The 144,179-nt window shown below is 43.2% G+C and overlaps 1 protein-coding gene and 1 non-coding gene across 2 annotated transcripts; both read left to right on the forward strand.

Annotated features, from left to right (window-relative positions):
* Positions 1–32,515: 32,515 nt before the first annotated feature.
* Positions 32,516–32,622, forward strand: LOC122452681. Its single transcript, XR_006272829.1, has one exon. It is a non-coding gene; the product is annotated as a U6 spliceosomal RNA (small nuclear RNA).
* A 6,883-nt stretch (positions 32,623–39,505) lies between these two features.
* On the forward strand, positions 39,506–117,406 carry LOC122451782 (calmodulin-binding transcription activator 1-like). Its single transcript, XM_043484689.1, has 4 exons — positions 39,506–39,656; positions 67,986–68,055; positions 72,897–73,015; positions 117,124–117,406. Exons 1-4 carry the CDS (start codon positions 39,612–39,614, stop codon positions 117,130–117,132), a joined length of 243 nt encoding a protein of 80 aa, XP_043340624.1. The 5' UTR covers positions 39,506–39,611; the 3' UTR covers positions 117,133–117,406.
* Positions 117,407–144,179: the final 26,773 nt, after the last annotated feature.

Genomic DNA, 144,179 nt, shown 5'->3' on the forward strand with positions numbered 1-144,179 from the left:
TGATTTTTGTATATTGATTTTGTGTCCTGCAGCCTTGCTTGTAGGACTTGTTTATTAGTTCTAATAGTTTGTGTGTGTGTGTGTGTGTATTTCTTAGGATTTCCTTTATATCATCTGTGATTAGATAGTTTTACTTTTTCTTTTCCAATATAGATTTTTTTTTTTTTCCTAATTGCCCTGGGTAGAACTTTCCATACAATGTTGAATAGAAGTGCTAAGAGTGGCTATTCTTGTCCCAGTTGTAGGGGGAAAATGTTTTGTTTTTCACCATTAAGTTTGATGTTAACTGTGGACTCTCCATAGGTGTCCTTTATCAAGTTGAGGAAGTTTCCTTCTATGCCTAGTTAGTTAAGTGCTTTTAATGTGAAAGAGTGTTATGTGTATGTGTGAAAGTCTCTCAGTCATGTCCAACTCTTTGCCACCCCATGGACTATATAGTCCATGGAATTCTCCATGCCAGAATACTGGAGAGGTGTTGGATTTTGTTAAATGCTTTTTTTGTGTGTCTATGAGATGATTGTGTAGTTTTCGTCACTTATTCTATTAACACAGTGTATTACATTGATTTATTTTATATGTGAAACCAACATTGCACTCCTGGAATAAATCCCGCTTAGTCATATAATCCTTGTTTTAAAAAAACTCGTAATTTTTAAAAAATTAATATTAATTTGGCTGTGGTGGGTCTTAGTTGTGTCATATGGGATCTAGTTCCCTAAGCAGGGACTGAACCCGGCTCCCTGCATTGAAAGTGCAAAGTCTTAGCCAGTCTTAGCCTCTGGACTACCAGGAAAATTGCTGGATTTTATTTGCTGGCATTTTGTTGAGGATTTTTGCATCTTTTGTTGTTGTTCAGTTGCTTAGTCCTGTTAGACTCTTTCGACCCCATGGACTGCAGCACACCAGCCTCCTCTGTCCTCCACCACCTCCTGGAGTTTGCTCAAATTCATGTTCAGCAATTCAGTGATGCCATCCAACCATCTTGTCCTCTGTCTTCCCCTTTTCCTCCTATCCTCAGTCTTTCCCAGTGTCAGGGTCTTTTCCAATGAGTTGGCTTTTTACATCAGGTTGCCAACATTTTGGAGCTTCAGCTTCAGCGTCAGTCCTTCCAATGAATAATCAGAGTTGATTTCCTTTAGGATTGATGATTTTGATCTCCTTGCAGTCCCAAGAACTCTCAAGAGTCTTGTCCAGCACCACAATTTGAAAACATCAATTCAAAACATCCATACATGAATGCTGGAAAAACCATAGTTTTGATTATAGAGACTTTAGTCTGCAAAGTGATGTCTCTGTTTTTTAATACACTGTCTAGGTTTGTCATAACTTTTCTTCCAAGAAACAAGCATCTTTGAATTTCATGGCTGCAGTCACCAACTGCAGTGATTTGGAGCCCAAGAGAAGAAAATCTGTCACTGCTTCCAGTTTTTCTCCTTCTATTTGCCATGACATGATGGGACTAGATGCCATCATCTTAGTTTTTTGAATGTTGACTTTTAAGCCAGCTTTTTCACTCTCCTCTTTCACTCTCATTAAGAGGCTGTTTAGTTCCTCTTTGCTTTCTGCCATTAGAGTGGTATCTTCTACATATCTGAGGTTGTTGACATTTTTCCTGGCAATCTTGCTTCCAGGTTGTGATTCATACAACCCGGCCTTTCACATGATATACTCTGCATGTACGCTAAATAAGCAGGGTGACAATATACAGTCTTGACATATTCCTTTCCCAGTTTTGAACAGGTCAGTTGTTCCATGTCTGGTTTCAATTGTTGCTTCTTAAAGTGCATCCAGGTTTCTCAGGAGACAGGTAAGGTGGTCTGGTGGTCAGAGAACACTCTGTCTCATAGAATGAGTTGGGACGTGTTGTTACCTGTTTTATTTTTACGGATGAATTTGTGAGGGATTGGTATCAGTTCTTCTTTGAACATTTGGCAGGATTCATCAGTGAAGAAACTAAACCTAGGCTTTTGTGCGTGTGCTCAGGGGCAGGGAGGCAAGTTTTTAATTGCTAATTCAATCTTTTAACTTATTATGAGTCTATTGACATTTCCTATTTCTTCTTGATTCCTTTGTTGAGTTTTCTTTCTTCTTCTGATGTTTGGTATTTATATTATTATTTAAAGTTCTTCTATCAGTCTCTTTTTCTAACTTTTTTTTTTAAATTTCAAATTTTAAAATTGTTTTTGGATGCTCTGGGACTTCATTACGGTGCACGAGGTTTCTCTAGTTGGGGCAAGTAGGGGCTCTTCTTCAGTGTGGTCCTCAGACTCCTCACTGTGGTGGCTTCTCTTGTGGAGCCTCTAGGGCACGTGGGCTCAGGAGGGGCAGCTCTAGAATGCAGGCTTAGAAGCTGTGACACACGGGTTTAGTTGCTCCATGGCATGAGGGATCTTCCTGGACCAGGGATCAAACCTATGTCTCTTGCATTGGCAGCCGGATTCTTATCCACCAGGGAAGTCCACTTTTTTCTAATTTTAAATAATGGGCTTATCTCTTGTTTCTTTGTGCATCAGCTCTCCACAATTTCATTTCAACATCTATTTTGTCAGATAAGGATTTTTACTTCCTGCCTTCCCTCCCCCTTTCGTTGTTAATATATTTTAGCTACACTTTTAGAACATAAAAGTTGGTAATGTTTGTATTCTGTCCTGAGGACACAAAAAACTTTTGTGTGCTGCCTGCAGTTTGAATGAAAAGTGAAAAACCAATGAATGGAGACTTCCCTGGTGGTTCAGTGGTTAAGAATCTGTTGCCAATGCAGGGAACACAGGTTCAATCCCTGTCCAGGAAGATTCCACATGCCTCGGGGCAACTCAGCCGGTGCACCACAACTACTGAAGCCTGCACGTCCTAGAGCCCACCCTCCACAACCAGAGAAGTCACTGCAATGAGAAGCCCATGCAGCATGACTAGAGAGTAGCCCCCACTTGGGACAACTAGAGAAAAGCCTGAGCATAGCAACAAAGACCAGCGAAAAACAAAACAAACCAACGAATGCCTTTACATTCCAATAATGTGTTTAGGAGGGTTGATGCATGTCCTAAGAGTGAACTCTGTGCCATTTTTCCAAATACAAAAAAATTATTATCATATTCCGTGGGTTGCTTAAAATGATGACACATTTTATTTGCTTCATTTTCTGCCTTAATTTCTTATGTACTTTTTATTGTCTTTTCTGGAAGGCCTGATCACCATTTCCCCCCCCCCCCCCCCCCGCCTTTTTTTTTGGCATGGCTTGTCTTCATCTTAGTCTCAATTCTTTTTCAAGTTCTATTACACCATCTATTCTCACCAGAGACCATCCTCCTGGAGCTCTCTGCTTTCCTGCTCCAAACTGGACAGTTGCTTGCTTGATTCCCAGCTGCTCTTTTTATCTCCTGCTTCATTTTTTATTGAGATATAATTAATATATAACATTGTATGCAAAGTGTTGCGGTATACAAAGTATTAAGGTGTACAATCCTAAAGGAAATCAGTCCTGAATATTCATTGGAAGGACTGAGGCTGAAGCTGAAGCTCCAATACTTTGGCCACCTGATGGAAAAGACCCTGATGCTGGGAATGATTGAAGGCAGGAGGAGAAGGGGATGACAGAGGATGAGATGGTTGGATGGCATCAACGGACAAAGTTTGAGCAAGCTCTGGAAGATGGTGAAGGACAGGGAAGCCTGGCATGCTGCAGTCTATGGGGTCACAAAGAGTTGGACACAACTGAGTGAACTGAACTGAAGGTGTACAAAATATTGATTTGATACAGCTATATATATATATATATATACACACATAATTTTGTATACATATAAAAACATTTATTACAGAAAAGAAAATCTGTAATGATTAAGTGATAACTCCCCATTTCCCCAACCCCTGGAACTCACCACTCTGCTTTCTATTAATTTGATAACTCCATGTACCTCGTGTAGATGGAATCACTCAGAGTTTGTCTTTTTGTTACTGACTTATTTTACTTGGCAAGATGTCTTCAAGGTTCATCCATATTGTACCATATGTCAGAGTTTAATTCCATTTATGCTGAATTCCATTGTATATTTGGAGCTTCCCTGGTGACTCAGATGGTAAAGAATCAGCCTGCAATGTAGACCTGGGTTCATTCCCTGTGCTGGGAAGATCCCCCAGGGAAGGGAATGACTACCCACTCCAGTATATTCTTGCCTGGAGAATTCCAAGGACAGAGGAGACTGATGCGCTATAGTTTATGAGGTCAAATAAGGGTCGGACACGACTGAGTGACTAACACACTCCATTGTATGCATATACCACATTAAAAAAAATCTTTTGTTTTCACTTTGGGGCTGCATAGAACATTGGCAGGCAAGGATTTGTTTCAGTCTCTGCTTTTTTTTTTTAATTGAAGTGTAATTGACTTACAAAGTATTAGTTTCAAGTGTACAGCAAAGTGATTCAGTTATTCATGTACATATATCCACTCTGTTTTTGTTTTTTTTAATCAGTCCCTGCTTTAAATTCCTATGAGTATGTGACCAGGTCATTTCTCCCCTCCATCGCCATCCTCTTGGCATTCACTCTCTTCTTGTTCAGGTCACCTCAGCCACTCTGAACACTGGCTCTTTCCTACTCCCCAGTGTCTTTCTGAATCATTTCTTCTCTCTTTCCTTTCTGTCATCATAGAACTTTGCCTTACCTCAGTTTTCCCATCTCGAAAAGGAAAAGTCTAGATCTTTCTGTAATATAGCTTCAGCAGAATTAGAAGAAGGCAATGAGCTCACGTTGGAAATCTGCCTGAAAATGCCCAAGAGAAAGAGATGTGACACACAATCAAGGAATTGATTTCATTGTTAATTTCTTGTGACTTTTCCCTGGTTTTGACTAATTATCCATCCTGCAGGCTAGATTAATTTTCGAATTTAATATCATTGTACAGCGTTCAATCAGAAAAAGGGATAAACAAGGTTAAATTGTTATACAATTAAGTTTCCTTTCCTCCTAAAACGGAACTGTTAAGGATTTACTTCTTTAACATTAAAATCAATCCAAATATTGATGTCTATCAGCAAGTTTTTGAGGAAGATAATTTATTGCATAATCCCTGCTGAGCACTTAGTAAACATAAGATGGTCTATTTTAATGGACAGAATTAGGTGCTTCGCTGGAAATTCTTTGGCTAAATTCAACACATTTTTTTCAAAGGGAAAAGCAAACTGGATGTTCAACTCTCCTTTGTAAGAAGAAGGAAAATCATTTTATTATGAGCAGTAAATTAAGGAATCAAGTTTTTACACCTATGAGCTCTAGGGGCAGGTTGAGTGGGTTGCTCAGATCCTGACCGATATGGTATTCTACTTTGTATTATGGATTGAATGGCAGTGATTCAGATTTTTTAATTTGCATGAAAAATTCAGGCCAGAAATACACTAGGGTAAATTGAAAGATGTCAAAATCATGGAAAAATTAAGATGTTTGGCTTCACATGTAATTTTTAAGATTTTTAAGAAGTATCTTTGCCTTTATTAACACAAACCTTTGGGCAAATATTAGATCAGATGTGCAAGTAATTCCAAGAAAAATTGCCAGCTCATAAAATGTTTTACTTGTCTGTCATTCCCTTGTGTGGTAAATAAGGAAGAAAACCTTATCTTTGACCTCCTTCCTGGCCAAAACAATTAATAGTTGAAGCAAGTGGGCTTAGTAGCTATTTGTGAAGCAGAGTCAAACGAATACCATCCCAAAGATAATGCATATCACTTAGAACTTGAAATTGACACATCATAGGTTTCCCTTCCTTAATTTATAGTGCAATAAAGGCGGTCATAAATGTAGGTGCACTCCACCCTTACAGAGAGTTACCATTTTTACGATTTTGACAAGTTCACACTCTTGGTTTTACCCTTACACTGTCCTGGGCTCCAGTATTTAATATTTAACCATCTGTATTCTATAAATAATAGATGTGCCTGTCTTCACAACTGAAGATCAGCAGCAGATTTTATTGTTGACAAGAGTGATAATGTTCTCTCACCTTCCTAACTTTTTATGTTACTGTTAATTTTCCCTTTGTGGCTAAGACTGGAGGGAGGGGTGTGGGTCATTCCAGAGAGAAATGGGCTGTAATAACCCATTTGGAACCGAGCATTAGGAGAAGCTTGGGTAACTTCAGGCCATTTCAGCAGTTTGAGGTCACAGACTCATGCATGCGCTGGAGCTGAGAAGCACCTTAGTCATTATCTACTGACTTCCTGTTACCATGAGCTGACCCCAAATCTTCATCCAGCAAATATGGGGCTCATGCCTACTAAGAGCAAAGATGACCCTGTGGGAGACTTGTTGCTGGAGAGGTTTGGCTAAGGTCATATGGCTGGTGTTGGCAGAATGGACAGTCTTTTCAGTTCAGTAACTGGAGGACTTCCTTGGTGGTCCAGTGGTTAAGAATCCACCTGCCAATGCAGGGGACATGGGTTCAGTCCCTGGTCTGGGAAGATTCCACATGCTGTGAAGCAGTTAAGCCCATGTGCCACAACTGCTGAGCCCGTGTGCTCTTGAGCCTATGCTCCGCAACAAGAGAAGCCACAGCAATGAGAAGCTCCCACACCACAACTAGAGAGTAGCTGTGGCTTATCACACTAGAGAAGGCCTGCATGCAGTGACAAAGACTCAGCACTCTCAAAAATAAATTAATTAATTAAAAAAATATGGTTGGAAACCACTAAGAAATAGTCTTGGGGAAATCATTGAGAAACAGAGTCTTGGCTGTCCCCAAAGTTTAAATCATGTGATTTCCCGCTGCTGAAAACCCTACAAATAGACTTCTACTACATTTGCAATAAAATCCAAATTTCTCATCTGGGCCAACAAGTCCCCTTGAGTTCTGGCTCCTTTCTTCCTGGTTTGGTGGTCCTATTTGCTCCTTAGACTGAGCTGATTCCATTTCTAGGGTCATTGTACAGGCCATTCTCTGTCCCTAACATGCATTTCTTCAGATATTCCCATGAAAGTGAAGTGTTAGTTGCTCAGTCATGTCTGACTCTTTGTGACCCCATGGACTATAGCCTACAAGTCTTCTTTGTCCAAGGAATTCTCCAGGCAAGACTACTGTAGTGGGTAGCCATTCCCTTTTCCAGGGGATTTTCCCAACCCAAGGCTCCAACTTGAGTCTGCTGTGTTGCAGGTGGATTCTTTACCACCTGAGCCACCAGGGAAGCCAGATATTCCCATAGTTCCAGCTAAAACATCATCCCAGGTGCCCAGCAAGGAAATCCTCATCCTCTTTCTCTGCTTCGTTGACTTCAGAACCATGGTATGTCCAGATGAAACATTATTTCTGGGTGTGCCTGTGAGGGTGTTTCTGAGTGAGATTGGCAATTCAGTCGGTGGACTCAGCAAAGGAGATGGCCTTATCCTTTGCAGGTGGGTATCACCTCATCCATGGAGGTCTGAATAGAACAAAGAGGAGAGGGAGGAGGATTCACCCCATTTTGCTCTCTGCCTGCCTGCTTCATCTGGGATCTCTTATCTCATCTTTTCCAGCCCTCGGATTGGAAGGTAAACCACTGGGTCCCTGGTTCTCAGCCTTTGGTCTCCGTTTGAATTATATCGCCCACAAGTTTTCTTGGGTCTCCACCTTGTAGCTGGTGGATGGTGAGACTTCTCAGTCTCCATAACCATGGGAGCCAATTCCTGTAACGAATCACTCTCTCAGTCTCCCTATCTCCCTATATAAATCTCAATTTATATCTGCAGTAAGCCCCTTACATTCAAACAAGTTCCATTACGAGAGCACACTCAGAAGTCCAATTTGTTCATAAGCCCAACAGAGTTAACCTAGATACCCAACTAACACAATTGGCTACTTTTACACTTGCTTCTTGACTTCCTGGGCTTGAAATAAAGATCCCCTTCTGCTGTACTCTATACAGTACTATACAGTAAAGTACACAAAAGTACAACCTGTTGTGGACGATGCATGCATGCGACAGTGCATGCCAAACAAACTAACTGATATGATCAGACTTGAGAACAAACATTCTCATCTTTGAAAGTTCACAACTTGAAGGTTCATATGTAGGGGACTTACTCTATATCTGTTTGTGTGTGCTCAGTCACTCAGTTGTGTCTGACTCTTTGAGACCTCATGGACTGTATGTAGCCTGCCAAGCTTCTCTGTCCATGGAATTTTCCAGGCAAGAATATTGGAGTGGGTAGCCATTTCCTACTCCAGGGGATCTTCCTGACCTAGGGATCGAACCCACGTTTCTTGCATTAGCAGGCAGACTCTTTATCACTGGCACCACCTTGGAAGCCTATATCAATACCTACATCTCTCCTAATAGTTCTGTTTCTCTGGAGAACCCTCACCAACACCATTACCCTTAGGTCTTCCTTGGAGGGCAGCTTGGAGTTCCTTCTTTAAGCCTAATAATGACCAGCAAAATCCTTAGAGCTTCTGGACGGTTAGTGAATGAGAAAAGATAGTTTAATGAGTGGAACTGAGTGTTGGGACTTTGTATAAGGCACTTTTCACAAATCTTGTGTGTATCATTTGCTCTAGTTTGCGCCCCCCTTTGCCCCAAAGTTAATATGGATGAAACCTGCATTTCCTCCTTGCTTTCTAGTCCCGTGATGAAGGCGGTCTAGTTCTATTACTTAAACACAATGGATTAAATAAGCTTGGTAAACACAAACAGGAAATAACATAGAAAAAACAAACACAATGTGAGTTAAAAGTCTCCATCGAAGTCTCCAGGGCTTGCTTTCTTAATTCCTACAACCTCAAACAAGGGTACTGCAATTTAAAGTGGAAATGAAAGGACTTCCCTGGTGGTCCAGTAGTTAAGAATCTGCTTTGTGGGCTTCCCTGGTAGCTCAGTAGTAAAGAATTTGCCTATCAAAGCAGTGAACATGGGTTCCATCCCTGATCTGGGCAGATCCCACATGCCTTGCAGCAACTAAGCCCACGCACCACAACTATTGAACCTGTGCCCTGGAGCCTGGGAGCCACAACTACCAGGCCCACATGCCTTAGAGCCTGCACTCCGCACCAAGAGGAGACACCGCAGCTAGAGAGAAGCCTTCATAGCAACAAAGACCCAGCACAGTCAAAAATAAATAAGAAATTTTAAATAGAGAATCTGTCTTGCAATGCAGGGGATGCAGTGGTTGGGGAACTAAGACCCCTTGTGCTCTGGGAGTCTTCCCACTCTAGAGCCCGTTGTGCCACAATGAAGACCTGATGTAGTCAAATAAGTAAATATTAAAAAAAAAAAAAAAAAGGAAAAAAACGATGGAAATGACTAGCTAGATAAAGAGGGCTGCTGCCGAACTATAAGTGATTAACAACAAATAGCAATTGTTATCTTTTCTATCTTAGTGTATTTTGCATTTTCAAGAGAATACTTTTAACAGGTGTTCTGACATTCGTAATAACTCGTGCTGTGTCCCTGTAGGATTACACCTTTTCAGATGAGTTGGTCAAAGCTCACAGAAGGTACATGACTTGCCCCATGCTGGCGGGCCGGTGACTCGGCAGGGGCAGGTGGTAGAATGCAGGCCTGCCCATCAGTTCAGCTCCGATGCTCCCAAATTGCAAAGTAACAGTGGGAACCACAGTGAAGGAAGCAGAGGAGTTTCTGCTGATACCGTGAGACCGGCGGCCAGATCAATGAGTTGGGATGCAGACGCCCTCAGATTCATTTCCTCTCCATTTCCTTTGCCATCTTTTGTGATGGTTTGGAGAATTAGGCTTGGGAGCAACTTCAGCCTGTCCATCATCCTCGTAGAACGTGGATGCCCTGGTCTTGTTAACTAATCCTCTGCTGGACTTCCCTGGTGGCCCAGTGGTTAAGAATCTGCCTGCCAATGCACGGGACACGGGTACGATCCCTGATCTGGGAAGATCCCACATGCTTCAGGGCAACTAAGCCCATGTGACACTGAGCCCCCAAACCCTAGAGCCCACGCTCCACAATAAGAGACGCCACCACAGTGAGAGGCCTGCCCACTGCAATGAAGAGTAGCACACACTCGCTGCAACTGGAGAAAGCCCACACATTGCAACAAAGACCTAGGGCAGGCCAAAAATAAACAAATATCTAGAAAAATAAATAATCCTCTGCAGCATTTTGTTGTGTCTCTGGGGAGGCTGGCGCATGACCTGTAAGGAGGTACTAAGGGTCATGCACGTGCAGGGTGGGTCCTTGGGAAATGCTGCACCCCAGGGCCCTGTCTTGCCCACCCTCCATCCTGGCTCTGGCATGGAGTGCCCACAAAGCCTGCTGTTGAGGGGGATGCTGGGGGTGGGGAGAGAGTTGTGTCAGTTAAGCATTGTCTTGTTAGGATCTGGCTGGCTCATGGACATTGCCCTGCAATGTAGACAAAACTTCTTTTCTATTTATGTTCTTCCCCCACCCTGTATCCAGGAGCAGACTTGGTTTATTCCCTGATGAAGGACAGCTCTGCCAGGCATTCCCTTCCCACTCCCAGAGCCTCTCGTTCTTTTCTACTTTTTTGAAATATTTATTTTTATTTACTTATTTGGCTGTGCTGGGCCTTAGGGGTGGCAGGATCTTTAGTTGCAGCTTGTGAACTCTTAGTTGTGGCATGTGGGATCTAGTTCCCTGACCAGGGATCGAACCTGGGTCCCCTGTATTGGGAGCATGGAATCTTAGCCACTGGACCACCAGGGAAGTCCCGAACCCATCATTCTAACTTGGGACAATTTACATCCAGAGAAAGTGGCCTCTGAGGAATGGCATGGAAAATGAGGGAATTTTCTCACCGCCCTTGACACAGAGTCCCTGTGTGCATGCATGCTGCATGCTAAGTCTCTTCATTCGTGTCTGACTCTGTGACCCCATGGATGTAGCCCACCAGGCTCCTCTGTCTGTGGGATTCTCCAGGCAAGAATACTGGAGTGGATTGCCATTTCCTTCTCCAGGGGATCTTCCCCACCCAGGGATTGAACCTGTGTCTCTTGCATTTCTTGCATTGACAGGCAGGTTCTTTACTACTAGTGCTACCTGGGACTTCCCGTGTGTGCATGGGAGCAGGCAGCTTCTCTTCCTGATGCAGCGTTTGCAGCTCTGGATGGTAGGTAACAGTCTGGTGACCTGTCTCATTGGACCCATAAGAAAATCTGATGTGACAAATCAATGCTGACTCAGCATCTACTGCTCATATGAAATTCTAGGCAGAGCTATTTTCCTGCAAATCCCAAGAACGTATCAATGAATGAGAGACAGTCGGATTAGATGGATGGCCCAAGACTGTGGGGCTGTAAGAAGGGATAGATAACTCCAAGTGGTTCTGAACCCATATTTGGGAAGCTTGGCCATGTCTTGTTAAGCCTACCTCTAGACTACTGTAAAGTCTCAAGCTTTTAGAACAAAAAAGAAAAAGGACTGAGTTTTCATGCATTTCAAACTGTAAGGCAGGCTAGCTTAGAAGGGTTTCCCCTATACCCTATTTAGAAAGAGTGATACACGAAAAAGATGCCACGCCAAAAGAACAGTTGGTTTTATCTCAATCGCACAAACATTGAAAAGGGAGCCTCATGTTTGACTAGTGTTTAAAAAAACAACAACACTTGGCATTTTTTACCACTGTTTTCCTCTGTAGAGAAACTTTGTGACTGGCACAAGATGAAAAAGCTTTCCACATTGTCATTCTTACCATTAGAAATTGTGGAAATCATCTGGTTGTGTTATGCTTCGCCAAGCAACTGGACACGTGTGAGTATTGTTGGTTGGGTGCCCACGACAAAAGGCTTGGATGTGGTCCCTGGGGCTTACATGGGTACATCTTTTTTGGATGGTTTTTATTTTTTGAAACATAGTTGCTTTGCAGTGTTGTATTAATTTCTGCTGTACAAAAAAGTGATTCAGTTGTACAAATATGTACATTCTTTTTCTATTTAAGTTTTTTTTTTAATGTGGACCATTTTAATTGTCTTTATTGAATTTGTTACAATATTGCTTTGGGGCTTGCCGGGTGGCAGAGTGGTAAGGAATCCGCCTGCCAATGCAGGAGACACAAGAGATGAAGTTTCAATCCCGAGCCCCTGGAGTAGGATATGGCAACCCACTCCAGTATTCTTACCTGGAAAATTCTATGGACAGAGTTGCTTGGTGGGCAAGAGTCCATGAGGTGGCAAAGAGTTGGACAATTGATCAGCTGAGCACAAGCACAATATTGCTTCTGTTTGATGTTTTGTTTTTTTGGCAATGAGAGATGTGGGATCCTAGCTCCCCAACCAGAGCTTAAACTTGCACCCCCTGCATTATAAGGTGAAGTCTTAACTTCAGGAAAAGTCACTTCCCCCTCCATCTTCCAGCTTCCTGGACCTCCAGGGAAGTCCCTGTATATTCTTTTTTTTTTTTAAATACTCTTTTCCATTTTTTTATCATAGGATATTGAATATAGTTCTCTGTGCTGTATAGTAAGTTCCCATGTACGAACCTTCAAGTTGTGAACTTTCAAAGATGCGAACATGTTTGCCAGCCCCTCTATGTCAGCTGTTGTACTGTACTACTGTACTTTTCAAGTACTGTCCTGTCAGATTATTTTTTGTTTTTTTTTGTATTTGTTTTTTATATGTGTTATTTGTGTAAAAAGTATTAGAAACCTATTATAGTACAGATAGCATCACCAACTCAGTGAACACAAGTGTGAGCAAACTCTGGGAGACAGTGAAGGACAGAGGAGCCTGGAGTGCTGCATTCCATGGGGTCGCAAAGAGTCAGACACGACTTAGCAATTGAACAACAACAAAATTACAGTACAGTACCATATAGCTGATTTTGCTAGCTGGGGACTGAGGCTAACTTTGTTGGACTTACGAACAAATTGGATTTGTGCACATGCTCTCGGAATGGAACTCATCCACATGTAGGAGACTTACTATACGGTATGTGTGCTTCTTAAATAAATAAAGAAAGCTCCAGACAGGGCACTTAGATGGTAAAGGCATAAAGAAAAGTTGCTTCCCCCTCCACCTTTTAATTTCCTAGTGTTTCCTCCTCCCAGAGGTAAGGACTAAAGGGCGTGGCAGCTGGTCATCCAGGGCAGTGCTTCTCAAACTTCAGCTTTGGTCCAGGTGTCCAGAATCACATGGATGATTTGTTAAGACACAGAGCTTGGGGCTCTGTCTTCCAGGAGGTTCTGATCCAGTAGGTGGACTGGATCCCCAGTATCTGCCTTTCTCATAGATCTCTGGAAAATGATGTTGTAGCTAATCCAGGGACCCCACTTTGAGAACCACCGATTCAGAGCCACATCTTACAAGAAAAGGGTGTGGACACCCCTACTTGAGACACATCCGACTCCTCTGAAAGTGGACGGGTATTTACAGAACTGTACGTGTTTAACAAAGAAAATCTGAAATCCACCTTTCATTTTCTCCTGGCACCTAAGTCACACTGACATTGACTCATCAAGAAACGATGGGGCTGTGTTCTGGCTGGGTTCCATTTCACTAGGAAAAGGCACTGGCTACAAAAGTATTCACATTTTACTCCTAACTGTTCTTGATAATTAACATTTTATTCTTAAATGATTAACATTGACAAGAGGTTTATTCTTTTTTATAAAATTTAGCTTAATTTTTTATGTATTTAAATTTATTATTATTTTTGGCTGTGCTGAGTCTTCATCGCTGTGGGTGGGCTTTCTTCTAGTTGTGGCAAGCAGGGTCTACTCTCTAGTTGCAGTGCATGGGCCTCTCATTGCAGTGGCTTCTCTCGTTGTGGAGCACTGGCTCTAGGGCCTGCGGGCTTCAGTAGCTGTGGTACATGGGCTTAGTTGCCCTGCAGCTTGTGGGATCTTCCTGAACCAGGGATGGAACCCCAGTTCCCTGCATTGGCAGGTGGGTTCTTAACCTCTGGATCACCAGGGAAGTCCAAGAGGTTCGTTTATTTTTGATTTACCAATGGCAGAATACGTGGAAAGTAAACTCTTGATTAAGAACTTTGTGACTTGAAGTTCACATCTCCTGAGTGAAGCTGAAGGAAGGATGCTAGGAAGTAGTGAGCTTGCCAGGGGCAATAACTGGTCCAGAGAACAGTGCAGCCATCTGGTGATGAGCTTAATCCTCTCCACAAACACACATCCCCTTCTTGGAATCATCCTTTTAAGAAATTTTTTTTTTAAATAGAAGTACAGTTGATTTACAATGCTGTGTTAGTTTCAGGTGTATAGCAAAGTGAGTAATACATTTTTAGATTCTTTCCTATTATAAGTTATTGAATTTAGTTCCCAGTGCTCTACAGTAGGACCTTGTTGTTTATCTATTTGGTATTTTATGTATATTAGTGTGTATCTCTTAATCCCAAACTCTTAATTTATCCCTCCCCATTTCCCTTTTGGGAACTGTTGTAAGACTGTGTGAGTCTGTTTCTGGTTTGTAAATAAGTTCATTCATATCATTTTTTTAGGTCTCCTCTTGCTTGACTCTTACCTTTCTCTCGCACTCCACGTGTGGTCTGCCAACAGATCCTGACAGCTCTGCCTTCAACGTTGATCCAGAGCCTGTTCCTTCTCGCCAGTCCCGCTGCTCTCATGCCAGAGCCCCCGACCTTCACCTCCTGCCAGATGTGCCGTTGCTTCATAACTGGTGTCCCTGGTTTTCCCGCTGTCCCTCCTCCTGGCCCCCAAGTGTCTGTTCTCCGCACTGTGTCCAGATTGACGGTTCCTGGGTCAGATCCAGGTGCTCACATCCCCTCTGATGGCTTCCCTCTGCACCCAGAACGAGAGCCACAGTCCTCCCCCAGCAAGCAGAGCCGCAGCCCATCAGATCTGGCTCCTTTGAGCTCGGAGCACGTCTCTCACCGAGCCCTGTGCTCACTCGGTTCGGATGGTTTAGCTCCCCTGCTCCTCCTCCAATCCTCAAGGGAAGCACTGGCCTCAGGGCCTTTGCAGTGGCCGCTCCCCTGCCGGGTTTGCCTTTCCCTCCCGGAGACCCACAAGGATCTTTCTTACCTGCTTCCATCTTTGGCCAAATATCACCTGAGGGCTGCCCTTCCTGACAGATCTTTTGGAAACTGCAATTCCATCCTTCACTTCTGTTCCCTTCATCTCCCTTTTCAGCCATATTCTTCCCCCATAGAGCTTGCCACTATCTGATATGCGTACTTAACTTTTGAACTGTACTGTCTAGTTCCCATTACAAGAACGGTGAAATCCACAAGGGCGGTTTTGCTGTAGGTGCTGCCCTAGAGTCGGTACTAGTGAAGATTTGCTGAGTGAACTCTGACGTCAGGTGTAAGAGGAGGTGGGCTAAAGAATGAGAGAAGGGGAGGGAAGGTCTGCAAAGGCAGGAACTGGGGTGGTGCATGCTGAGCAATCAAAACATATTCAACTTGTTGGTCTCAAACAGCAAGAAGCTGCACAGAACCCAAGAAGCACATGCCGAAGATACTGTCCTCTGAGAGCACCTGTGCATGCAATTTCTTTTCCCTTCCCCTCCTCCCAGTGGGTAGCTGGCTCTGCTTCCCATTGCCTCCGACAAGCTCTGCGGCCGGCAGATTCCAGGGGGAGCTGCAAGACTCTGCTTTTGACCCTGAAAGCCTAAACCCATGAGAAAACTGAAGAATGTTCACAAGAGAGATGAAAGGGTGGCCCAAAGTGGCTTGGAAGAGAAAAGAGGGTCCTCTGGTGGGGGGGCCTGGGGTGCTTCCTCCATGCTTTAACAGGAGCTGGGACCCAGGCATGACCAGGGGAGTGGGAGGGACCAGGGGTGGCTGAGATTGTGTTCCCCACCCTTTAGCTGCCACCTGCCTTTCCCTTGCCTTCTGGGCCACCTGGGTCAGTCTTCACTTCCTTCCTTCATGCCACTTCTTTCAGCTGATCTGTTTAACTCACTGTAGTTTGACTTCTGCCCTTTTGCCTCCTCAGAAATCACGCTCATCAAAACCTCCGGTAAATTTTGAGGTCGATTTACATCCATCCTCTAACTTGATGTTTTTTTTATTGTGGTAAAATATATTCATATAACATAAAATATATATATATAACATTCATATAACATAAAATGTGCCATTAAAATTTTTATTGAAGTATATAGTTTATTTATAATACTGTGTTTGTTTTTGGTGTACAACAAAGTGATTCAGTCATATATATACATATACATATATGATTTCAGATTCTTTTCCCTAATGGTTTATTACAGGATATTGACTATAGTTCCCTGTGCTATACAGTAGGACCTTGTTGTTTATCCATTTTATATATAGTGGTTTGCATCTACCAGTCCCAAACTCCTAATCTATCCCTTTTCCCTCCCCCTAACTTTCCCCTTTGGTAGCCATAAGTTTATTTTCTATGTCTGTGAGTCTGTTTTGTAAATAAATTCATTTGTATCATATTTTATTTTTATTTTTTAAACTTCATTATTCCACTTATTTCTTTTTAAAAATTAATTTAATTACTTTTAAAAGTTTTGGTTGAGCTCGGTCTTCCTTGCTGTGTGCAGCCTTTCTTTAGTTTCAGAGAGCAGGGGCTCTTTGTTGCAGTGTGCGGGCTTCTCATTGTGGTGGCTTCTCTTGTTGGGGAGCACGGACTTTAGTCTCGAGGATTTCAGTAGTCGCAGCACACTAGCTCAGTAGTTGTGGCTCCCTGGCTCTAGAGTGTGTAGGCTTCAATAGTTGTGGTGCATGGGCTTAGTTGCTCCATGGAATGTGGAATCTTCCTGGACCAGGGATTGAACCCATCCCCTGCAATGGCAGGCAGATTCTTGTGCACTATACCACCAGGCAAGTCCTGTACCATATTTTAGATTCCACGTATAAGTGGTATCACATGGTATTTGTCTTTCTCTTTCTGACTTACTTCACTTAGCATGATAATCTCTAGGTCCATCCACGTTGCAGCAAATGGCATTATTTCATTCTTTTATATGGTTGAGTAGTATCCCATTGTATACATATACCACTTCTTCTTTATCCATTCACCTGTCAATGGACTTTTAGGTTGCTTACTTTTGGTGGGGATATATTGTGGCAGCCACTATGGAAAGCAGTATGGAGATTCCTTAAAAAACTAAAAATAGTGTTACTGTATGATCCAGCAATCTCACTCCTGGGCATATATCCAGAGAGAACTCTAATTCGAAAATACATGCACTCCAGTGTTCATGGCAACACTGTTTATAGTTCACCGTTTTAAGTGTATAGCTCAGTGATACTAAGCACAATTGCTATGCAACCATCCCCACCATCCATCCACAGAAACTCTTGTTTTCCCCAATGAAAACTCTGCACCCATTAGACACTCATTCCCCATTTTCCCCTCCCCTGCCCCCCCACCCCCGGCAAACACTGTTCTATTCTCTGTCTATGCATTTGACTACCCTAGGGACCTCATATAAGTAGAATTCTAGAATATTTGTCCTTTTGTGGCTGTCTTGTTTGTGACTTACCATAATGTCCTCAAGATTCATCCATTAAACGTTGTCAGAATGTCATTCCTTTTTACAGCTGGATAGTATTCAACTGTATGAATACCACATTTTGTTTATCCGTTCATCCACTGATGGACACTTAGGTTGCTTTTACTTTCTGTCTCTCTCGAATTAGTTCGGTAGTTCAGTCGTGTCCGACCCTTTGTGACCCCATGGACTGCAGCACGCCGGGCTTCCCTGCCCATCACCAGCTCCTAGAGCTTGCTTAAATTCATGTCCATTGAGTCGGTGATGCCATCCAACCATCTCATCCTCTGTCGTCCCCTTCTCCTCCTGCCTTCAATCTTACATGTACACTATAAACATGGATGTACAAGTATCTATTTATACATCTTCCTTCATCCCTGTACACCCTGTACATCCTTGCTTTCAAGTCTCGGGTACATGCCCAGGAGTGGAATTGCTGAATCACATGATCATGTAGGGTTTGATTTTTAGAGGACCCTCCATAATATTTTCCAGAGCAACTGTGCTATTTTGTATTCCCACCAGCAATGTACAAGGCTTCCAATTCCTCTACATTCTTGCCAATGCTTGTTGTTCAGTTTTTCTTTTCTCTGTCTTCTGATCACAGGTAATATACTGGATGTGAAGTGGTTTTAACTTGACTTTTCTGTGGCATTTTTCTCTAAGGAGACTTCCTTCTCAAAACCATCTTCCCTCTTTTCCTCCACATTTTCTGCATTTTCTACTTTTCTGGTTGCTTTTCCCCCCTCAGTTTCCAATCACCTCATTAATGCTAACATTGTCCAGGGCTACATTCAGGGTCTTTCATCCTATTACTCATATATTCCCAATAATTCATAACTTCCATATACTCATAACCTCTATATACTCATTGTATATTCATTGTAACTTCTTTGACATCCTGACTTCACCTCCTGCTTGGATGGTGTGGATTGTTGAATCCGTATCTCTAATCCAGATTTTCCAGAGCTCTGGACTTTTCTGTCCAATCATTTACTAAAAATAAGACTTAAAAAGCATTTGAAAAAACTGATATTTGTGTCAGGCACAGGAGTCTGTGGTTTATAAGCACTTGTCCTTTAAAATTTGTCTTTAATCCTTTGACACTCTCACCAACCTGTCAGTAACTCTGTATTGCTATTTGGGAAACGGAGGCTTAGAGAGGTAGCTCCAAGGCCACTTTACTCCAAAGTACATGTTTTTTATCCTGGCCTCCAGGTGACCATTCCTGGCTATTCCATACTCCTTAGAGGAAATATTTCTCACTCTGAGATGCAATCATGTATTTCCTTCTGTCTCTATCACTGGACTAGAATATGTGAGGACAGGGACAAAAGTTCTTATTTAAACTTTTTATTTACTTCTGGGGCTTTCCTGGTGGCTCAGTGGTAAAGAATCTGCCTGCCAATGCAGGAGACATGAGTTCGATCCCTGGTCCGGGAAGATTGCACATGTGTTGAAGCAACTAAGCCTGTGCATCACAGCTATTGAGCCTGTGCTCTAGAGCTTGGGAGCGGCAACTACGGAGTCTGTGTGTCACAACTACTGAAGTCCTAGCACCCTAGAGCCCATGCTCCATAACAACAGAAACCACCACAATGAGAGGCCCACAACCTGCAGCTAGAAAGGAACCCCTCTAGTTGTAGCTCACCACAACTAGAGAAAAGCCCATGCACAGCAATGAAAACCCAGCAGGGCCATAAATAAATGAAATTATTAAAAAAAATTTCTTCTGGATTCCTAGGTTTATAGTGCTTGGTGTCAGAGTATGTGCCCAGTTAGTGCTTCCTTGGTATATGAATGAATGAGTGGACGACTTGCATCTCATACCATCATTATTCATGATGACCGGACACTGGTGTCCTTGTTATGTATACATGTCACATATGCTTGTACTAAAGGAATTAATATGACTCAATTTTTGCTGTATTAGAACTAAACTTTTAAAATTAAATGTTACTTGTAGTTAGAATCTCACAGGATGTGAAATTGGATGCATTTTTTTCCTGGATAAGGGAAGAAACAGTAAAGAAATAATTCACAGATGCTGAAGAGAGAGGGAGCTTATGTGTTTAAGTTCACTATTAAATCACTCAATGATATTTAACAATTATCTAATTATATGGATTAATACTAAGAATTATTTAATCATTTCCAATTATTATTGTCCAGTAATTGGTTTTTCTTCAGAAGATAACTATCACTTGAATGATGATAATGAATTCATTTTAAAAAAAGAATTGATGCTTTAAAAAACAATGTGTTTTTATTTATAGCTTTACTGGAAATGTACTTCCACTGCCTTCCTGAGTTTTACTTAATTGTTGCTGTTGTTCTGTTGCTAAGTCATGTCTGACTTTTTGTGACCCCATGGATTGCAGCACACCCCCACTGTCCTTCACTATCTCCTGGAGTTTGCTCAAATTCATGTCCATCGAGTCAGTGATGCTATCTAACCATCTCATCTTCTGCCGCCCCTTTCTCCTTTTGCCTTCAATCTTTCCCAGCATCAAGGTGTTTTCCAATGAGTCAGCTCTTTGCATCATAAAATAATTTATTTTCAAAAAAGAAAATGTGTTTTAAAAATAGGTAGTATTATATGTTGGAAAAAAACAGATAGTGTGGAAGGGTTTACGATGAGATGTCTCCTCTTCACTCGTGTCTCTGGATCCCAGGCCTTCATCTCAGAGGTAACCCCCTGTCAAAAATTTCCTGGGTATCACTGAGTTGCCATTTGCTCCTCCAGGAGATTTTCTTGACCCAGGGATTGAATCGGCTCTCTTCTGCGTCTCCTGCATTGACAGGCAGATTCTTACCACTGAGCCACCATGGAAGCCCATGCTTGGTGTTCACAAGCATTTATAAATGTCAGCCTCCTCCCCCAACCACACATCTTTCTTTTTTAAACAAATGGAATCATCTTGTTCTGCACCTGGACTGTTTCACTTTTTAATACATCTTGACAATTGTTCCATATCCATCCATGGAGAGCACCCTCATACATCTTCACCAGCTTAACAAGCATCGCTTAAACTTTTCTTACCCAAGTACCTAGGGTGGCAGAAATACCTAGGTGGCGGCAAGATGTGAGTTATTTGAAATCTTCAGTTTTGTTTGCCTTTCACGCCAATTTGCCATTCTGCTTTCTAGTGCATCTGTGCTTATTTTAACATAAGGATCATATTCTAAAACAGGTGTTCTAGAAAGATGGGTTTGTGTGTTAGGAGATGTATAGATGTCTGGAGACAAGTGCACCCAGTTTAACATGGAAACACGACCTCACCGGACCATCACAGTGAGGCTATGAGGCAGGCAGGACAGAAATTATTAAGCCCTTTCTGAGGATGAGGTGATTGGGGGCCCAGCGATGGCAGGTGACTTGCCCCAGGTCATCTAGTCTCGGAGAGCCCAGGTAGGAGGACACAGGCACCTGAGAACATGGCCCACCACCTCTCAAAACAGATGAAATAAGATAGAAAGCCAGGATCTTGAAAGACAAGGTGCAGCCGGGTTTACATCGAAGGGATATTTATATAATATGGCTTGCTGAGTGAGTGGTGAAAGACTTGGGAAATGCAGCCATAGTTAATATGGCAGGAAATGGGACCAGTGCTTTTTTTGTTTTTACATTTTGGCTGCGTGTGTGGTATGGAGAATCTTCATTTCCTGAGCTCAAATCACTAACTTCCATTGGATCTTAGAAAAAGCAAGAGAATTCCAGAAAAACGTCTACTTCTGCTTTATTGACTACACCAAATCCTTTGACTGTGTGGATCACAACAAATTGTGGAAAATTCTTTAAGAGATGGAAATACCAGACCACCTTACCTGCCTCCTGAGAAATCTCTATGCAGGTCAAGAAGCAACACTTAGAACTGGACTTGGAACAATGGCTGGTTCCAAATTGGCAAAGGAGTATGTCAAGGCTGTATATTGTCACCTTGCTTATTTAACTTATATGCAGAGTACATCATGTGAAATGCCGGGCTGGATGAAGCACAAGCTGGAATCAAGGTTGCAGGGAGAAATATCAATAACCTCAGAAATGCAGATGACACCACCCTTATGGCAGAAAGCAAAGAGGAACTAAAGAGCCTCTTGATGAAAGTGAAAGAGGAGAGTGAAAAAGCTGGCTTAAAACTCAACATTCAGAAAACAAAGATCATGATCTCTGGTCCCATCATTCATGGCAAATAGAGGTGGAAACAATGGAAACAGTGAGAAACTTTATTTTCTTGGGCTCCAAAATCATTGCAGATGGTGACTGCAGCCATGAAATTCAAAGAAGCTTGCTCCTTGGAAGAAAAGCTATGACCAACCTAGACAGCATATTAAAAAGCAGAGACATTACTGACAAAGGTCCATCTAATCAAAGCTATGGTTTTTCCAGTAGTCATGTATGGATATGAGAGTTGGACCATAAAGAAAGCTGAGCACTGAAGAATTGATGCTTTTGAATTGTGGCGTTGGAGAAGACTCTGAGAGTCCCCTGGACTGCAAGGAGATCCAACCAGTCCATCCTAAAGGAAATCAGTCCTGAATATTCATTAGAAGAACTGATGCTGAAGCTGAAGCTCCAATAGTTTGGTCACCTGATGTAAAGAGCTAACTCATTTGAAAAGACCCTGATGCTGGGAAAGATTGAAGGCAGGAGGAGAAGGGGACAACAGAGGATGTGATGGTTGGATGGCATCACCGACTCAATGGACATGAGTTTGAGCAAGCTCCAGAAGATGGTGAAAGACAGGGAAGCCTGGCGTGCTGAAGTCCATGGGGTCACAAAGAGTTGGACATGACTGAACGATTGAACTGATGTGAGTTCCCAGAGCGGGGTCAAACCTGTACCCTCTCCACTGGAAGCTCAGAGTCTTAACCATGGAACTACCACGGAAATCTCACCAGTGTTCTTTTTTTAAATTGGAGGATAATTGCTTCACAATATTGCGCTGGCTTCTGCCATATCACAACGTGAATCAACCATTGTGTTATGTGTTAGTGGCTCAGTCCTGTCTGACTCTTTCGGACCTCATGGACTGGAGCCTGCCAGGCTTATCTGTCCATAGGATTCTCCAGGCAAGAATACAGGAGTGGTAGCCATTTCTTTTTCCAGGGGATCTTCAGTATACATATGTCCTCTACATCTTGAACCTCCCCCGACTCCCCACCCATCCCACTACTGGGAGGTTGTCACAGAGCACCTCACCAGTGCTCTTTTAAGAAGCACAAAAGTTTGAATGTTAGTGTGACCACAGTCCCTGTAAGTTACGGGTTGAACTGTGTTTCCCCCAAGTTTGTTTCTTGAAACCCTAACCTCAGGTACCTCAGAAAGTGACTCTATAAATTTGGAGATGGAGCCCTGAAAGTAGGTGATGATATTAAAGCATGGTCAGTAGGGTGCGCCCTGTTTCAGTATAACTGGTGTCCTCATAAAGAGAGAAAGTCTGGACATGTGGAAAGACACCATGAATGCTTGGGTGCAGAGGAAAGACCCTACAAAGATACCGAGAGAAGATGGCCATCTACAAGCCCAAAGGAAAGGTCTTTGGAGAAACCGAACCTGCTGAGAGACCTTGATTTCATCTTGGACGTCTTGCCTCCAGAACTGTGAGAAAATACATTCCTGTTGTTCGTACCACCCTAGTCATGGTAGTTTGTTATGGTGGCTCAAGTTGATGAATACAGCATCCGTTAAAGGGCTATCTTTAATTCTACTCTCTGTGAATTTCAGCTGAATGTTCACTCATTCATTCAGTCTTTACTGCACAGTGCCCTGTGTCTGGTCCAATCTAGGTGCCAGGCACATAGCAGTAACTGTGGCGAAGTCCTTGTTATCCTGAACCTATCATCTGATACCCCACGTCCAAAATGAGCTGTTCTCCACTGTCCTCCTTGAGAGAAACACTGCAAACATTTACCAGGGGAAAAGGGGAAAGTGAAAGTGTTAGCCGCTCAGTCCTGTCTAATACTTTGTGACCCCATGGACAGTAGCCCACCAGGCTCCTCTGTGCATGGGATTTCCCAGGCAAGAATACTGGAGTGGGTTGCCATTTCCTCTTCCAGGGGCTTTTCCTGACCTAGGAATCAAATCCAGGTCTCCTGCATTGCAGGTGTGTTCTCTACCAGCTGAGCCACAGGGAACCCCCCCTGTTATCCTGAACCTACCATCTGATACCCCACATCCAAAGTGACCTGTTCTTCACTGTCCTCCCTGAGTGAGACACTGCAAACATTTACCAGGAAAAAAAAGGGAAAGAAAGTAAATTAAATGATCTAAATCAGCAGTTCCAAAGGTTTGTTTGTGTGTTTTTGCTTTTAAATGTAAGCTTTGCTTATGGGTTGCCTTGCTGACATGAACATGCAAGAAAAAGTAATGGAGGTGGATTATAATTACGCTTCTCCTCATTATGGAAGTGGTTCAAAGTGCCCAGCACAGCCAATTTGGAGCCTGGCGGCTCTGACAGCGCTCAGAGCTATTGATTTCTTTGCCTGTGTTTGCGTGTTTCCAGCGACCACCCAGGCTCAGCGAAGAGTCTGGATGCTACGGGCGCTGTTGAGGTTCGGTTCCTCCTCTTGGCAGGAAAGATGGGGGGTGAGATGGAATGACCAGCATGTGGGTCGGCTTCTCTCTCCATCAGCAGCCCCACCTGCTTCCCCGGCCCTTTGTGCTGCTGGGTGCCAGAAAGAGCTAGAGAATCTGGCTATGGTTCATCTGCCTCCCCAACTTTGCCCTCAAAATGTGCTCTCTGGACTTTTTCAGGTGAGCCTGAGTGGCTCATGGCAGGTACCTGGCATTAATGTGCCTTTCACGCTTCTTAATTCCCTCCAGAACTTTCACGATCATCACAGACGTGGGCAGGGTATTCTTCCCAGAGCAAGGCATCTATCATGATGGTACCCAGCCTCCAGTGCAGGATTCACTCCCATTGCCAGTGGGAAGAGGGAGCCAACAGGTATTTTTAAAGAAGCTCTATCCACTGGAGAATCGAAAAGAAAATATCCCCTTTGAGCATTTAGTCACACACATCAAAGGAAACAACAGTTTCAATCTTCATTTGCATCGTACAGGCATTAGATGTGGTCCAGTTACACTGAGCTTCGCTTGAAAAGGCAGGAGTGCCAGTAGTTTTCAAGCCTTGACGGAGACAGAGAGAAAATGCAGCCAGGCAAATAATATATCACCCTGCCAAGGCATTTTCCATTTTTAAAAGGACAGAACAATTTTACATTATTTCTGGAGCCTCTTTGCAGCAAATATCCCTTGACATTTGTTTCAGCACCCTGGCCAGCCGGCCTAAAAGCACCGGCTGGTCCCAGCCTGCTGCTCCTATGTGCTGGGGACCACATTCTGCCTTTGGGTCTTAAGGCACCAGACATAAGAAGGACGAGTGGGCACTTTTTTTCTTTTTGAGCACAGGCAGACCGGAGGCTGGCTTTGCAGAAGGGGCCAATTAAGACACCACCCTAGTGGAAAGAACACGGCGTTTCAGGTCACTTGAAGATGCCCAGTGGAAAATCAACACTCAGGGCTTCTAGCCACAGGGGTGAAAATACAAGGAGGGTTTGGGATTTTTCAGTGAACTCCCTAGAAGTCCCAGGGGGATTCAGAGATTAAAAACAATGAAGTGTGCCTGCATTCCCAAGATGGTGCGGCCTCTTGGGAAAGCAGAAAACGGCCACTAGTTCTGGAATAATTAGCACAAATGACTTCTAGTTAGGGTGACAAATGAACACATTTTCCCAGATCTGGAGAATCAAGATCAGGCTACTTGGTTAAAATGTCCCAGCCTGTCCTTTTTCAGGTGGTCTCACGTCATCACCTGGCCAAGCATGAGGTCTTCCTTTAGAGGGCAAACGCTGGTTTTATTGTTTCTAATCCTTAGCCCTGGCTGGCCTGAACAACCTCAGGATGCAAAATGATTAATTCCAACCTGCCCTAGCAAAACGTTAGTCAGCAGGCAAAAGGAAATAGCCTAACAGGAAGGCAAAAAAGGGCAAATTGACTTTATCTGGGAGTGATTACATTTGACAAGATGAAAAAGAAAGAAATCTTTTGTCACTGAAGAAAATTGTGCTTTAAGAAATCTTTGCATAAGTCTTAAGGTTCTGCTTTGGGTGTGTGCTAACTCGCTTGACGTGTCCAATTCTTTGTGACTCCATGAACTGTAGCCTGCAAGGCTCCTCTGTCCATGGGATTCTCTAGGCAAGAATACTGGAGAGGGTTGCCATGCCCTCCTCCAGGGGATCTTCCAGTCCCAGGGATTGAAACCATATCTCTTATATTCCCTGGGTTGGCAAGCTGGTTCTTTACCACTAGTGCCATGTGGGAAGCCCAGGGATCTGCTTTACCCAGTTTGAATTAAAATGGAAATAATCCTGCCCCCCTCCCCGTCCACATAAAGAGCAGGGAAACAAAACTGAATTTTCCCACATTGACTACAGCAGAGTTTTGGAAATCAGATCAGGAGTTCCAGATCTACTCCAGAGCAACACTTTCGTTAACTAGCAAATATTCTCTTTCAAGACCTATTTTTGAGTTGCTATTTACTACTAAGATTTTCATTTTCCCTTAAGTATTGTCACACACACAGTCTGATTCTTTGTGGGCGGGACTGTGAGGCACTTGGATCTCTCGTCCAATGAAAAGGAAGAGCCAATTTTCCTTCTGAAAGGGGAAAAGATCAGGACTGTTAAAATTATTCTTCTGATTTCACATTTATCTCGTACTCACAGCATCCGTCTGCTAAGAATTTGAAAGAATGAGTCGTAGGCAGGAAAACAAACTGTTTTGACTCAACCTAGGATTTCAATTTTGCTGCTTTCTTCCCTTCACTAATTAAAAATAAAATGAACCTTCTTTTAAAAAGTTCTGAACTCTTTATATTTTCAGCATTTTTCTCTGCGATATTCACAAGGCTAACTCCCTTACCTCTTTTGAGTCTTGGTCCAAAGTTCAATTCTTTGTGCTTTAAAGGTTTTTTTCCCAATGTGGATCATTTTTAAAGTCTTTACTGAGTTTGTTACAATATTGCTTCTGTTTATGTTTTGTTTTTTTTTTTTTTTGGTCACCTGGCATGTGGGATCTTAGCGCCCCACCCAGGGATCAAACTCCCTTGCACTGAAAGGCAAAGTCTTAACCACTGGACCACCAGGGAAGTCTTCAAATATCAATTTCTTAATGATCTACACTGACCAAAAATCTATTTCCCAACATGGGTACTCCTGATCCCCTTAAAACTGCTCCCCTTTCTATTTTTTCCATACCATTGACAACCTTCTCCCGTGTTACAGAATTTCTTTATTATGTTTATTGGCCCCTGTAGGAAAAGTACCAAGAGACCAGGAATCTGGGTTTTGTTCAGTGATGTACTCTAATTTTGCAGAATGGTGTGTGTCCTTCAGTAGATGTTCAATAATTGCCAAATGATGCAGCCACTATGGAGAACAGTATGGAGATTCCTCAGAAACTAAAAACAGAGTTGCCACATGATCCAGCAACCTCACTCCCAGGCATATATCTGGACAAAATTATAATTCAAAGAGATACATGCACCCCTATGTTCAGAGCAGTACTATTTACAATAGCCAAGACATGGAAACCACCTAACTGTCTATTGATAGATGAATGGATAAAGAAGATGTGGCGTATATGTATAACAGAATACGAATCCATTCATAAAGAAGGAAATAATGCCATTTGCAGTAACAAGGACGGATCTAAAGATGATCACGCTAAGTGAAATAAGTCAGAAAGAGAAAGATCAACATCATATCAGTTCAGTTCAGTTCAGTTCAGTTCAGTCACTCAGTCTTGTTCGACTCTTTGCGACCCCATGAACCACAGCATGCCAGGCCTCCCTGTCCATCACCAACTGCCGGAGTCTATGCAAACCCATGTCCACTGAGTTGGTGATGCCATCCAACCATCTCATCCTCTGTCATCCCCTTCTCCTCCTGCCCTCAATCTTTCCCTGCACCAGGGTCTTTTCAAATAAGTCAGCTCTTCGCATCAAGTGGCCAAAGTATTGGAGTTTCAGCTTCAACATCAGTCCTTCCAATGAACACCCAGGACTGATCTTTAGGATGGACTGGTTGGATCTCCTTGCAGTCCAAAGGGCTCTCAAGAGTCTTCTCCAACACCACAGTTCAAAAGCATCAATTCTTCGGCGCTCAGCTTTCTTTATAGTCCAACTCTCACATCCATACATGACCACTGGAAAAACCATAGCCTTGACTAGATGGACCTTTGTTGGCAAAGTAATGTCTCTGCTTTTTAATACGCTGTCTAGGTTGGTCATAACTTTCCTTCCAAGGAGTAGGCATCTTTTAATTTATATGTAGAATCTAAAATATGACACAAATGAACTTATCTACAAAACAGAAAAATACCTACTGATATAGAGAATAGACTTGTGTCGCCAAGGGGCACGTGTGGTGAGGGAGGAATGGGGTGAGAGTTTGGGATCAGCAGATGCAAACTATTACACAGAATAAATAAATAGCAAGGTCCTACTGTATAACACAGGGAACTGTATTCAATATTCAGTGATAAACTGTAATGGGAAAGAATATGAAAAAGAATATATATATATATATATGTATAAGTGAATCACTTTCCTGTACAGCAGAAATTAACACAACATTGTAAATCAACTACACTTCAATAAAATAAATTTTAAAAATGCTGAATGACAATGTCAGGAAAAATTTGCCTGTGATTTGGAAATGAGCAGGAGCATTCTTTCAGCTAAGGGTTGGGCATTGCCCAGTGGACCCTCTGGGGAAGAGTCGATTCTTCAGGAGTGAGCATCTTTCTCCTGCCTTTCTATGGACTCAGCACAAGTAGAAAACTGGGAGTATTGCAAATGATTCTTGCCCGTGGATGTAAGTGATTCTTGTTCTGTAGAAAAGATAACCCCAAATATGGCACTTTTTCTTTCTGGTTGCACTAGGTGTTCGTTGCTTTGCCCAGGCTTTCTCTAGTGGTGGCGAGTGGAGACTACTCTCTAGTTGTGGTGTTTCTCATTGCAGTGGTTCTCTTGTTGCAGAACACAGGCTCTAGAGTGTGGGCTCAGTAGCTGTGGCACACAGGCTTACTTGCTCCTCAGCATGTGGGATCTTCCTGGATCAGGGATCAAACCCATGTCCCCTGCACTGGCAGGCATATTCTTATCCACTGGGCCCCAAGGAAGTCCCACATGACACTATTTCCCTATAGTATACGAACGAATTTTGCATCTTTTAGCAAGCATTCTTCCTTGTCTATACTAATATCTCCGTTCTTCAGATTCTCTTTTGGACTGGTTTCAACACCTTACTTGTTCCCTCACTAATTAAAGAAAATTTTCAATACATATGCACTATATTTTTATGAGAGTCATGATTCTAAAAAGTTTTTGAAAATTATGATTTAGTAAAAGAGTGAATTACATTTTCCTCTCCCCCAGGAAGCCTTACCATGTCCCTTAGTTGCAGAAACCATTGAATGCTGGTTACTCCCCAATTTCTATCTGTAGCCACACCTCCCTGTGCCTCACATGCATATACCTACTTGCCTTCTAGATATCTCCACTTGAGTGTCTGATAGACATTTCAGAATGAACAAGTCCTAAATGGAAGTCTTATCCTTAATTTGCTCTGCCCCTGACTTTAAATTACAACACCATTTACTCAGTTGCTCAGGCAAAATTCTTAAGAGTCAAATCTTGGCCCAGAGCATTTCTTTCTTATATACTTCACATCTAATTCTGCAAAACTTGGGCGATATTTCTACCTTCAATACATATTCCAAATCCATGTATCTCCAAGACTTCCACTTTGATCTAAGACCTGAGGCTGGTTTTTGTAGTTTTTTTTGGAACATAGGCATGCCCACTGGTTTCTGTATTGTCTATGGTTGCTTATTTTTTTTTTTTAATTATGCATTTATTTATTTTTGGCGGTGCTGGGTCTTTGCTGTTGAGCAGACTTCTTTCTAGTTGAGGGATCAGGGGCTGTTATCTAGTTGAGGGAGCAGGGACTACTCTCTAGTTGCAGCTTCTTATTGTGGTGGCTTCTCTTATTACAGAGCATGGGCTTTAGAGTGCTTGGGCTTCAGTAATTATGGCATGTGGGCTCATTAGTTTCAGCTCCCGGGCTCTTGAGTACAGGCTCAATAGTTGTGGCAGACCGGCTTTGTTGCTCTTAGGCATGTGGGATCTTCCCAGACCAGGGATTGAACCTGTGTCTCGAATCTATCCACTGAGCCGCCAGGGAAGCCCTGTCCATTGTTGCTTTTGTGCGTTCTATGACAGTTGTGACAGAGACCACAGGGTATGCAAAGCTTAAATATTTACTATCTGGTCCTTTGCTAAAACAATTTGCCTTGGTATGCTGGACTGATTAATGGCCCCAAAGATATGAGGTCATAATCCTTGGAACTTGTCACTGTCACCTCCATTGGAAAAAGGATCTTTGTAGATGTGACCAAGTTAAGGACCTTGAGATGAAGGAGATTATCCAGGATTGTCTGGGTGGTCTCTAAATGCTGTCACAAGTGTCCTTATAAGAGAGACGCAGAGGGATATTTGAAATACATACACGGGAAAGGGCAATGTGAAGATGGGACAGAGAGAGATCTGAAGGTCTGGCCTCAGAGATAGGCATGGTGACTACAAGCTAAGGATGCCGATAGCTACTGGAAGCTGGAAGAGGCCTGGAATGGATATTCCCTGGAGCCTTCGGAGAGTACAGCACTGCCGGCACCTTGATTTGGGCTCAATGAAACTGATTTCGGACTTCTAGCCTCCAGAACAGAAAGAGAGTAAAGTTAGTTTGTTTTAAGCCGCTAAGGTAATTAGTTACAGCAGCCGCAAGAAAAGGAAAGTGCCTTAAACCACTGTCAAGTCTTGGTGATCGCAAGAGTCTCCCAGCCTGTCTCTCTGCTACCTCACTTGCTCCCTTGCAGCCTGTTCTTCACATCATGGCAGACGGATTCTTTTATGACCCCACTGAGATTACACTCTCAGCTCAGTGTCCTCCACCAGCTTTCTAGAACCTCCAGATTAAAAACCAGGGATTTCACCATGGAACTCACAGTCCTGTGTGATAAAGCTTTAGCTTCCTCTTTGGATTCCTGTCCCAGAGCTCTTTGCAAATGGTGTATTGCAGTTCCTACTGCACACCAAGTGCGCCTCTGCCCCAGGGCTTTTGCACTTGCTGTTTCCTCTGTCCAGAATGTTCTTCCACCTGCTCTAACTGCCTGGCTCCCTCCGGCTTCCTTCAGGTCTGAGACCTAGCTTACCTAAGGCAGCACCCTCCTTCTTCCTCCCTCTCACCCTACTTTATTTTTCTTCTAGCATTTTCTTCTCTAACTTGTGATGATACATATGCTTGTGTATCATGTCTCTCCCACTTCCACATCAGCTCCATGAGGCCAGGATTTTAATCTGTTTTGTTCACTGTTCTATCCCCAGCACCTTGAACCAGGGTCTGGCATATCAGAGGCACCCAATGAATACTGGTTGACTGAATGTACCTGACAAACAATTTAAACAATATAAAATGAAGAGTAAGCTTTCTATTTTTTTCTGTCTCATCCTGAAAGTTAACTACAGGCAATACACTTCTTGCTATTTTTCCAGAAACTTTTTTTCTGTATATACAAGAATATCTATAGAGACAATGAGCATTGTATCTATACACACACAAGAATCCTATGTATTATGCTCTGTGCCTTCCTTCTTATCAGTGACACATTTAAGCTAAAGAACCTTTCATAGCAGGACATATTGATTTACCCTGACCTTTGGGCTTCCCCAGTGGCTCAGCTGGTAAAGAATCCACCTGCAGAGCGGGAGACCTGAGTTTGACCCCTGCATTGGGAAGATCCCCTGGAGAAGGGAATGGCTACCCACTCCAATATCATGGCCTGGAGATTTCTATGGACTATAGTCCATGGGCTCGCAAAGAGTCGGACATGACTGAGTGACTTTCGCTTTCACTTTAAATGGCTGTGTAATATGCCACAGCTTAATACACAAAGAAAATTGCTGGGTTGGCCAAAAAATTCATTCAAGTTTTTCTATAACATGTTACATTACTTACTTCATTTGAAAAATGGAAAAGATAATGACAATGAAATGCCTCTGAGTCTACACTTTTTTTTCTCCAAATTTTCTTTGGTAGATAGCATTGGTGTGATTCTTCTCCAGCCCTGGCTTCTTAGCGACCATGAAAGACAGTAGTGCTGATGGAACAGCAGCTTTTCCTTCATGTGTTTTGACAGGTCATTTTGCTTTTGACAACTAAACAAAGTTTCCCTGGGAGATGGAGAGTCAATATAAATGATGTTGGAAAGTGTTGAGGCAAATAAGTGAGAAAACACAAAACAGAGCCCCCCACATGGTCTCACCAGGCTTCAGTGGTGGCTGGGGGGACTTGAGAAGCCTTACCATCCCCATCAGCCTCCTGGAAGCACCCCGAATAAACAAGACAGTGCATGTGAAAACCGGGCCTTGCTGTGCAGACACTAAAGTCCCCTCTCTCCAGTCACACTGCTGCCCCAAGTCCTTGTTCGCTAGGGATTTTGGGGGGCTCTACAGATGTCTCTCTGGGTTCCAGGAAGCAGAGGAGGCATCCTGGTCTCGTAGATCTATTGACTTTGGAAGTCATGACGCGCCCATCTGAACCAGCCAAGCCCCATCTCTTTAATATTTTTCCTCTTTAGAAAAAAAAAAAAGGGCATTTCTTTGGTCCTGAGTTTGGATTGAATAAAATAAACTATCCGGTTGTCACACCAGAAGGCTCAAGAGGGAGAGGAAAGGCTCTAGTTTAAAAGAGAAAGTCTAGAAGTAGCTGGGTTGACTCTTTAAGTAGGATATGGAGGTGAGATACATTCAGTCAAAGGCATTGAGCTGTAACTCCAAGGAGGGTCTCTAGAGAGCAGGTGCACTCAGGTATGTTTTATGCAATAGCTGGGTGATAGGGAGAGATTTTATGATTATAGCTATTGTTTAGACAACATCTCTTTTTTAATTGAAGGATAGTTGATTTACAATGTCATGTCAATTTCTGATGCACAGGAAAGTGATTCAGTTATATTAAATACATATATAGACATTATTTTTTAAAATATTATTTTCCGTGCTCGCTTCGGCAGCACATATACTAAAATTGGAACGATACAGAGAAGATTAGCATGGCCCCTGCGCAAGGATGACACGCAAATTCGTGAAGCGTTCCATATTTTTAAAAAAAAAAAATATTATTTTCCATTGTGGTTTGTTGTTTAGTTGCTCAGTCGTGTCCAATTTTTTGCAACCCCATTTACTGCAGCATGCTAGGCTTCCCTGTCCATTGTGGTTTCTCATAAGATATTGAATATAGTACCCTATGCTATACCATAGGACCTTGTTGTCTATCCATCCTATATATAATATTTTGCGTCTGCTAATTGCAAACTTCCACTCCATCTCTCCCCCACTCTACTGTCTGTACCCCTTGGCAACTACAAATCTATTCTCTAGGTCTGTGAGTCTATTTCTGTTTTGCAGATAAATCCATTTGTGTCACATTTTAAACTCAACATATAAATAACATCACATGTCATTTGTCCTTCTCTTTCTGATTTTTTTCACTTAGTATGATCATCTCCAGGTCCATCCTTGTTGCTGCAAATGGCATTACTTCATTCTTTTATATGACTGAGTAGTATTCCATTAAACATCTCTTGAATCCCCTATTGTGATGGATAAGGTTCTTGGTTTTGATACTAAAAGGAAAATAAAACCAACAGAAGTGGTGTGGTTGGTCCTTAGACCTACTGTTCATTCTTACTACACTTAGGTAATATTGAACAAGGGAAACCACATATTCATTTCAAAATTTCAACAGATTCCTGGCCCACAAATCAGAACTTTTATGTTCAAATCACATTTCAAATGACCTGAAATTCAGGCCTACTAGGCCCAGATAGCTCCTTATATTGCAAGTATCTGACAAGTCTTTACTCCTGTATGCTAATGGTAGATATTCTGGGATAGCAATAGCTGACAGAGTTCCTGAACAGATGTGGGGAGGCCACAAGATGACGGTTTGCAGGATAGGGAAAACAAGGAATATCAGGGAAAGGTTACTTTTAAGACGCTCACAAGGGGATTTCCCTGGCGATTCAGTGGTTAAGAGTCTGCCCTTCGACTGTAGGGAGTGTCATTTTGATCGCCGGTTGTGGAATTCTATGTGCCGTTCAGTGTGATAGAAAAAAAAAAATAAAGCCCACAAGTTTTCATTATGTTTTATCCTGAAAAGGCAGTGGGACAAGGGATAGCTCTGTAGTATTTCCTAAAATTGCATGCAAATCTACAATTACCTCCAAATTAAAAGAATTAATTAAAGGAAAGGCAAGGGGAGAAAGTTTTTGAAATCAGGACTTTAAAATGTCATTGCTTTTTACAATGCAGCCCCTTCAAATCTAAGGAAGGCATAAACAGAAGAATTATTTCTTCCTCATCCTGTGTTGGTGAGTTGCCCTTGTAGGAGTCATTAAGCTCTCAGATGGGTTCAGTTCAGCCCTAGCTTTCCTCTCCCAACCCAGTAACATGGAACTTCAGTAACTGGAGTTGAAGGAAGCAAGTCCAAGCACTTCTACTATTTTATTTTTTTAACTTTTTATTTTGTATTGAAGTATAGTTGTTGTTCAGTTGCTCCATCGTGTCTGACTCTTTCAGACCCCATGAACTGCAGCACACCAGGCTTCCCTGTCCTTCACTATTTCCCTGAGTTTGCTCAAACTCATGTCCATTGAGTCGGTGATGCCATCCAACCATCTCATCCTCTGCTGCCCCCTTCTCCTGCCTTCAATCTTTCCCAGCATCAGGGGCTTTTCCAATGAGTCAGTTCTTGGCATCAGGTGGCCAAAGCATTGGAGCTTCAGCTTCAGTATCAGTCCTTCCAATGAACATTCAGGACTGACTTCCTTTAGGACTGACTGGTTTGATCTCCATGCTGTCCAAGGAACTCTCAAGAGTCTTCTCTAGCGCCGCAGTTCGAAAGAATCAATTCTCTGGCATTCAGCCTTCATTATGGTCCAAGTCTCACATCCATAGAAGACTACTGGAAAAACAGTAACTTTGACTATATGGTCCTTTGTCAGCGAAGTGATGTCTCTGCCTTTTGATATGCTGTCTAGGTTTGTCATAGCTTTTTTTCCAAGGAGCAAGTGTCTTCCAATTTCATGGCTGCAGTCACTGTCTGCAATGATTGCAGTATAGCTGATTAACAATGTTGTGACAGTTCCAGGTGGACAGCAAAGGGACTGAGCCATACATATACTATATCCATTCTCCCTTAAACTCCCCTCCCATACAGGCTGCCACATAACATTGAGCGGAATTCCTCCAAGCACTTTTGTTATTATCATCAGCAGTAATAATAAACAGTCACTTTTAAGTACTTCAGAATGCTGACCAGGAAAGGACACTCTTTTACAAGTAGTTTTGAGGTAGAAAAGTAACTTCTTAATATTCCCATTATTCATGTATGTCCATCTGGTCCTGGACAGTAACATCCTTTCTGGGAAGAACATTAAGGCCAAAATGGGCAAGGATTCAGACGGTGGGGTGTCCAGCGTGTCTTCTGACTCCTCTCCTTTCTAACTGGGTTCTTTAAAAAAATTTTTTTTTAAATTATTTAAAAAAATTTTTGGTTGCACTGGGTCTTCGCTGCTGCTCGTGGGCTTTTTCTAGTTGGGGCAGTCGGGGTTACTCTCTAGTTGCTGGTGCACAGATTTCTCGTTGTGGTGGTTTCTCTTGTGGAGCCTGGGCCCTAGGCACGCGGGCTCAGAAGTTGTGTTACATGGGCTCAGCTGTTGCAACTCTCGGGCTCTAGAGCACAGGCTCAGTAGTTGTGGCACATGGGCTTCATTGCCTTGAGGCATGTGGGATCTTCCTGGACCAGGGACCGAACCCATGTCTCCCACATTGGCATGTGGAGTCTTAACCACTGGATCACCAGGGCAGCCCTTCTAACTGAGCTTTTTTTTTTTCTAGCAACACAGGCCACTTTCCCTACTAAAAATACCCATCTCTTGGTTACCCTCCCAGGCAAAGACAAATACCAGCTGTTATGGGCTGAATGCTTGTGTCCCCCTCTTCCCAAATCCATGTGCTGAAATTCTACCTTCCACGTGACGGTATTAAGAAACGGGGCCTTTGGGGGGTGATTAGGATTAGATGAGACCATGATAGGGGGATGCCATGATGGGGTTAGTGCTCTTTTAAGTCATGAAAGAGTTCACTTCCTCTCTCTGCCATGTGAGGAGCTCCCGGACTTCCAACTTCTAGCCTTCAGAACTGCGGGAAGTAAATTTCTGTTGCTATAAGCCACCCAGTCTTTGAAGCTTTGTTACAGCAGTTGGAATGGTCTAGGACACCAGCCAACCAGTCCCCCCCCCAAAACATCTCATTCTCCAGTCCAGAGACTTTTAAACTTGTTGGTCTCAGGATACCTTTCCACTCTTAAAAATAATTGAGGACGCTGAAGAGTTTTTTTTTTTTTTTAAAAATAAATATTCATTTACTTGGTTGCATCAGATCTTAAGTTTCAGCACATGGGATCTTCTTTGGGTCATTTGGGATCTCTCGTTGTGGCAAGCAGGGTCCATAGTTGCAGCTAGTTACCCCCTGGCATGTGGGATCCTAGTTGCCTCCAGCAGGAATTGAACCTACATCCTGTGCGTTGCAAAGTGTATTCTTAACCACCGGACTACCAGGGAAGTCCTGAGCTTTTGTTTCATGATTTACCTGTAGTGTATGTGCTGTATAGACATACAAAATATTTTATTAGTTCATTAAAAATAGAAACCCATTACACCTTCAGTTTAGTTCAGTTGCTCAGTCATATCTGACTCTTTTTGACCCCTCGGACTGCAGCACGCCAGGATTCCCTGTCCATCACCAACTCCTGGAGCTTGCTCAAACTCATTTCCATTGAGTCGGTGATGTCATCCAACCATCTCATCCTCTGTTGTCCTCTTCTCCTGCCTACAGTCTTACCCAGCATTAGGGTCTTTTCAAATGAGTCAGTTCTTATCAGGTGGCCAAAGTATTGGAGTTTCAGCTTCAGCATTAGTTCTTCCAATGAATATTCAGGACTGATTTCCTTTAGGACTGACGGGTTGGATTTCCTTGGAGGGACTCTCAAGAGTCTTCTCCAACACTGCAGTTCAAAAGCATCAATTCTTCGGTGCTCAGCTTTATGGTCCAGCTCTTACATCCATACATGACTACTGGAAAAACCATAGTTTTGACTAGACGGACCTTTGTCAGCAAAGTAATGTCTCTGCTTTTTAATATGCTGTTTCGGTTGGTCATAGCTTTTCTTCCAAGGAGCAAGCGTCTTTGAACTTCATGACTGCAGTCACCATTACACGTTAACATCCATCATACCTTTTATAACTACATTTTCCTAAACAAAAAATTAGCGATTACAGCGGTATTGTTCTATAGTTTTACAGGCTGTACTTGAGGCCCAGGTGATAGGATCCCCATTGCACTTGACCTGCTGTTTTTCACATATGTTAACCCCGCTAGGCTTTGCACCCCTTGGAGGGAGACCACCTTATTCAACCTCACATCCTCAGCATCTAACAGTGTCTAGTCTCTAGTGAACATTTGAAAGAATTATTTTTAACTTAAATATATACATTTATTTATAGTTTTTAAATTAAAAAATTTTCTTAGGCCACACCATGCAGCAAGCGGGATCTAGTTCCCTGACCAGGGATGGAACTGACACCCCCTGCATTGAAAGCATGGAGTCTTAACCACTGGACCGCCAAGGAAGTCTAGATTTAAATATATATCTTAATTATATAACACTGTAGTTATATTACAGAAAATAGAGACAATAAGAAAAACTCACAATCTCCCAAATGTCATTTTTTGGGTGTTTATCACGTCTTTTTTGAAAGTGCAGTTTTTTTCTACCTAGAATCACATCACATGTAACAGAATGCCATTTTCCGGAAAACTATTCCCCACCGCAACTAGCAATGAGTAAATTTTCCTTTCTGTTTCCAATGTCTGTGACTACCATGATGTTCTCTTGTATAGATACAACATGATTTACTTACTAAACATCCAACATTAGCACATTTTTCTTGTTGTAATAAATATGGTGATCCTGTGAAGAATACCTTCACACATATAGTTTTTTTGGCATTTAGTGTTATTTCCTTAGAATAGATTCCCAGAAGTAAGATTACTGGGTCAAAAGATGCAGACGTTTTTTATGGCTTTTAATACATACTGTAAAATTGCTTTTCAAAAGGGTTACATTAATTTTCAACGCCACCGGCACTTTTAAGAATATGCTTCACCACACAAATCGCCAACACAGGTGCTATTAATAACGCTAATCGATAAAATATTGTGCCCTCGTTGTTAAAATTTTGCATTTTTTGACCCTCATAAAATGCAAGTTTGTTGAAGAATTAATCTCTAAAGCAAAACTTTTTTGGGGGGAACATTTTTATTTCTGGGAAACAAGAAATTTTCACTTGAGAAGACAAGAAAAAGAACACATGCTGTTACAACTGGAGCAAAATTCACTCTGACAGTCAACTTGGTGCCAAAATACTCAAACAAGGACCTTGCGCTGCTCCTGCTAGTTGTCATCCACGGGTAGAAAAGGACAAAATAAAATGTAGAGGATTTAAAGGTTCTCACTGCAAACCGTACAAGATCCACACAGAGGGGTTGGAGCTCTGATTTTCATTCAACTTTTCTTCCTTTTTTTTTTAAACTTGGAGCTTTCAGCCCTCTCCTTTGTTTCCGGTACTACCTGCCCACGTGCACAATTCCTGAATTTCTCTGCGACGGGGCATTTTCATCTTTGCCATTTCCTCTGGCTTTAGGCTTCTCTGTGCAGTGTGTTTTGGTTTCCTAGGTGTGGACGGATTTGCAGAGAAGCTGCAGCGGTGTGTCTGTCCGTCCCCTCTCCCCTCCCAGGATGGCCCCTAACCCGCTTCTGGGTTCTGTCTCCGCGACTGAAACCTCGCTGGTCTCCTCGCCTTGCACGGGGCGTGAGTACGGTGGACGCTGGAATATTCGCTCGGGAAAGCCACGAATGTGAACCCAGGAGGGAAGCAAACTTGGCTCGCCTCGCCCTCCGGAGCAGGCTCGCCGAGGCTCAACGTTTCTCTAAGATTTTGCTCGGCGGCCTCATCCTGGGACAGGCATCTATGAGTCATCGGCTCTGCGGGTCACATGGCCAACGTGACCAAAATAAAGTTTCAGTATTTTAAGCCGCTAGAAAAGGGGACAACGGAGCACACCGGGGGCGGGCGACGGCGGGCACAGGCTGGCCGGGCACCCGCGCGAGGGGCCGCGGCGGCGCGGACCGAGGGGGCGGGGCGTCGACGGGGGGGGAGGGGGAAGGGGCGGGGCCTTGCGGAGACGCGCCCCACCCCCCACGGCCCGCAGCGACGCCCGGGCTCCCGAGCCGGCCGGCTCCCGAGCGCTGCGATCGGCGGACGCCAGCCCCGAGCCCCCATGGCTCCCGCTGTCCCCCGGAAGCGGGAGGCTGAGGGATCCCGGAGATCCCGCTGCGTCCTCCACTGCCACCGGGACCCCACGCGCCGGCAGCGGCTTCCCCGGGAACGTCCTTCAGCCCCGGGAGCACGCGGGAAAAGCCCCAACGCGCCAATAAGCGAGCGCCTTCCTCATGACGGTCACGCTCGGGGGCGGGGCTTCCCTTCGCCGCTCCCGAGTTCCGGGAACCCCCTTTGATTGGTCTGGACGGCCTGGGAAACACTGTAGGAAGGCCCAATCAAAATGCCACGTCTCGGCCTCGAGGAAATATTCCGTGTCGGCCCCTTTCTGATTGGGCAGTTGTTTCGGGCTCTGGCCACTGGAAAGCTTTGTTTAGGTCTGGAAGGCGGGCTTTCCTGGGAGTGGGTGGGGAGGGGGCGTTGATTCTTGACCAATCCTTTCATTCCGTTGGGTGGTGACCAGCCAATGGGCCGGATGGATAGGACGCTCCTCCCGGAGAGTAGTGAGACCCCTGGTGCGGGGCGATTGGTGGTGGGAGCGATGAGTGGCAGCCGCACGGCCCAACGGATGCAGTGCGTGGGCCGCGGGGCGGGGCCAGGGCGGGTGCGCGGCGGCGGCGGGGTGGCTGGGCCGGCGGCGGCGGCGGTACGAGGCGCGCGCTCGGGGTCCCGGTCGCGAGGAGGAGGAGGATGTGGCGCGCGGAGGGGAAATGGCTGCCGAAAACAAGCCGGAAGGTAAGAGCCGGAGCGTGAGGGGCTGGGGGCGGCGCGGCGGGTAGCGGGACCCGGCCCCGCCGGACATCCCGGGCATCGGCGGCGCCGGGCGGGAGCGCGGGGGCGCGGCGGCGGCGGCGGCGGGCGGGCGCCCCGGGTCGGGGAGGGGGCGGCGGGTGGGGGGGCGGAGCGCGGCCGGGTCCTGAGGTGACTCGCGGGGCGGCGGAGCGCGGCGCCGCACACCCCCACCCGGGGGCGGGCTGGGGCCGGAGGGGCGGGGGGCCGGCGGGCGGGGGCCGGGCCCAGCGAGGAGGAGGAGCCGCGGAGGGAGGGCCGGCGCCTCCCCCACCCGGACCGGGCATCCCCGCCGCTCCCGGGCCCGGCGCGGCCCCCGCCCCCCGCCCCCCGCGCCGGTGGGGGCCGCGGGGCGGAAAGTTTATCCTCCTCAGGCCCCCTCCGGCCCCGCGCCCCGCTGCCCCGGGCCGGTTCCCGTCGGGGCACGGCCGGCGCTCAGCCTCGCCGCCTCTGGCTCTCGGCGGCGGGGCCGGGCGGACTCTGTTCAGCCTCACCCTGGAGCCCCGTGGGCGCCTCCCAGAGCCGGCGGGGTCCCCGCGCTTCTCCCCACCAGGGGGACCCTCTCCTGCTGAGCGTCCCCGGGCAGAAGGGCCTCTTGTGACCCCTCCCCCTTCCCTTCCGGGGAGGGGGCCTGCGCAGCACCCCCGCCCCTAGCAGTCGCTCCCATCCCACTCTTGCCCTTGCGCCCCTTCGCAGCCCAGGAGGGTGGGGTCTCCGATTCTACGGCGAGTGAGGCTCTCCATACTCACTTGCCCTTTACCTTCTGTGACCCTGATCCTCCTCTGGCAGAGGGGTCCGCCTCATCCTCTCATCTTCTGTGGAATCTTTGGGGCCTCTGCACACCATCTGTTGACCCTTTTGCCAGGACAAGGGGACTCGGGCTCCCCTTATTCTTCTCCCTCTCCCAGTGGGTCGTAGGGGCCTGGGCAGCTCTGAAGTCATTTCTAAATAGGAAAGCAGACACTTCTTACAGAGGAGGCATCCTCTCCGCACACTTTCCTGGGTTGGGGTGAGCTCATTTCCTGAATACCCTTTGAGTTGCCCTCTCTCTCTCTTTTGGGAGGAACTGGACATTCCAGGGTTCCTTTCCCCCTTTCTCTCTCTCCCCTGTCTTGTCCGTCTTCTTGGAGTTCCTCCTCTGGGTGAGGGTTGTTGCCCCATCAGATGTAGGGCAGGGCTTCCATTGTGCCTGGTACTCGAGTGAGAAGGGGTCCCGGCAGTGAGCCTGTGTCTGAGGGACACGGGTCTGCTCTTGCTTCCAGTTTACTCTTGCTCTTAGATGGGGGAAGCATTCATCCATTGACACTGCGCCCCCCCCTCCCCGAAAGAGGCTCCTGTGCCCTTGGCTTTGGGTGTTCATGATTACTGTCTTCTGTGCACTGAGAACCAGACTTCGTACATCTTTCATTCAAGAGACTTTGAACCTTCCCTGGAAATAAACTTCCCATTTCTTTTTTAAGAGAACTCATATCCTCCTTATGGCTTCTGTTTCCCAGTCAGCCATATTTAGTGAGCCTGTTACCTTGACTTTTTCTAATTTTCTTAAATTGTATTCATGTTGGCTGGGTAAGAAGAAGCCATATGCCTTTCCATCCAGAAAAGGGAGTGGAGACACCCATGTCGCCCACATGCCATTCGGGAAGAGGTTGCTAGTGTGCTCCTTGTTGTACTAGAACCTTCCTTGGGTCCTGGTGTTGTCTCTTGGGGGATCCAAACATTTCTTTCGAGCTTACAGGTTTCAGGGAAGGGGAAATTTAGAGGCTTTCTATTTTTTTGTGGCTTTGGTTCTCTTTTGGCAAAAAAAAGGATACTATGCATTTGTTTATATTTATACACATACAGGCAAATGTTTATAGGTGGAATTACATTCATTACATTTATACAGGAAGTTGAAAGGGTTAGATGACTATCTCTACATCTTGGGTGTATATGGGGACCTTAATGTGTAAGGACATAGATATGCATCACGGTTGTTGGGAACTCTTCAACTTAGAGGAATCTGAAGACTCATTGATAAATGGCCACTTCTTGCCGCTCTTTCCTCTGTCATTTGTACTGGACAGAATAAGCAGAATGACATCCTGAATGTTCACCAGGTCCCTGAATAGGCAAAGTGTAGAGGGCTCACCCCTGCCCGCCGTGACTTAGGCATTCTGAATTTAAGCGGTCATCCCTACTTGATCCTTCACGGGGTGAAAAGTTCTCATTTCGACTTCTTTACTGCGGTGTAGGCGAGAGAGATTTCCTGTATTTTTAGGCAAAGGATAGGAGCCGGTGAGAAGAATATGTGTTTCTGTGACAGAACTAGGAATGAATAGCCATAAATACGTCACTATTTTATTTTGGCCATTTAAATAATTGAGAGAGGTTGTGCATGCTAGGAAAAGGTACCTTTGGGAGGGCCTGTGACACTTTGTGAGAGGGTGGGAGGGATGATCCTCCAGGTTTTCTCTGAGCCGCACAGTTTGTGTATTTGGCCGGTTCCCCTTGGCTCAGGGCCCCTCCTTTCTGTAGCTCCAGTGGTTGCTTCTGCCTCATTCATCAGCTGAATCTTACTTTGGGACAGGCTGACTATGGAGCCTCATCACCACCATCCCCCTGCCCCAACTCTGTCAGGATTCTGCACTGGGGGTCCTTGAAGAGCTCTTCTAGTAAGGAGCCCCTCCACCTGGGTTACTGAGTCTGGAGGCAGTTACCTGGAGGATGGCTCAACATCAGTCCTTGACTTTACAACCTTGCCCCTCAGTCAGTAATGAGCTCTCCAGTGGGCATCATACTCAACATCTGAAAGTTGTGCTTTTAACCTCAATTTCCTTTTTTTTTTTAGATTAATTTGGTTTTTAAAAGTTTTTGTGCTGTTTCTATTCTGCCTGCCTCTATATTCAGTTGATGGGATTGTGTATTTTTAGGGTATAGTATTAAGGACCCGGGAAAACAGGCGTTGACTACCTGCTGTCTGTGTTGGCATGTTCCCAGCAGATTGCTCTCCCTTCCAGTGCTGGATCTTCTCCTGCCCTGCCCAGTAACGCCGCCTGCCTTTTGGAATTTTCCCTGCCCTCTGGGGCGCTCCATCTGCGGGCAGTAGGAGGAAAATGCTAAAGTTAGAGGAACACACTCGAGGTTAGTGTGCGAAGTTAGGTTCCTTTCTGTGAGTTTAATGCGCTGGTGCTTTCTGTGTCACCTGTCTTCACAGATTATCAGAGCTCAGCTTCTCAGTCTTCCCCTCCCAGTGTACGGTCGGGCTAGACGGGTTCTGTCCTCTTATGGACTTCTCTTATGTCTCTCTGTTAGAGCATCCCTCGCCCCTCCCCTGCACCCCTTACCCCTCTGCCCAGCATTCTGGACAAGGTTGGGTGACCCATGGGACATCTCTTCCCTTACCTTTTGGACGATCTGACTTATCCTGCATCTGGGAAATGTTGAGTTTCTCCATCTCCTTGTTCAGTGGCTTCAGAATGTTGATGTGTACGCAGCAACCTCTACTCAAGGTCAGAGTGGGTCCGGTTTTCCTTTTCAAACGGGTAGGGTTGCTCTTGCCTCCTCTTTGAGACATCTTTATACATCCTGTTCATCCACGTTTTCCGTTTCTTTAGTTTTTAGGCTTTCCTCTTAAAATAACCTGTTTATTAGAGGCATGTGGCATTATTTAGCTCTTGTTTATGCTGGGTGTGGCCCCCGTGCCTGGGGGATTGTATTTCTTCCAGCCTGCTTCTCAGTGCCCATCTTCTGGCTGGATGTTGCCTCCATTCCTCTTTCCTCTGGGCCAGTCTTCGTTTCCCTTCTCCTAAGTTTTGGGGAATCACGTCTTTCTGTGCAGATGTACGTCTTTCCAATTTCCTCGTGGAAAAAACAACAGAAGGTGACTCTCATGTGTCCTCTTCCTTTCACTTCCTGGTTGTGCCTGTTGCCTCCTTTGTGGGACCTTTGCATTTAGCCTTTTGGATAGAAGTTGTCTTTACATCCATGTTCCCGTCATTAGTGCGTTCATCCTAGAGCCCTTCACTGAGCTTGTATTTCATGCAGGAGTGTGTGTCTGTGTGTGTCTCTGTCTCTGTGTGTGTCTGTGTTGGGTGAGGGTTTATGTGACTCTATTTGAGACCATAGGGGTCTCCTTTGGTTTTTAGTGAGCATGACATTTCAGTTTGTTTTATACTTGTCTTTTTATATATTCGTGCAAGGAATTCTCTTGTGAACTCTAATTTTTTTGGATTGTAATCTTACAAAGGCATACTCTAGCAGTGTACTATCCCATTGAGCTCTTCCCCATCCCTGCGGAGTGGGGGTGGTGGAGAGGGTGGAGGGCAGACTGGGAGAAGCACTTAACAGCTTTCCTTCAGACAGTGTGTGGGGTGTATGTGTGTGGGTGTGGGTGTGCGTGTAGAAAAAAGTAGTCAATCTTCTTTCTAACTGTCTCGGTGTAACTTTCAGGTCATTTAGATATATGTTGATGCTTGTGTAGCATTTGAAGAGCAGCATAGTAAGTATTGTGGAGAATATGAGATCATATATGTCCTTTATAGAAAACAGTGATAAAAGAAGAGGAATAATATTCTCTTAAGGTTAACATTTCATATCATCAGATAGTAAGGAATGTATGAACTGCTGTCACATTTTCACTACCAGAAAGTGTTGTATCTAAATTTTGTGCCTCATTCTAGTGACTGTTCTTAGGCCAGGTATCTGGTATACTTATTACTGTTTTTCCTTATTATGTGATTTAATTCTTTACGCTCTTTAAACGTACTGTTATTTGTGTCTTTTCTTTATTTTGGTCATAGCTTCAGTGTTATGGGGTGTAGGTTTGGTGTATATAGTGGTGACAGTAATAATAAAGAATTAATCTGAAATGTACTTCTTTCCCTCCTATTTTAAATCAGATTTCCCCTCTCCAGTGTCTGTAGAAACCAATTCTGCTAGTATTTCATTCTTAAGAAGAGCTCTTGTGTAAGACTCTTATAGTATGGGGTCCTTTATCCATGTGAAGATGGGACTGAATATTTTTTGTGGTGGCAGGTGATGTGTGTTTCTTTTGAATTTCCATTATCACAGACCATTTTCTAAAATGTTCTGTATCTTCTAGAATCACTTACCATGACCTTTTTTTTTTTCTTTTGATATTCTGGATGACTTAAATCCTACCTCCCTTTCTTCCCACAAGGTTTCTTTATTGCCCTTCTCATAATTATTAAAAAAAAAATATTTGTAGATCTGCTGTATTTATAGCCTTTCTGTCATTAAAGAGGGATGCCCACAATTCTTTTTGTCCTGTAGTGAGAGGCAGTGCTACTTCTTGGTAGGGAGATGGACTGGAATTGAAGCCGCAAGGTAAGGGGTGATGGTCATATCTGTGACTGGACAGCATCCTTGTTGAAACACTGTGTCCTTCCAGCGCCTGGGCCTCCCCATGTGGGATTTTAGAAATTTTTCTTTGTGCTACATTCTGCCAACTTCCTTCTTTTTCTTTGGCTTGATAATGATACATTTCTTTGGGTAGAGCCAGCAAGTCTAGACTCCCATCTGGGGCCTCCATCCAGGAGGTGGTGTGGGGTCTTGTACTGTCACTGCCTTTTACAGTACTGTCTCTGTGGTCTTTGGTGTCTCTGAGGGTGAGGGTAAAGAGTGTCCTGGCTCCTCTTCTCTGTCCGTAGAACATGAGTTAGAGTGCATGGTCACTCACGACCTGTTCTGCGTTACAGCATGTGATGGCTCTGTCTTGTCTTTTTGTTTATTTTCAGAATATCTAATCAAGTTCAGGATTTAGTTGATCAGACGTCATCAGATCTCTGGATTTTGTGCCATCCATGGATGTCGTGGCCATCAGTCCTGTGATTAACATGTATTGCTGTTCTGTCGTTAGAAAGGGGAACTTGCAGACATATGGATGGTCTTCCATCCCATAATATTTGTCATGTGTTTGTAAGAAAAGTGTTTCTTTGTATATACTGACAGTAGACAGCAATCCTCGATTTTTTTATGTGATGGGACAAAGTAAAGGGTGTTTTTTTCCTCTCCCCTATCAGTATGCTGGCTGTGTATTTCTAAGGTTCTGTTGCATCTTTCTGCTTTGAACGCCATTGCTTGTAGAAGGTCATGGGCCTCCTTGTGTAAAGATTGGTAATGCTTCCTGAGCATTTTTTAGTTCATTACCTTGGACTAAAAAAGAAATATTATGTACCCCGCTGCAAAGAGAGGCCAAGTGTCAGCCACATTACTTCCCTTTTTTTTTTTTTAAAGAGGGTTCATTTACTTTCAGCCTATTGACATCTCGTAAGATGGAATGATCAGAGATATTTTTGAAGTGGTTCTTGTGTGTGTTCTGCTCACTCTTGATGGAATTGCATGTTCTGTCATATATGAGTCCCTTGCTCATTTGGAAAAGTGCAGTCACATTTTATTTACTCCTAAGATTTAGCAAGGCCCTTCAAGACAGGTAACCAACACATGCCTTTCTGAGAGTGTTAGCAGAGGGTGGCTGCGAGGAGGAAGATGTGCTGGGTTGGGGCTGATTCCTTGCTCAGTTCTGTGCAGTGTGGTTTTGTAGTTACAAGTGCACATAGTGATGTGCCTTGAAGTAAATGTTCAAGGCTGAGTTCGGAACAGTTTCAAACATGCTACCACCTGGACGCTAATTAAGTGGCATTAATCTCACCCCCGATCTCACTTGTTAATATCATCTAAATACCCTCTTTCCCTTTCTCTCCCTCTGAAATCTAAAACCAGCACTCATAACGAATGAATCCCCGAAAAGGAAGCCACGAAGGCCAGCTCTGACCCCCTTCCTCGTGGCTCAGCTGCTGGCTTTGGGCACCTTGTCAGTTGCTTCTTTTGCATAGACAGGCTCTGGTGGGGTGAGCAGGTGACGTGGAGCATTCAGTCATTTAACAGACCAGGCCTCTCTCTCCAGTCTTTCCTTAGCAGTTACCACAAGGTAAGATCATGTATTTTAGTCACTTAAAAACACTTGTTAAGTGGATGATCCTTCCTCCTTTATTTCTCCCTAGCCGTTAGAATGAATACTGGAGTTAGTCTTCTCATGGGACTAGTGAATCACTGGTCCCTGCTTTTGTGTCCAACATCTGTGAGAAAATGAGGCGCTGACTCCCCAAAACTGGAGTCTGACCCTTCAGGACTCAGACGTCTGGAGCCTGCACGTTAACTGTGGAGGTGATTTATTCTTCCGGCTAAATCTAGTATCTATACCAAGTGGTAAACCAGTTATTTAAGTTTACATTTAGCAGTATGTGTCTGTCTTACATTAGAATGGCATGCAGCTGCAGCCAAAGACACTCATGCAACTAGAAAACAGAAAATGAAAAGAAAGAAAGCCTTTTTTTCTAGTTTTGAAAGCCAGGTTCTATATTTTTTTTTTTCCTTCATCAGGGTTGATTTAGATGGCCAGAAAACATTTCTGAGGGTACAGCAGTACAATCAAGAATTAGTCTTTTTAAGACTTAAGATTTGGCTTTTAATGCTTATCTGAAAAGTTCTTCTTGAGGATGTATGTGCCCCACTGGTTTTCTGGGGCACATGGATATCAAACCGTTTGGAAGCGATAAAAAGAAATTGGTATAAAGTGGGAAATTATCAAAGAAAAAATGCGATAGTGAAGAAATTACCCATTATATTAAAAAAAAAAATCTCAAAATGATGACTGTAAGTGTAAATTTAGGTATCCTAAGGAAAAAATGGATTGTTGGTATGATTACCATGTTGAAATCTGCAAATATACTTATTGTATGAGAAAAAGTCCCTGAAATGGGGATGCTTAGAAGATAAAGAAGTTGATGGGATTGGTGATTTTAAACTGTTAAGTGTTTTTTCTCTTTTAAAAAGTAATTGAAATAAAATAACCCCTTAGTGAAGAGAATGTAAACTTTAATGGAAGTTCAGGAGAATGAAACATTTAAAAGTGAAGATTGAAGATAAGGATTTTTTATTGTGAATCCACAAGGGGGTAGTGATGCTCTATCAAAGATATTTGTGGTAAAAATGTGAGATGATCTCTTTTAACACTTTGGATTTACAGATAAAACCGGTAGGCTTGCATTTTAACTTAATAAGATCTTCTTTTCAAAATGTTTATTGGCAAAATTGTTTACTGCTGAAATTTAAAAAAAGTCCATTTTGGGTGAGTGGCTATTTTAAGCCACATGAATGGTAAAGAAGAGAGAATGTCCTTCTAGTTCTGTGCTCTGGAGAGGTTACTGAGGCTCTGAGGGTCACTTATTTTCTAAGAATGTAATCTTAAATTTCCCGGGAAACATTAGGACTCTAGGAATCACTTAAGTGTCCTGAATAAAAGGATCTTAGTAAATTATGTTTAAACTTTATAGAGGTTTGTATTGCTAGTTGTATTTTAAATTCTGTCAGGAGATGAAAAATGTAGACAGTCTGCACACTGGCTGTTCTTAATAGTTGTAAGTAAATCAAATTTTTATAATCTATCTTTTTTTATTAGTTTATATTCCATCATTAGATAAAAGCATTCCTCTCCCCCCGCCCCCCACATAAAAATTCCAGTATCTTGCCTGAGATCACTGAGTCCCTCCCTGTTATATTAAGAATTGCTCAAAATTAGGCGTGGTTTGGCAGTGCCAGGTAGTTTTTAGTGAAGAACTAATCTATATGGTGTGCTCTTTTTTGAATGTGATGGTGCATGGTGGGAGGAAGATTTAAGATGGGAATGAGACTATGTTCTTATTTAGAGACATAGCTAACCATATTTTTTTAAAAAATAGTGCTTTTAACAATAATATGAAATATTTCCATGGTTTAGAAGTGATGATTGTTTGTAGCATATACACCGTGTATTTTTCATGTTTGGTCTCGGGGAAAAGGTTGTTAGTTTGGCTTTCTCTCTTTCTCTCCCTGTCCCTTCCCTCCTCCCCCCGCCCCACCTCTTCTTTTCCTTCCCTTATGTTGGGCAAGGGCTTTTTCTCTCTTGTGTGTGCTCAGTCATCAGTCCTGTCTGACTCTTTGTGACCCCATGGACTGTAGCCCACTAGGCTTCTCTGTCCATGGAATTTTCCAGTCAAAGAATACTGGAGCTGGTTGTCATTTCCTTCTTCAGGGGATCTTTCTGACTCAGGGATTGAACCCGAGTCTTTTGCATTGGCAGGCGAATTCTTTACCACTGAGCCACTTGGGAAGCCCTTTTCTATCTTGTACCCTTTAGTAAATGACTAGTGATTTAACATCCCCAAAGATGCACTGTTTCTTTGTAGACTACCTGGAGCTCTGCTGGAAGCTGAACTATGACGTCAGCGTTTTCATTCATGAATTCAGTTCTTCCAAATCTCTTCTCTTGTTCTGTGCTCCTGAGCTGACGTCTGGCACATGCACAAATCAGTTCACCATCAGTCAGCCCATAAGTCAGCGATCAAAGGTAAAACAAAAGTTGCTGGAGTTGTTTGGATGGAGCCATGGTTGCTCATGCTGATTTGCATCAGTGTAGTTTGGACAAGGTTTCTGGCGAAACAGATTGAAACCTAAAAACAGTCAATTTAATTATCTCATGATTCTGTGGATTGAGTTGTGTTGTGAACATATTGACACTACATTTTTGTTCTCCCATGAAGTTCAGGGTGCTGTGCTGTAGCGCCTTTGTTATGATGTAGCATTCCTGTTGTAATTTGACTGAATTGGAGGATTGAGCTTTATTTCAGAGAGGTTAGGCCTCCAGATTAAATTACATTCTACACAGATTACTTTTGGAATGCACTTGGGTTCTTTTTTTTTTTTTTTTTGGTGGGGGGCGGTGTTCCATTGCTCTGGAAATATTTTAAATAACTGTTTGATACCTAGAGTTTCAATATGTTGTGATTATAGTTATGTAACTGGCATGGCCGTCCTTGTGTCGGAGTTGGGTTTCCTTTTCCTCGATCATGCACTCCTGTAGCTGTCGACTCCAACTTCTCCTCCAGGGAGGTCACTGCTTATAATTTAGTGCTGCCTGAGAGCAGTTCTTGAAGAAATCTTGTTTGGAGTTGGCCTCTGCAGGGCCGGGCTGGAGGCTGAACCTCTAGCGGCTGGCATCTTTCGGGCCTCCTGTAGTTGATGAATGGCGAGCTTGAAAAAAGTTCATTTTCTCTGGTTTCTTAGGGGTTTGTTGACTTTCCAGTTATTTAATTGCCAAGAAACATGTAGAAGTAAAGTGTGTTATATTTAGAAATCATTTTAGCTCAGTTACAATTTATGGTTAGAGATGATTCGAACTGCAACCGTTTTGATTGATATCCAGTGTTTCTCCCTAGATGACTTCTTAAACCTCCTGAGAACTCAGAGATACTGTCTTCTCACAGCCCTAAATGAAACGAGAGCTTTGTGTTCCTTTCGGATGACCCAAGTTCTCCGATGGGGAACAGAGATTTGTAGTCTGTTGTTTGGTGTTCTCCTTTAAGTAGATGCTCCGAGAAAAAAAAACTGAGAGCAAGTAGACATGAATAAGCATTTGAAACTGACTCAAATGACGTTTATTATTTTCTCTAAGAACTAAATCGTTTTAAAATTATTTAAATAAATTTCCAGGAAGGAATCTGATTGTGAATACTATTGAAGAAAGGAATATTTAATGGTATAGGGTTTCCGTAAACACTGCCTCATTTTCAAAACCATGCTTTCCTGTGGACTGCTGTAGGATTTATGAAAAGTTATGGGTTTGGAGCTCAGATTTCAAAATGTTGGGCAGTCTAGCTGTGGTGTCAGCATTATCATTTTTGTCTTACCCTGAATCAAACAGCGCTAGATGAATCCTCTGTCCATGGAGGCTTAGGTTTCTTTCCTGCGTGGCTTTGAGAACAAGTCCATAGTGGTTCCCAGCTCATCCCTTCTCTTTCTGTAGCCAGAAACACTGGGGAACGGGAGCAGGGACTTCGGCTGGAGGTGCGTTTTCTGCTGTCCTGGCTGCCTCTTCTGCAGGCCAGGTGTGGGGAGCCTATCTCCCTGGCCTCGGCCTGCTCCTCCTCACCCCCTTCTACTTCATCACTCTCCATTTTGGCTCAGCATCTCCTCTTGGTTTTCTGAGGCTTCGGCTCTCGCATAATGAGTTAGTCGGTCCTAATTTTAAGGGGAGTCACGTGTTGAGTAGAGGGTAGTCCTGGTGACGACCTCTAAAGTTCCTTCTCATTCTGACTTGCCATGATAAGAAAATGAAGCTGGATGTGTGGGATTTCGCTTCATGGCTTGCTGTGCTGGTACGCAGCTGTCTTTTCCTGTGTAACTCTATCTTTTCCTTTTGAGGTACTTGCTCCAGGTCAAGAATTAATGTGTTGGCTCAGGCTGTTAGTGTAGGAGGAATTTGAACCGTGGTTGCTGAGGCGCCTCCTTTCTGGTGTACCGAGAGGGCTTAACTCTTTAGGTCAACATGCTGTGAGTTAAAAATTGTAAAAAGGTTGTTCAAGTTGTTAAGGATGCACAGCACAAAAATGTTCATTCTGCTTAGTTCTTCCCTGTGACACATTTCAGGTCTTTATTCTGATATGGATGAGAGTTTATAGTTTTGGAAAAATAGACTTAAATAATACATGAGTACAGATGCAAAAGTGTCTGCTAACCTCAGACATTTTCTGTGTGAGGTAGTATTATTTATATTCATTTAGCTTTATTTCCCGGAGTTGATTAATATAACTGTTACGAAGATGTATTGATTGCTAGACTCTTCCTACTAAGAAACTCGGGTAGACTGGGGAGTTGCGGCGGGGCCACTGTAATTGATCATATTGCATCTTCACTTGGGCACATTCCCTGGGCTGCTCAAGGCCTGGCATCAGGGTTGGGACGTTTCTTTCCTGTTTAAAGATACTGAGGGGCAAGTGAAAGTTCCCGGTGTTCTTGGCAACACACTGCCTTATCCTTTCTGTCTCTGCCATGTTGAAGTGTGCTGGCTGAACCATTTGCTTTGATGAAGCTTCTCATGGAGGTCTCTTCCTCATTTACTTTTATTGATATAGGCTGTTGTGCTTACAAAGAAAGCTGTAACAAGTGGAAGATAGCGAGTGGGTACTCAACATTTTTGAAGTACTTGCTTTTCATCCTAGGGGTCCTCCAGAAATTGATCATGGATTACTTGACCAAATTCAAGGCCCAGAGATTTATTCCAGGCACTCTGGGAGGTGAGGCCCATCAGTCTTTCTCTACTGAATCTGATTATTCTCCAAATGACCCATTGCTGCCCGCACGGCTGTCTTCTGATGCAAATCTGGTGATAGTGGCAACCTTTCTAACCGAGCTGAGTCTCCTTGACAGCTGTTATCTGTCCTCTCCAGGTATTTTTAGTCTCCGGCCTCTGTGGCCACGTCTAGAGGATCCGAGGATGAATTTAGCTGCTCTGGGGCCGCTCCAAGTGGTTGCGGGTGTTCTCTGCTCCCTCCTCTCCAGCCTCCCGCAGCACCACCTCTCCGGAGGCTCGGTGCCCTTGTCGCTCGATGACCGAGCAGAGACAGAAATCATTTGTTTAATAAGAATGAAAAAGTCAGGATTTTTCAGGATGCTTTTCAAGGTAAACAGTCGGGAGCAGGGATGGTGTACAACAGCAGCGTGAGTGGACTTCACGCCACTGAATTTTATGTTCAAAAAGGGGTAAAGTGGTTGGTTTTACATTATGTATGTTTTTGCATGATTAAAACCACCCTCCAAATGAATATAAAACCCAGTGATAAAAGTATCTATAAGGAGCTGAGAGTAAATATGTAGCAGTATTTTCATTATTCTCAGTTGGCAGGTGGTGCCTTAAATGAAGGTTCAGAATCCACCTCATGCCACGTGTGTGTGTGGACACACACATACACACACACAGTGAACGCGCAGTGGTCCTCCGCTCTGAGGCTCCTTTGTACAGAAGAGGGTGGGCCCTGCACCCTTGGTGTCACAGAGGGAAAGCAGTTGGAGCGGTTCCTCCCGCAGGGAGCGCGGGCACTCCCGCTGGGTGCCATGAAGGTTGCTCTTGTGTAAGGAGAGCTGAGCCACGCAGCCGCGCAGGAAGGAGACCAGAGTGAGCCGCGGAGTCTGCAGTGGACTCTGGGGCCTGGGGCTGGGCCTGGCCCTGCCGGCTCCCCTCTGTGCTGGTCCCTCTGTCTCTCCTCGCTGACACGCTGTCTCGCTCATACCTTCCATGCCTTGTGGCTTCCCGGGGCTCTCTGTCCTCTGACTCCAGTCTCTGTGGCATGTGTTTAAAGTTCTGCGGACGGAGGGTCGGAATGACTGCTCTCAGTTGGTGGTTTTGTTTCCAGAGGTCGGGGGTTCACCCTGGTCTGGTCTACGCTGAAGGAGGGTGGGCTCAGATCTGCTGGTCTGCTGATCACTTCAAGGGGCTCATGGCCAAGGACTGTGGGAGGAGGGGACCATGGCATAGGGTCCTGATGCCTCAACCTCTCTCTGTTAAACTGTGTAAAAGGAAGAATACTGACCCCAGAATGGATTTCCTGCATTCACTTGCTATAGTGAGTAAACTTTTTTAAAAAATTCCTTTCTTTTTTAAAAATCATTTGTTTATCTGACTGGGTCAGATCTTAGTTGCAGCATGCAGGATCTTCTTTGTGTCCTGTGGAATCTTTTATTTTTGCTGTGATGCACGGGCTTAGTTACCTCGTGGCATGTTGGGATCCTAGTTCCTCAACCAGGGATTGAACCTGCATCCCCTGCATTGCAAGGTGGATTCTTTTTTTGTTTTAATTGGGGTGGAAAAGTGCTTCACAATTTTGTGTTGGTTTCTGCTGTACAGCAGCACGAATCAGTCATAATTATATGGGTATATATATATGTCGTTTTCCTCCTGAGCCTCCTTTCCTCTCTCCATCCCTCTCCTCTGGGTCATCATAGAGCACCAGGCTGGACTCCCTGTGTTATTTAGCAGCTTCCCACTTAACTATTTTACATATGATAGTGTATATATGCAAGGCAGATTCTTAACCGTCAGACACCAGGGAAGTCCTGCGAGTAAACTTTTTACTGAGAAAATGTTCACTGTGGCTCCAGCCACGAGGCCCAGCACCCTCAGCCTGCCCGGGCACGTGTATGGGTAAATCAGTGGTGACGAGGCAGGCAGTACACGTGGCAGCCTCGTGGTCCGGCAGCCTCTGCCCTGTGGTTCTCGGGAGAACTGGCAGTTGTGGCGGGGTGTGCCTGTGTCTTTTGAGGTGTCCCCCAGTTCACATGCTTGGGTGGGCTTCCTTGCCTTTCCCCTTGTCGTGGACCACAAAACCTGGGAGTCTGGAGATGTTGCCTCTGAAGAGGGCGGAGGTCCGGAGGAGGAAACAGGGAGCAGCCTATGTCTTAAGGGACGTATGGCCACTGAATGCACACTTGTTTGCTTTTCCTTCTTATCCTTCCTGCATCTAGTCTCAGGTTTTTCTTGATTTCTCATGGTAAAAGAGGAAGGAAAAGGAGAGCAAACAGGTTGAAGGCTGAGAGAGCAGGTTTGGAGGTCTCTGTAAGAGGCTAGTAGCCAGCACACCATTGAGGTCTGTGAGCTGCTCAGTGATTGGTGCTTCATAGTGATGACCTTGAGTATATTCACAAAAGCAACACCACCTATGCTCTGCTTAACAAATGAGGCAAGTATATAATGTTTGAAAGAAACATAATCATCAGATGGTTTTAGTAGTCAAAGGGATTTGACTTGTTTTTCAGTATAACAGTTTTGGGTGGGAGGTGGGAAGGAGGCTCAAGAGGAAGGGGACATCAACCTATGGCTGATTCATGTTGATGTATGGCAGAAACCATCACAATATTGTAAAGTAATTATCCTCCAATTAAAAATAAATAAATTTTAAAAATGTAAAATGACAGCTTTATTGAGGTATAATTCTTTTACCATAAAATTCACCCTTTTAAAATATACCATTAAGTGGTTTTTGGTGTGTTTAAACACAGCTGTGTAACTGTCATCACTGTCTGATTCCAGAACATTTTCATCACTCCTGAAAGAAACCTCTGCCTGTTAGCAGCCGCTTTGCTTTGCTCCCTCTCCTCTGCTCCAGGCAATTAATAGTCCACTCTCGCTTCCTGGACTTGCCTGTTCTGGACATTTCATACAAATGGAATCCTACACTATGTGGCCTTTGGTGACTGTCTTCTTTCCCTTAGCATGATGTTTTCATCCACATTATAGTTTATATCAAAACTTCATTTCTTTTATGGTGGGATAGTACTCTATTGTATATATATACCGCCTTTTATTTATCTATTAACCAGTTGATGGACATTTCTCCTTTTAGCTCCTGTGAATAATGCTGCTGTGAATATTTGTGTACGTGCTTTTGTGTGGACAGTGTTTTCAGTTCTCTTGAGTGTACACCTAGGAGTGGAATTGCTAGGTCATATGGTAACTCTGTGTTTAACTTATCGAGGACCTGCCAAACTGTTTTCCAAAATGGTTACATCATATTACATTCCTGCCAACAATGTTTGAAAGTTCCAGTTCCTCCACATCCTTGTTGGCACTTGCTGTTGTCTGTCTTTTTGATTGTAGCCATTCTTATGGACATGACTGAGCGGCTGAACAACAACTACATTCTCATGGATGTGAAGTGGTGTCCTACTGTAGTTTTCGTTTGCATTTCCTAAAGGCCACTGATGTTGAGCATCTTTTCTTGTGCTCATTGGCCATTTGCATGTCTGCTTTGACGGATGTCTGTTCAAGGCTGTGGCCCATTTTGAATGGAGTTAGTTTTTTGCTTTTGAGTTGTAGGCGTTTTTTGATATATTCTGGGTAACAATCCCGTATCAGATGTAGGATTTGCAAATATTTTCTCTCATTCTGTGGATTCACTTTCTTGTGGGTTTCCTTTGAAGCACCAAAGTTCTCAATTTTGAGTTTCATGTACCTGCTTTTTTCTTTTGTTGCTTTTGCTTTCATAATTAAACTATTGCCTAGTCCAAGGTTATGAAAATCAACACCTATGTTTTCTTGTCAGAGTTGAATAATTTTAGCTTTCACATTTAGGTTTCTGGTTCACTTTGAGTTAATTTTTGTATGTTGTGAAGTAGATAGGCTTCGAGCTTCATCCTTCATCCTTCCAGCTTCATCCAGGATATCCAGTTGTCCTGATACATTTTTGAAAAGACCATTCTTTTCCCAATGAAGTATTTGGCACCCTTGTCAGAAACCAGCTGCCCATAAGAGTGTGAGCTTCATTTTGGAGTTTCATTTCTAATCCAGTGACCTATTTCTGTCCTTAGGCCAGTACCTTGCTGTCTTGGTTACTGTAGCTTTGTAGTTAAGTTTTGAAATCAGGAAATGTCTGTCTCTGAACTGTTCTTTTTAAAGATTGTTTTGACTGTTCTGGGTTCCTTGAATTGTCATAAGAGTATTAAGATCAGTTTGTCAATTTCTATGAAAAAGGCAGTTTTTATATTGATAGGGCTTATATATTAAATTTAGGGATCAATTTGGGCAGTTTAAATCCATTTTATGGATCCGCTGTTTGGGAACTAGTGTTGGCTAACTCGGGATTCCCAGGTGGCACACTGGGCAAGAACCCGCCTGCCAGTGCAGGAGATGCAGGTTTGATCCCTGGGTTGGGAAGATCCTCTGGAGTAGGAAGTGGCAACCCACTCCAGGATTCTTGCCTGGAAAACCCCATGGACAGAGGAGCCTGGCAGGCTACAGTCCATGGGGTAACAGAGAGTCAAACATGGCTGAGCCACTGAGCACACATGCACGCACTGGCTAACTCAAGCAGCCAAGCATCTAGCCCTAAAAAAATTGTTGTTTTAATTCATTACTGCAGTAAGCTGCGTTGCTGAAAAACTAATTCCCTGTTAGCCTGGAATTGGACTGTTCAGTTTCCAAGAGAGCGAGTAGTTGTCCATGTAGCCTGTGTATATGTAGGCTTCTTATGCTGTGTGTTCTTACCATGTGAAAGTTTGCTGATGCCTTGCATGTTTAGAAAAGATGTGGTATTCTGGTTAGCATTCATTCTGATTAATAGAGAATTAATAGGTTCCATGTATGAACATTTAATTTCAAAGTGTTGGAATATGTTACAATAATATTGTGACATTAAAATTTATATTATTATTATTGGAGGTGTCAGAAAATATTTTAGGATCTTGTAGTCCTGTGGGGGCTGTGTGACTCTCAGTTACTGTTACAGTCTTAAGGCAGTTTATTTACTCAACGAATAATAATAAAGTGCCAGCCCAGAGGAGTACAGACATGGCCCCTGTCCTCATGCAGCTGATGGGGAGACCAGTGTTAATTAAGGTGTGTGTTTAGTTGCTCAGTCGTGTCTGACTCTCTTACGACCCCATGGACTGTAGCCCACCAGGCTCCTCTGTCCATGGGATTCTCCAGACAAGAACACTGGAGTGGGTTGCCATTTCCTTCTCTAGGGGACCTCCCCGACCTAGAGATCGAATCTGCATCTCCTGCATTGACAGGTGGATTCTTTACCACTGAGACAGTTAAGGAAGGTGTCGTGTAATTATGTAAGGCTGAAACACCGCAGGTGTCTTCTAGTGCTGCGTCGGGTCCATACTATGCAGGTGAGCATAGGGCATCAGAAAGGGATCTGTTCATGTGGGAGCTTCGGAGATCCTTCCTGAGCTGCACCTGAAGGAAACCAGGCATTAAGTGAGGGGAGAATGGGGGAAGCTTTAGGTAATTGGAGGGCTGGCTAGTGAGATACGTGGGGATATCCTGGGTATATCTGGCTGCTTGTAGCTTTTGAGGGGTCCCCGAAGACTTGACTCTGGTCTTTAACCCTTAGGTGCCTTGTGTTTTTGTTTTGAGCAAGTAGCTTGGCCTTTCTGAGCTTTTTTACTCACCGTTTTTTAATCTTATCAGGCAGTGTGTAGCCATCTTTATTTAAAGATACTTTCTGAAAACATACAGAAATCTAGGCTTTTGGTTGATTGTATTTATACAATTCAAAAATATTTGTTTTTTCATGACCTTCTTTGGTTGTTTACTTCGGAGTGCAATACTGGTAAATCGAATATTTTTCTGAATATTTTCCTTAGTCTTGGAAATTAGGACTCACTTCTGTTCATCATATTCCAGAAGCTTCCAGCGTGCAGGGGTGCAGATGCGGATGCAAGAGAGGAGTGCTGTCATCAGGCTCTGGGAGGACCTGGGAGGACTTCTGGAAAGCGGTAGAATTTGGCCACATCCCTGACAGGCAAACATGGTGGTTTGAGGAGAGTTTCCTAGCAGAGGAAATGGGGCTGAGGCCCACAGCCAGGAGTCCTGGGGCTGGGATTCCTGGTACGTGTGGGTAGATGAGCCTGGAGAAGTAGGTGGGGGGCAGGTGTATAGGCTGGGAAGGCGCACTGAGGAGTCTGGCCTCTGTTCTCTCTGCTTTGGGAGCAGCTTCTACAGTTGCTTCTTTAGCATAGGAGTAGGGTCGATTGGATAGTCTGTTTTCCTTGAAGGTGCTAATAAGGGCCACCTGCTTACTGCTCCAGCTTCCTTTCCATTTTCCAGCTGTGGTCAGTTCTTTTAGATTCTGGTTGTACCAGGGCACCACGCTTTCTCTTGGTTTTAGGTTTTGCATGTTGTCATTGCCTTGGCTTAGAAGGTGCGCTTTGCTCTAAAACAAATACACACGTACTCAGGCATTTGTTCTGTCCACTGCCTCTGCTTGTCCTCTGGGTTTCTCCTTAAATCACACTTGCTGAGAAGCCTTCTGGACCTTGCCTTTCTTTTCAGGTTGGATTGTGTGCCCTTCCTGATGCACTTGTAGCACTTTATGGTGTTCCTGCTCACAGCACATTATAGTTGTGTTGAAGTTGCTGGCTTACTGCTCTTCATCCTTCAGTTAGAGCTGCATCTTTGGTGGTCAGAGGCTCGAGCACCAGGCACCTGTAAATGTTCGAGTGAATGAATGTGAAAACAGGAGGGACTGGAGTTGGCAGAAAGCAGCTCCCGACGAGAATGTCTGTAGCAGTCGACTGGAAAAAGAAGCTGGTGTGACTGAGTTGTATGTTTATGTGTGAGAGAAACACACTTTTGTGACTGACTGTCTATGGACTGTGAGAGACGAGAAGAGGTGAAGGTGACTTCTAGCTTTTGAACCTCAACAACTGGTGTCAGGTGAGGCCATTAACTGAGTGAGGAGTCAGGAGGGGGGTATCGTTTGGGGTGAAAGTGAAAGTCGCTTGGTCAAGTCCAGCCCTTCGTGACCCCGTGGACTGTATAGTTAGTCCTTGGGATTCTCCAGGCCAGAATACTGGAATGGGTAGCCTTTCCCTTCTCCAGGGGCTCTTCTGAACTGAGGGATTGAACCCAGGTCTCCTGCATTGTAGGTGGATTCTTTTCCAGCAGAGCCACAAGAGAAGCCCATGTTTTGGGGTGACTGGATGCAAATGTGTCATTTCTGTTTCAGGTGTAAATGGGGTTGTTGTAGCATGTCTGTGTACAGTGTGACTGTTGGGAGTGTGGATCAGAGATTAGGGGGTCAGCCCTGTCACCCTGTTTTCCTTCCTCATTGAACTTTCAGAGGGCAAGGGAGCCTGGTGATGGAGTCCGTAGAAGTCAGCCTTCCTGGCACAGGACAGGGTGGAAAAGGGTGGTGAGTTGACTCGGAGGGGCCTCTGGTGGAGAAAGTAAGTTTCATGGATATGGAGACCTTATTTGTCTTTTCTTGTGGCTCCATCTCTGCCCAGAACAGTGTCTGTTGGTTGAAGGAATGAATCAGTTCAGATGAATTAGTAGAAGTCATAGTAGTGGGTGAAATTGTCATGAGAGAAAAGAGGGGACTTGTGGGCAGAAATGTGGTGAATGCCTCCATTTAAGTGTCAGACGGAGGGGAGAGGACCAGGAAGAATGGCCAGAGAGGTGGGAGAGTGAGAACACAAAATCAGAGATGCTTCAGTGCACAGGGTTGTAAGGAGTTATCCATTGTAATGCCAAGAGTTTGAGTAGAACAAAGACTAAGAAAAAAGTACTGATTTTGTTGGTTCGATAGTGAGTTGAGAGGATGAGAACAAGGTAGTGAGAGAGAGTAGATAATTGTTTCAAGAGTTCTGGTGGTAAATGCAGAATGTTGATAAAATGATTGTGAAATGACTAAGTTGAGAAAAACTCAACTTAGTGAAACAACTTAGTTAAATAGTGAAATGTCCCAGGTTGAGAAAAGAAATTATTAGGCCCTGATGGGTATATTAGTTATCTTTGCTGCTGTAACAAATTACTACAAACTTAGTGGTGTATAGAGAGGACACACTTGTTATCTGGCCTGTGGGTCAGGAGTTCAGGGAGGGCTTGGCTTGATCTGCTGCTTCAGGACCTCACAGCCTGCAGTCAAGCTGTCGGCCAGGGCTGGGGTCACATTTGAAGGCCCAACTGGGGATGGACACGCTTCTGAGTCCCATAAGTCCTCATGGGCCTCCCCAGCATGGCAGCTGCTTCATCAGAGCCAGCAGAAGAGTGTCTGCCAGCAGGATGGAGGCACTGTATACACTGCCTAGTCATGGAGGTGTTGTCTCAGTGACACGTTCTGTTGTGAGAAGCAGGTCTCTCAGTCCAGTGCACACTCAAGGAGGGGAGCTTATACGGGAGTGTGTGCTCACTAAGGGGATGGGGTCACGGGTAGTCCCCCATGGCGTTACAAGGGGAGGGTGATGGCATGAGAGAGCAAAGGATGGTTCTTTATAAAGAGGGCTATGGGGCACAGAGGCATGGTAGGGGTTTTGAAGGTGAAGTTCCAGATTCAGGTATGTCACGCTGGTGACCCTTTTCAGGAAGCTCCCTGCTCTCTCTCTTCATCCTCTGTTGAGGGGCATAGATGCTGCAGAAGTGCTCTCTCCTGTGAGATGAATTGACAGATGAATATAACAGGATTATCACAGCCATTGATAAACCCTCTGCCTTGGCTAAGGTTGAATTATTTATCTGCAGATTCTTGGCCAGTGGAGGTATCTGCTCTGCTTGCCGTAGGATGTTGTTGAGGATCAAATGAGGTAATTCATATGGAAGTATTTTTTGGAATGTAAATTGATTTGCAGACAGAAGGCATTAACTGTACTTCTTTCCCCCCATGTTTAGTAGAACACATAGACTGTACCATACATTTTGCTTGTTAGCTTGGGTTCATTATGTTGTACCTAAGTTATGGAACTGGACTTTATTTTAATGCTGTGATATTTTTAGGACTGTTTGCTTTTGTGATAAATGACCCCAAACTGCAGTGCTTTTCAAGTCCTTGTGTGTAATTTTTCAAAAATCTGTCCTCGCTGTCTGTTGTCACTCTTGCTTCCACTTGTCTGTCCATCGCCTTCTGACTTGTTGCTTCTGACCTCCTCTGGGCTTGGCAACTTGATGGTTAAACTCAGTAGAATTGTGAGTGGTTTAACAGTAATTCAGCTTGGATTTGGGCTTGGGGGGTCCTTCTCAAAATGAAGTGTGTGAGCTTTCGGGCGTGGACCAATCTCTTTTGGCCTCCGAGTATGTCTTGGTGTCCTTTCTAGTTCTGGTTGCGTTTGAATTAGGTGAGTCCCCACACCACTGGGTTCCATTCAGGAGGCATGTCACTCACTGCTCTGTTAGGCAAAATGGTGTCCTCCTCTTCTTTGGTTTTGGTGAGATTTTAGTTAGGGGGCTATAGCAAGTGGTGATGGGTGATAGGTGATCTGTGATTTGTGGACTGAAAATGTTTGAGAATCAGGAAAACCTTCTTACCAGGTTGGCATCATGCTTGTGTGTAGCTGGTCTTTCCTTTAGGGTGTCGAACTCCCTGCATGGATTGCAGGGTATTCTTCCATGTTCCTCGTGTGCTGGAACTTTTCTGTCATGGCAGCTTGTGAACTTTCTTTGCCCTAGCTTTTGCGTTGAGTCCCTGCATTATTAGGGGGAGAGCCTATGTTGTGTAGAGAGAGCCCAGGAGTCCTGCAGGGAGACCTCCGCTGGGTTCTGCCAAGGGCCCGCCTGTGGCCCTGGACCAGTGTCTGTGCCTGGGCCTTGGTGTCTGGAATAGACATAATGTCTGCGCTGCTGCCTGTTGGGCCAGAGTAAGATTTTATATGTGAACGTGCTTGTTAAATGTTGTTGTTTAATCATTAAGTTGTGTCCAACTCTTTGTGACCCCATGGATTGTAGCCCTCCTGTCCATGGGAATTTCCCAGGCAAGAATACTGGGGTGGGTTGTCACTTCCTTATCCAGGAGATCTTCCTGACCCAGGGATGGAACCTGCATCTCCTGCATTGGTAGGTGAATTCTTTACCACTGATCCACCTGGGAAACCTTTGTTAAATGTACATAATACCAAATAAAATAAAATGCCTAGCCTGTTGGGTTGATAGCTGTCTCTCTTTGAGGAGTTAAAAAAGTTATCAGTGCTGCTAAAAAAAGTGTAATTTTAAATTTTATATAGTTTTTTTTTTTTTTCTGAATATGTCCTACTGGAATCTGTTTATACAAATGAGAATGTTTAATAAATGCTCTTTGATTATTTTTAGAGTATTGAGTATACTGGCTTCCTAGCCAAATTAAATTTATAAAAATTCTAATGATATTGTGATTCATAGCTAGGAAGAAATTTTTTTTTTTTCATTCTGAAATCACTTTAAATACGCTTTACATGAATCTCTGGTAATAGTGAATCAATTAATGTGATTTCTTAGGTCATAAATCAGGCTTGATAAATTGTAGTATTAGTTCCTGTGTAAGTGTCTCAGACCTACAACCGTTTTGTGGTCTGTTTTAGCAACTTGTTTGCTTTTGAACTCTATTCTAGGTGTTGAACTCAATTTGAGAGCCTAAAATGGTTTGTGCCCCAATTACCTTAGAGGTTACTGCCTTGCTTTCTTGTTGTGCTGGCCCTAGTAGTGGGAAGTCAGCCACGACTCCTTTTAACTTGAGTACACACTTTAATTTTGTCTCTATCCCACAGGAGTGTTGGGAAGATTATTATAGTCACACTTACAGTATATTTTAAACTTCTTGAAAAGAGGGTAATATGTGAGCACAAAATATTTTTGTAGTATGCCATGTAATTATTCCCCCCCGCTGACCCTTTGTGGTTTGTGTTTAGGGTGCATGGTGTTTTTCTAGACTCTGAGGTCATTAGCTGGGAGGATTTTCTGGAGGCCTCCAGAGCCTGGTCTCTGACAGGCCCTGTGTTACCCTCTGTTAAGCAGGCCTGTGCTATCACCACAAATGGTAGCCTTGATTTTGTTGGTGTCCATGAACATGGCAGAATATTTTCACCCCTTCATTCTTCTTAGTGGGTCAGAAGGAACTTTTATTGCTTGATTGTTCATGGAGCAGAGGTTGGGTGGCAACCTGGGGTGGCCTTCGAAGAGGGAGACTGAGATTCTTGAAAAGACTGATGGTCTTTATTCAGTGAACCCTACAATCACCAGGGCAAGAGACGGGATCACTCTTTTTCCTTTCCATGAACTTCTGGGAATGCTGTTCATCCATGAATTCAGCAAATATTTGAGCTTCTATTATGTGCCAGGCATTAAGTACTGGAAAAGCCAGACATCCCTTCAAGGATGCCCTAGATATAGTCTTATTTTGAATATGATAGAAAAATATTTATCAGGATAGAAAAACTACTAGATTGGGTTTAGATGCTGAATGGCTTTAGGGATTAAAGGTGGAGGTGATAGGTTCAGGATGCATTTTTGAGAGGACTGACTCTTCTGTAATTAAAAAAAATAATTACAAATGGCATTGTGGCAGAGTCTGCGAGCTGATCACAAAACCGGTCTCCTCTTCCTGGGCAGGTAGCCAGACCTCTTCTCCCAGCCTCCCTTACAGTCAGGCGTGGCTTAGTGGCCGTATTCTAGCCAATGGCATGAGAGCCAAGAAGCGAGCCACTTCCAGGCCTGGCCCCAGGGCCCTCCCTCCGCAGGATTTCCGTGCCCTTTCCTCTCTGCTGGCTGCTGCAGAAGAGCCCAGTGAACTAGGAAGGCTCGTGCCTAGGATGGAAGGAGATCTGGGGCCAGAGCCATGGCTGGGGGGAGAGCTGCCTTCTGACCTACTGTTGTGGACTCTACACGAGCAAGAAGTAAATATTTATGGTATTTGAGCCATGATAAAGTTCGTTCTAAGAGTTAGCCTGCCTAACAATGCTAGGCAAAACTGGTGAGTCTAGTAAAGGTGCTGAGAATTTTGCACTCTGCCTTCATTTTGATTATTTATATGTCACGTCATATGTAATGATCGGTGAATTTCAAGAATCAGTTTTAAAATTCCATGGCAAAAATCTTCTTGACCTGTCACTTTTAATTGATACAACTGGTTTATTGCATTCAGTGTGGCCTTTCTGTGGGTCCTCAGTTGGTTTTAAAGGGACTCTGTAGAGTCTTAAACATTGCCAGTGCTTATTTCAAAGAACTGTAAATACAGTTTTCATCATGCCGCTTCTCTGTCCAAAAGCCACTTATCATTTCTTGTTATATAGCATTTTGTTTCATTTATTCCATCACCCAGAACCATATATAGTGTGTGTGTGTGTATATATGTAAATATATAAAATAAATGTAGCTATGTGTAACACACTGACCTAGGTTCTCTGAAGGGAGACAAAAATGATAAAGCATATTCCATGCCCCTGAAGAGTTTGTGCTGGAAACACAGATAGTTACTGGTTTTCCACAGTTATCGATTCACTTCAGCCTTTAATAAATCATGTATTATTTCATTACTTTTTTTCTTTTTACCATTGTCTCCAGTTAAATGTACTTTTTGAAGGCAGGGAGTGTGTTTTCAGGAGCTCCTCTGTCCTCTCTTGGGTGCTCCTGGCAGACTCTGGACCCTGAACTCAACTGAGTGACCATCCCTGTAGTTTGCTTTGCTTCTGGTGCATGGCTTTCCTGATACAGTTTTGTATTAGAGTTTGTGTCCACAGACGAGAGTCCTTTTGCAGGCCATTAAGAATTCATGGGATTGTGCCATCTGAAGTGTTGGGGCTGGAAGGATCTTTATTAGATTATTTCCTGATCTTTCCGATCATCTAGTTCCTGATAGCCCAGGTGTGGCCATGAGTCATGGGGCCTTCCTAGAGGCACAGTCTCAGGCACACTCAGACCTGTGAGTCAGAACCTGAGAGATCCTCAGATGACCCACATGTGCATTGCAGTGGAGATGCCCTGCTCAAGGTCACCCTCCCACTTCTCTCTGGAGAAAACTCACATAGCTGTTGATCTTAGTGGTTCCCATCCCTGGATACATCTTGGGATCACTTGGAAACCTTTAAAAATTACTGCTGCCTGGGTTCCATCCCTGTGCATTACATGGTCAGAATTGCAGCCTGGGCACCAGAACTTTAAAAACCTTTCTCCATGACTGAATTGCAGCCACGCTGAGAGCCACTCAGTCTAGTAAGTGCGCGAGTCAAGGTTTCCTGATGCTCTAATCAGGTAGTTCCCTCGACCCACAGGTGGATATGCTTTCAGAGCAGAGCTTTCCCTACCTGGTTCCTTGTTGTGGTGCGTCCCTTACACGGCTCTTCATTGTGGCGCTTCCCCTACCCGGTTCCTCGTCGTGGTGCATCACCCCATTTTATTCCTTCACAGCGCTTATCCCACTCTCCACCTGCCTTTCCCACTGGCAGATACTCCATGGGACAGATCTTGATTCCTCTTGTTCACTGCTGGGTCCCAGCTCCCAGGATGGTGTCTGGTGCGTGTGAGGTGCTCCCTTAGTAGGTGTGGGGCTCCTGGAAGGAGATAAAGAGGGGTGCATTTGGAGAGAAGCACAGCTTGTTCAGGTGGCACCAGTCTGGCCGCTCACCTGTGTCAGAGGTTGGGGTGGGAGAGGCTCCTGAGAAACAGGGGGCAGGGGTGTGTGCATGACTGAGTCAGACTTCAGAGCCAGCCTGCGGGGGCAGCACCAGGGCAGCACGGAGACGGGAGCCCAGAGCTGGCGTTGTTTCCCCACCCCCTTTGTCCTGTGCACGGAGAGCTTGACTGTCTCCCCCAGGCCCGTCTGGGGGGTGGTGGTCCTGGGCTCAGAACTACAGACCCACAGACACTCCTCTCTTCCTTCCAGAGCTAGGTCTAGAAATAGACCTCAGGGGTCTCGTGACAGGACCTAGCTCAGATCTGGCCCTTGGGTGCTTACTGCAAGGCAGCCATTGCTTATGTGAGTTAGCTTGTTTTGCCTTGTTTGCTTTGAGAACATTGTGTTTCTGAGGTTAGGATGACATTCAGTTTCACTCTCAGGTTGAGTAAGTTTCTTTCCTGGTCAAATTAACTATTAAGACTTCGTTTGTTGTGGTAGCACTGTTGAGAAATCATGGTTGGTTGCTCTTGATATTTCTGTTCCATATGTTGTTTGTTGTTATTAGTGTTCATTTCTTTCAATTTGTTATTCAGTATATCTTACCACACATTTACCTGTCATCAGACTCTGAAGTCAGGTGTAAAAGTTCTTCTTATGAAGCTATTCATTAATGTGTTCCTCTGTCCATTAGTGGTTTTGAAAACTTTCGTGAGATGTCATGATTGGTGGTAAACCTGAGCTGTCTTTTTTTTCCCCTTGATAATAGAAAGCCAGAAAACGTTAAGCCTTGAATGTAAAACATTTTTTTTAACATGGTAAAATTTCCAGTTTCCATTTGGAAACCACATTAAGATGAGATGTTGCGTTACTGTGATGAGAAGGCTGCTGCTGGTGACGCCCACGGATGTTGCCGGAAGCCTAGAATTCCACACTGGGGGGTCAGGGGAGAGACTAATGTTGAATTTTTCAAAGGAACGTGAATTCTGAAGTTAGTCCATGGTTCATAGGGACAGCAATCCTCAGGCCTAGATTGCTGATCAGTAGTTATCACTATTGATTAAATCAGGCAGAAGGAAGACAGTAAAAGTCCTGGAACAAGAATTTTCCAGAAACAAGAAATAAATAATTGGGAACTGATGGTTATCCTGATAGCTAGGGGTTATAGTGTGGAGAAAGACTTGTTCTGTGGTGAAGCACTTGCTCACCGTCAATGGGGAGGAAAACTGGAAATTCACAGACGTAAGTTTAGTCAGATTTCAACCCTCATTGTGGCACAAAAAATCCAGGCAGTTATGAGTTTATTCTCAGAAAATGCTTGCATTTTTGTGGATTATACTTATGAACCATAGTAACAATGGCGTTTTATATTTGAGTGGTACTTTTGAATCTAAAGCACTACCATGTGCATTACCCCATCCATTTCTTCCAGCGACCCTCAGTTGGGGGATAGAGTTATCTTCTGTACTCTTTTTTTTGATGAAGTAACATAGAGGTTAAATTACTTTCCTAGGGACAGCTAGTAAGTGAGAGAACTGAGCTTTTTCTATTTTGAACATAAAATGTTGAGGGTGATTGTTGAACTAGCTTTGGTTTTCTAGGTATATAAATCTGTGGTTTATAGTGCTGGAGGAATAGTCTAGAAATTTATTTAATACTGCAGCTGAACAAAAAAGGACCCCAAATAATTGGCTGGCAAGACTGAAAGAAATCCCCCAACCCTTTTTTTAAGTTACTATGGGTAGGTTTTTATTTGAAAGCTTTAATTTTATCTACCTGCGGCAGCCTGAGGGCAGAGACCTGGTCCTCTAGCTTCTTCCTGACTCATCCCCCCGCCGTGCTGCTGGTGGGCATGCATAGATCCATCCTTTTGAATGGGTTGGTTTTGGGCCTTACTATTGGGAAGTGGTAATAATGTTGTTGAATGTTGACTGAGCTGCAGAATGAAATGGCATTGGTTCTTCGTAACAATTTCCTTACTTATAGCACATATGTTTGCTCCCTCTTAAAAGACTATGCAGGTAATATTGGTTCACCAGTATGTGTCTTTTTCCACATACGTGTATTTTATATTTTGAAACACTCTTAAGCTGACAGAAAAATCACAGATACAGTGTGCAAAGGACACCTTTTCCTTCTTGAACTGTGTGAGAGTAAGCTACTGGTATGTTCTGTCAGCATCAGATCTTTTATTATGTGTTTCCTACAAGCAAGAACATTCTCTTCCATCACCACAATACAGGAATCTAAATCAGGAATGAACATCCAGGCGTCTGTACCGTCGAATCCTCTGAGCTCTGCCGGTGGTGCTGGTTGACCCAGTGCTGACCTGGTAGAGAGAGGCCCGGTGGGACCCTAGGTTGCACTTTATTGTCTCCCCAGCCTCCTTGAATCCAGAAGGGTTCTCAGTCCTCTTTGACTTTCATGACCTTGCCACTCTTAGTTTCCAGGACAGTCATTCTGTGGAATGCTCCTCAATTTGGATTTGTCCAATATTTCCTCATGATTAGATTCAGGTTTTGCATACTTGGCAGGAATATCACAGAAGAGCCAGTGTTTATCTTTTTCAAAGATTAGTTTTACATTTTATTTTCTGTTTCCTTAGAGCGTTTCCCAAAGTGTATTCTGCGGAACTAGCACCTACTGTGTTCTCAACACCGTGCCACCTCTAGAAGGTAGGATTCGCAAGCTTTTGACTTACAGAAGGGGTGGGCGTGGCAGCGAGAGTGGCCCCATCACTGTAGTGCAGGAAGGCCTGGGGTCAGCAGTGAGAAGACCTGGGTTCTGCCTTAAACTTGCTGTGTGATCTTCGATGAGTTACTTAATCCTTCTGAGGGTAGCAAAACAAAACTCCCCTGGTAAAGTTTCTGTGAGGATTAAAAAAGGAAGAGAGTTTAATCACGTGGGAAACTCAGAGCATTCTGCAAATGCTAGCTATCCTAAAATACCACAATTTTGGGAATTCTAGTGTCAAATTCCATAGAGTTGGAGCCTGTGGTATTGTAGAAAAACCAGAGGTCATGTCTGAATCCCATGTGAGCCACTTACTAGCTGTAGATCTTGGGCAAATTAATCTGAACCTCAGGTTCTTCATCTGTAAAATGGGGGTAATTATGCCCAGGTGGGTTATTTCGAGGATTCATCGAGAGGGTCTAATGTAAAATCCTTTCTGGATGCCTGGTATAGAGTCTCACAAATGTCTGCTCCCTCATAAACAGTAGAAAATAAATGTACTTGATCACGTGCGGCTCAAATGGAAATTGAATGGAATGAAGCAGGAGAGGATGCCCCAAACCTAAATTGATGGCAGTTGGTCTCAAGGCTACTGGACCTCCTCCACTTTATCTGCCCCCGCCTACATGTTTTTAGGTCGAAAATGTAAATTCAGTTAGAGGAGTTTATTAAACCTGAGTCTGAGCTGACCTGAACCTGGGTGAGAGGTTTGGTAGTGTGATTGGCAGGGAGAGGGTGTCTGGGCCTCCTGCAAATGGAAAGGGTAAAATCGGATGATCACACCCACTCTAAGAAGAGGAAAGGGGTTGTGAAATAGCAAAATGAGTTACATATTTCTGTTAAAAAAATTTTTTTTTTTAGCCTTTAAAACATCCTTTGGATAATGACAACTGGTTTTAATTCATTTTGGAGAATTTCTCTGGAAGGAATAAGAGGAAATCATACCCATGCTTGGCACATAGTTGGTGCTTAATTAATATTTACTTTGGATGAATAGTGATTTGCAGGTCTTAGGTCAGTAATGGCAGTGTTTGCTGCTGTGAGCTCTGTGCTGACTTGAATTTAACAATACGCGCTTATGTTTTCCTGAATCAGTTCCTATCCTACTAATTAAATCTAAGCACATAATAATTAGAGCTAAACAGAAAATTGTAGAGCTTCCATTTAATTTTACCACTCCAAGTTGTTGATCAAATATATTTCCAGTAAGATTTAGCAATTTGATACACCGTTAGACCAACTTATTTTGAACAGTTTGTTCTAGAGGTTGAGAGGTTAATCATCATCAACTTGATTGAATAACAGTTTATAATTATTCAAAAAACCAAAATTATTTAATTTTTATTAATTATGAATCAAAATAAAATGGATGCATCATTTCCAGGTTAGAGTTAATACAGTTACGACTTACCTTGCAGCCGTCAACAATGTGTTCCAAGGAAAAGGTCAAATACATTTCTTTGTATTTAAATGAAGGATTTGGTAATGTGAAATCTCAAATTTAGAAATAAACCATGAAAATAAGTTTTGCCTAATTAACTAAGTGAATGAATTTTCTTGAACATTTTAGAAACTTCCAGTTGAGTTATACTATGCCTCTAAAATTATTATATGGAAAATATTTGAAGGTTGACTGGAAAGAGTGGTTCATTCTCTAGAATTATAGCTGTCAGCCAAACAAATCATCTGTCAATTTCAGGAGCTTCACTGGTTATTTTTATTGTGAAGTAGGTTAGAAAGTGATTTTGTAAAGTCATATATCATACACACAGATTTTGCAAGATAATGATAATGAAATGTTCTACTGTATTTGGTTGACACTTCCATTTTGCAGTGTCAGAGTTTTACTCTTTGGGTTTAAATACTGAGATGCAGTTGAAACCACTGTATAGCTTATTTTCAGTGTTAACTCAAGGTCTGTTGGAATCCTTGAACTGAGACAAGAATTTAATATCTGGTACATGTTTTGTCTAATTATTATATCAATTATAGTTACTCCAAAAACATTAAAAAGCAACATTTAATTAAAAAACACAATATAGCCATGTGAGCAGTTCTTTTCTCATGTGAAAGCAGAGTTACTCTTTATCCCACTTTAACTAGAGAAACTGAAAACATGAGTTTTAACGTTTTGGCTGTTGGGAGTTGTTGATATTCTTTTCCTAGTATTAAAGTTGCTATCTTCATAATGCACTGTGGGAAAATATACCCATCGTTATGTTTCTTAAAGACATCTAATTTATATTTAGCGTGAACCTGAAATTCTGGAAATAGCACAGTTTAAAAACTGATTAAGGGGAAGCCATTGGCCTGTTATACTTCTCTTCCTTTTGAACCCATGGCTGCACAGCTCCATAAAGTGCTAAATTTAGAATCTCGACTGAGACAGTGCTTACCCAGCCACTCTCCTTTTCCTCTTTAAAAGCCTGTGGGCCCATTCACCACTGCCTGATTTTGTATCAGAGTAGAAGATGGAAGCCTTTTCTCTAGCAGTTAGGTGTGCTGTTGAAAAGAGTGCTTCCTCTGTTTCTGTCTACACACACACACACACACACACACACACACATACTCTCTCTCTCTCACTCTCACACTCACTCACATGCTTTCTGTGCCCCAGGACAGTGGGGTTCTTCGAGGAGACTAAAAGGACAGATAATTAACATCAGGTTATGATCACAAACATAGAACTAGAAGCTTGGGTTTAATGTTCTGTTCATTGTCAGAATTATACTTGAACAGTTTTTTCAGAGCTATGGCTCATCATATACAATTCAAAGTAAGCCTACAGTAGCATAGAGCCCTTTTCATAAAAGGTTACCCTGTAATTGGTAAATATCAGAATTGAGTATAGATGTTAGAATATCACCTCTATTTTCAGGATTGTACACATCATGAGAGATTTTTAAAAAGCAGAATAAAACCACTTTAGGAGAAGAGAGAAGGGAGGTGAAGGCTCATGTGATTTGGAATTCTGTGCTTTCAAGTTTTATGGCCCATGGCACCTCCCTTGGGAGGATGAAGTGCAGGGAGCATGCATAAGCACATAAAATTGCAAAGGTTTTATAGTGCGTAATTCATACAGAACTTTCTATGAACTTTTAAACACTTTCTTTTTTAGTTTCATAGCAAGATTTTTTTTTAAAGTTTTAATTTTATTTTGCTGTTAAATTAAAATTTTGGATTCTTCAAAGCAGTCAGTTTTTAAGTTTTTCAAATTTTTTATACTGCTTTTAGAAATAGAGGATATGCATTATAATTCAGTTGGTTGTGTAGTTCATGGACCAAAAAAGATTTAGTACGCTAAAACTCTTAAGTTCCTTCCTATAAAATATCTCCATATGATGCAGTAAATTTTTTTAGACTTTATGACTATGCCCAATATTTTCCTGTTAAGATCTTTTCCTTGAGAAGGAATGTGTTAATCAGATGAAAAATGTTTGGAGAAGATTTTATTAGGACTGTGAAATTATTTTTTATTCTCTTATGTTTTTCACATGTTCAAAAAGTAGTCTGTGCTAAACAAAATTGTAGTAAATGATTGGAAAAACATATTACTTACTGTATTTCACTTTCAGTATTCTCAACTGATAAACCTCTGTGCCTATATAAGGTTGTTTAACTCTAAGGCATTTAAAGTTACTGAACGTGACAGTAAATTCTGTAGGGATCTGTGCCTAGAGGAGAATTAGAGATTATCTCATTTTCCTTGATTTGGGAAAACGGAAAATATTAAGTAACTTACCCAAGGTCACACAATTAGAAAGCAGCAGAACTGGGCCAGAATCCTGGGCTCCTGACTGGGAGCCCTTTTTCACCTAATATCAGAGTGAGTTATGTCAACCGTGACTTTCTGGAGCTAAGTCAGTCTTCAGTATTTTAATGTGTTGCTCCTTAGTACCCAGTTATGCCTTGTACCTGTTTGAGCTTCCATTTGGCATTAAAAAAAAAATTGGGTAATTTGAAACTTTGACCCAAATGTGTCAAACCTGGCAAGAAATTTGCAGCCAGGCAAAGGGACTTTGTTACAGGAATAAAACAAGAAATGATACTCAGAGAAATAAGTGAATGAAATAACACATAAAGGAAAGGTAGTCAGACATACCATCTAGTCTGAGAGTCTTGAACTTGTCCCTCATTAATTTAGAAGACTTACATTTTGATGAAATGTATTAATTATATAGATATGTATATATATATAACTCAAATTAATTAAAATATGCTTTTAGAATTTAGGCTAGAAAGTCCAGCCCCTGTATTACTACCTGCAGGTTGAAATTCCTTAGATTTATCAGATTTGTACTTTTCTTTGGAAAGGAGAAGTCTCATTTGTATTATAGAAGATGAAGTAGTAGTATTAGTTTATCAAGAAAGTAAGTAGTTATATTTTAAGTCCTCTTTCCTAAAAAATGTAACAACTTTTTCCACCTGGTTAACAGAAGATTTCCAGGTTTTGTGAGGTTAAGTCATTTTGTGATTTTGATGTACTTCATGGAAACCTCGTGAAAGCACCTTTAAAAGCAATGCTCAGGTTCTGGGCAGCTGTTGGGCTATTCCCTGTTCACTTGCTTGCCATGGAGCCAAGAACTCCATCCCATTGTAGAGCCTCTTGACCAGTCCTGCTGCCAGCTACCTGAGAAGTGTGTCAGTGAGTTCTGTTAACTAAGGGGTGATGCTCTTGGTCTCCCAGTGACTAAACTGAGCTGCTGTTTCTGACCTTGCCAGTGTACTTAAAAGGAGCTTTTCTCTATTATCTTCTCTGAATTTACTGTTTTCTTCTTTATAGATGATCATGGGAACAGCAATAGTAGTCATGTAAAAATCTTTTTACCGAAAAAGCTGCTTGAATGTCTGCCGAAATGTTCAAGTTTACCCAAAGAGAGGCACCGATGGAACACTAATGAGGTAGATAAATTTCTATTTCTAGGGGTATTAATTTTTTTAAGGGCAAACTTGCTAGGTCATCTTGCGCAGTACTACTATATGTTAGCTTTAAATTCAAAATACTTAACTAGGAAATTGTGAATGAGAAGAATACTGAATCTGGATTTGACAGAGACCAACATGTTGTTTTGAACAATCTCTGATCTGCCTGGCCTGCATTGAAAAATCTCAAATGTGCACGCTGACTTACTAAGATGGCATGAGTTTCTGTCTTTGTGTTTTCCTGCATTATGGTGTCTTGCATTTGGTGGTTGACTCTTATCTGCATCTCAATTAAAGCTTAGTTCTTATCATGAATAGAGGAACAGCCCCAGTGTTCCGTAGACCATGCAGTGTCTTGACAATGTGAAGTTTCTGTAGAATTGAGAAGGGCAGGCTTCTTATTAACAAAATGGCTCTGGTCCGCTCTGATGAAGAAAGTTTGCATGGAGAATTAGCTGGTTTACGTTAACGAAAGGCATTTGTATGAATAATGAAGGCTGTATAGTAGGTTGTTTATTTGATATCCAGTTAGAAGGTTGATGAAGTAGAGTGAGTCAGAGTCTTATCTTCTTGGATGATGGGTTTTTTTTTTTTTTTGGTAAATCTTAATCTGGAAGTTTTAATATTAAAGGTGGATTTTTTGGTCATCTTTTTTATTTTGAAATCTGTTTCAGTTTAGGGTGATACCCATTTCACGTGGTGATGAGACTTGAGTCTGTGTCCATCAGGCTGGGAATTCTGTTTCTTTAGTTCACATGGCTGGGGTCATTGGTTTTGCAAAGTTGGTCTAAATCAGTTCGTATTGCTGGTTCAGCATTTACTTCCAAGTTATAAATACAAAACCCTACCCTGTATTGGGTGCTCCATTTTATTAAAATACAAGAAGAAGATAGTGTTGCCTATTTACCTTTATTTTAAAAAAATTGTTCTGCTCAAATTCCTGATCTAGAATGCTTTTGTTTTGTTACAAGAGGTTACGTGAAAGTCTCTTCACTTATCCTAGTTTATATATTTAAGTATTCACTAGAACCTCATAGTTTTGTCTCAACTGATTTTAAACTACTTTAAAGGTATGTATGTATTGATTATTTGCATAAACTATATTTCCCCCCTTAGACGAGATACCTTTGACTAACAGCTGGCTTAGAGGCTTGTTGTTTTACTCAGTCATCTATTAATTGTTTCAGACATTTTAGACATGAAAACAAAGTAAATGTGCTGGAAATTAATCATAGATCGTTACTCTGTCAGCAAAATAATACAATTTGGGAGCCGTTCACTAAGTCAAAACTAGGTCATGAAATATTAAAAAACTCAGTATGTTCCATAGTAATCCCTGAAAGAGGATTTGATGCTATGTTATTATACATCAGTTTCGGTTTATTTATAAATGTAACAAAGCATATAATTTTTTCAATATTACATTTTTAATGTGATTGGTAATTTATTTTATTTTAACTTTGACTTGAAATTATAGTTGAAACCAGTAATTGCTTAGTGAATTAAAATTAGTGATCTTAAGGGTTATAAAGCTGGAGGTAACAGTGTCAGAAATTTAGTTGGTAGATTATTTAGATCAGTGGTTTCAAAACATTTTTGGAGCTTTTGAACACAGCCTTCAACTTTCATATATTTGTTTACCTCTAAATTATTGATTTGTTCCACCTTACGATTATTTTAGATACATTATAAAATACCCAATAAGGAATTCTTAGAGAGGACCAGATTAAAAGGCAGATCAGAAGTTGCTCTGCATTTTCTTCTAGAACCTCAGCTCACGTAGCTCCTCGGAGACCATGGTTTCGGTCCCAGTGTGACTGAAGCGTTTTCCCCTCTGACCCGTGCAGTGTGAGACTGGGATCTGAGAGCTGTGGGCTGTTCGCAGGAGTGGTCACTGCTGCTGAAAACATGGGGTTGGGGGCATGGGGGGTCGGCCTCGCTGGTGGGGGCCAAGGCACCGCCCTCTTCCCCTGTGATCCAAGGTGCCTTCAGTGATCTATCAGCTCAACCCTGACGAAAAATCCTACGAGATAACTGAATTCAAAGGGTAGAGGACTTTGGCTTTGTTTTCTGTTGAGTTTTGGCTTCCGGAAAAATAGAGGTGTCTTAGAGTGACAGCAGTTGTTAATTCTGTAGGGTGTTATGTGGTGATGGTTACCTGCCTTTTCTCTTTTTTTACTGGCTGGGGTAATAGAAACAAAACAATTCGTTTGTCCTTCAGCCTACTGTCCTTAATGTCACCCACCACTCAGCCCGGAAGGGGACAGATTCCTGGGTAAGGTGGGTTCACGGTCAGGCAGCCTTAAGGACCTGTGGAATCTCTCCAGTGGCCCAGGGGCGTGGAGTCCCTCTGCGGTTGGAAGGGACGACCGTGTCTCAGTGGAGGACGCGTGAGGGAGTCGGCTGGTATTTAGGAGCTGTGTTGTGCACACGTGACGTTCTTGTCGCTTCCACTTGCCAGGACCAGGCGCTCGCGTAGAGAGGGGCATGTTGCATAAGCACAGTTGTGAGCACAGCCGACGTGTGTTTTCCATCTCACTCTCTGAACAGCATCTGCTCGCCAAGGAGACTGGCGGCCAGGGTTGCTTGGATGAGATGTCAGCTGTCGTCTTTCTCTGTCACCCGTGTTGTTCTCTCTCTGCTGGGTCTGCACAATTGAATTCCCGGGTAGAATCTGACTCCTCTGTACTTTTGAGAAGCGCCCTTCGTCATACCTGTGTGGTCACACTTGTGGTTGGTTACTGGAGAAAACCCACCTTATGACCGGTGTGTGTACATCTCTTGAGAGAGGGAGAGCAAGATTGTGCCTGTTCACACACAGCATGTTTCCTTTTACAGATGAGGGACAACAGTAAAAAGGGTGAAAGAACTTCGTCAAGATAGCACACTTGACAGGGCCTGTCTCTTTCTGAGCTTCATTTCTTCTACGTTGTTGATTAATTCACAGGAACATTCATTCTGTGGTGTGTCTTTCAGGGTTTTAATCAAAGACCCATAACCCTTAACCACATTAGGGTACTTGGCAGATCAATTGTGTAATTTAGTTTTGGGTTTAAAAGAGTTAATGTAAAATTAGTATTGTGGATTCACATGCAAATTTGGTAAAGCTGAAAGTCACTGGCAAGGAAGACTTAGCAATAAAAGAGATTGTAGGGCCTGCTTCAGCACTTTTAACCTTTTATAACTCACTGGGATAGGTGAACTCTCCTGCCCTTCTTGAATATTGTTTGCAATTGCAAAATAAATGTTGTATCTAAAAACAAGTCAATTTTAGCTTATGCTTTCTCAGCCATAAACACTCTTTTCCCAGGAGATGATAATGATGATGATAATGACGGCAGCTACCATTTATTGAACGTCTGCTGCATGCTAGGCACTGTTGAGTTCTTTCCGTAAATCTTCACGTTTACTCCTTGACCTAGTCCTGTGAGGTAGGTTTTGTGAGTATTCTTACATGGTATATATGTGAGGAGACTTGAACCACAGAGTTGTTAAATAAAGCACCTGAAAATGGTGGCCTTGGGAGTCCAAGCCCATCCCCTGATCTTGGAGCCCATACTTTCTGCATTTCTGTTCCAAGAACAGTTTCAGATATGACTTCCCCAAGGTCTTGCCCTGTTTAGTGACTTCTTATCATTTTGTTTTATTCATTTGCTTCATTTTTCATTTTCTAGTATTATACATAAACTTAATGTATTTTTGTCTGAGATTTTTTTTGAAAAAGTAGTAGATTGTGTTAGAGAAGGAGTTTTGACTCTTAGTAATGAATATTAATGTGTGGGCTCTAGGTCAGGAAGAAAGTACATTAAAAACAGAAATTCTGTACCTGTGTGTAACTGGCAGGTTGATAGGCTAGATTTTTTTTTTCCTGGGCAGGAAAAAGTGTATTCAACACAGAGCACATTTGTTAGAGAACCAACTATTATTTCATGATCACTTTGGTATTCACATAATTAGGTGAACTATTACGAGATTTCTGCATTTTAAGTTAATATTGATATTTTTAAGGCCCAGAGCCAGAAATAATTATGCTAATGCAACTTTCTGATTGCTCAAATGACTACTTCATAATTACACATATTAGTACTCCATATATGTTGTCCAGACTGAAATTTCTTTTGTTTAGTCATTAATTAGCTGTTTGACTTAAGCTATAACTACTGCATTCCCTCCTTGTGGGATCTGCGTTTCCAGTGGCGTTCTTCCAAAGTGAAGTTAATGCAGCACCATGAACCTTTTATAATGAAAATGTTCTCCTTCAGTATGTTCAGATCATTTTTGTGTGCTGCTATTTTTGAACTATTAATGCTCTTTTGTTTGTTTTTCCTCTAACACAAAGTTTCTCCAGAGTAAGCAAACAAAAAAGAATTCCAGTTTGTATTGATCTTAAAGAAAGTGCTGCAAAGGTTTGTGGTGGTAGCTTCAGAGATTTTCATATTAAATGCATTTTTTTAATGGTAAAAATGTCTGTGTAGGGAGCAGTACACATACAGACTGATAGAATCATACCACATACAGAGAAGCTGAAGAAGAAAAAACCCTCGGGTATAATGCCTTTTCTAGGGAGAGAATTAGCCTTTTAAATCCTGAATACCCCCCCCCCCCAACTTTTTATATTCAGGTAAGAAAAATGGACTTTATGACTATGAAAATTATTAAATTATATTTCATTTCAATTATTTTAACAAGAACCCACCTTTAAATTTTTTTAAAATCATTTTTTTGTAAAGGTATATATTCTTGAGTATTTTTGTATTTTAAATTTTTGTCTCTATAACTTAAAAAATTGTAGATTGAGGGCTGCAGCTTTTGCAGTTATTGGTCTTACTTGTGTACTTGTTGTTCAGTCACTAAGTATTTGTGACCCCATGGACTGCAGCATGCCAGGCTTCCCTGTCCTTCACTAGCTCCCAGAATTTGCTCAAATTCATGTCCATTGAGTCAGGGATGCTATCTAACCATCTCATCCTCTAACACCCCCTTCTCCTCTTGCCCTCAATCTTTCCCAGCATCAGGTTCTTTTCCAGTGAGTCGGCTCTTCGCATCAGGTACTAGTGTACTTACATATTATCTTTTTGAAACATAGACACACATTTTTGGAGACCATTTAAGACTCTTTTATATTTCCCACATTTAAACTAAACTGAAAAGCATTTTTGATTATAAAGGTGAGTGAGAAATTTTGGCAGTGTTAAGCGTTTGACTGGTCCCAGATCATTCTTTGAGGCCAGGCAGGGCTTTTGTGGTTAAGTTGACAGAGGAGTCTGGTGGGCTACAGTCCATAGGGTTGCAAAGAGTTGCACGTGACCGAGCACGCACGCACGCGCACACACACACACAGACACACACACGCACGCACACACGCACACACACACACACACACGGAGGAAAATGCATGTATGACCCACAGTACATACAGAGAGCCATATTTTCAGAGTGACAGCCTTTGATTTTTGAGTACAGTGTGTGGTAGCAAATTTTAAATTAAATGTGATCATTTTGTAGCAGTTGAGTTAAGCATAATTCCTCTGTTTAACTTAGCGGTGTGAAGTAAATGGATAGATACTGAGATCCATGTGAGCACAGGTCTATTCATCAGATAGTCTGTGTCAGTCCTCTGGTGTTGCGGTAGCAGAGGTGGTAGCAAAGGGGAGGGAAGACATTGAAATGCTGGCGGCAGGGCATCCCCCCACATCCATGAGGGGAGACAGGTGAAGAGAGCAATACAGATGGGTTTGGCCTCGAGGAGCAGTAAAAGAAGTACATCTTACCTGCAGAGAGTCCAGTAATGTTTATAAAATCTAAGATGTTAAAGAAGTTTTTCTTTAAAGGGAGAAAATTTCTGTAGACCCAATGCAGTTTGACCTAAACTATTTTTATTATATTATTTCAGAATGTCACACAAAAGAATATTTGGCCCATACTCTGTGTTCAGTAAATATTTGTTGAATGAATGAAATGCGGAAAAACACAAAAAACTCAGCATAATTTTTTTAATTCTTAGAGTTCTTCTGTGAATATAAAACTCAAATAGTATATACATTACATAAAAAGAAACCACAAAACTAATAAAATTTATATTAACAGCATTAGTTAAATGCAGTGGATGATGTTTTTGCCAAATCTATATTGTTTCTTGCAATGTGAATATAGTCCTGACTGTTCTCAGGCAAGTTCTTTTTTTTTTTTAATTGATTTTTATTTTAAAATTTTTACTTTGTATTGGGATATAGCCGATTAACAATGTTGTGGTAGTTTTAGTTGAACAGCAAAGGGACTCCACCATACGTACACATGTATCCATTCTCTCCTAACCCCTGTCCCATCCAAGCACAGGCAGGTTCTTTTGAATTTGGCACATGGCACTACTGTGTGCCCTGCAGTTATCCTGCCCCTCCTGCACCGAACTATTCATAAACTGTTTTTTTGCTCAGCAAGCATTTCTCTAAGCCTGTCGTTAGGCCTTGGCACAAATATATCATTTAGTCTTACGTTCACTTCTGGTTTTCCTCATTAGTCCAAGAACAACTTAAACGACACTACTGGGTACCCCTGCAATTGTAATTACAAATCACAGACTTGAGCAATGAGTTTGTGTGCTAGAATATATTTGCTGTAGGTTTTACTTTTTCAGATTATGAGTTAATGTTTGAGATCAAAAATTCCTTACTGAATGCAAGGATCACCGATGTCTTGGAAAGGATACAGAACTGGCCAGTTGGAAACAGGTTATAGTCTTGGCTCTGCCACCATGCAGCTGTGCTTTAGGTAAGATGCCTTCTAGGCCTCTTTTGTGTCTTTGGTGGTGGTGCGAGGTTGTGCTTTGAGAGCTTTAAAGATTTGTCTGAAGCCCAGTTCTCCAGTTCTGGAGGCTCGAGCCCTGTTGCCAGCTTGGGAGTTTGCTTATTGTTTTAATTCTTAATCATCCTTTCATTTATTTGTATGTTAAAGTGTACCATTCAGTGGTCTGTAGTGTGTACACACGTGGTGCACCTCCATCAATTCCACATTTTCATCACCCAGCAGGTTGGGGGTTTTCTGTCCCTCTGGCCTTGGTGGAGCTGGCCCCCACCTGGGCAGGCGGCCTCTGTTCATACTCCAGTTTTTGTGACCTTTTCTTTTGAAAGAGGAAGCATGAAGGATCGTCTCTACCCCATTCCCTGTCCACCTGTTTGGCCCGGAGAGCTGAAAGCAGTGGAACCCTAAAGCTGACAGCATCTACTTAACTTAGCTCCCTACCTGTCTCCCACCTTCCAGTCCTTTTAATATTACCTATCAAATGTTCCTGATGATGAGTTATTATTTGATTATGAAATTCTGTTGGAAATTTGAAAAGACGTTCCTGAAAAATAACCTGTTTTCTGGTTTTAAGGCTTTTGTTTATTTTTATTTTTGGCTGGGCTGAGTGTTCGTTGCTGCGCAGGTGTTTCTCTGGTTGCAGCAAGCGGGGCTCCTCTCTAGGATTGGCGTGCGGGCTCCTGGTGGTGGCAGCTCCTCTCGTTGCTCGGGCTCGAGGTGTGTGGGCGTTGCTGGTTGCAGCTCTCGTGCTCTAGAGCCACAGGCTCGGTAGCTGTGATGCCCGGGCTTAGTTGCTCTGCGGCATGTGGGTCTTCCCAGGTCAGGGATCGAACCTGTGTCTCCTGCATTAGCAGGTGGGTTCTTTACCACTGAGCCACCAGGGAAACCCTGAGTTTTAATGCTTTTAAAAGCCTGGGGGAGAAAAGGAAAAGATGCAAAAAGAAACTCCTTTCTAGATGGATGAGAAAGCACAGATGGGCTGGAGTGAGTGTTATGAAAGATAACTATGTGCCTGGGAGAGTGTTTTCTGTTAGGGAGAATTCTATGGGCAGGCTGTGTGGGTTTCCTGAAGCTTTCTTAGTGGCTGCCTGTGTTCTCTGGTCTGGTGAAGGGTGCAGAGCTGAAATAAATGTAACAGTTAAAGACCTTGCAGTTTCCATTTAGGGAGAAGTGGGGAAAGTGGGAGGAGCTCCAGCCCTGGGAATTGAACAAAGTGGAGCAGGTATGTGTGCCTCAGTGGGGCAGCCGAAGTACCACCAGGGTGCAATTCCAAGGCAGCTTCATTTAGCACTGAATTCGTTTTACTGGGATTCCAGTGGAGTTTCTGGGGATAAAAAGGTTTCCCAAGTCCAGGAAACCAGAAAGCTGAAAAGTAGCTTGACCCAGGCTGGGAAGCCGCCTGAGCCTGAGTCAGTGGGAGCAGGTGTCTGAGGGGCGGGGCTCCACATGTGTGTATGCCTGCTAAGTCGCTTCAGTCATGTCCAACTCTTTGCAACCCCGTGGACTGTAGCCTGCCAGGCTTCTCTGTCCGTGGGATTCTCCAGGCAAGAATATTGGAGAGGGTTGCCATACCCTCCTCCAGGGGAATCTTCCCAGGATCGAACCTGCATCTCTTAGGTCTCCTGCATTGGCAAACGAGTTCCTTACCAACTTTAGTGCCACCTGGGAGGCCACACCTAGATTTTGCTATTTACTTTTTATTATGATTTAAGTTTTAGAGCTGTTTAAGGTTCACAGCAAAATTGAGTGGAAGGTGTGGAGAATTCCCATAGGTGCCCTGCCCCCTCCCATTCAGCCTCTCCTGCTGTCAGCATCCCCTACCGGTGGTTCTTGTTGTATAGTCCCCCAGTCGTGTCCGACTCTCTTTGACCCCTTGGACTGCAGCACTCCAGGCCTCCCTGTCCCTCACCATCTCCCAAAATTTCCCCAAGTTCATGTCCATTACATTGGTGATGCCGTCCATCCATCTCATCCTCTGATGCCTTCTTCTCCTGCCCTCAGTCTTTCCCAGCATCAGGGACTTTTCCAGGGAGTCGGCTGTTCACATCAGGTGACCAGAATGCTGGAGCTTCAGCTTCATCATTAGTCCTACTAGAGGGATGCCTTTTTATAAGCAGTGAATCTCCGTGGACACATCAGTATCACCCAGAGCTCATAGTTGATGTTGTGGTTCACTGTTGGTGTTGCACTTTCTGGGGGTTTGGACAGACACTTGTGACGTGCATCCGTCATGGTAGTTTCATAGAGGTTAGTTTTGCCACCCTGCCGGTTGTCTGTGTCCTGCCCTTTTACCTCCCTGCCCCCAGCAGCTGCTCATCTCTTTATTATCTCCGCAGTTTTGCCTTTTCCAGAGTGTCATGTAGTAGTTGGAGTCATAAAACATGTAGCTTTTTCAGATTGGCTTCTTTCACTTGGTAATAGGCACTTAAGGTTCCTCTGTGTCTTTTTATGGCTTGGTAGCTCATTTCTTTTTAGTGCTAAGTAATACTCCTTTGTCCAGCTGCACTGCTGATCATTTACCCATTCACCTCCTGAAGGACATTTTGGCTACTTCGAGTTTTTGGCAGTTTTGTGTTTTTTTTTGTTTTTTTTTTTTTTTTAGTTCTACCAGTTTATTGCTACCAACCCATCTCCCTCCACCCTCGTGCACACATGCTCAGTCATGGACTTCAGCCCGCCAGACTCCCCTGTCCATGGATTTTTCCAGGCAAGAATACTGGAGTGGGTTGCCATTTCCTTCTCCTTTTTGGCAGTTTTGAATAAAGCTGATGTAAACATTCATGTGCAGGATTTTACATAGACGTAAGTTTTCAACTCCTTTGGGCAAATACCAAGGAGTGCAATTGCTGGATTGTATGGTAAGACTATGTTTAGTTTTGTAAGAAGCTGTCAAACTGTCTTCCAATGTGGCTGCACTGTTTTGTGTCCCCACCAGCAATGAAAGAAAGTTCTTTTTGCTCTGAATCCTCACCAACATTTGGTGTTGTTTGTGTTCTGGATTTTGACCATTCTCATAGATGCACAGTGGTAGCTCATTGTTGTCTTAATCTGCGTTTCCTAGGTGACATGTTATGTGGAGTATCTTTTCACATACAGTCTTGCCATCTGTATGTCTCTTGTTGAGTTTTAACAGTGGTTTTTTACCTTGGCTAATGGTCCTTTATCAGAGGTGTTTCTTGCAAGGATTTTCTCCCAGTTTCTGGCTTGTCTTTTCATTCTCTCGATACTGTCTTTCACAGGACAGAGCTTTTTAGTTAAGTCCGGCTTATCAATTATTTCTTCCATGGATAATGCTTTGGCATTGTAATGCTATACTCAAGATCTTCTGGTTCTTCTCTTGTGTTATCTAATAGGAGTTTTATAGTTTTGCATTTTATGCTGAGGTCTGTGATTCATTTTGAGTTAGGTTTTTGTGAAGGATGTAAGGCCTGTATCTGAATCCTTTTTTGGGTACCTGGTGGCCCAGTTCCAGCACTATCTGAAAGTGTCGAAAAGACTCTACTCCACTGTGTTGCCTTTGCTCCTTTGTCAAAGATCAATTGCTGATGTTTATTTGGATATGTGTCTGGGCTTTCAGTTCAGTTCTGTTTCATTGATCTATTTGTCCATTCTTTGGACAGTACCATGTTTTTTTCTTTGCCGCCTGAATAATTTTATTTATTTATGACTGTGCTGGGTCTTCATCGCTTTGAGTGGACTTTGTCTAGTTGCGACAGGAAGGGGCTACTCTTGGTTACAGTGCAGGGGCTTCTCGCTGAGGTGGCTTCTGTTGTGGAGCATGGGCTCTAGGCCGTGCAGGCCCCGGTAGTGGCAGCACTTGGGCTCAGTAGTTGCAGCTCCCCGGCTCTAGGGCACAGGCTCAGTAGTTGTGGCACATGGGCTTAGTTGTTCTGCAGAATATGGGATCCTCCTGGACCGGGGATTGAACGTGGGTCTTCTGCATTGGCAGGTGGATTCTTTATCACTGAGCCACCAGGGAAGCCCGACACTTTCTTGATTATGTAGCTTTGTGGTAAGTTTTGAGGTCAGATAGTGTCGGTCCTCTGATTTTGTTGTTCTCATTCAGTATTAAGTTGGTTGCTCTAGGTCTCTTGTCTCTCCTTGTAAACGTTATAATTAGTCTGTTGCTGGGATTTTGATTAGGATTGTGTTGAACTTAGAGATCAAGTTGAGAAGAACTGACATCTTGATAATAGTGAGTTTTCCCATCTGTGAACGTGGACTGCTTTTCCATTTATTTAGTTTTTTATTTAATTCATCAGAGATTTGGAATTTTCTTCCTACAGCTCTTGCAAATATTTTGTTAGATTTATACTTAATTTCCTTTTTTGGGGGGGTAGGGGTACGCTAATGTAAATAATACTGTGTTTTAAATTTCAAATTTTGCTTGTTCATTTCTGATGTATAGGAAAGTGATGGACTTTGTATATCAATCTTGCATAATCGCTCATTAGCTACAGGAGTTTTTCAAGAAGCCAAGCCTCCAAAGAGAGACCACATTTCTGTGTGTAGCTCATGCCGAGATAGTTTTTTTTTTAAGAGGTCAGGGAGTATCCCTGTGGTGGCGGGGAAGTCGACACAGAAGGTCAAGTCAGTGTTGTGAGGTCACACCCTTTTAGTGCTCTGTGTAGGAGACTGGAGTCTGTCAGAGCACCTGCCAGGAGGGATGCTTTCCCATTGGACCCAGGGTTCTTATTTAGGAAAGGCTGCTTTTCCTGAAAGAGGAGGGGGAAAAACACTGAAATACATGTGCCTTTTAAATAGTTTAGAATGAATCGAAGGGGAAAAATGCCATCTGCTTCCCATTTCTGAGAAAGGATACACTAAAATAGCTGGAAATTAAGCAGGATCTATAAAATTGAGGTCAGAGTGTAGTCATTTCCCATTTTTCCTGACATGTCTTTAAACTGTGTGGTGACAGGCTCCCCTTTCCCAGCATCAGAGGACCGTTGTTAATGTGCATGTTAAAATTTTATTTTATTTTTTTGCTGTTGAGCAAAATTTAGACTTCCTAACACTTGTTTTATTTAAGAATCATTTTTGTTAAATAATTTAATTTATTATCAATAAAAACTTTATATATTTAAGCATTTTCCAGTAATTATTAACAATCCATTTCTCAAGCAATTCAGAGAACCTGCTTTGTGGTGATTATATATTTTTTATTTAATGAATGAGAATAGTAAGACATAAGTGTTCTGAAGTTAGCATTTATTGTCATCTAATATAGTGTATAATTTACTTCTTTTTATTGTGTATTGTCCGACTGCCCCTGCTAGGCTGTCAGGTCCTGGCCGACAGCAGTCTTCATCCGTTCTGTTCACGGATGGATCTTGGGAGCTTAGAGTTATCTTAGGGGCATGATATCAGGTGTTCAGTGACTGTTTCTTGAATGAATGAGTACATGAAGAGCCCAACAGCAGATACTGTTTAGGTCTCTACTCAAGTGTGCTGCTAACACGTTGTCCCTGAGTTGGACATCCTGCTTAGTGATAGTCATTGGTGTTGCCAAACAGATCTATGGGAGCTGCCCCTGAAGGCTGTTCCCTGAGTCGTAGGAGGCGGGATTGAGGCACCCAGTGTCAGATAAACTGCTCCTTGTGCAGTGTGAGTGGGAGTGAGGCTGGAAGCAGGACTGTGCTCCATGGAGGAGCTCTTCCTGTGGAACCAAGAAGCCTGGAGGAGGGAGGACTCCTTCCCCCACCCTCCACGTCACATAGTTCAGCAGGGGAAGAAAGAAGGCCAGGTCATCCCAAAGCCTGCCATTGAAAGAAACTGTCGACTCTCTGATATATGTCTCTGAAGACATGTTACTTACTGATGTGGCCATATATTTTATTGTTTGTTAACTCACAGGGGGTTTACTGTACAGGTGGTTTTGTAGTCTGGCTTTTCTCCTAACATGTTGTGTGCATCTTAGACCTTTTGGACAGTGATTCACAGCATCACATTTGTTGATTTTGTGTTAGTATTCCATTGTGTTTTATGTCCTCATGAGTTCAGCAAGGTTTCTGAGGGCCAATACGTGCCAGGCACTGGTTGAGGATGCTGAGGTTTCCAGACAGACAAGTTTCCTGTTGTCATGAAGCTTATAGTTTAGAAGGGAAGACAATACCTGAGCATGTAAGTATGTAAGAATTTCAGAGAGTTGTCAGGGGAAAATAGAACAAAATACTCAGCTGTGAGCACTTGAAGTGGGTTGGTTAGCCTTCTTTAGAGCATTTGAGCTGAGATCTGAATGATGAAGGACAACTGCTTGAGGATATGGGGGAATATTTTAGGCAGAAGGAATAGCAAGTGCAAGTGCCCCGAGGCAGGAACACATTTGGTTTGAGAAACAAAATAGACAACAACATGGCTGGAACAGAGTGGACCTGGGAAAATTGGGATAGGCAGGGGCTAGATCTTGAGGTCCTTTGTTGGCACCAGCACTTGGGATTTTTCGAGTAACCTGAAGTCACTGGAGGGTGGACTTTCAGGAAGTGATAGGTCTAAAGTGGGTTTTTTATTTGCAGAGCTGTCCTCTGGCTGCTCTGTGACTGACAGGGAGACCAGTCTGAGGCTGTTGCAGTAATTGGCAATCTTGGTGAGAGACAATGGAAGCAGTGAAGAGGAGAAAAGTGGGGTGACTTTTGGAGGTGGAGGTGTCAGGACTCTTGGGATTGGATATGGGGGTGGAGCAGGCGTCACGAAGGATTCCTCATTTGCAGCCTCAGCTGCTGCATTGATGTTGGTGCTCATAATTGAGACCAAGGAGGCTGAAGGAGGGGTGTCAGGAGTTCTCTTGGGCTGTATCGATTTGGGATGTTTCTCAGACACTGTGGTGGCTGTGCCGAGTAGGCCACTGTCTAGAAGTCTGAGCGAGGTCTTGTCTGGAGACATAAATTGGAGAGCTGTTAGACGGGGTGAGATCACTCGGGGGTGAAAGATGGATGGAGAAGGGGTGAGATAAGCCCTGGGTGGAGCAGGAGGAGCCAGCCAGGAGGACTGTGGAGAGCCAGGGAGCAGTGGTGAACCGGGTAAGGTGGGCCTCAAGGAGGACTGCGTCAGTTTTCGGTTTGCTACTGTAACAAATCACCACAAATTTAGTGGCTTAAAACAGCACAGGTTTATCATTGAGTTCTGCAGGTCACACGTCTGACAGGGGTCCCCCTGGGCTGAAATCAAGGTGTGGGCAGGCTTCGTTCCTTTCTGGGAGCTCCAGGGGAGACTTCCTGGCCTGTTCCATCTACAGAGGCTGCTCACATGCCTTGGCTTGTGGCCCCTGTCTCCCATACGGAGCCATCACTGCAGACTCTGTGACCCTACTCGTGTCGTCACATCTCTTTCCCCATCTCCAACCCCTCTTGCCTTCCTCTTCCAGTTGTTAGGACTCTCGTGGTTCCATGGGGTCTACCCTGACAGTCCAGAGTCCCTTCCCTATTTTAAGGTCAGCTGATTGGCAGCTTAATTTTTCTGTATTTACAGGAGCTGGTGATTTGAATGTGACTCTTTTGGGGAGGGGTGACACTGTTCTCTCTACCTCAGAGGACGTAGTCAGGAGGTGACTGTGAGGTTCAGTCAGGTGGGGAATGGAGCTGTGACCCCTGGATTTGGGACCAGAAAGCTCTAAGTCACCCTGGCAAATGATGCCAGTGGAATGTGGGTTGCAAGCAAATGCAGCAAGGACTTGGGGATGGCAGGTGTTAAGGATCCTCCCGGGAATTTTGCTGCGAATGAGAGAAAGCTGTGGCATGAATTCAAGAGTAGATGTGCAGAATGGGAGCCCTGATGTAGCACTGAGGTGCAGAGACGTCTCTCTCAGGAAGGCGTTGAGTGTGGGTCACCTGAACAAAGAACCCAGAGTCAGACCAGGAAGTGGTTTGCAGAGATGGAGATATCTAAAGAAAGAAATAATGTGGTTATTTTGAAATAAGCAGCAGAATTATCTGATGACTGTTGCCTGCCCTGCGTCAGTGGACAGAACCCTTGTCAGTGACTATAGCACAGCCCTCTGCCAACCATGTCAGATGCTCTGTCACCCCACGAGCGGGCGCCCCTGTTTCTGAGGTTGGTATGGAAGGTCCGCCTTTCCTCCCTTGGGGACCAGCTGTGGTCAGGCCACGACACAGGGCCTCGGGGGGAGAGTGTGTCCTGCATGCAGGGGAGCTGCAGTCCTTTTCTGTCCTTCCTTTACTTCATTAGGTTTTAATGACATTCATACTCAACAGTGTTTATCAAACACTAGGCTCTGGGGAAAATGGGAGTGATCAAGACAGATCCCTGCCCTGTGGAGCTTGCCTTCTGGAGGCCCCGTCTCAAAGCTGACCTCTTCCTGGAGGCAAGGCACTGAGCTTGTGTGGTCCATACTCTCCTGCACATCTTGGTCTCTGACCAGCTGCGGACCCTCAGTTTATTTTGGAACTGTGGCCACGGGCTGCTCTTTACCCACAGCTGCCCATTGTACCAGGGATTACGGCTGATCTCTGGTTACCGCGGGTGCCTTTGCTCAGAGCCCCTCCCTCCCTCTTCCAGCTTAAATTCTAGCATTCATAGTACATCATCACTTTCCCTTTTTTTAATTAGTCAATTAATTTTTTGTGTGTGTGGCTGTGCTAGGTCTTCATTGCTGTGGTCCAGCTTTGTGTAGTTGTGGCATGGGGGCTTCTCGTTGCGGTGGCTTCTCTTGTTGCGGAGCACGGGCTCTAGGGTGCACGGGCTTCAGTAGTCGAGGCTCGTGGGCTCAGTAGTTGTGACTCACTGGTTTAGTTGCTTCAAGGCATGTGGAATCTTCCCAGACGAGGGATCGAACCTGCATCCCCACATTGGCAGATGGATTCTTCACCACTGGATCACCAGGGAAGCCCCATCATCACACTCTTAACAGATACCTGCCACTTTCCTGCCCATCTCCTCTGTCACACCCAGCTGGACAGATCTCCATCCTGAGTGGACCCTGTCCCCTGGCTTCTCTATGCCTTCCCCCAGGAGTGCAGTGTTGCTGGAGAAAAATAAGGTGAAGGATCGGGCTTCTCTCTTTGTAAATTCTTGATCCCCAGCTTCAAGTGGGTGGTGTCCACTGCCTACCGTGTTCTAGGATCCTCCTCCAGCTCCTTGTATTCTCACTTCACCACAGCATCATACTGTCTGCTTTCTTCATGCTAAACCACCCCTTCACCATCACCACCCCACTGCCTCTCAGCCCCTGAATCCACTCAGTGTTTAGCAAATGCAAGGCAGTGGTGGGCCAGAGCACCCCACACAGGCCAGGGCTGTGTCTTCCTTCCTTCTATGGGAGGCTAGTCTGTTCCCATGAGCTCTGGACTGATCCTCTCTTGTCTCAGGGACTTCAGTCCGGTGGTGGTTTTGCCTTCTCCTGCATCATTGGTCCCTTCATTTCTACCAGATCATTCAGATTTGTGTGCTGAGGTCTTCTGGGTGTGCTCCGTCTGCAGCAGAAAATAAATAGCCTCCCTCTCCATCAGTTTGTTTTTCAGTCACTCAGTCATGTCTGACTCTTTGCATCCCTATGGACTGCAGCACGCCAGGCTTCCCTGTCCTTCACTGTGTCCCGGAGCTTGCTCAAACTCACGTCCATTGAGTCAGGGATGCCATCCAACCATCTCATCCTTTGTTGTCCCCTTCTCCTCCTGCCTTTGATCTTTCCCAGCATCAGGGTCTTTTCCAGTGAGTCGACTCTTTGCATCAGGTGGCCAAAGGATTGGAGTTTAGCCTATGCATCAGTCCTTCCAGTGAATATTTAAGGTTGATTTCCTTTAGGATTGATGGATTTGATCTCATTGCAGTCCAAGGGACTCCCAAGAGTCTTCTCCACCACCATAATTTGAACGTATCAGTTCAGTGCTCAGCCTTCTTTATGATCCAACTCTCAAATCCATACATGACTACTGGAAAAATCATCAGTAGCCCCATTTAAAAGCTTCAACATCAAAGCTTCTCAAGAAAGTAATCCACATATTTTCTCTACTTTATTGGTTTCCAGTTACTCTTCACCTGTTCTTGTCCAGCCTTTCTCTATCCTGCTCCCTCCAACTGTCCATGTTTTCCAGCCTCAGACAGATTGCCAAACCCAGTGGACACGGTTGTCATCTTGTGCAGCCTCTTAACAGCTTTCAACATGGTTGCCCCCTCCTTCTCCCCAAGATGCTTCTCTGTGATGACACCCTGTTTTATGTGTTCCTCTGGCTACCTCCTCTCAGCCCCGAGTCGATTCTTCATTCTCAGTCAACCTTTCAGGGGTGAAGTTCCTTAGGCTTCTTCCCTCAACGTCTCTTTTCACACAGCACTCTCTTTCTGAGTGATGTCGTCTCCTGACATAGCGCAAATGCTGTCTGTATGTGTCAGATTAAGCTCTGGCTTTTCCTCAAACGTTGACTCTGATGCCTTACTTGCACCTCAAACATCGTCATCTGAAACGGAACTCTGGATCATTCCCCTGATCTTCTGCCTCGAAAGTGCTCCTTGTGCTTTATTTCTGTCTCAAGAGCAAGTGTAGCCCCAAACCCTGTAGAACAGCTCTTCTCCTGCCCCCTCCCCACACCCCCCCTCCATCTCAGGGTTGCTCAGGCCCTTTTGCATTTGAGTGAGGAAGCATGGATACCTTTTCATAAACCAGTTGTACTGAAATAGTTATAAAAGTCTTAATGAAACAAAACTTTTTGACACAGTGCTATCTGTGCGTCTTAAATGTTCTTAAATAACAGATCTAGTAGTAGGTCTGTAACTACCATACATTTGAAGTAATGATATACACAAATGAAACTTCACATAATGACATGTGTAATTGGGATTTTAAAAAGTCTTGAGGTTAAAGTAACAGGTTCAGCATGTATTGCTGAGTTGTCCTGTACTCACAGTTAAACAAAATACTGTACTGCAGTTGGAGGTTACTGATATAAGGGTGTAGTTCTTTTCTCATCCAAGTTCATGGACTCCCCACCTTCATTGTTTGATCTGTCCATTTCCCATTGTCACTACCTGCCTGGGCCTCTGGCTTCCTCCAGAGGCAGTTGCCACAGCCAGCCCTTGGATCTTGGCTGTTAGGAGGCAAGGTTAGACTGTGACTGTGTGTTCACACGAGGACTGGAACTCAGGAAGCTGCTGCCTGAGGAGGAGACCGAGTTAGTGCAGATAAGCTCCATGCATTCTCTGAACCAGCGGCTCACACATGGGCTGATGCTGACCCTTCACAGGGTGTTTAGAAATAAGTGACAGTGCTTCTGGTGTGTCACAGTGAGTGTGTGTGGGGTGTGTTCTGTGATCCTGTGCAAAATGGTAAAAGTTCCCTACCTGAGAAGCTTGGAGAGCCCAATGCCTGCCCCTGTCCCCAGTCTTGTCTTTGTGTCTGTCATTCTTTCCCTTGGTTGCCTCTTAGTGTCATTTGGGCAGCTTTCTAAACATACCAGGGCCTGGGCCCCACCTCTGAGCAATTACACTGAGGTCTCTGGGGGTGGGGCCTAGGCTTGGGGTTTTAAAAGCTCCCTGGGAGATTCTAAAGTGCAGCCAGGTTGGGAATCACTGCCTTAAATCTTCTGTTGACTGCTTTCAGAAGACGTCTTCACTGTAATTAAACAAATTGTGGTTAAAAGTAAGCAAAAGGAAATCTGGAGGGAGCATTTGTAATAGACAAGTGGGATTTATTAAATGTACAGTTATGTTATTAGACCACAGATCACTGGAACTAACTGACACTTTGGATTAAAACTCTGAAGCCATGGATAGCATTCAAAGTCTGGTGGGGGCAGAGGTAGTCTGTTTTTGTTTGTTTTTTGTTTTTTTCCCTGTAGCTTTCTTTATTCTTTTCTCCTTTCTGACTATTTCAGCCTCATGCGATGAAACACCCATTTGTAGCAGATCAGTTTTTCTTTCCTTCTCATAGACCATCTCCACCAGGTAGATGCTCTCTTTCTTCATACCTTATGCTTCTTTGATGTCAGTTGCATTCCCCGCCCAGTCCCAAGACACTGTGACAGTGAGCATTTCTGATACAGTGGCCATCCACTTTGTAAAGACACTGTACTTTTCAAGCCGATCAGTTTCTGAGAAGCTTTAGTTGTTAGAAAACTTTATATTGTTGCCTTAGTCAGGGAAAGATTTGGGAAAAGGACCAAGAGGTTAGCTCAAACCTCATGGAGGGAGCTGTCTGGGAAGGTATTGGTTGCTAATGGTCTTTCATAACTTTTCCTTGACGATAATCTTACTGGTCTGAGGGTAGTTATGAGCATACTCATTCCACATTCCCATGTTTCTTTTACTATTTCTGTCTGACACTGACATAATCTCACTCTCACTATGACAATATATTCAGTATGATTTTTAAAATATTTTACAAATATATAGTGAAGATCAATCTTACTTTGCTTTCTAACTTTTACCAGAATAGTCATTTTTCTTCATGCCCACGCATTAATTTTTTATTTTCTTACTGTTTAATTTTTTTGCATTATTCATCTGTACCATTGAATTATCTGCTTGTGATTTTCTGTAAGTTGATGCCAAGTCTTAATGGTTTAGCCTGTATCTTTTCACTCTTTTATGAAATTGCATTAGATTATGATTTAATCTTTAATCAGGTTGACTTCTTTAAGTTTTGAAATGTGGGCTGGAACTGTTCTGTGTATGTGAGTAAATGTTACATGCTTGTTGTGTATGTGTGTGTGTGTGTGTGTCCTGTGTATGTGGATAATGATGAGGTGTGATTGTAAGAGCCCTTGGTATACATGAACCCAACTTCGTGAGTCGTAGATACTTAAGATGGTAAGAGCTGACTTGCTGGGTCTGGCAGCCTCTCCTTCTCTTGGTCAGGGTACCACCAGCACTAAGCGTTTTGTTTAGGGAAACGGAAGTAGTTGGTGTCCCATAAGTGTTCAGTCAGGGAAGCAGAACTACTGTGAGTTTTATGGAATAAGGGATTTATTTATTATAGAAGTAGTCGGTATAATCCTTGGAAAAGCTGAAAAAAATAAGGCCCAGAGGAGGAATTAGAAGGTCAGAGAAGGGTCATGAACCACCCCCTGAAACACTGGGTGGGTGGCCTAGGCAGCCTGTGGGGCTCTGGGAGCCCTCTGGGGGGTGGGCTCTCCTTTCATAGGTCTGCTGCCCAGCTGCAGGTGTTGGGAAAATGAAGCTGGTCTCTGAAGAGGAGACAGGGGAAACAGGTAGACAGACTGAAACACTCTGACACCTCAGTTCCTGTCACCACCTGTAACCACACAGGCCTTCAGAGAGTGGAGTTTGTTCTATTCTCGTTTTTAAATCTCGGGCAGACTCAGGGAACAGGATCCTGGGAAATTCCAGCTGATCCACACTGATGGAGATAAACACTGCCACAGTGAGGGTTGCACAGCTCTTTGACTACCTGGAAAGTACTCTTGATGGTATGTGAACTGTGTCTCAATAGAGCTGTTATTTAAACAGTACTGCCACAGGTTGAAAACTCTAAAGAAAAGCCAGGAAATAATTTGTGCAAGGGTCAGGATAGTGGTTACCTTTAGGATAGAGGAGAGGTTGTGAAAAGGAGTTTGGGATGTTAAAAAAATTTTCCCCCTTGTTATGGGTGGGAGTGAGGCGTTCCTACCAGTGTTCACTTCAGTATCATATAGCCTGTAAATACATATTCTGCAAACACAAGGAAGACATGAATTCACAATCCAATGTGGTAGGCAGTGAAATTGGTGCCCCTTGTAAGGTATGGGGGCACAGTATGCTGTAGTCTACATTTTCTAGTTTTTTAACGATTGGAAGATGTTAACATGGCTGACGTACATGCTCCTTCCGGAGATCTGGAAGCTTCAGTCGTCACTGTTTCCTGTCAGTTTGTGTCCGTGTCACTCTGAACTGGAGGGCAGTCCCTGTGTTCTGGTTTCTAACAAGGTCTTCAGGTCACCTGGCAGGTCTGTCACTGAGTTTTGAAAATAGGTTAATGGGGTATTTCTATCACTTTTCACTGTATACATTTGATTTTAGCATTTGAATTAAGATTTCTTTGTGCTTAAAAGTACATTTTACAGATATAGTAAAACTTTCATATCAAATCCTTTTTGATAATCTGAGAAATCAAAACATTCTCATCATCTCACTTATTGGAAGATGGCTTTATCTACTCTCCATTTACATGGAGCCACTTTTCTTTTGAATGTTTGTTATGGCTCTTTTATTCTCTTTGTAATGAGGAAGCAATTGCCCAAATAAAGATATGCAGCTTTCCTGCCTGGGGCTGTAGTTGTACACAGTTAGGAAATGGATGTGAAGGTTTTTGCAAAAGTTCAAAAACAAAGTATCTTATACCATTTGTATGCAAAGACTAGAAAAATGTTTGCTGTAGTTATATAGACTTTTAACTTCTTCTCTTGGTGTAGAACTAAATATATATATATAGTTTTTTTTTTTTTTTAATGAGATGATTTAACTCCTTAACTAACAGGAGCCCTTGAACAGGTGATTTCTACGTGAGTTGAATTTTTATAACACAAGTGCTTGTTAGAATTACTTAGAGTCCTTCTCAACTATTTGTCTTTCCCATTCTGTTGTTTTCCTCTATTTCTTTGCATTGATCAGTGAGGAAGGCTTGCTTATCTCTCCTTGCTATTCTTTGGAACTCTGCATTCAGATGGGTATATCTTTCCTTTTCTCCTTTGCCTTTCACTTCCCTTCTTTTAACAGCTATTTTTAAGGCCTCTGCTCAGACAACCATTTTGCCTTTTGCATTTCTTTTTCTTGTGGATGGTCTTGATCCCTGCCTCCTGTACAATGTCATGAACAAAGATGGGCACAATAAAGGACAGAAACAGTATGGACCTAACGGAAGCAGAAGATATTAAGAAGAGGTGGCAGGAATACACAGAAGAACTGTACAAAAAAGATCTTCACCACCCAGATAATCACGATGGTGTGATCACTCACCTAGAGCCAGACATCCTGGAATGTGAAGTCAAGTGGGCCTTAGGAAGCATCACTACAACAAAGCTAGTGGAGGTGATGGAATTCCAGTTGAGCTATTTCAAATCCTAAAAGATGATGCTGTGAAAGTGCTGCACTCAATATGCCAGCAAATTTGGAAAACTCAGCTGTGGCCACAGGACTGGAAAAGTCAGTTTTCATTCCAATCTCAAAGAAAGGCAATGCCAAAGAATGCTCAAACTGCCACACAATTGCACTCATCTCACATGCTAGCAAATAGCTAAAATTCTCTAAGCCAGGCTTCAACAGTAGGTGAACAGTGAACTTCCAGATGTTCAAGCTGGATTTAGAAAAAGCAGAAGGAACAAGATCAAATTGTCACATCCGTTGGATCATCGAAAAAGAAGAGAGTTCCAGAAAATCATCTACTTCTGCTTTATTGACTATGCCAAAGCCTTTGACTGTGTGGATCACAACAAACTGTGGAAAATTCTTCAAGAGATGGGAATACCAGACCAACTTACTTGCCTCTTGAGAAATCTGTATGCAGGTCAGGAAGCAACAGTTAAAACTGGACATGGAACAACAGACTGGTTCCAAATTGGGAAAGGAGTACGTCAAGGCTGTATACTGTCACCCTGCTTATTTAACTTCTATGCAGAGTATATCATGAGAAATGCTGGGCTGGAGGAAGCACAAGCTGGAATCAAGATTGCAGGGAGAAAGATCAATAACCTCAGATATGCAGATGACACCACCCTTATGGCAGAAAGTGAAGAAGAACTAAAGAGCCTGTTGATGAAAGTGAAAGAGGATAGTGAAAAAGCTGGCTTAAAACTCAACATTCAGAAAACTGAGATCATGGCATCCGGTCCCATCACCTCATGGCAAATAGATGGGGAAGCAATGGAAACAGTGACAGACTTTATTTTTTGGGCTCCAAAATCACCACAGATGGTGACTGCAGTCATGAAATTCAAAAATGCTTGCTCCTTGGAAGAAAAGTTATGACCAACCTAGACAGCTGTTAAAAAGCAGAGACATTATTCTGCCAACAAAGGTCCATCTAGTCAAAACTATGATTTTTCCTGTAGTCATGTATGGATGTGAGAGTTGGACCATAAAGAAAGCTGAGCACCAAAGAATTGATGCTTTTGAACTGTAGTGTTGGAGAAGATTCTTGAGACTCCTTGGACTGCAAGGAGATCCAACCAGTCCATCCTAAAGGAAAGCAGTCCTGAGTGTTCATTGGAAGGACTGATGCTGAACCTGAAACTCCAATACTTTGGCCACCTGATGCTCATTTGAGAAGACCCTGATGCTGGGAAAGATTGAAGGCGGGAGGAGAAGGAGACAACAGAGGATGAGATGGTTGGATGGCATCACCAAGTCAATGGACATGAGTTTGAGTAAACTCCAGGAGTTGGTGATGGACAGGGAGGCTGGCATGCTGCAGTCCATGGGGTTGCAAAGAGTCGGACATGACTGAGCAACCAAACCGAACTGAAACTATTTGTAGAACTTCAGAGACACATTTGTTACCTAATGACCTGACAGTTTGAGTCAGATGTCACTCTTTATAGTTTTCTTTATAGAAGTATAGTTTTGATAAAATTAAGCATCATGTCTGTTAGTCTTTTTGTTTAGTAATCATTTTGAGTGCCTACTGTGTGCCCATGCCCTGAGGTAAGCCTGGGCCATTCAGAAGTAAATAGAAGGTAATCACACCCACTCCATGAGAATCCCATGGACAGAGGAGCCTAGTGGTCCATAGGGTCACAGAGGTGAGCATGACTGAGTGACCACTAAAGGTGGTCACAGTCATATAGGGAAGACTCACACATGATGTAATTGCAGTGTGGTATGATAAGGGATATAATGAAATTGTGACGTGTGTGTGAGATAAATTTAAGACATGTAAGTGGTGGATGTTTTATAAAGTATGACACTAAGTCTGTATTTTGAAGATGATTATGAGTTTCCTGGACAAAGAGAATCAGCTAGAAAACTTTCCAGGCTGAAGGAACCCCATGAGTAAGGGAGTGAAAGAAGGCAGCAGTTTGACTTGCTTGAGTAGGTAGGTGTGGCTGGCTTAGGGTTTAAGGACGAGTTAGAAGAATTAGGGTTAGTGAAGTAGGCAATAGTCAGCTCACAGAAAGCCCTGTTTGCCACTCTGGGTTTACATTTTTACTTTGTAAGTAATCAGGATCACTTGAAAGGTTTTAATCAGAAAAGTAGGATGATCAGATTTTCATTTTCCACAGTCATTTTGTAGATAGATCATTTAGAGAATGGTTTGGAGGGAAGTTGGGAATTGGGGAGGAATCCATCCCAGAGCTAATTAAGGCCTGTTTTAATGCTGTGGCAGTAGAGAAGGATCTGACCAGACAGCTGGAATCAGTAGGATTCATCATGACCTCAAAGATGTGATGGAGAGGAGAGGAGAATTACTGAGATTCTGGCTTGAATGATAATGGTATGTAGATAAGGAAAGGCAGAAAGAAAAATAGGTTTGAGGAGGTATTGAAATTATATTTGTATAGTTGAGCTTAGAGAGTGCCTGTAGAACATTTAGGAAGAGATCTTAGAAGGTGATTGAATATAGACATGGGAACTCAAGAGAGAGCTGGAAAAAGCTGACAGAACAGGTGAAATCTCCCAAGGAGAGCAGGGAGAATGAGAGGCAAGAAGTCCTAGAAATGAGCCGTTTCCCTCATCTTCTCTGGAGCATGAGACTGAATAAGGGAAATGGGAAGGAAATTGAGCTTGTAAAAGAGACTCAGAAGGGCATGTTGAAGAGGAATAGAACTTGGGGGGGGGGCGGTTATAGAAACCAGAGGAAGTCAGAATAGCAAGGAGAATGCCAGATTGCAAAATTATATGCTTGCCAAGAAAGTATTTTTTGATGTATAAGAGATTAAGATACTCTTTAGAGGAGGAAATAGAGGGTTTTTTATTTAAATGAACTTGGGACAGTTGGCTTACTAGCTAAAAAACAAGTCTATCTCATGTTGTTCAGTCACTATGTCTGAACTTTATGTTGGATACTTTATATCAAAATAAGTGAAAAGTAAATGTAAAAAGTGGAAATGATAACACACTAGAAGAAAATATGAGTCTATTTACACCGTGTTCAGTGTTCTTATCATGACATCAGAATTAGAAAAGAGAAGACTGATAAATTGTACTGCATATAAATTCACCATTTCTATGTGCTAAAGATGCTGATGCTGAATCTCCCATACTTTGGCCACCTGATGTGGAGAGCCAACTTGTTGGAAAAGACCCTGATGCTGGGAAGCATTGAGGGCAGAAGGGGAAGGAAGCGACAGAGGATGAGTTGGTTGGAGGGCATCACCAACTCAATGAATATGAGTTTGAGCAAACTCCAGGAGATAGGAAAGGACAGGGAATCCTGGTGTGCTGTAGTCCATGGGGTGGCAAAAGAGTTGGACACAACTTAGTGACTAAACAACAAAGATATGATAAAATAAAAATGTAAATGGGAAACTAGGAGAAGTATTTGTCACATATTTGACAGAGGTGTAATATCCTTGATATATAAAAGATCTTTCAGTAAAATGAGTGACTGGAGATTTCTGGTTAAGCGTTGATGAGTAATTGGTTAAGCAGTTTACTTAATTAAGATGTATTTCTCTTCCTTCCAAAATTCTGGTGAAATGACAGAAAAGAATCACAAAATATAAACCTACAACAATAGAAAATATGGGAGTGGGGAAATTTTTTGTTAATGGTAGACTAAGCAGTTGCTCCCTCTTTCCTGCAGTTAGGAAAGCTAAACACAATTTAAAACGAAATTTGTTTGAGGGTGATAGTGGTAACAAGAACAGTGAAGATCTGTGGGACTAAGATCTGGGGAGTAAGTAAGGAAGCTCATAGATATGAGACCAGATTTGCATCTACTTCTGCCCTGGAAGAGTCTTCCAATTCAAGACGAGGCCAGCAAATGAGAAGTTGGGAAGCAGAAGAGATTGTAATAGATTGATGGAACTGAAGGGTGGGGGGCAAAAACTAGAATTTGGTATAAATCAAGGAGGAAGGGGCCCTGGGAAACTCCTTACGCTTTGAGTCCCAAAGGCCTATGTCCTGGAATAGTGATTTTCCAGAAGTACTGATGTTGAACTTCAAATCCTCTGTGTCCTTGATTGGATCAAGGTGATCTTGGCAGAACCAAATGTGATTTTTTTCTGGAAGAAGATAACATCACTTGGAGCCTCAAATGATTCTACAGTGTCTGAAACTTACCTACCAAATGAGAATTTAGGACAGTTTGACTGAAAATCAAGACTAAGTGGATTCTCAGGGACTCAGATAATGAAGTAATTATACACCATCACATAGTATATAACATGTTTAAAGAAATCAAAGACAAGATTAAGAATGAATTAAGTTGGGAGATTGGGATTGACATGTACAATTACTCTGTATGAAATAGATAATTAATAAGAGCCTGCTGTATAGCACAGGGAACTCTACTCAATATTCTGTAATGGCCTGTATGGGAAAAGAATCTAAAAAAAGAGTGGGTATATTGATTCACTTTGCTCTACACTTGAAACTAACATAACATTATAAATCAACTATACTCCAATAAAAATTTTAAAAAATCTAAGTTCTAGATTTGAAGGACTATAACTAAGTAAATTGAGATTAAGATCTTGATAGATGGGTTTAACAGTAGGTTAGTAGTAGTAATAAATTGAAAATAAATATTTAGAATGATAAAATATATAGAGAAAAATTGATGGGAAATATGTAAAAGATTCTAAGAGACATAGGATTCAGTGAGAATATTTAACAAGTGTGTAATCAAAATCCCAGTAGGAGGGAAAGGAGGAATAGTGTACAATCTGTATTTAGAGAGGTAATGACTGAAAATTCTCTGCAACATACGAACGTCAAATCACAGATTCAAGAAATACTGTAGACCCCACACCAGATAAAGTCAAATAAAATCTCACTGAAGTTTAAGATTGCTGAAAACCAAAAATAATGAGAAAATCTTAAATACTTAAAGAAGAATTATATGTTGCATTCAAAAGGGCAATAAGACTGACAGCTGATTTTTCAACACAAGCAATAGAAGTCAAAAGACAATGGATCAGTATTTTTGAAATGTAAACAAGAATGTAAACTGCCAGACTGAAATTTTATACCCAGCAAAACATCCTCCAAAAGGGAAGGCAAAAATATCTTTTTGGATCAACAAAATGAAGAGAATTAATGCACACCAGACTTGCACTAAAGGGGAGTAATAATAAAGATTCTTCTTTGGGCAGAAGGGAAATTGATCCTGCATGGCAGCTTTAAGACGTAGGAAAAAGTGGAGACCAAAGAGAGGGTAAATGCAAATAAATGTTGATGTATAAAACAGCAATGATAATGTCTTGTGTGGTTTAAAATACATATATGTAGTTTAAAAATATAATAATAGCATATAAGCTGTGGGGATGTAAATAGAGTTAGTATCCTGTTGTCTTTGCATTATCCAGGAGGTGGTAAAATTATTAATTTACTGCAGACTTTGATAAGTCAAGGATGCATGTTGTAATCGCTAGGATATTCATTAAAAGAACAATAAAAGAATATATATCTACTAAACTAATAGAAGGTAATAAGGAGGAGAAGGAGGGGTCATTAGTAGTACTAACTTGATTAATCCTAAAGAAGACAGGTAGACAGAAGAGGAACAGAGTATATGAGGATAATAGGAAGCAAACAGTAAGATGGTAGATTTATACCCAGGATATTAGTAATTATATTAAATAAAGTGAACTAAAAATTGCAGTTAAAAACAAAGATTGAGAAATTACTTTTTTAAAAAGTGGATTTCACAACTTTGTACTGCTTCTAAGGATGCATACAAGTGGAAAATAAAATGGAAAAGGACATACCACTCAAACACTAACCAGTAGAAGACTGGTGTACCTATATTAGTAAAATGGAAGTTAAGGCAGGAAAAGCATTATTGGAGATAGAGACATTTCAAAATGATGAAATACTCAATTCAGTAGTTCTACATCTGTATCTGCCTAAATGCATGGTGTCAAAATACACAAGGGAAAAATTGGCAAAACTAGCAAAGGATAGACAAATCTACAATCATAGTGGGGTTTTTTAGTACAGTTTACTAACTGATGGAGTAAACAGAGAATCACTGAGGATATTGTTGTTGTTCAGTCGCTCAGCTGTGTTTGTCTTTTTGCAACCCCATGGATTGCAGCACGCCAGGCTTCTCTGTCCTTCACCGTCTCCCAAAGCTTGCTCAAACTCGTGTCCATTGAGTTGGTGATGCATTTCAACCATCTCACCCTCTGTCATCCCCTTCTCCTCCTGCCTTTAATCTTTCCCAGCATCAGGATCTTTTCCAAGGAGTCAGTTCTTTGCATTACCAAAGTATTAGAGTTTCAGCTTCAGCATCAGTCTGGCTAATGAATATTCAGGATTAATTTTCTTTAGGATTGACTGGTTTGAGGATATAGAAGATCTCAATAACACACTTAACAAGTTTGACCTAATTGAGATCACAGTGGGTTTGCCAGTAGATTAGATATAGAAGGAGAGAACTAGGAGATTGAAGACAACAAATATTGAAAATGAAACATAAAATGAAATATGAAGGACTGTGCACCCATAACTGTTAGATTATACATGCTTTTATATACACATGGAACATTTATCAAAATTGCTTATCTATAAAGCAAGTGTTGACAGATTTCAAAAGATTTAAATCAGTATCAGACTTATTACAGAGATAGGTCTACTACTTGAAAAAAAAGTCAGACATCACTGAGTTAATAGGGTAAAACAGAAAAATACTGTGATACTGTCAATTGATGTAAAAATTGCCATTGGTAAAATTCAGCATCCATTCAAAGTGAAATCCCATAACACGTTATGAGGAAAAAGTAGCTTCTTTAATTTGATAGAGGTTACTTAAAAGAATCCTTTAGCAAAAAGCAGGTTTAATGGTAAAGTGTTGAAAGTTTTCCTTCTGAGACTGGGAGTAGAAAGAAGTTATCTTTACCATTATTCTTAATGACTTTCTTTAGAGATTCTACCTGGTTCAATGCAACAAGAAAAGTATAAGGTACAGGAATCAGCAAGGAAAGAATAAAACTGGTTTTGTAGATGGCATGTGTATGTAGGGAAAAAAACCTCATAACTTACTGTAATTAATAAGCAAGGCTGCAAGATTCAGAGTAACTCTGGGCACAATTGCAATTTTGTATATCAACAACAAATAAAAAGTGAAGTAGAAATATCATTCGTGGTGGCATGCACAGTCCGATTTTACAGAATAAGTCTAAGTCTAAAAAAATGTAAGGCATCTGTATAGGGAAAGATAAACACTGAGAGAAGTTAAAGGTCTAAATAAATAGATGGGTATACCATGTTAATAGATTGGAGAATCAATGCTGTAAGATGTTGATTCTTCTGAAATTCAAACATGCCTTCATATAGTATCAATAAAAATGCCTGCAGTTGTTTCCTTGATGAACTTGACAAACTGATATTAACATATGCTTGGAAATGTAGACAGCAAAGGATGCCCAGAAGAGTTTTGAAGAATGGCAATCTGAGCAGACTTACTCTACAGGATATTAAGACTTAGTTTAACCCTATGGTAATTAAAATAATATAACTTTAGTGAAAGGCTAGACAAGTTGACCAGCCCAGCAAAATAGTCCAGACACAGTTGCACTTGTATTTGGATGCTTGATTTATCATGTAGGAGGCTCTGCAGAAGGACAGAGAAAGGACAGTCTTCTCAGTAACTGTGTTCAGTTAAATATTCATGTGGGGAAAGAAAAGAAATGTGACCCTTTCACTGCACACACACAAATTAATCCCAAATCTGTCTCCATCGAATTCTCCAGGCCAGAATACTGAAGTGGGTAGCCTTTCCCTTCTCCAGGGGATCTTCCCAACCCAGGGATCAAACTCAGGTCTCTTGCATGGCAGGTGGCTTCTTTACCAGCTAAGCCACAAGGGAAGTCCAAGAACACTGGAGTGGGTAGCCTGTCTCTTCTCCAGCGGATCTTCCTGACCTAGGAGCCTATCTGGGGTCTCCTTCATTGCAGGCAGATTCTTTACTAACTGAGCTATCAGGGAAGCCTGATAAATCTGTATCAGTCTGGGTCAAATCCGGAGGAAAAGAAAAAGAGAAAGAAAAAATTTACTATGAACATTTTTAATCAGATTGTTTTTTTGATGTTGAGCTATATGAGCTGCTTATATATTTTGGATATTAATCCCTTAGCAGTCATATCATTTGCAGAATTTTTTCCCAGTCAAGTTTTTTCATTTTGCCTATATAAAAAAATAATTTAAAAAAATGACCATTTTTCACTGTATGAGGGAATGGAAGTAATGCGGGAGTGGGCTCATAAAAAGTCAAGAGAACTGTAAAGAATGTAAGAGTAGCACACATAGAGGGGAGCTGCATCCTCTAGGATGAGACAGAGCCCTTGAGGAAGAGTCCCTGTGGTGCCCAGGGCTGAGACCCACGCCTGGTCTCCAGGGCAGGCCGTGGCTTCCTGCAGGGCAGAGACGTCTCTGTTCTGTCGCGCTGGTGGATCTTGATGGAAGCCGGTAGTGGTTTAGTCGCCAAGTCATGTCTGACTCTTGCGACTCCACTGATTGTAGTCTGCCAGGCTGCTCTGTCCATGGGATTCTTCAGGCAAGAATACTGAAGTGGGTTACCATTTCCTCCTCCAGGGGATCTTCCTGACCCAGAGATAGAACCCACGTCTCCTGCATTGCAGGTGGATTCTTTACCAAGTGAGCCTAGGAATAGAATTATGGAGCCCACTCCATCCCTCACATTCATTCAGCATTTATTTAATAAATGTTGTTAAACATTCTCTCTATAGCAGATACCGTGTTTGTTACCAGATACATAAGAGAGGACCAAATAGGCATTGAACTTGCCTTCGCGGAATCTGTAGTTTATGAACGCCTTTTTTCAGGCACTGTTCAGTTACTAGGGACGTAGAGAGTGGAGAGTATCTGTCCTATGGAGTTGGGGGTGTGTCGCTTTCCCAGTGTGGAGGTGTTCACAGCCTCAATCTGGGAGCTTTCTGAATCTGGTACTGTTGGGATTTTTTTGGGAAGTTTCCTCTTGATCAATTATTAATTCCATTTCCAGCCTGTCTCTGAAGAATTGGGAGTAGGGGCAGAAAATTCCAAGCTGCCACATGGCTTGGTTTTTTTTGGTGACTAGCCCCATTCGTAGCCATCCTGGAGCCCATCTCCCCACCCGTGCACCGCCACCCCCACCCCCCGCAAGAGTAGCCCCACTAGCTCCTTAGTGCTTTTATCACTTAGAGTTTCAGGAACCCTGGGTCAGGGACGAAGTCAAAGACAAGATATTGGAACCAAAGATGTTCTTATCACTTAAGAAATTACGGGGTTTTAGGAGTTCTCTGCCAGGACTTGGGGCCAAAGACCCAAGTTATTTTCTGTTATCTCACACTGAAGGACCCAAATGAGATTAGTGGTAGATTAAGATTTATTGTAGGGAATGTCTGCATATGGTAGGGATATTAGTATTGATATCTGCAACTCAAGTTACAATTACATTTGCTTTGAAAGGATTGAATTATTCAATTATGTGTTGAATTCTTTGAGTTAGCTTAGTTTCATGACATTAGTTTTGTCCATTATATGTTTCTCAGTTATATTAATATGATTTACAGATCTACTTATCCTTCTAGGTATTATTACCAATTATTACCAATTACAGGTGACTGTTTGTAGTAATTTAAAAATCAAGTTGGAATTATGTATTGATTAATATATTAAGGTTCTTTTCCAGCCTGTCTTGCTTTAAGAGTTATTCTGCCTCAGAGCGGGGGGTGTGTATGTTAAACTCCACACACCCCCCCCCCCCAGCCTGTCCCCCCCAAGGAATCATGGATACCTCTTCTCTGGTTTTCTCCCCATGCCCAAAACCTGTTGTGGTCACCTTGCATGCCAGTGCATGTGTGTGGATGTGGCTGTACATAACTGAAATGTATAGTTCTTCAGTTGCTATGTCATTTCCTCCTCTCTGCAATCCCATGGACTGGAGTACCCCAGGCTCCCCTGTCCATCACTATCTCCTGGAGTTTGCTCAGACTCATGTCCATTGAGTCAGTGATGCTCATCTCATCTCATCCTCTGCTGCCCTCTTCTCTTTTGCCTTCAGTCTTTCCTAGTATCAGGGTCTTTTCCAGTGAGTTGGCTCTTCGCATCAGGTGGCCAGGCTATAGGAGCTTAACTTTTCTATAAAAATTGTAAACCAGTCCCTTATTGCTTATCTCAGTATTTTGCACACTTCTCTAGTTATTGTCTTAGGAAAGGAGGTCTGCCAACATAGTTGCTCACCAGAGAGTGTAAACATTTGCCATATTCCCTCTAGAAAGGTGCCAAACTACACTCTCTATAGCTGAATATGAAAATGTTCAGTTCCCTAAACTGACTGACACAGGTATTACAGTTTTTCAATCTTTCTTAGTCTAATGGGTGAAAAAATTATTTCTTTCGGGTGAAAAAATAGTTTCTTTTTAATTTGCTTTTCTTCATGTGGCCACTTTGTGATCCTTTTGTTTGTGTTCATTCTTTTGTTCTTTTTTCTAGTACATTCTTTACCCTTTCTGATTTCTGTGTTTTTCTTAAAAAAAAAAAAAGTTTAATTTTTTTCCTGGCTAGCATGCTGTATTTCAGTCTTAATTTTCTTCATTTGCATCCTCATGTCAGTCCTGTGGGTCATGCACTCAAACTTTGAGTCTCTTTGGCCTTGAAAGCACAGCCAGGAAAGGCTTCTTTACCCTACTTCCTAATGTTCTCCCTGGATTTTCTTCTTTGTGTTGAATTTTTCCCTTAGGTCTTTAATACACAGAGATATTTTGTGTATATGGACAGAGTGAGGTAAAGCTTTTTTCCCCCCATATATTAATAGATGCTTATTATTGAGTCATTGATCCTTTCCTACTGATTTGAAATGTTGCCTTTACCTTGTGCTAAATTTCCACAAATACTAATATGTGGTTTTGTATCTGAATGCCCTCTGTTCATTGATCTGTTTATCATAGGCCTGCATCAGTACCATGTTGTTCTTTGCTTTTTCCTTTTTTTCCTTACACACTGATTTGGTTCTTGTCAATCTGACAATTCATGAAGAGAAAATTGTTGCCCCTAGTCCATCCATCCTTTAAGTTATCTTTCAAAAATGGGGTATGACTTTATAGTAGAGGTTCCTTTGTTTCTCTACATGACCTGTTACTGGTTTCTGTGAGTTGAGGTCACGTTCTTTTTCTTTTCCTTTTGGTAGCAGAAGTTGTGGGTTGATGAGGAAAACCAATTTAAAGCAACTTTTTTTCCTGAATGTTACCATAAATTGTTTAAACACTCACTTATTAATGGAAATTTAGGTTTCTTACAGGGATTTCCCCCTTGTAAAGCAAGTTTTTTTGCCACAGAAAATAGAATTGAAATGATCTCTAATTCTCATTTCTGTAGCCACCGCTTCCGGGCTCTTCTCACATCTTAGAACACATCAAATATAAAAGTATTTATAAGACATACAGGGTTAATAGATGAGTACTCTTGGGATCAGAGACCGCTGACCCGGGGTCTGCGGGGCCCAGGCCCCCTCGCAGAGCATGGGGGGACCAGCACCTGTGATGTGTGTGTGTAAGACACACGTCTTCAGGGACATGTCTAGAAAGTGCTGATCTAGGTTAAAGTGTCCAGCTCTAAATATTTTTCATTGTAAATCATTATGGCTTGATACAAATTTAACATTTTGAGAGCCAAAATTCTTTTTAAAAAATTTTGATTGTGGTAGGATGTACATAACGTAAAGTTTCCCATCTTAGCCATTTTAAAGTATACAGTTCTTCGGCATTAAGTAAATTCACACAGTTGTGTAACTACCTCCCCAGTCCCATCTCCCTGCAGCCCTGGCAACCATCTTTCTATTTCCTGTCTCTGAATTTGACAGCGCTGCTGCTGCTAAGTCGCTTCAGTCGTGTCCGACTCTGTGCGACCCCACAGACGGCAGCCCACCAGGCTCCTCCATCCCTGGGATTCTTCAGGCAAGGATGCTGGAGTGGGTGACCATTTCCTTCTCCAACGCATGCATGCTAAGCCGTTGACAGCGCTAATTATCTCATATCAGGGGAGTCGTATAGCTTTTGTCTTTCTGTGACTGATGTATTTCTCTTAGCATAATGTCCTCATGGTTCAGCCACACGTCATTTCCTTCCTTTTTAAAGGATGAATAATATTTCATTATGTATACAGCACACTGTGTGTCCATTCATTCATCGACAGACACCTGGGTTCCCTCCACCTTTGGGTGTTGTGAGTAGTGTTGCCATGAGTAAGGGTGTACAAGTCTGAGAGCCAGACTTCTTTTGAGAGTTGGTTTTTCTTTTTTTCACTTTTATTCAGATACTCCAATCTGAATTTAATTCCCACTGTTCTGCTGAAACCTCTTTCAGAGAGAGATCACTTGTGACCTCAGAATTGGTAAAGATGAGGGGCATTTTTCAGTATTTTATTTGGTTTCTCAGATGTATTCACACAAGTTGACTATGCCTTCCCCCTTGGCCTCTGGGATGATGTGTGGCCTTGGATTTTCTCCTAGTGTAGAATGTTCCATTTTGCTGTCTTCTGCCCGACGTCTGAAGGTGGGCCCTTCTCAGGGCTTGACTTGACCTTCTTCGTGTGTGACTGGTAAATGTGGATATTTCTCAGGAATCAACTGAGGTCCTCACCTCTAAGATACTCATTTTTACTCTCAGTGACCCTCCTTCTCCCTCAGCCTGCTGAGAGGGCTCCTGATTCTTTTTTTTTTTAACTTTTGCTACAAAAAACTGCATCTATTTTTATTATTTTTTTCCCATTTACAGTTATTACAAAACATTGGCTATCTTCTCTTGTGTGGTATTAGTATATCCTTGAGTTGTCTTATATGCAATAAGTCTGTACCTGTTTTTATTTTTGTGGTAGTTTTTTCAGCAAGTTCAGACTCACCTGCTGCTTTTTGTTTCTGTTGTCTTACTGGAATTTGGAAAACCAGAGTTTTGCTAGGGGACTTCCCTGATGGTCCAGTGGTTAAGAATCTGCCTGCCAGTGCAGGGGCCACAGGTTCAATCCCTGGTCTGGGAAGCATCCACATGCCACAGGGCAACTAAACCCGTGCACTGCAACTATTAAAGGTCGCATGCCTCGAGCCCGTGAGCTGCAACGAAGAGTAGTCCCGGCTTGCTGTAACTAGAGAAACCCTATGCCCAGCAGTGAAGACCCAGCGCAGCCAAAAATAAGAACAGATAATAAATATTTTTAAAAAATGTTTTGCCAGAATTGAACTTTGGTGCCCACATTGTGTCCCATTTACTTTCTACGTCTCTCCAGGGGTAATTATTTTCCTTCTGTCTTTTCCAAGGTCTCTCTCTCTCTCTCTCAGCCTTCTTCCTCTCCTGCTGCCTCCACATTCACCTCCAGGGGTGTGCTAGCATCCTAAATTTGTTTTGAGCTCAGCTCCCTCTGCTGAGGGCCCCACCAGAGCTGCCCACCCACTCTATGGCAGGGTCTGACAGGCTGGTCCTGTGTAGTGTGTCTGAAGTGAGCTCATGGTGTTCCCCTCTGTCTTTCCTGTCTTAAAAAAGGACACCTCCCATGTGTCCAAGGCAGACCTGGGGGCCAGTTTTAAGATAAACATTTGCACCAAAAGTAGTTTCAGCTTTCTAGGAAAGTTGCAAGAATATCATAGACAGTTCACGTGTCCCCCCACTCTCACTGATCCTAATAACGTGAAGGTGGTATGTTCACCCTGACCAGTAACCAGTACTGCTACAGGACTGTAAACTCCACACGTTCTTCAGCTTTCCTTAGTTTTCCCCTAGTGTCCTTTTCTGCTCCAGGACCCCGTCCAGGAGGCCACATGACATTTAGTTGTCCTTTCCCCTCAGGCTCATCTGGACTGTGACAGTTGCTCAGACTTTGCTTGTTTCTTTCGACCTTGACGGATCAGGCATTTGTACGATGTCCTTCAGTTTGGGTTGGACTGCTGTTTGGTCTGTGATTAGGCTGGGATTACGGGTTTTGGGAAGGAAGACCATGGAGATGCAGAGCCCTTCTCATCTCGTCAGATCAGGGGTGCCTGCTATCAATGACTTCTCACTGTGATGATACTCTTAACCTTCACCACCTGGCTGAGGCAGTGCTTATCAGGTTTCTCCAATCTAGAGTTGCTACTTTTTTTCCTCTCAGAGGTCATCTTCTGACACCTCCTTCATCTTTTACGTATTGAATCCAAGCCTACCAGTTCTATTTCCACATAAATTTCCATTCTGTCTAAATCACTCCTTACAGCCACCTCTCCAGGCCAGTCGACAATTACTTGTGCCCAAACGGCTTCTAGAGGGCTCCTGACCCCTGTCCCTGCCTGAAGTCTTGGCTGCTCCCACCCAGATGCCGGAGTGGTTTTTTTAAAATGCCAGTTGGATTATGGTACCCCATTTCTCAATTGTTTGAATACTTTTCCATTGTCCTTAAGATCCAGCTTCTCAGCCTTGTGCATAGGCCTGTGAAATCCTGTGCGTCGCCCGTCCAGCCTCCCGCCTGGCCCCTGTCCCTTCGTCTCTCTCCCAGCCCTTGGTTTCGTCCCCTGAACTCCTTGTCTGCTCTCAGGTCCTTCATCCCATATTGCCTGTGACGTGTCATTTCTTCTTCTTCTTAGGATATGGTCCACCTCCACCTTGTCATCCTTCTGATCTCAGCTAAACATTATTTTCCCCAGGAAAATTGCCTCTTTCCCCCTCGCTCTCCGCAGCAGAATCCATGAGGTACCCTTTGCTGTTCATTTCTGTAGCATCCTGCACTTCTTAACTCTGCTCATGGTGCTTGAAATGACTTGTTCCATGTCTGAATCCTTGCCTCAGTGTCAAAATAGACAAAGCTGGAACCTCTCCTCTGCTCTTCATTGCACATCCCGGGATGTAGTGGCCGAGTCTTCCCTGTAGTTAGGCTCTCCCGATATATTTGTTGAATGAATTTGTCTTTTAATTAGTGAGTAGAATTGCAGAACGGAAAATAATTGCTCCTCCTTCTATTGTATGCGAGTAAGTCCTTGCGTTTATTTCTGTGATTCCCTTGAGTGAAGTGTCCTGAATGCCCTGTGTAAGATGCTGTGGTCAGTATGTAATGAATCTAGAAGGGTGCAGTCCCCTCTGCTGCCCCGCACGACCTTCCGGTCCTTTCATTGTCTCACTCCCCAAACACGACTGGGAACCTTAGTGTGCAGAGCCCCATGTGGAGCACCTTCCTGTCAGGACCAGAGCCGTGGAGCAGGACAGGCTGGACAGATGTAATTTCAGTTCTAGCTCTGCCATTTTTAAGTTTTACGTCTTGAATGTTAACCTTTGCTCATCTGAAAAATGGAGAGAGCAGTAGCCCTCTTGCAAACCTTGTAAAGAATCAGATCGGAAAAAGAATGGAAGATGGTCAGCACCATCATCATAGTAATCACAGAGCTGGCATTATTGCTTTTTAAGACCTAAGCACCATGCTGCTCAGTTTGTATTATTTATTTTCTTTAATATTCACAGCAGCCCTATAAGGTAGGGATGTCATTATCTTCATGTTTTAAGTGAAGAAAGTGTGACTTTGTTAAAAAAATTAGTTTATCCAAGGTCATAGAGTAGTAAGCGGTAGAGCTATTACTGAAACCTAGAGTTGGTTCTAATTAGAAAAGGATTCTCTCTATCTTGTATAGCTACCCTGTCTTTCAGTATAGCTTTGTTCTTGGGGTTTTAGAGACTTTTAAGGCATCTATTGACATTTAAAAACTTAAGGGCCACCTTAAGCTGTTATCAGCTGGAATTTGTTTCTTTACCCTTTGGCAGGTCTGACATGGTGCCTGTTGCCTGCAGGAGGCGGGTATATGTGGAGACTGGAGGGTGGGGTTGAACCCACCTAGGCAATTTTTCTTAAAGTGAGGACTGTGGACCTAGGTTCTAGTCAGCTTCACCTGGGGGTTTTACTAAACATGCAGATTGTTTAGCTCCTCTTTTGATGTACTAAATTGTAATCTCTTAAGGGAGAGACTTGGGAACTAATCTCTACAAATGACTTGGTTTACATAGGGGCTTCTTATTTGTCTGAAGCTTGAGAATTGGTGACAAGAGGAAGTGGGAAATGGATCATAACTCCTGACTGTCATGTGGTCTTGGCCCCGACTATCATGTAGGAAGCCAGTAGAGCAGTTAAAATAATTACTGGTGTGCAGGTTAGTAACCTTCCACAGGTCATACAGACATAAAGTCAACAGTCGGTGAATGTTTCCCTTTTGTTTTATTTTTTTATTTGGGGGAATTTGGCATATATCATATTGTTCTTTTTCTCTAGTGGGGACAGTACCTGAGAGGAATGGGTCTTGACTGTAGTAGAGTTAACATATAAATGTGAAATCTGAGGGGGAAATTTAAGAGTATTTGGCAGATTTGCATACCGTTGGTAAAGCTAGGAGTATGTCTAAAGCTGGTTTTTCAAGTCTTTTAGAGAAACTGTCATATTGTACCCTGATTTTCCATTTAGAAACTATGGTAATTTCAGGTTTGTGGCTAATATGAAGGCTGGTAATCAGTAGGACGTGTTTTAAATATATAGTATTTATTTTAAACAAGGAGGTTACTTTCATTATTTCACCCAGGATGAGCAGAACCAGGTGGTTCCAGAATTGGTTAGTTCAGTGGCTCCTACTGGCTCCCCGTGACTCTTGGCTGTCCCTGCATGGTGGCTGCAGCTGGGCTTGGTGGGTTAAAGTGCACAGGGAGAGGGCACTGCCCTGCCTTCTGCCACTCCCCACCCCCCCACCCCGTTCTTGAGAAGTTTTTTTTTTTTAACTAAAAATACTTGATTCATCCACAAGAAGGCAGAAAGGAAGAACAAAGGAACAAAGAACACAGGAAATAAGTAGAAAACAAATCACAGGATGGTTAATTAAAACCCAACCATATTTATTATATTAATTGTATATGGACTAAATTATATTATACTAACTACATATGGACCAAATATTCTGATTAGAAGGTGGACATTGACAGACTAGATTTAAGGAAGCAGGGCCCTTGAATTCTTCTTGAACTTTGCTCTGGGATGCAGCTAAGTTACTTTTAAACAGTTTGATCCTTTCAGGTCTTGCTTTGTTAGGTGGGTGTGCAGCAGTGCTCAACCTCAGGCCGATTTCCCCCACTCCTGAGGCCGCCTCCACAGCGCTTGAGGAGTACTCCATTGTCTGGTGAATTTAAAGTTTTTCAGTCTCTGCCCCAGTTCTTAAATAGCTTTTTTGAGATGCAATTGGCATATACTGAGTTGCACCTACTTTTGAGATGTGTGCTTGCGCACACCCCATGGCCATCCCCCTCCACCAGAAGGAGCGGTCCAGTCACTCTTAAAAGTTGCTGGTGCTCAGGGCACATGGGCCCCTTTCTCCTCCTTGCTTTCTCCTTTCATTAAATCTTTGAAGCTATTAGGGAGAAAATTATATTGTTGAGGATAAAGTTCCAGGTAGACAGGTATTTAACTTATAGTTTTTGCTTTTGTTTTCTTTTTGAGGATTGTAGCGGAAATAATATGATGATTGCAGGTGTAGGTTGCTGTATCACTTATAGAAAGTTTTAAGAAACAGGCGTATATTTTAGAGCAGACTGAGAAGCTTGGCAGAGAAAATATATTTTCAGAAAGGTTGAAAGAAACTGCAGAGAGGGTAGCTGTAGTGGGAAGGGGGTGGGGGAGGGAACATCTTCTGCTGGCGGTGCCCCCCTGGGTGCACTTGGAGGAACCATATTCGTGGATACCAAGTGCTTTTCTTGTCTTGGTTTTTCAAACAAGCAGTATTTCTAATATGCTGAAAAAAACTAACAAATTCTAAGATGAAAGGGTAATAGAAATATAATCCCCACTTAACTGAAGGATATACTTAGCTCAAGTGCATTTTATTCTAGTGAATTGTCTGTTTTATTGAGTGACATTTTGGTGATTTATTTATTTATATTTGTAGATTCAAGTTTTTTTTTTTTTTTTTTTTAAATGCCCCATCACTATAATAAACTTTTGGCTGGACATTTTCATTTTGCTCTCAGAGTACACTTGCTGAGATTAGTTTCTGCTGCAGAAAGCATTATATTGTTGAGTTAATAGCCATTTTGTAAAGAATTAGTAAAATATATAGAACCCTGTTTTAATGGGTTTCTTCAGCTGTCTCCTAGCTTCTCTGACTCTCTGAATTTTCTTGGCTCTTTATTTTTTATTTCTTTCTGGTTCTTGTGTGTATTTTGAAAATATATGCCTGAGGTGAAAATGGCAGCGTTTCTGTCATGATTTAACCTTATTAGAAACGACGTTCTTTGTTCTGTGTCTCTTTAGTTGAGGAATGAGCCAATTCTCTGTGTTTATAAATGCTGGCTGCTGCTCCTTGGCAAATAAACAGACAAAACCCCAAAAACATTGAAACAGCAACAACAAAAAACAACCCCCCAAAACTCAGAGTACAGATTGAGCATGTTGGAAAATGTGTTCTTTAAAAAGTTGTCCAGACAGTTAGAACTTAAATATGGGTGAGAATTTCTTTGGAAAAAGTCTTCTTTGCTCGAACTCCAATGACTTGTTGGTCTTGTGAAAGTGAAACCTTGTGTGTTTCTTACTGTAGTAATGTTAAGTCACCCGTGTGGTCGTACAGTTTTCTTTCCAATTTCAGATTGAGGGTAGGGTATGTGCTAGTTGTGCTCCTAAAATTTGGGTAGTGTAGGACTTTTGAACATTCCCTGTTTATTTTATTTACTGCTCGTCATTTGGAAGAGGCCTCTCTTTCTCTACCCCTTGCTGTGAAAGTGCTAGTTCTGCCACTGATGGATTTATTTGGGGTCAAAGACAGCCCTTCCCCCACCCCTCAGTTCGCTTTTATTGGTATCTATGAATCCAGTCCATTTGTAGTCCTTGCGGGACTCTCTTTGGGGCCCAGGAAGGGGGCTAGGAGAGTGCTTTGTTTCTCAAATTTCACCTTAAGCCAGTCTTTTGGGAAAAAATAAAAAGCTACTCGCGTCCCATGTCCTCTAGAATCTGGAGCAGAACTGTTGCTTCAGCAGACTTCTGGTTAAGTAGGCAGGTGTCAGATTGTGTCTCTGGGAAAAAGGAAGTGTGTCCCATATACCAGCCTCTGGGGCTCTCCTGGTTGTCGCAGCTGAATCCGTGCTTCTCATATGTGTTGGCCCCAGTGGTCTCTGTTGTTCAGTCTCTCGGTCGTGTCTTGACTGTTTGCCACCCCTTGGACTGCAGCACGCCAGGCTTCAGGAATTTGCTCAAACTTGTGTCCTTTGAGTTGGTGATGCCATCCAACCTTCTCATTCTCTGTCGCCCCCATCTCCTCTTGTCCTCAGTCTTTGCCAGCATCAGAGTCTTTTCCAGTGAGTCGGCTCTTCGCATCAGGTGGCCAAATTATTGGAGCTTCAGCTTCAGTATCAGTCCTTCCAATGACTATTTAAGGTTGATTTCCTTTAGGATTGATTGGTTTGATCTCCTTGCCGTCCAAGGGATTCTCAAGAGTCTTCTCCAGCACCACAGTTTGAAAACATCAATTCTTTGGTGGTCAACTTTCTTTATGGTGCAACTCTCACAACCATGCATGATTACTGGAAAAATCATAGCTTTGACTAGATGGACCTTTGTCGGGAAATTAATGTCTCTGCTTTTTAATATGCTGTCTAGGTTAGTCATAGCTTTTCTTCCAAGGAGCAAGCGTCTTTGAATTTCATGGCTGCAGTCACCATCCGCAGTGGTTTTGGAGCCCAAGAAAATAAAGTCTGTCACTGTTTCCATTGTTTCCCCATTTATTTACCATGAAGTGATGGGGCTGGATGCCATGGTCTTTTTTTTTTGAATGTTGAGTTTTAAGCCAGCTTTCTCACTCTCCTTTTTCACCTTCATCAAGAGGCTCTTTAGTTCCTCTTTGCTTTCTGCCATTAAAGTGATGTCATCTGCATATCTGAGATTATTGTTACTTCTCCCAGTAGTCTTGCCTTCTTTTTACTTATTAAATTACATTCTAGGGGATCCTCCTGACCCAGGGATCGAACTCAGGTCTTCTGCATTGCAGGCAGATTCTTTACTGCCTGAGTAACCAGGGAAGCCCTAGTTAGGTTCTAGGGTCCTTGAATAGTAGAGGCGTGGTAAACTCCTTCCTGGTAGCCCTTCCTTTCCCAAATAGCAAACACATGTGAAAAACACTGGCTAAAATCCCTCATAGATTTTCTTTAAGTCACCTAAAATGTCATTACTGGCACAAATTTATTCAGATTGTCAGAACTTCTGAGTGCTTGGGTGGGGAGGGTCCTTGTTTGTGTTTATTACTTAGGTTATATTCTGTTTCATGGATTTATTTGTGGAAACTTGATTGGTTGTAATGCTTACAGGACCTCAGAGAGCAATTCCTTACCACTTGGAGAATCAAACCATGTTGGCCTAGACTGGTGTCTGCAGCTTGCAGTAGGGGTTAAGCTGGTAGAAAGTTTGGGCTAACACATTTTTCTGAGTCTGTGAATTTTAGAAATGATTTAGAAGACTTTTAAAAAGCATCTATACGTACTTTCTCCTCTTGTTGTCAAGAAGTTTTTAAATAAATGCTTGTGTTTTGGTAATGAAGGAGTATATATTGGATCTGAATGTACCTTTTTTCATTTTTAATGGGAAATATTTTAATAAAACAAAACTTGGCTAATGGTAAACTTGCTGACTTCTTGCCTTTGCTTATAAACATGCTTAAAGTGGTCTGAATAACAGTGCTACTAAAACAACATCTGCATTGTTTTGATGGGGTATTGATTCCTTCTGTAGTGTTCAAAATTGCTTGCATGCCTCCCAGCAACAAATTCATATATGACAGACTTTACTGGAGACGAGCATCCCAGATAAATGAAAGGCTAGTTTACTTTTCAGTATCTCTGAAACTTTAAAAAAAAGTCATGTTTTTAGAAATGTGGCCTTGAGGCACTAACACACTTGTATTTAGTGCATGAAGCTCTGCCAGTTATTTCTTAACAAAACCTAATCAGGGGGAACAAAAATCTTTATAGAGTTTATTTATTGATTGCTCTAAGCCACCAGAAAGAATATCCTGTTCCTCTTAATAAAATCCTGTGGAGCAGTTGTCTTTATTTTAATAGGAAAGTATTCGGGGAATTTGATTTTATCAAGGTAAACTCAAATGTTAGATATTGTAAGATTGAAGCTAACCTTGGAGGCTGGAAGAAGGAATGGTACCTAAAGTTCTTTCTAGTGATGCTCCCTTTTCCCCTCTTAGATAGAGAGGCATTATTTCTATCGCCTGTTACAACTCACTGTACAGCAAGAAGTGAAGAAATTTGTTTGGATCCTTAAGTCAGGAAATGTAGCCCGCTCAAGTTTAGTTTTAGAGAGAAGACTGAAGATCATTAGTAAATAAAATAGTAGTCATTTTATTTACTAGTGAAAGGAATATGGAAATTATTTACTGTAACTCCTAATTGTTATGCTTGCTATTGCCGCAAAGTTAAGTGTGTTTGTCATGATTTCTGTGGTGGCTACATGATGCAAAACAAAACCTTAGCTCTTTCTGTCCTTTTAAGGTTTATTAATGTCCTTTTTAGTTTGTTAATGAGGGAAATGAGTAAATAACAACAGGAAATTGAGGCCTCAACTGTCATACACTTTTTCCCATTGTTGATATTCTTTATGTCAAGCTTCTATTAATTCTGTTTGATTCCAGTAGAGATAGCAAGTTATTTTGCTTAAAATGTCTTTTCCCCCCTGTGCAGTGAGAGTTGAGTGTGAGAACAGATCTTAATAGATATAGTTACACAGTTTATTTTATCATGTATCACTTTATTGCTGTCTTCTAGAACATTGTTATACCAAATGTTCCAATAATGGAAATTTTATGCAGCTACTTCAAATGAAACAAATTTGCAAAAACTCAATTTTGGAACTCATTCCTTGAGGAGAGGAAAAAAAAAAAAACTCACCACGCTGTGACCAAATTAGATTTCTGATATGTTGGCAACTTAAAACACAGTGTCATTTCCCGAAAATGGGGCATGGGTCCGGTGGAAATGTCAGTACTTCAGTCACTTGTAATGGGGGATATTTGGGGTTTAATGTGATTGAATGGTTAAATTTTTATTTAAAAAAGGTAATTAAAATTTGGTTTTGTACCTAATTAAAAATGGCTCAACATGGACTCAGCAGTGACTGTGTTCAGTTACAGGGGGCGTCATCTTTTCAAGAACTTGAGTTTGATTCTGGGAGGTGCGAGTTTTACTTACTGGAGCTCCTTTGTTTTGCAGAGATCATGATGCAGCCGTCCTTTTGGATTTCTTTTTAATAATGTGTGACCCTTCACCTTTGATCCCCTGACCTGCATTACCTTGGTAACCATTTCATTTTTTAATTTAATTTCATTTTTTGATTTTGGTGTACAAGCTGTAACATTTCATCTCTCAGAGTGTAACACGCTGATTTCCTCAAATAGAGATACCCCTTTAAGCGATAAACTTGCAAAATGCTGTCTTCGTTTTCTGTATTAAAATTCATTTCAGTTTTAAAAATAAAGTGTAATCTGTGTTTTCATCCTTTAAAAATTTTAAGTTTAATGAGTGCATTTCCCCACACAGTATATTTCCTCTTCTATTCATGTTTTGCAGTAGCCAGATGAACTTGGTGTTCACATGTAACTTGCACACACCCCAGACACCCACATCTCCTCCCCCACTCCACTCCCATCCCTACCCCTGCACCCCACCCCCCCCCACCCCGTCACCACACACACCTCCCCACCATCACCACGGTCACCACACACCCCTTCCTTTGCAGATTCACTCTCCTTCTTTCAGAAATGGTGGCGACTTGAATTTAACTGGTCTCCACTGCCACTTTCTACCACCTCACATGCATGACATTTTATATTCTCAAGTGTTGTTGAAAGAAAAAGTTTAGCCCTTGAGTTCCATGTATGGGCTGGAAGATAAGAAAGTTGTCTCATTCCCAAAATTCACCTTTCCCCCTCCTTCAGTATTTTATCCTTTATTTGAGATGTAAGTTAAGAATGAATGACATTTCTAATGTGATCAGACGTGTCCTTTGCTGAAACCTGGTTAGTCGGCTCTGATGGTCTATACACCAGACTGACTGCTTTATGCCACATGCTATTTCATGACTGCTTTTCAGACAGTGCATTTGCAACTGTATTCCACTTTTCAGAAAACTCTTATTCAAAAGCAAAAGAAAAACCCTGAAATCTAAAAATAAAAGTCAAACTTAAGTTAATTCTTTGAACTGGCAAGATATTCCTGAGAAATCATGTTCTTTAAAAAAAAAGAAAAATCATGTGAAATCTCATAGCATGGCCTGCTGAAGTACAGATTATTTTCTAAGTGTCTCATTATTTTATTCTCCAACATTTAATGCTGATGCTTTAATTGCACACAGCTGAAGCTGCTAAATGAGCACTGAAATGGATTTAAGTCCTCTCTGAGCTTTGTTGATACCTATAAAAGTTTATGTCATTCATTAGAACCACAAATTAAAATTAGTTGTAGTGAGCTGCTCATTGGAGATCGGAACGCTCACGAACACTTCTTCAGGCCTCCTCGCTCGTCTTTGTCTGTTATACTTAACGTACCTGGGAAACTGCCCTTGGCTTGTCGGGTGTCTTTTCACAGAATTGCAGAATGTCAGAGCTGTGAAGTATGAGTAGGTAAAACATCCCATGATTACAGAGCCAGAAAGGGCATGAATGTTCCAGGAGTGGGAGCAGCTTACTTATCCAACCTTGCATTTTAAGGTGATTTATTTTTTTAAATGATAATGCTTTTAGAGTTGTGTGGGAATGTTTTCCAGGTTGCATCCTTTTATTTGTTCCTCTCTGACCCCTGTCCTTCTAGCATGAGAAGGGTAACGTGTGGCTCGGAGTTTGCTGAACAGACATGGCAGGGCTGGAGGGGCTGTGAGCGGTGGTCTGATCTACTCTCCTTGCTAAAGCAGTCCTGTGCCTGCCCGACCCCCGAGGGGGAGCTGGCTGCTGGTCCCCAGAGTCCCAGCTCCCTGTTGACAGAATCAGGGCCTCTTGACATCTCTCCGAAGACTCTCAGGTCCTCTGGAGACAGTCAGACACTTTGTTCCTAAGTCCAGTAGGAGCTGAGGAGACAGTTAATAGGCACCCAGGAGAAATGTCTTTATTGTGATAATTTTTATTTTGCAATTTAGTCAGAGAGAGCTGGTATACAGACGGTCACATTTGTTACCTATTGTCAGTGAGCAGCGCTTACTTGGTTAGTATTTAGGAATTCTAGTGAGTTGTAAGTCACCTGGATGTAGTTTTTGTGAGCATGAGTCGGTGAGAAAACCCTAGGCTGAGAGTCAGAAGACCTGCTTTGGACCGGCAGGGTCTCTGGATTTGCCAGGGGTCTCTTGTGAGGTAGCGACGCACAAGACTCAAAAACTCAAATAGAAAGACTTCAAAAGGCTTTCATGTTGTGGTTGAAATCAGTGAAATCATTTGTTCCACTTAATGTACAGGGGTTTGTAGAACATTTCATTGATTCGACTTCAGTTTTATCCTGTGTGAAACGTGGGGACTGTATATCTCCTACTAGCTTTTTAGGGTTGTTGGCAGGATAAATGAAAATGCATGACGGACACCCTGGGAGCCCAGAAGAAAGGTGTCTTTGAAATGGAACCTCATTCGAGGGCTGTGCTCTTGGCAGCTGCAGTCTTCATGCTGGGAGGACGAGGTAGTGAGAGCTCTGGTGATCGGTCAGGAGCTCGGCCGCCTTGCGTGGAATCCTGCCTCCCACCTTGACCCTTCGCAGGTGGCCTGGCGGAGACCATCATCTAACTTTTCTGTGCCTCAGTTTCCTCCTCTTTAAAATAGGGTTGATGGGGCTTCCCTGGTGGCCCAGTGGTAAAGAATCTGCTTGTAATGCAGGAGACATGGGTTTGATCCCTGGGTTGGAAAGATCCCCATGGAAAAATTGCCTTCCACAAAACTGGTCCCCGGTGCCAAAAAGGTTGGAGACCACTCACTGGTTTATGGGAATAACCAGTGCTAGTTCAGATGCTTCAAGTTAAACCTGGGTTCTTAACCATTTAACAAGACAAGTTTAGATAATTAAGAGCCTGTTGGCCCTTTAATGATAGATTCTTTGATTTTAGCTAATTTAGGCTAAATTAAGAGAGACACGAAAGACCCGTGGGTGGGAGAGACCCCCATCTTTTTTAGTCAGCACTTGCTCGTTCTCTTAGCTTCAGTCAGCTGTCTAGCGAGCTGAAGAGTCAGAAAGCATTGAGAGATTTTTGCTTTGCTGTAAGAGGCTTCAGTGCTCCATCCTCAGTAGAATAAGGAAGAAGGAAGTCACTGCTCTGTGTCATGTTTCCCCAAGTGTTTCCACATAATTACCTGCATTTATCTATGAGCTCTGTGGTGTTTGTTAACTCTGCCTGGCCCCTGAGAACACTGACACTCAAGCAGGTTAAATGAGCTCCTTTGGGGTCACCCTTAGTGGGTCACAAAACTGGGTCTTGAGTCCAGGACTTCAGTCCAGGTACTGCCCTTCCAGGACCCGCTGCCTAGTGTTTGCTGGCAAACCTAGCGGCTCCCCTGACAGGAAATTCTGCCCTCGTCTGCACACATTCTTGTCCCTCAGCTACCAGCAGCCCTGCCTTGGTCAGGCGTCCAGTGCCCGGGCAGGAAGGCCCTGCCTTCACATGGCGCCTGGAGGGGCTCTGGGCAGCAGCTTCCTTGCTCTTGCTTTTTACCACACATCCAGCTTTAAATCGTGGAGCCCTGACCCCATCCCAGTCTCAGGGCTGCCAGTTCAGAGAAACCGTTGGTCAGCAGCATGGAAAGACACGGGATGTTTATGGTATTTACAGCAAGGAAAACCTGGAACTGATGTGTGCACGTGTGGACTCCTGTGTCTCGCACACGGGCCGGTGCTGTAGGTTGTTGAGTTGCATTGTAAACTACAGTGGCCTTTATGGGCAGTTTGGTGGTTCACCCACCAGCCGCCTTCCTGTGGGAGGAGAGAGTCTCTGACCTCAGTAGGAGGTAGTCTTCTGAGAGCGGGCATCTTACCATCACAGAAACCAGGTTGGAGATTGCTTGTGGGGCAAAATGAAGCAGTGGGTGGTCTCTCCTTTGCCTTTTCACTCTCTTTTCTCTCCTTGTCTTGTGTGCATTTATTCTTCAGTCCCTTCTTCCCTCTCCTCCCCAACCCTCCCCTTTCTTATCCTCCACCTGTTTCTCTTTTTCTCCATCATGTTACAGATACTTCTGAATGTATCTGTCATCAGGCTTTAAACACTTGAAATCCTGCAAGGGGCCTGGTGTTTCTCGTAGTTGATTTGATGTGTCCTGGGACTTGGCTTTCAGAGGTGAAGGTGTTCCCTGAGTCACTCCAAAAGTTGTCAGATTTTGTTTGTGATCATCAACCTTGAGTTGGGTGGTATATCTCAGGTAGATAATTTGGCATGGATGTTTGAGAAACGCCATCACTAACTAGGACAGAGTGCGGGGCAGTGATGGACTTGACTCTTCTAGAGGCACCTGCATCCAGCTTTTAGTGTGTTTGCTGCTGGAAGGTCTGAGGTCAGACCTTCGTTTTGGTGTTGAGGAGCTGCTCCTGAGAGGAAGGCCCTTTCCAGAGGCCTTCAGCCCATTCAGTTGTGCTGCCTGGGGTGCGTGGATGTCATGTGGTCGTGCACGGTGGCCTGTGTGCCTCGGGAGGTGACAGGAAGTACCCAACCCTGGTGGGGAGGGTGGTGGCGGAGGGGCTGAGCAGACCCGTTAGGGGCAGTTCTGATGGCATTTAACCCCTCAGGAGGCAGTGAGGAGGATAAGAAACATGGTCCAAGTGTGGAAGATATTTTTGCCATTCTTCAGTGAATATCTGCCCTCGTCAGTAGGGGGGTGACTGCTGGCTGAGGCGGCGGTGGGGTCGCTGTGCAGTCAGAGCACATGGGATGCAGCTCCTGTCTGTTCTCATTGGCGGTTGTCCTCTCCCTGGAAACCGGGGCCTTGGTTGTCATGGCACCAGATGACACACCTCAGAATCACAGGCTTTAGACCATGGGACAGATGTGGGTGCCCGCGCAGCACATGGATGGTCAGCCTGTGATGCCCCAGTCCTCCCCTCTCTCCTTACGGATCCTTTGGAGTGTTTTTTTCCCTTCTCCGCCCCTTGTTTCTCCCCCCGGGAGAAGCCAGAGGACTTTTCTCCTCCTTCTGTAGTGGTGGAAGCAGGACTGACAGTGAGGGGGGCAAGTTGGTGGCAGCATTTGACTCTGGGTTTCTCTTACCTGCCCTGGCCTGTGTCCCACCGTCTGACATGAGTGCTGACACGTAAGAGACACCCAGCCAACATTCACTCTCCTTTCAGCTCTCATTAACACAGGTAATTAAGAACAGGAGCTGATAGACAGCACATATCTGTGCAGAGATATATCTGTAATTAAAGTTTTAATTAAAGAAACACCAGACCAGGCAGATGGTTCTGATGCCCGCATCCTGTAAACCAAACAACCGCGGCTTTTCGATCTTGCAAACAAGCAGAGCAGAATAGCGATAGCGCTCCCAGAAGTAGACCAGAAGGCAGAGGTCGTCTTATTAACTAGCCACAGTCGAATCCTGGTAGCACTCTCTGCTGCACCAAACCCAGGGATAATCATCGCAGTTTGAAATGGAAATTCAGTACATCAAAGTTACGTCCCAACCAAAGCCTTTAAGCCTCCAGTCAAGGGCATTACCAGAGCCCAGCTGGTATATCACAAGGCATGTGGTTTTGTGCTAGATCACAAAAGCTGACAAAGTGTTATTTGGGATCATCAGCTAAATACAGTGTTAAATTAGAGACTCCCATCCTGACTCTTCAGGTTTGGCTCCCCGCGTAGCAGGGCAGGACAGAGCTGGGACGGATGCCGCCTGCCTCCTGTATGTCCTGTTCCAGGTCACAGCGACCTCAGTGGCCAGCCAGCTGCAGAGTGAAGAAGATGAAACCATTCCTGGGTTAACAGGAAAAGATGGGTTTCAGGTCTTGTCACTTCTGAGAAAAACCCTCCCCCAGGCTGTGTCCCTGTCATCAGGAGGCCAGAGCCACCCAGGAGGTGGGCAGGCAGTTCACTCTGACCTCTGGGGTTCTTCCCCCACTGACCGCCCCCCTAGTTTCTTACCCTTCCTCATAATCACTTACGTATCCAGGCACATGTTTTTCTGACATTCATTGCAGGCAGGCACTTCTACACCTGAATTCTCTACTAATGGACATAGATGTGCTTTTTTACCACCGACATCTCACTCACTTGTTCCCACTTGGTAGAACCAACACTAAAGGTGTTCATTTCTTATTTCATGGGGAAGCATTTTAAAGGGTCAGGAGAGTAGTTGTCTACTTTGCTTAATGGCGGGTGACCATGTTGTCCTGTGTCTTTAAAGGAAGTAGAATTCTCACTGGAAGAAGAGTCATGTTATACCAGGACATGTATGAGTGTTAATATCTTCCAATTAAAGGCCCGTCCCCAGGATGTTAGGACTCGTAGTACTTTAGCTCATGTTAGTACTGTTTATCAGTCAGAACTCAGTCATCTTAGGAGAGCTGCCATATCCATGGTACTGTGGTGGTTGTGAGTGTTGGTGGTGTGTGATGGGTGGATGGAAGTTTTCCTTAACCACCTTTTTGCTTAGGAAAGACTTTCATTTCATGAGATGTTCTTTGTTTTTTTTAGAAGTCAATGAAGTGTCAGCTGCTTTGACTAAATAGTCTTTTGTGCTTGTGCCCAGGAAGTGTTGTTAGACCTGTACGGAGCTGTGCTACTAGGTATTAAGTTGGTGTTTTACTTGCAGAATTGGAATCTGACTATGGGGTCCGTTTCTCCTGTAACTTGGTTAGGGACCCAAACACATGAGCCCTGAGTATACAGCACAGTTTGTGAATATAGGAGACTTTCTATGAGTGACACTGCTGCTGCTCAGAGCCTGGCTTTGAGGGCTCAGGTCCAGGTTTCACCCCAGAGCAAAACACCAGAAGGCCATCTGGAATAGTCAGGGTCTTTTTCTCTTGCTGCGGAGGGTTTTTAGAGTTTTGCCGTCCCCGATACCTGTATGACTTTGGGGGCTAAGGGAGTGTTCTGCACTCCTCGAGAGAGACTTAAATTCAAAACATTTATCCATTTGTCCCATAAATACTTACCCAGTGCCTGGTAGCAGGCACTGTCCTAGGTATAGGAGCAAAGCAGTAAACAAAGCGAGGCCTGCTTTCAAAGAGCTTGTTTTCTGGTTGGCCGGGAGGAGTCACAATCACCAGACAGAAAGGTGACAGTGAGTGCCTACACACCCCACACTGATGGCCTCATCAGCGCTCAGAACCCTGAGGAGACAGGCGCTGTCACTGTCCTTGTTTCACAGAGAGGGAAACTGAGGCACGGAGAGGTTAACAATAACTCACCCGGGGTCACACCAGTGCTGGCGGCATTCCAGCCCAGGTTGTCTGACTCCAGGTTTCATGAACATTGTGCCGTCTTGTTTGCCTGTTAAAAAATGGCCTGATCTGTTTATTTCTACCTGAATAGACAAATAAATATTGTATGATAATAAGTGTGACAAAAACCAGTGAATGTTCTGGATATTGACGTGGGGGTGTGTGTGCACGGGCGCTGCCTTGGCTGGTGTGGCGGAAGCAGGTGTCTCTCCTACGGCAATTTGAAGGAAGTGACACCGTGATTCATGTAGATATCCGGGTGGAGGGTACTCCAAGCAGCGGGAACAACAAAAGCAAAGGTCCCGGGGTAGTTGTGGGCTCAGCAATAGCAAAAGAGAAGCAAAGAGGCCTCTGTGGACGCACTGGGTAAGGACAGTGGAGGGGAGCAGATGAGGTGGTTGGGCCTTGTAGGGCGTGGGCAGTTCTTTGGTTTTACTGAATCAGAAGGGGAGCCAGCCAAGAATTTTTGAGCAGGAAAATGACATGATTAAAATGATCACTTTGGGAGCTTCCCTGGTAATCCAGTGGCTAAGACTCTGAGCTTCCACTGTAGGGCGCACAGGTTTGGTCTGCTCGTCAGGGAACTAAGATTCCAAATGCTGGATGGCTTGGCCAAAACTATATATATATATTTTTAAAGGGATCACTTTCCATGCAGTGCAGAGAGTAGTTTAGGGCAAAGGTTGGCTTATCTTGGCCCCAGGGCCAAATCCAGCCCCTGCCTGTTTCTGGGCAGCCAGCAAACCGAGGATGTTCTTTACATTGCTAGGGGGTTGGGAAAGAAGTAAGATGACTAAGAATATTCTGTGGCACATGAAACTTATATGAAATTCAGGTTTCAGTGTCTGTTCAAGCTCCAGTTTTATTGGCACAGAGCCATGCTCACTTGTCTGCGTAGTGTGTGAGGCTGCTTTCAAGCCGCGACAGCCAAGTTGAGTAGTTGCAACAGAGACCATCTGGCCCACAGAGCCTGAGATGTTTACTCTCTGGCTCTTTAAGAAAAAGTTTGTTGATCCCTAGTTTAGGGGGGTCAGGGATGGAGGCAGGGAGACTCGTGACAAGACGGTTGCAGAGGCCTGTGGTGGCTCGTCTGGACCAGGGCAGCGAGAAGTGGTCAGATGCTGGATGCATTTCAGGGGAAGAGCTGAGTGGTTGTCTGCAAACATGAGGAGTTGGGGATGATGCCAGTGTTTCTGCACTGAGCAACTGGAAATGCAGTTCCCATTCACTGAGATGGGGAAGACTGTGGCACAGCAGCAGGTGAGGGAGATGGCCCAGGAGACAGCGCTGTGCTGTGTTAGCTTCATGAGACCACGTGGATGGGTGCAGTAGGCAGGCAGTTTAGAGGAGGGGTCTCGACTTGAGCCAGGCTCCTCACTGTTGTCAGTGGATCGAAGGGTTGTAAAACTCTGGAATAAATGGAATCTGGTAGGGGGTGTGGATGGATGGAGCACAGGGGTACTCAGTGATGAGAGGAAGGGGAGAAGGGAGCGAAGGAAGCGAGAAGGAGCTCCACGGAGGGAAACCAGGAAAGTAGGGTGTCCTGGAGGAGCGTGTGTCAAAGCAGAGAACAAGGTCGTCTGTGTCAAACCTTCTAAAGTCAGGTGAGATGCAGGCTGAGAGCTGACCCTGGGTCTGGCAGCGTGGGTCACTGGTGACTTTGATAAGAGCCAGATGAATGAAATGGTAAGGGTGTCACTGACTCAAGCACAAACGGGAGGAGAGGAAGTAGAGCAGGTGCTTTGGAAGCTGTGTTTTCTGCTGCCCTAGTGTGAGCTGGGAAGATGCCGAGAGCTGGATTTGACCTAGGTTTGGGAGTCTCCCTGGGGAGTGCTGGCGGGGGAGGGACAAGGGAGCCGAGCACCTGTGTGATGGTGGGCAGCGGCCTCTGGACCAAGCAGGGGGCAAAAGTGAAGCGTGAGTGAGAAGGAGGGGCAGCAGGAGGCCCTGGGTCACTGCATTCAAGGAATTGTTGTTGTTCAGTTGCTCAATCATGTCTAACTCTTTGCGACCCCGTGAACTGTAGCCCATCAGGCTCTTCTGTCCATGGGATTACCCAGGCAAGCATACTGGAGTGGGTTGCCAGTTCCTACTCCAGGGGATCTTCCTGGACCAGGGATCGAACCCACCTCTCTTGCATTGGCAGGCAGGTTTTTTTTTTTTTTTTTTTTTTACCACTGAGCCATGAGGGAAGCTCATGCATTCAAGGAAGTAGGGCCATGGAATTGTTGGAGTAGGGATAGTCAGAGCGGGATGCTTGAACTTGATGTTGTGAAGGGGTGCAGTTGTGGTTACCATCAAGGTCTAGAGCAGTGCTGTCCAGTAGAAATAGTGTGACCGACGTGTAATTTGTAATGATCTAGGAGCCGTATTTTAAAACAGTATAAAGAAGTGAAGTTAATGTTAATGATATATTTTATGTAGCCCCATGTATCTAAAGTATTATGTGAATTGAGGGCAGGAGGAAAAGGGGACGACAGAGGATGAGATGGTTCGATGGCATCACCAACTCAGTGGACATGGGTTTACAAGTAGACTCCAACGGTTGGTGATGGATAGGAAGGCCTGGCGTGCTGTGGTTCATGGGATCGCAAAGATTCAGACATGACCGAGCGACTGAACTGAACTGAACTGAACTGAACTGAACTGATGGTCAATATAAAAATTGTTGAGGTGTTTTGTCTTTAAATTGTACTTAGTTCAGACTCAGCACACCTCAAAAGCCACATGTGACTTGTAGCTACCATACTGGTTAGGCTGAGTCTCGGAAATGACCATGGAAGTGCAGTCCAAGGGTGTCACAAGGGAGTGGGTCAGGAACAGGGAGGCCAGGGTTTGTGACCGATTGTCATTGTGGATTTGAAACCACTTATGATCCTGATGAGATGGGCAGGGTTGGAGAGGGAGGCTGGGACCCTTGTTAGGGTTGCTGCTTCAGTGGCCCCTACTCTTCACCTTCTGCCCACCATGGAGCGTTTCCTGCTCAATCCTGTCATTTCTCAAAGCATCTGTGATGTTTTGGACGCTTGCTCTTGCCTCCAGGCAGATCAGAGTGGTAATTCCTTGGAATTGGGAATTCACGGCAAGATTTCTGAGTCACAATAATAGCAGAACACAGGGCCATAGTTTTTCCAGGATCTCCCTAGTAGGGCAACGTTTCACGTGAGTTTTACTTTTATCCTTTAGGTTCTTTGTTTTGTCTCATCTTTAGATTCCTAGATTTTGGCATAATCCTCGAATTCTATGGGCTTCCCTGGTAGCCCAACTGGTAAAGAATCCACCTGCAATGTGGGAGATCCTGGGTCGGGAAGATCCTCTGGAGAAGGGATAGGCTACCCATTCCAGTATTCTTGGGCTTCCCTGGTGGCTCAGCTGGTAAAGAATCCGCCTGCAATGCAGGAGACCTACCTGGGTACAATTCCTGGGTTGGGAAGATCCCCTGGAGAAGGGAATGGCTACCCACTCCAGTATTCTGGCCTGGAGAATTCCATGGACTGTATAGGGGTTGCAAAGAGTCGGATACGACTAAGCAGCTTTCACCTTTCAAATTCTATTAGTTATACTTAACAATCCTAAATGTGTTTGAATCCCTGAAGAAGCTCACGTTTAGTAGCTTTTTGAGACAGTCTCATGATACAGACCCTGCTTGCTCTCTGATGCTTTTAAAAGGCAGGCATGGCCAGTCATTTATTATGCAAAGAATTTAAATACACACACACACACACCATTTATTATGCAAAGAATTTAAATACACACACACACAGACACACACAGGCATACCTCGGAGATATTGCGGGTTTGGTTCCAGACCACTGCAATAAATTAAATAATGCAATAAAGCGAATCACATGGATGTTTTTGGTTTCCCAGTGCATTTAGAAGTTATGTTTACACTACACTATAGTCTGTTAAGTGTGGAATACTAGCATTATGTCTAAAAATAACGTATGTACTTTAATTAAAAACATACTCTTTCCCAAAAAATGTTAACTGTCATTGAGCCTTCTAGCAAGTCATAATCTTTTTGCAAGAGTAACATCAAAGATCTCTGATCAGAGATCATCATAACAAATAGAATAATAATGAAAAAGTGAAATATTTTAAAAATTACCAAAACATGACACACAGACGTGATGTATGCAAATCCTGTTGGAAAAATGGTTCCAATAGACTCACTTGATCCAGGGCTGCACCCAGCCCTCAGTTTGTAAAAAACCAGAATATTGTGAAGTGCAGTGAAATGAGATGTGCCTGTGGGTGTGTAGGTGTCAGCCTTGATCCACAGTGTGTATTTAAAATTAATAAACATTGATGGGTGGTCAGAAGGCTATTTTTTAAACCCTTTGTAGGCAGTGCATGTGTACACACACATGCATGTTCCCTTCCCAGGTGGTTCAGTGGTAAAGAATCCATCTTCTAATGCAGGAGCCACAGGAGATGTGGGTTTGATCCCTGGGTTGGGAAGATCCCCTGAAGGAGGAACTGGCAACCCACTCCAGTATTCTTACCTGAGAAATCCCGTGGACAGAGGGGCCTAGCAGGCTACAGCCCATGGGGTTGCAAAGAGTTGGACAAGACTGAAGCGACTAAGCATGCATGCACAAACATTGATGGTAGGTCAGAAAGCTGTTCTTTTTTAGCATGTTGTAGCCCAGGGAAAGTGAACTGTTTTGAAAGGGTGAACAGAACACTTCAGCTACACACATGTTCTTACTCCTTCCCAACCCAGAAATGAACCCCAGGTGAAAAGGTGAATGGATACCCTGATTCTGTCCCTTGTTGTTGTTTTCTGTGTTAAGCCCAAATCCTCAAAAGTTCTACCAGCCCCCAAATTAGGAGGAGCCCACCATGAGCCTTGTGGCTTAGCTGGTAAAGAATCCACCTGCAATGCAGGAAACCTGGGTTTGATCCCTGGGGTGGGAAGATACCCTGGAGAAGGGAAAGGCTACCCACTCCAGTATTCTGGCCTGGAGAATTCTACCGGCTGTAGAGTCCATGGGATTGCAGAGTCAGACATGACTGAGCGACTTTCACCTTGAGCCTCATTTCTGAATCTTTGTCCTTGGATGACTTTGTGTTGAAGGAGTCATTGGTGGAGTCATTGATTTCTTGTGAGATGATGTCATAAGAAAGCAGGGTCTACCCCAATAGTCTGTGTTTTCTGCGTCCCGACTTCAGGAACCCCCTGAGCATCACAGAGAATCCGCCTGGTTCCTCACTGTGCACCTTTATATAAATATCATGGCCTTCTTGCCCACTGTGTTCATACAAAAGAAAAGACTCAATAGACACAATTTAGTAATAATGAAAGCTTACTCACTGCATAAGTTTTCTTAAACTGTCTTTATTCTAATTAAAATGTTTTCCATCTGATAGGGAAATGAATATCAAGAGCTGGAAATTAAGCAAGAAATTAAAATAACATTAATGGCTTAATTACAGTTTGTCTTGAGGTTTTTCCTGCTCAGTAAGTGGTGTTTTGCTTAGAAAGTCACTCCTTTAAACATAAATCTTTATGAAGAACGGACTGGAATGTGTCCCAGCAAAGGAAGAAGTATTTTATGATGGAATTTGTAAATTATAACACAGTTATGTAAGAGAACCAGAGGACTAGCTTTTTAAAAGCATCATTAGCGTAATTACTTAATTTGGTACACACACAATTCTAGATTCTTTGAAAGTAAAGGTCAGTGTGTCTAGGAGACCATGAAGATGAGCTTTTGGACTTTTGTTCATTTTTAAAATTTAGACCCAATCACCTATCATGCTCTTCCTGTAATTCTTGACTCAGAAAATGCAAAATGTAACATTTAAATTTGTAATTTATTCCTTCAGAAATGTATGCTTTAACCAGCGAAGCCAGTGGAACCTCAGCCAGGGCAGATGTTTGGCCTGATGTGGGCAAGCAGTTGTCCCTCCCTTGTAGAGAGACAGGGAACCCACATGCAGGCCGGCTCTCTGGATGGTTCTGTGCACTGTCATCTGGGTTTGCCTTTACCAATGAAGTATCCATTAACCAGACACTCCCATCTCTGGATGTAGATGTAGGTGGTGGTGGTGGTTTAGTCGCTCAGTCGTGTCTGACTCTCTGTGACCCCATGGAGTATATAGCCTGCCAGGCTCCTCTGTCCATGGAATTCTCCAGGCAAGATACTGGAGTGGGTTGCCATTTCCTCCCCCAGGGATCTTCCTGACCCAGTGATCGAGCCCATGTCTCCTGCATTGATAAGCAGGTTCTTTACTGCTGAGATACGTGGGAAACCCTGTCGCTGTAGGTTCAGGTAGAGAAATACCCGACCCCACAGCCCTTCATGATCAAGTGCAATGTGCTTCCACCAACCACATCTCACCCCCCTATCCTCACCCTCCCCACACACGTCTGTCCTTTCACACACTCAGACTCTTTCCCTTCCCTGGCCTTTTCTCCCCACTTTGGCTTTTTCTGACAGGCACTCGTATAGGCCAGCCCAGTGGTCACTTCTCCACACCCTTTCTGCACAGCCTGTCCTGTTGATTCACTCATGGGCATTGTCTTCCACATCCCTCTGAGGGTCCTTGCCACGTCGCACTGTAACTTCTCTTGGTATTGGTGTCTTTAATTCACTAAACCCGGGGCTCTCTGGTTGGAGCAGGTGCTGGACCCCACCTGTTTCTACTTCCATAGCACCCAGCCCACTATCTGCATGTGGCTGGCTGTGAGTGGGTGAGTGGGCAAGTGACACTGGGGTCATGTACCTTCAAGTCAAGAGGTAAACTTAATAACTGTTTTGAGGGAAGACAGTAAATACTGTCTTTGTTCATACAGGGGCTTTCCAGGTGGGGCTAGTGGTAAAGAAACTGCCTGCCAGTGCAGGAGAACTTAGAGACGCCGGTTCAGTCCCTGGGTTGGGAAGATCCCCTGGAGGAGGAAATGGCAACCCACTCTAGTATTCTTGCCTGGAAAATCCCATATTCATACAGATCTCAAAATTTGGGTAGCAGAAAGCAAATGTGCAAAGAGCAACAAAAAACAAGTCAGAAGCTGCTGTCTGATTCCCTGGAGACAATCACATTTTATGTTAAAAAATATCTGTATATATAAAGTTTACTTTTGGCTGTCATGAAATCTTCCATTTGTTGTTCTGGTGTCTTAATTAACTAGTTATGTAATTGAATAGCACCTAGGAAAATAGATCATAAATGTTGTGAGAACATCCCCTCGAAGAAGCTCTTTTCTTTTTGTGATGTGTCCTTTTCAGGACCGCCTTCAAATCTTGTGAAATTGACTGGTCTCTCAGCCTTGGACACATGCCTGAATATGATGGTTGGTCTTTCCTTTACCTTGATTCACTGGAATTCAGTAGTCAGACTTGTAGTCAGTCAGTCTGAGGTTTGGTTGGAAAACAGTCCCAAATTTGAAAAACAAATTAGGTGGCATCTCCTCCTTCCCTTGGGGCTCAGATGGTAAAGAATCCACCTGCAGATGGATGAAACTGGAGCCCATTATACAGAGTGAAGTAAGCCAGAAAGATAAAGAACATTACAGCATACTAACACATATATATGGAATTTAGAAAGATGGTAATGATAACCCTATATGCAAAACAGAAAAAGAGACACAGAAATACAGAACAGACTTTTGAACTCTGTGGGAGAAGGTGAGGGTGGGATGTTTCGAAAGAACAGCATGTATATTATCTATAGTGAAACAGATCACCAGCCCAGGTGGGATGTATGAGACAAGTGCTCAGGCCTGGTGCACTGGGAAGACCCAGAGGAATCGGGTGGAGAGGGAGGTGGGAGGGGGGATCGGGATGGGGAATACATGTAACTCCATGGCTGATTCATGTCAATGTATGACAAAACCCACTGAAATGTTGTGAAGTAATTAGCCTCCAACTAATAAAAAAAAAAAAAAAATCCACCTGCAACACCAGAGACCTGGGTTCAATCCCTGGGTTGGGAAGATCCCCTGGAGAAGGGAATGGCTACCCACTCCAGGGTTCTTTTCTGGAGAATTCCATGGAAGTTAGCCTGAGTGACCAACTTTTTCAGTTCTCTCCCCAACACTGTGTGTTCCCAACTTGCCCTATTAAGACTCATTAGCACAGTGTTCAGCGTTTGACCCCAGATCACTGACTTTATGGCTCTTCCCCCCGAAGGTACTTGAGCAAGGAGAGGTAAAGAAGAGGTAGATTTCCGGAGGACAGATTGTCAAGGCTTTCTTTCTGCATCCATGTGCATTTGGGTAGTTTATAGGACACTGCAGGAGCCACCTATGTAGCTTATCACTAGAATCTTCCATGATTTGAAACTGCTAGTTCTTTGCCTCATTCAGTATCCTTTGAAATTAAAAAAGTTTTTCTAACCTGTGAAACTGGCCAAGGAAGTGACGATTGGAAGTGCTGGGAATTCAATTTCAGAAGTTCACCTTTTTAGTCCTGTGCTTCAACTAATAGTCGCTAGCAGGGGAGCCTCTTGAAGCATTGTGTTGTGCTGTATCAATATGTACTTAGACACGTTCGTCTGAATTAGAGAGCTGATTGTACATAATGACTCCCCTGGGACGCTCTGTTAGAAAAAAACAAAACAAACCAAAGTAGTTTACTGAATATGCCGAGTCAGTAAAAAATTCTTCTGAAATTAGTGTAAATTGAATCTGAACCTTGATCATCTTTGAAACTTTAAATTTTTAATTTGACCCTTTAAAAAAATTTTGTGGCCTCTTAAAGATATAACCCGCAACCCAGTAAAAGTTACACTCTCATGATATGGAAAGAACCAATTTTGAGTTACCACAGGGAAATAAGTCAGGCATGTGGGAATATCTATGTATATAGTAGTGTGTGTTACTTACATGTGTGTACATGTATGTATATATGTAAGTATTTAGTATAGACTTCAGTTTGCTTTTACCCAGCTCTCTCCTTTCTGCCTCAGGAAATGGGGCACATTTTCTTCAGTTGAAAACAGAAATAGAAGCGACGGTCTTGACCCACTTTACACTTATTTATTTCAGGCTCTCACCACACACTTGTTCATGGGCGCGGCGAGAAGAGGGAGCCACAGAACCGGAGCCGGGAGGGCTGCCACTGGAGTGAGAGCTGGCAGAACTCATAGGGAGAGCGCGGCCATCCTGCCAGCGCCATGTCTGGCTTCAAGACAATTCTATTAGTGAATTAATTGTACTCAAAACCCGACATTAATTTGATTCGAATGTTACTAAAAATGAAATAGATTAAAGCGACCCAGTCTTGCTTCATTCAGAGTTATGAAAGAGATCTCCGGCCTGACCTAGCTCAGGGAGAGGGGAGTCTCTGTCCATGTGTCATCTGGTCACAGAGGCCTGAATGACCACCCATACACCCACATCCCACTGTCGGTCCCCTTAGGGAGCTGCTCTTTATGTAAGAGTGATGATCTGCTTGTTGGTCCCTGTCTGACTCCCGGGAGGGTGGAAGCTCCATGAGAGCAGGACAAGGCCTCTGTCATGTGCACCCAGTGTCCCCAGAGCCCAGGACAAAACCTACAGTGTGAGTCTAAATACACGCTGCCCAGCGGGTGAGTGGGCATCTCATCCTTCCTGAATGTTTTCCTTTAATATACCTCTTTTACATGACTTCTCAAAATGACAAAGCAGTGAAATTTGGGGGGAGGAATAGAAAGACTTTGCTGTAATTGAAATGACTGTCGGACTGGTAGAGGGTACATATCAGGCCTCAGAGTTAAGATTATAATAAAACTTTCTACGTGTTCCATTGTCTGTGCCTCCTGATGAAGATGTAGAAGACATAGATGTAGGAAGTACGTAAGTCATGTCTCTGGGATATTTTAACATCAAGACATCTGATGAGAGGCTGGAAAGGAGCATCAAAAAACAAATATAGGGAGGTTGAAAATAGGAATGAAAATTTTTTCTTGATATTTATTTATTTTTTTTTTCTTTATTTTTTTTTTCTTGATATTTAATAGCAATAAAATTTGGCATCAAATAAACAAGCCAAAATATTTTGTAAATCAAATGGGCATTAACAGAGATATAGAGGGAACTGGGAGGCATTTGTTTAGGTGATAGTAACAGGGCACTTTTGTTCCACATTACTTTCATGAGTGTGACAGGTGCTCCGTCTTTATTCTTTGCGTGTTGGCATAGACCAGAATGCTGATACTGTTCCTGAAGATGTTGTTCTTTGAGGAGGTTGTGTGTTTTTTTCTCTTTTTCTTTCTTTCTTTTCTTTTTTTTTTAAAATACAAAGAACAAAAACAAAACCAAGGAGACAGTACCCTGTGATGTGGGCCTTATCTCAAGGTGAGTTTATTTGTGTCATCAAGGTGTGACGAATTATCTAAAGAGCTGAAACTTCTTTTCAGGGGTAGCATACTTTATTGGTCCAGTTTTGTTTATTTCAGTCTAAACTCCAGTTATTTATTGGACACTGAAGAAATCAACTAAAAGCAGCGAAAGTAGGCCCAATTGAACTTGAATTTTGTGTCACATAGAGAAGTAACCAGCATTTCTAATCGAACTAAATATGTTTCAGTTTCTCTTAAATTAAGTGTGAAAAACCAAGACTAGATTTTTTTTTTTTTAATGTACCACAAAGCAAAACAAAAACAGAAATCTGTTTCAGGGCATAAATGCATTTTTCATTAAACTTTTTGCTGAAACCTTTTGATTATGTAATCTTACCGTCCCATGGAAGCCTAAGAAGTATGAATTCTGGGGTGAAGAAATAATTACAGAAGGGAGTTAATGAGGCAGAACTCACAGATCTACATTTACAGTCTTGTGGACAAATAAATCATTGATGGTAGACACAGATGTAAAGAAAAATTCCTGATTGCCTTCAAGAAATGCAAGGTTGAACTTTTTACTGAAATAGAATTTTACAGCCTCTCAGAGGGACTTTGTGAGTATTAAATAAGTGTAATGTGCTCAGAATAGCAACCTAGGGCATAATGAGCGCTGGTAAATGTTCACTATTTATTCTTACAGGGGTTTTAGTACAAAAGATTAAATCATGTTTTAATCATGCATAATAAACTGTACTATAATTTTATTATGGTAAATGTCCATTTGTAATTCAGTGAAGAGTGGCTTTTTAAAGTAACGAAGAAGCTGAAAGTGTTTTTCTTTGTGCTGCTTTGTGTACACATGTTGGAGCTGCTGGGGCGTGTTATCCAGATGACAACCCCAGTGACAAAAGATGCAGAAGCAAATGTGTATCTCTTAGCGTTACTTTGAAATCCATTATTTTCATAAATCTGAAGCGTCAATTAGCTTACTGTTTTTTAGCATACTCTGCACATCATCTGTGCACTTCTAAGTTTTATGGAATTAAATTGAAATTTATGGCCACCAAGTACTTAAAGCCCCTGTCAGATTTATCCTTTCATTGATTTGAAGTCTAGCTTTCATTCAACCTTCCTGCAGTTCAGGGTGTGACCTGAGGATTTCCAGAGCGCTGACACGAGTTAGTGCCCTCTGGTGGCACGCAGAATGCCAGGCAGAGAGGGCTGACCCACCAGCCTTCAGACGGCTTTTCTCAAGAGGAGCCACCTTATGACTGTTTTTCTCTGAGCTTTTCTTTTTGGTGTGTTTCGAAAAGTCGCGTGGTGGTTGGTTTATGCCCACCTGTCACTGTACTTTTTACGTGCTGGTCAGTTTCCTACTCCATGGAGCTGTGGACCTGAGTTCACTAGAAACAGCCTTCCAGGGAGCCTTCTTTAGAAGCTTATTAGCTTGTGGGATGATTTCTTGGGGAAAGCATTTTCGAGTGAACTTATTGTAAGAAAGTATACCAGCATTAAGATTTTCCACAGGGCACCAGGACATCCGTTTTTAGACACATCTCTTAACTTGCTTGTTCAAAGAGGGGCCCATAATTATAGAGTGATGGTCTCTGGGTGACTCACTGTACGGCTGAGTGGACCTGAGTTTGGGCAAACTCCGGGAGATGGTGAAGGCCAGGGAATCCTGGTACACTGCAGTCGATAGTGTCGCAGATTGGACGAGACTGAGCTTCTGAGCAACCACAAGGGTATTGTATCAGGTGGATGTCCGTGTCCCATCTCCATCTTCCCTAGAGGGCAGCCCCACCTTTCCCACTTATGTCCCTTGGCCAGACTGGGTTATACTTTGGGCTTTGGGATCAGGCAGGCCAGGAACTGGGTCCCACCTCCACCTCTGAAAAGCTGTGGGATCTCCTGGGGAAATCATTTTTTTACATGTTTCTTTCGCTGTGAGGTAGGGCTGCCGCTGTTGATTCCGAGCTGTGTCAAGATGTGGTTGTGAGGTTGAAATGAGTTGATATGTGAAAAAGTCTGGAACTGCACAGAGTGCTATTAAATATGTAAGTTTCCTTTTCTTCCTCAGAAGCAAGTTTCTCTCTCCCTTTTTAAATTTAAAAGGTCACTTTGACAACAGAACTTTTCATTTTGGAATAATTTTTTATTATAGCAAAATTGCAAAAATGGTACAGAGTTGTCATATACTCCTCCCCTAGTTTCTCCTGCAGGCCTCACTTCTATACTTTGGGGTTTCCTGGTGACTTTTCATGTATAATCCCTGGGAACTTTGATCAGATTTGGCTTTACATGCCAACTTAGTGCTTTCCTAAAGCAGAAATGATTGCCTTTAATACCTCAAGTTTCACTGTGGATGGGGCATTTGCTTCCAAACCCACCTTTCTGTTTTTACCATGGTAAATGTCTGTGGCCTTTTGACATTAGAATAACCTTTGATTTTCCAGGATCTTAACACCTAAATAGTTTCTCTGTTTATGCAGTTAATGAGCTGTGCAACCAAAGGAGAGACAGAATAGGCAGTTTATGTCATTATTTCAGCTGGGCATTTTTGCCAATCTCAGAGCCACTGGTCATACTATCACAATTTAAGTCAAGGTAGAAGCATATGCATTTTCTTTCTTTGAGGTTTTTTTTTTTTTTAATTGGAATATAATTGCTTTACAGTGTTGTGTTAGTTTCTGCTGTACATTGAAGTGAGTCAGCTCTGTGTATCAGCTATCGACCTCCACTGCTGATCCTAAATATTTCTAATACTCAGAAATAGAGAAAGAAACTTGCAGGGTTTCCCAGTTAAAAGTTCACTGACTAGTTAATATCAATAATCTATAAGTAGCATTATGATATAAATAAAAAATAGTAACAACTCAAATTTTATGTGCCTTTACAGTTTTAAGAAAATGATTCCACAGGCACATTATTTGGTTTCTTAGTAATCCTGAGAGAGCCAGGGAGAGCTTTGTCACCCCTGGTTGAGGTCACATAGCAGGAGTTGGAGTCCAAGTTGAGTAGAGAGGCCCTGCAGACATAGACTGGGCCCTCCACCCATGTCTGCCCAGCACTCCTGCAGGGATGTGGCTGTGGAAATGCTTCTTTCCTCCCATTTGAGTTGGCTGACTTCCTAAGTCAGAAAGAGAAAAACAAATATCATATATTACTGCATATATGTGGAGTCTAGAAAAATGGTATAGATGATCTTATTTGCAAAGCAGGAATAGAGACACAGAGAACAAAGGCATGGACACCAAGAGAGGAAAGTGGGGGCAGTGGGATGAATGGGAGATTGGGATTGATGTATACACACCACGATGTATAAAACAGATAACTGATGAGGACCTGCTATAGAGCTCAGAGAACTCTACTCAGTGCTCTGCGGGGACCTGAAAGGGGACGAATCCAAAATAGAGGGGGTGCATGTAGATGTAGAGCGGACTTGCTTTGTTGTGCAGCGGAAACTGACACAACATTGTAAAGCAACTATCCTCCAATAAAAATTAATTGAAAAAAATAATTTGGCCAACTTCACCCCAGTGACCACTTTTATGCTTTTGATATGGACAGCAGTTCTTCAATACATAATGAACAGCTTATGTATTTTGTTTCAGCCCGGACCCTTCCTGAGTGTTGTGAAATATTAGGCTCAATTTAACAGAATCTCCCCATTCCCCGCCCCGGGGATCCCTGGTGTGTGCGGCGCTGACCCTCTGCAGGCCCCAGTGAATCTGCAACCTTTGCCTACGGGTGTCCTGTGCTGCAGGGACACCGCGACTCTGCATCTTTTCTGCAGGAGCTGCTGAGATGTTAGAACGAGAAGATGCTGTAGTTTGAAAAAGTGATAAATGGGCCAGGTTCTTGAAAAGCTAGCAGAACGTCTTATTTAAACATTTATTAGGTCTGAACAGAAAACAAAAATGAGTCTCAAATCTTTTGCAGATAAGTTGGGGTAGATGCTTTACATTCGAATACCTGTTTCTGTAGCATGAAAGTTTAATTTTGTGTCACATTGTTTGGTTTGGGGTTTGACTGTATCTCCATTTTCTGCAGCTCACTTAACTCTTCTGGAGCCACCCATTGGTGGCTGTAGTGACAGCTTTTCTCAGGCTGTTAAGTTCTTACCAACCACTTGGCTGAGTTTGGTGGGTGGTCTTTTTTAAAATCAATGACATAGGGAATTTCCTGCTGGTCCAGTGGCTAAGACTGCATTCCCAATGCAGGGGCCCGGATTCAGTTCCTGGTTAGGGAACTAGATCCCACATGCCACACTGAGAGTTTGCATACTGCATGACACAGCTAAGACCATGTGCAGCCAAAAAAAATTAAAAAATAACATAGATGAACCCATAAAGCCAAAATCAAATATAAGAATTAAGGTATATATTTTTTAATTAAAAAAATATAAGATACATTTTAAAGTTCTAACAGTCTAATTAAAGAATGATTTTTTTTTTTTTTTTTTAATGCTGACAAAGCATCTGAGTATTTACCTGATTCTAGCCTGGCAGCTCTGAATTCGAACAGCATCTGGGGTACGTCCTTGGTGGTTTTTCTGATGGCCCCTAGCACCGGGTGGGCAAGCTGCTGCCTTACAGCTATATCAGATGTCACTTAATAAAAAAATCTTTGTTGTCGTTGTTTTGGTTGCCCTCTTCAGGTTTGGTGCTTTTTAGGAAGTTATAAAACAAATGGGACCGTCTCGCTGGACTGAGGTTGGGTCACCGTTGATCTGGGACAGTCCCTATTGATATGAGTGCAGAATGGAAAATGAGCATTTCTGTTTCCCATGCACATTTGTGGGGGAGATGCATGTTATAACAGGGTTCTGTTCCGTCGGGGGGCCTCCCAGGGGACTGATGCTGGGTAGGTCAGACAAGATGGGGTCCTTGTCTTCCTGTGTTTGGCGAAGTTGGCTGTGGATCACTCAAGAATTACCACTCAAGAATTATCACTCAAGAATCACTCAAGTATTACCACTTCTCTTTTTTTGAGTTCTGTGATCTGGGCTGCCAGTTTGAGAGAGAGGTGTTCTGTGTTTACACGTAGCTTACAGACACTGATTGGGAAAGAGATTAAGATTTTGGTTATGCTAATAAGAATAATGTCCAAAAACATCAAGCTGACTCCCCACAAATGGTGTAGTTACCCAAATATTAATTCAGATTATACATGTCTTTCAGCCACGGGTGGGTACTACTTTCCCTTTTTCCTTTCTGCTTTCTTTACCTACCAGATAGATTGACTTGAAAAATTAAACTTGGCCCCAGTATTTACATGTTGAAAAATGACATCTATGTTCAGAGGTACCTTGTGGCACGTACAGTTTAGTGAGTGGAGGAGAGGAGGGGCCAGTGATTTCTTTGCAGGTTGAATGTGACAACCCACCCATCTGTGCTGGACTGAAATATGCCTTTGGAGTGGAATTTGCATTTTAAGTTCAGTTTTGAGAACCGACCATTCCCTGTGAAAGTGAAGTTGCTAGCAAGTTTGTTTTAAAGATACTACCACCCTCTATTTCTGTGAACCCAACAAAAATAGCATGGAATAAAATTTAATTATGCTAGACTGAATATTTCATGTGGAATTAAGGGGCAAGACTTGCCTTTAAAAAGCATTAGGTTTGGAAAGAATAAAGGCTTTGTAAGTTCTTTGGAAGATACTATAATTAAAAGGTTTGCTCAGATGTATTTTTCCCTTTTTGAAGAGTTTAAAGAAACTCAGCCCTCCCTTCCAAAATTGATTACCTCTCAGACCTCAGCCGTGCTCGGCAGGAAATACGGTGAGACTGTTGCTGTGCTTATTTGACGGCTTCTTTCTGTTAAATGTAAAATAGGTTTTTAATCTTCTGATTTAGATGTTTAATAGAAAGCAAACGTGTGACTCGCTTTGGTTTCCGCTGAACCTGTATTTAAGTCCACACAAACCGTTTGAATAAAGTGAAAACATTGCTGGACTAGCTATTTTAAACATTTTAGGATGTAAGAATGCAAAATGGGGTTCCCCTTTAAAAATAGACATGGCTGCTTGCATTTACATAATTACCGCTAACCAGCACAGCATTTTAAATGGTGACAAACTTAGGGGAGAAAAAGTATCTGTTTTTTATAAAGCCTGGTTAGGGGACTTCCCTGGCAGTCCAGTGGTTAAGACTGTGCTTCCAATACAGAGAGCCCAGGTTTGATCTCTGGTTGGGGAACTAAGATTCCACATGCCATGCAGCTCAGGTAAAAATTGAAGATAAAATAACAATATGTGAACCAAATGGGGAAAAAAAAAAGCCTGGTTAAAGGAAGCTGAAAACCCTCTGAGAGCAGCTCCTTGTGTGGATGGCTTGGGCAGAGCCAGGAAACAGTTCAGTGGAGGGGGCAATGTTGTGGATGGAGGAGAGTGAGTAGCTCAGGCACCTTCTCTGGACTCTGTTGACTCTCCTTTAGGCTGGAACTTCCTTACCTTTCATCTTGGAGCAGATTGTGAGTATTAGTTCCTGAGGCTACCCTTTCAGTTTTGGAGCAAGTGCAGTGACCTCTGTAAACTGTCAAAGGGTGGCTGGTGCAGGTTGAAGTTCACTATCAGTGGAAAGAGCCTGGAGATACTTGTGACAGGGAAGATGAGGGCCAACACCCAAGTTCAGCAGTGCTTCCAAATCAGAAGCTCAGAAGTGTTCTTGATTCTGCCCTTCCCTCCAACCCCAGATGTGGACTCTGTCTGGAAGTCCTTCAGTTCCCCTTCCAGGACCTCTTCCATGTTCCACATTTCCATGGTGCCTCCTGAGTCCGCTGCCCTCGTTTTCTTTGCCTGGACGTCCACCACATGTTCCCAGGTGGCCTCCTCGTCTCCCTGGGCAGGGCTGGGGTCGGTTATTCATAATATAATTAAGAGGAGGTCACTAGCTTGCTTGAACCCTGAGCTGACTTTCCATCCATTTGGCATGAGGTTGGCCTGCAAGGTCTGGTCCTGCCAGGCTTACACTTCCCGACATTGGCCCTCCTGGGCCCACTGATGCTTCCTGCACTCAGAACGCACCAAGCGTGCTTCCCTCTCCTTGGCTGTTTCTTCTGTGTGGGTGCCCTTCCCTCCTTCCCCCCATGTCATGCTGGCTTCTTGATGTCACTCAAATGTCATCTCCCAGAGAGGCCCTCCCCGGACAACCCAGTCTAGCACAGCCCCCCTCATTCTGTTATCCGCCAGGTTTGTGTGTGTGTGTGTGTGTCTCTGTATATTTGTAATAGCATTTGTTAATGTCCAAAATGTTTTCTCCTCCCCTCCCCACCCCACTAGAATGCAGGCTGTTAGGACAGGGCCCTTGTCTGCTCAGCTGGAAGTGCCCGTAAGTTCACAGATCATCACTGATAAAGTTGGATGCAGGCGAGGAACCCCGGAAACCGCCAGTGTTACTAGGGGACTCTGACCTGGTATAACTGGGCACCTGGAAGGACAGCCCTAAGGTCCTTGTCCCCAGGTGGCTTGAAGTACCGTTGAAAAGATACTGCTGTAAATCTTGTCTTTAGACATTGGAAGTTGACATCTTGGGCTTCACAGAGTGGCTATACTTAAACATCAGCTTGTGTCCTGAGAAGGATGTGAGTGAGCATGGTCCCCTCCCCACCCTGCACAATAAGTTAATGATGCCAGTGTTCTTGGCTCACGGTGAGAGCCCATCAGGAGTGCTTGGCCTCCTCGCTGGCCATGGGACAGGACAGCACTGCCTCCCTGACTCACTCATGTGCAGCTTGAGAGACAGGCTCATTTTTTGTGATTTCTCCTATAGCATCTTTCTTATGAGCATGAGAGGGAAGCTTTCAGTGTTTAGTGTTCATTCTGGGATGAGGGAACAAATCTGCTAAGATACCGTATTTGCAGAAATCCGAACTTTGGTGGGTACTTTGCTTTTGGTTCCTGGGGTTTCCTCCCTTTGACATCTCAGATATTTAGGAGGAGAATGTGGAAAGTCTGCTGATACTTAGAAACTTGGTGATGGTTCCTGGAAGTAGTTCATTGAACCTTTCACGTTCAGCTTCCTTAGGGAGAAAAGACTCATATTTCCAACTCACCGCATCTCAAGCATATGATGCCACTTCCCGCTGTCAGTTAAAGCATTTACTTTGGTCTCCAGTGTGCCAGTCGGGGACTGGGTTGTAGAACCCAGGAGGCCCGTCTGCTAATTAGGCAGAAGCACCCCTGTGCGGCTTCCCTCACACATTGCTATCTTTATCAGCACATTGTTTTGGTGGTTGGGTTGTATGAGTAAAAATAGTAACTTGTCAGTTAGTATATGGCGACATGGGCCTTTTCAGAATCAAAACCTATGGATAAAGCCCTGGAGCAGGAGGGGTTGAGTTGTTTTTGTGCATCAGCTGATCAGATTTGATTGAAGACAGCCTCTCCCGTCTCTGTGTGACGGAGCCAAATGCCACCCAAGTCCGGGTACTGGGTTGCCTGGTCTCCCTTGCCTGGATGGAGAACAGGTTCAAGCAGGATGCGGGCAGGCAGAGCTGAGGAACGGCCCACCTGTGCAGGGTTGAGGGATGTGAGATGAAGCTGGGTAGATTGGGCTGGAAGACGGGTTTTGACCAGTTTATGGAGGGTCTCCTTTGTAAGAAGTGGGTGATACAGCAGGCAGTGTTCCCATGATGAGTTGCTGGTGGGCTGGCGTGTGTTTGGAGTCTGCTTGTAGCAGGGAGAAACATTGGGAGTGCCTGTCCATCATTGGTTTCCTAGTTACTGAACACTGAGTAAGGCTGTCTCTACTGGAGCCACTCTTCTCTGATAACAAACATTAGAAACCATCCACTGCATCCCCCTGAACTGTCTCACTCTCCCAATTCGACCCTTTGGTTGATTGCTTTTGAAATTAACTTGCTGGTTTAGTCAACTGAATATGCTAAACATGTTGCCATACATGCTTGCCCATTAGTGGTCAATAATCTCATTAAGTATATGAAGGGCCGTGACTTTCCCTTGTGGATTATTAAAAAATAAGTGTTTATGGTACACTTGACAGTGTGCTTGACACACATTTAGTGTCTCTGGATCTTGTTATTTAATTGCTTGAAAATGAAACAGGGCCCCTTAATCCAGCTTGAAAAAGTGAGGTTGGCCCCCTGGACAGACACACTGGTTGCATTTCACTGGCCTTGGATATTAGCAAGGGAAAGCCACTCATTTATTTACGATTGTTCATTTTTCCTTTCTTACCCTTAAAAAATCCTAAATGATTTCCAGCTCACAAGCTGCATGGTTGTCCTGTTCTAGTAAGTCCTATCTTAGATATTTGGGTGTCCATCAGTACATAATTCTCCTCCTCATTGCAGGTGCTGTGTTTGGTGGTATCAGAAAAACCCCACAGATTCGAAGTCATTGCCTTAGGGAAGTTGAGATTCCATTGTTTAAGCTAATGCAGTTTTGTATTCCTTGTCTTAGCGCTGTGGTTGGCTTATTAAACACTTCCTTAAGTTGGTTGAGAAACTTAAGTATTTGTTAAATTTTAGTGTGTCCTGATTTAGAGAAAACTAATTGTTACCCCTGTGGTGCTAGTGGTAAAGAATCTGCCCACCAATACAGGAGACAAAAGAGACACAGTTTTGATCCCTGGG

Source organism: Cervus canadensis, chromosome 13 (genome assembly GCF_019320065.1).
Source record: "Cervus canadensis isolate Bull #8, Minnesota chromosome 13, ASM1932006v1, whole genome shotgun sequence".
NCBI lineage: Eukaryota > Metazoa > Chordata > Mammalia > Artiodactyla > Cervidae > Cervus > Cervus canadensis.

Coding starts and splice junctions, on each gene's coding strand:
- LOC122451782 (XM_043484689.1), top strand. CDS start 39,612: ATGTGGCGCGCGGAGGGGAAATGGCTGCCGAAAACAAGCCGGAAG. Junction 39,657..67,985: donor TGCCGAAAACAAGCCGGAAG/GTAAGAGCCGGA, acceptor CTGTTTCCTTAG/AGCGTTTCCCAAAGTGTATT. Junction 68,056..72,896: donor CACCGTGCCACCTCTAGAAG/GTAGGATTCGCA, acceptor TCTTCTTTATAG/ATGATCATGGGAACAGCAAT.